The sequence below is a fragment of the Patella vulgata genome, chromosome 3, assembly GCF_932274485.2.
Source record: "Patella vulgata chromosome 3, xgPatVulg1.2, whole genome shotgun sequence".
Lineage (NCBI taxonomy): Eukaryota > Metazoa > Mollusca > Gastropoda > Patellidae > Patella > Patella vulgata.
The window spans coordinates 27,473,938-27,618,116 of NC_065881.2; the positions used below are offsets into that span (position 1 = coordinate 27,473,938).

Below are 144,179 nucleotides of genomic sequence, written 5' to 3' on the forward strand. Positions count from 1 at the left end.
TTTTTGAGAGAAACTGCAGATCCTGTAATAAACAACACATTAGACACCGTTCCAAAAGGAAGCAGGTGTGGAAGACCTGGTCATTTTGCTACTGATGTTTAGTCGTCGGTCCCTGCTGATGGCTTTAGCTCTATTTCTGAGGTGAATAAAAATCCTTTGACTAATACTTTTGCTCCCGCTGTCAATTCCCGGACTCCAGTAGGTATTTCTCAGCAAGTACCGGATCCTGAGCCAGGTCGTGCTGAGACATATCATGCTACTTCCGGACCAGTGTCCCCTGATCGGGCTAATGCTTTCGATGCACCAGCTGGATGCAGAAATAATAATCGGACTTGACATTGCGTTGAGATGAACTCTACGCGCCACAATTCTTGTAGTTGGAAGGAAAAGTCACTGAATGAAATACCAGCCTCTAACTATTCATTCATGGGTAGGATTAGGAGTCGTTCCCTTAGTGAACAGGTCTACACCTTCGGTAAAGTACACGAAGGAGTCTTTGTCCAGTTTAAATGTGACAATTTGGGTGCAACTCGTTTCCTTGCACCAGTGTCAAGTTTCATTTTAGGCCGAGTCACCACCAGCCAATGAAATTCGTGGCGTTACTGAAAGACCAGCTCACGCTCGGACTCCGTTTCCACAATTGCGGAAGGATGTAACTTGGAATAAGGATGCAATGTGTGACACTCGTATACTGCGTTATGGTACGCGGTCCACCCAACACAAGCTGCTTGAATCTCAAGGTCCTTTTTATAGATTAAGCTGTCCAATGCCGTTTCGGGGATATTAGAATTCAAGTGGGCGTAATACTTCGGATAGCAGCTGGTCTCCATCCCCCAATCTGTATGCCTATCCATCTCAGGATTCACGTAAAACGTTTGACCACCCTTTTGGCCAGTCTTTCAGGTCACAGTCCAGGTCTGGTTCCAATTCTCCTTCCCGCATTCTCCAGGTGATGCTGCTGCTCAACGGCGATTTTCATCATCTAGAAATCGTGATCACCATACATAATCACTATCAGCTTCTGGAGGTAAACCTGTCCCGATGCAACAGACGGAGACAATATCAACCTTTAAAGTTCGCGGTGTTGCTGACAGACGAGCAATGTTCGATATCCAACAGACTATGCTGCGTTATGACACGCGGTTCCTTCAACAGAATACACTTACACCTCAACATCCCTTTTCAAGATTCAGCTCTCCAGTGCTGAATCGGGGGTATCAGAATTCAGATGATCGCAATTCTTCTGATTGTAGCCCGTCTCCATCTCCTAACCCTTATATCCATCCATCACAGGATGCGCGCAACACGTTTGGCCGCTCTTGGTCACGTCCCCGCTCTCCTTCTAGTTACAGAAACAATCCTTTAAACTTCAGTCTACTGGCTGTGATGGTGTTCAACCAGTCTTAAGAACAGAAAGCCCACTTGACGATTACAGAGTTCTTCCTGTCCGAAGGGATCCGTCTGGGGTAAGGTTTCTTTGGAAGCAAATTGATACAGTGATTAATACCGCTGCTATGGTTTTCTTGGTTTCGACCTCCTTTTTGAATGGGGTGGAGGAGGTGGAACTAGGCAAAGCAGTTCGACTAAAAGGGATCGGTTCTAAGCCGATCTCTGGTTATTGGCTATCTGGTGTTGCCATATTCATTGAAGGCTCTTTCTCGGAAAAGAATATATGCATGGCGAACCCGTGGAATTACGTCCCTTCGGTCGGGGAAGCGATTCTTATTTGCATACCCTCTTCTGAAGCAAAGACTTCAAAGAAAACCTGTACTAGTGTTGTAAGCGACTTTAACTGTTTTATTTGTTTACAAGGTTCAAATCTGGCTAACTCCGAGATTATTAAACATGTGATGGCTCCCGATTTTGCTACCAAATCTGATGTCCAGATAGCTTCCATTGGAGAAAAATTTGGTGTTACAAATGTTGAGACGTCTCATGCCGATTGGAGTTCTGCACCAGTGATGGTACACAAGACGTTTGTAACGATTCGATGGTGTATCAACGTTCCCATGGTGTTGGATGAGTCGAAGATGACTGGTCTTTACATGGTCTCCTGTTATACCAGCACAGAAATAAGCATCCAACAATGTAAAAAGGCGATCTCTGCCACTTGGTTAGCTTGGGGTACCGATCCTTTGATTGCTGGTTGCAGGTCTTTGTGGCATAACATTATCAGGTTCGTACTTGGTGATGTTGGGTATGTCATTGATTCGTCCTACAAGACTGAACAGCGTATGAAGTTGCCACCTCCTTGGGAGGATCCTTATCTTGGTATCGCTGCAAACCCCACATTGTATCGGTTGGATGCCAGAAAACAATAAATAGTTACCCACCGTGATCGGATCAAGAAAGGCTTGAACGACTTTCCATTATGGTTGGAGCGACACAGACATTCATTTCCAGATCTAGAAACTGGTGTGCTTGGTGATGTTGGGTATGTCATTGATTCGTCCTACAAGACTGAACAGCGTATGAAGTTGCCATCTCCTTGGGAGGATCCTTAGCTTGGTATCGCTGCAAACCTCACATTGTATCGGTTGGATGCCAGAAAACAACAAATAGTTACCCACCGTGATCGGATCAAGAAAGGCTTGAACGACTTTCCATTATGGTTGGAGCGACACAGACATTCATTTCCAGATCAAGAAACTGGTGTTGTTTCGCCCTGCCTGGAATCTATTCACTTGGAATCAATGATGTTCTGGAAGATAACAGGCTTACCGTTGATGAATTGGTTCCAGTTGATTCATTCCCTCGGCAGGCTTTGCAGGATGTTTTTACTCTGACCTGAAGTCTTCGCCAGAAGTTTTAATGATTTTACTATGTAGATAGCGTTCCGCTTTATTGTACATACCGTACTGATTTTAACAAGATGTTTGGTCCCTGTATGAGGTTCCCTGACGTGTTGTAAGATTCCCTCCTGTACCCTTATCCGTGACCAAGTGCCAACAAAATTGGGAGGAATGTTGTAAATGAGGGGTTATGAAGGTCACGTGATTAGTGTGACGTAACTGAGGTAAACTGAGTCACTTATTATACAGCTACCAAACTATCAACACGTCACTACTACAGCTCGTCTACTAGAGTGTTTGGTGGTTCAACATAGTAAGTCACGAAATATTACAATATTTTCGAGCCGGTTGAACCCAGTAGATGAGCACCTAAAAATCTGAAACTTGGTGGAATTACAATGTCTCTAACATGTTAAACCCATCCTTGTCCCATGGCATATGAATATTTTTTCGATTTTTTTTTTAAATCTGTGTTTTGGGTCATTCCATGTCAATTATCACGTGTACGGAGGGTCTGGGACCGTGGTCAATATTTGACGTAAAGTCCATTCCCCATGCGTAACCGGGGGTTTGGTTTTTAATGTGGTTGATTATCCAGTATCTTTGGCCAAGTCAAGTAAGAGTTGCACCCCTTCCCGCAATAAATCCCATAATTCTTGCATTAATATAAACAAACATCTATAAAGAAGACGAATTAGAATTAATTTTAAAAAAAAACATAGATATGACCCATGGAGAGAGAAATTTTACAATGAAAAAAAATAAGAGTGTTGGTTATTGAACTAGCATGCAATCAAATGGATTATTTGAAATGACATTCTTAACTTAATTTCATGGGCGTTATCATCTTGTTTTAGGACGAGTTACCTCCCTTAGACGCAGTTTATGATAATGTAAAAGATCGGATAATCTAGCCAATGACCGATTATCCTTAAATGTTGACAACGCATCCAGACTAAACAAACTATACATTTTTGGAAAGCTTATAACACAAGGAATATTGGCGAACACACCCGATGCCTTCATCCTATGCAAAGAATATGCTATTGGTTAAATTTTGATTTAAAGCAAATTGCAGAAATCATACAGGACAGCGGAACATACAGAATTTCGGAAATCCATTTTTGGTAAAAAGGAGTTTATGGAAAATATCAATAATTATTGATAACAGTATTTTGTTTAAAGAATTTATTCGATAAACTGAATAGGATTTAACTACAGACTTAAGGCCTATATAAGTTTTAACTTTTTTTCAGATAGGATTTGAGGCTAAAGGTCTAACAAATATTTAACCTGAAACATAGCATCTACAGATATTTAGTTTTCTCACTAAAATAAATATGGCCAAAACTTAATAATACTGTAAAGGGAGTGACAATATTGTAATGAAGAGAAAAAAAATCAAATGGAGTTTAATGTCTTACTGTTCCGCACCAACCCGTATAATGCTATTTTGTTTAAAGAATTTATTCGATAAACTGAATAGGATTTAACTACAGACTTAAGGCCTATATAAGTTTAACTTTTTTTCAGATAGGATTTGAGGCTAAAGGTCTAACAAATATTTAACCTGAAACATAGCATCTACAGATATTTAGTTTTCTCACTAAAATAGATATGGCCAAAACTAAATAATACTGTAAAGGTAGTGATATTATTGTAATGAAGAGAAAAAAAATCAAATGGAGTTTAATGTCTTAATGTTCTCCACCAACCCGTATAATGCAGATGAGCATTGTACGTGTACAGCTAGTATGTAAATGTCATCATCAGTGTGCAAGGGAGCCGCGGTGACTCAGTAAAGGGCTGGCTCACTTATCGGGCGGCCCAGGGTTTGATCCTAATCTGGCGTGGTTTCCTCTTGTCCGTGGATTACTAATCAGGAGGTCCGGGGTTTGTTGATCCCCGTGTTGACCTAAACAGTTCCCCAAACTTTCCAACGTTGTTTCACCTTTTCTGTGGTGAGAGAAGTGGGGATGGGGGAGGGCGGTGATGGGCAGCATCTAGTTATTCGGATGGAATATAAAACTGAGGTTCCGTGCACACGTTGGCGTGTACGTAAAAGAACTTTAAATTCGAAATAAAGTGTAGACCCTAACGTTGCTGTTTGGACCAAATTCCCCCTATAGCATAATGTATGGCGGGCGTATACCTACATCTTCATTATCCTGGTTGATACTGAACAGTTAGGCATTTCACTCCATTTAATATTTTTTTCTCTTCATTACAATTGCTACTCCTATACGTATGATTTAGCCCCAAATCTTATCTGAACTAAAAGTATACAGATATATTAGTAGAAATACTGTTTTGGGAGAACTTACATGCCCCCCCCCCACCTCCCAGATTCCTTGAACCGTCCATTTTTCGGGCAATGCATTTCAGTTTTTCGGGCACAAGCATCAGATAATGGAGAATGCGGCCATATCTCATGGAAATAAACAAGCATCATAGCTTTGTGCAAAATTTATTTTATTTAATGATTGATTCATTCAGAAAATTTGGGTGACAAAGAATTTTTTTGGGCAAATGGGCTCAGCCCCCCATCCACCAACCCCCAACTCCCAACTAAGATTTGCACCCTACATCCATGTAGACCCTTATATTTTGTTCAATCCGATTCAGTTTCTTGAATCAAATACTGTTTAAACTATTGTTTTCCCTCCCATCCGAACGACTGGGCATTTTCCTTCCAGTCCACTCCCATCCCGTACCACTGACGGGGGGGGGGGGCGCAACAGGGTTGTCTTTTACATATACATATCCAATCTGTGTAAGTGAAAATGAATGTGAAATGTGAAAATGAAACAAAAAGACTGTTAAAGAAACCGAATTTGATGTTTATACATGTAGTGACAGTGATGGTGATTACGACCAACTTTGGTGACATTTAAGTGCGTAATTTTAATTTTCAATAATTGTTTTTCTACAATAAAGAATTAGTTTTCTTTTTCTTATATCTATATTTGTTGGCAAATTGGGTTATGGGTATCTGAATAATAGCGGCCACGTTAGTCGGATCAAGCTAAAATTTGAAATATCAGCTTTTTCAGCCCTAATAAGCATATAAACCAAATTTCAACAAAAGCTAAGTGGGTACGGTTTAATTCATTGGGTGATATCTGACACAGAATGACAGCATGGGACAAGAATCGCTTTAAGTTGGAGACATTAGTAACTATAATTACACCAAGTTTCAGAATTTTAGGTGCTCATCTACTGGGTTCTTTCGGTTGGAAAATAAATGGCAATTTTCGAAAATTTGTGTCTAAACCCATACTCGAGGTCAAATTTCTGGGGTTCTAGTGAAGACTGATGTGTTCTCATATGTTTTTTATGTAGTACAGGTCACAATTTTTATCCGATTTTGACAAAAACTTAAAATATAGGTATATCTCCCAAAGATATCGGTTCCTTTCGATATTGGCATGTATCAGACCATAACTTCATGAAGTTATGGTCATGTTTACGTATATTGTCGTCGCCCCTGTCCGATTTTGACAAAAACTTAAAATATAGGTATATCTCCCAAAGATATCGGTTCCTTTCGATATTGGCATGTATCAGACCATAACTTCTGGTCATGTTTACGTATATTGTCGTCGCCCTCTACAGGTCACAATTTTTATCCGATTTTGACAAAACTTAAAATATAGGTCTATCGCTCAAAGATCTCGGTTCCTTTCGATATTGGCATGTATCAGATCATAACTGCATGGATTATGGCCCCTGATTGTACGTAAAATCACGTTTTTAGATGGTGGTCCCTCTAGAGGTAACACTTATTATCCGATTTAAAAAAACGTTTTAATATATCACCGGTTGTGGACCCTCTAGAGGTCAGAATTTGATAAAACTTGAAATACATGTTTATAACATAAAGATCTTGGTTCTTTTTGATATTCGAGCATATTGGATTGTAACTTCATGGCCCTTGAATGTATGAAGAATCCTGTTTTTAGTTTTTTTGAATTGTCAGATATCCTCTCATCGTCTCATATAACAACTTTTCATCTTCAACGGAATTATCAGTGAAATGAGATTCGATCGTTTGTCTGTTACCGCTCTTTACTTCAGTCTGTTATATAGAAGGACAACTCATTTTTGACATGTATGACGTCACTTCCCGTTTCTTCACGTGCTTGTTACACAACTCCCGTAGCAATGATCTTTGTGTTATAATTATATTTGGGATGTATTTAACGAGCTCTATCACATATTTTATAATGACTGACACCAATATTGTCCTTTAATATTTGTATTCCACTGTCGAATATTTTGGACTGCCTGTGTATGCTTGCATTGTTTTTTCACATGCATCCATGTGCATGTGCATGTTGTTTTAAGAATATATCCATTATTTTCGTGGCTTTTAGAAAACTATCCATTATTTGTACTATGGTACTATGTTTAAGTTTGATAATAGCCTTGGTTCTGTGAAATATTAAGAGGGTTGAATTGCCGAATGGTTAGCACGTGCGCGCTGTATCATAAGGCCTGTCATTGGCGTGGTTTCGAATCCCCGGTTGTACGTGACAAGGAGTAGGGTCGCCTGTCCAACATCGCGGGTTTTCTCCGGGTCCTCCCACTGCTAAAGACCCCTACGCGCAAGCGAATTATTGAAAGAAAATTAAAACCATGTTAGTCCCGAAATGACCTAGTTTGTGTCGAGTGGACGTTAAACCCCATTTCTCTCTCTCTCTCTCTCTGATAATAGCCTCAGGCTGTCCATTATGTAAATACAAAGAAAAACTTCGGGGCTAACGTTTCTCAGTTGTTCTTTCTATTTACATCATGGGCAGTCTTCGTCATTTATCCACCACATACAAGTAAATTTCAAAGTGTTGTAATGAGTTTATCTTGCCGCGCTCATGAGTTTGAAAGTCAGAAAAGAAACAACGCTATAACAGCTAGCTCTGTGCCAAAATTGCAAAAATGAAAAATTAAATCAACGAGTACAATCGAAATTTTTGTTCACGTTCGCTGGAAAATAACGAAAGTCGAAGCGCGGTGTATTTTGTACCCTATATACCAATACATGTTTGTTAAAAAGCAATTTGTGACATATATTTGTTGCGATCTCTGAGTCCACGTGCGCGGGATGAACCTTTTCTCACTCCAGAAAATCTCCTCGGTGGTGCAGTCAGACAGATTAGCGTGTCAGTTTTTATCTGGCCCCCTTTAGACCGGGGTAGCGTCCTTACTGCGCTGCTGCGACCGCACGGCGACCAGAAAATGCATAACGTCGCCGGCAAACGTGAACACAACGGAAGAAAATGTCCCCAAAAATTACAAACTTGAAAAAAGTTGCATCCTCACAGCTTTCCAGGTCAGATTACAGAACCTTGGCGTTTGTTTTGAACACAGCACGGTATCTAGCGTTTCCACCACGCTTTTACCACGATTATGATGATCTTGACGCGCTCTGAGACCATTTTCTGTCGCCGTACCAGCGCAGGAAGGACGCCACCCCGGTCTGAAAGGGGTATAAGGACAAATTATTGAGCCCTGAACTACTCTATCTTAACAGATATTATTGTGTGAAGATATTCAAAAGTTTTAAACTTAATGGGTTTCTGAACTGTAACACCAAGACTGGACATGAAAATCAGAGCGACCCACTCCTCCGCGTGTTGGTCTTGGCTGATGATACACCCGATTAGATTTTATTACATACTTCGAGAAGGTATTTGTTGAGTAATAAAACCTTCTAGTAGTTTATCGAGGGCTGGCCGTCCAGACTTTCATCGCTTGATAAAGGATACCACTCCGAAATGTGCATCGCGATATAATCGAGGAACGACCCATCTATATTATATGTAAGATTCTTTTTCTCTCTTTATATTTTTATGTATTTTTATTTTTATATCTGTTAATAGTTTTAAATTGAACAATTGACATTACACAATATACTATACTGTGTAATTAATAAACCTCAAAGTTCAAACGATTTCCCTTTGTTTCATACGTGTTATATTTCTAGTTTCATTCCGTTACGTTACCAGTACATATTGTGAAATCAGTACACGCTTGAGCACGAGCTCTTCTACCAATCTACTCACATACGTCGAATATCTAACATTGTCTCTCTGCTAATTTACTTTTTGTCTCGCATTTTCCATTTCTTAGAACAAATACCACAGTAAACAAATACTGCACAACATTCTATATAGATACATTTTATTCCCCCCCCCCCCCTCTTCTCTTCAATCTCTACTGTATCTCGTCTTTACAGCTTTCTTATCTTGTCCCATTTGCACGTCCACACAAGCAGTTTTTTCCCCCAACCCCACCACTACTGGAACATGGATAGGCCCCGCACCAGACGCCCACTCCTTCCCACACCAACTTAACTACCAATGGAATGGCCACAGCTACGAAGCAGATTCCAACCACCACCAGGCTTCCACCAACCACCACCAGGCTTCCACCAACCACCACCAGGCTTCAACCGACCACCACCAGGATTCCGCTACCAGTACCAACCAAGTCGACAACCAAATCAGCACCAACCAAGTCGACAACCAAACCAACCAAGTCGACAACCAAACCAGCGCCAACCAAAACGACAACCAAACCAGCGCCAACCACCCCCAGAAAATGCAGGTGTCGTGAAAGCCTTCTTTCAGGTCCTCCAATGCCTCCACCACTTGACCATTATGGAGAGTCAGGAGAATGGAACACCAACCAGAAGTTTCACTTGGAAGATCCAAGACCTGAATAAGTTCGTGAAGCCGGCCATGAAGACGCCTACCATAGCCACTACCATTGAGACATTGAACTTGAAATGGGCCAAGGACGTCGCCTCATCCCTGTCGACACACTACCGAGCCATGCTAGCGGAGAAACTGGAGTACTTGAAGTCACGTCACTTTTCCAAAGATGCTGTACAAGAGTACTCTAGCCACGCCCTAGCATGGGCCAAGAAGGCCTACGGCAAGTGACTTCAGGATAGTGTGAAGACAGAGTTCCACCGCCTACTGTCCACGGTCTCTAAAACTGTCACGCCCCCTCCCCCATCACCCATGCACATTACGCACAACCTCCTCCGGGACACACCAAAACGATACACACCCAACAAGAGAAAATTATCCCCTGGAGAAGGCACTTGCATTAACACTCCCTCGAAGCGTGCAGCTAGATCAACCAGTTCGCCCCGGGCTGTGTCTGGCTCACCTACTTCCTCGGGATCTATATCGCCACTAAACGCGCTTGTCGACTGTCTGTCCCCTAGATCGCCCATCATTCCTAACCCTAGAATCGCCACCAGATCTTCCACCAGATGTAGGCGATCACTAAACCTATCCCTAAAGAGACCTCACAGCTACAAAGGTAAAGACGAGAAGGATTTATGGTTCCTACCACCCGTCATGGCAAAGACCCTGGTTATTGGATCCTCTAACCTGGCTAGGATTGCATCCTTCGTCGGGGACTGGGAGATCCATAGCTACTCTGGAGCCAAGATCAGCCACATCAGACAGATACTCCAGAACTACATGGGTCCTGCACCAGAGGAATTAGTGATACACGTCGGGCTCAACAACAGGGAGGAAAGTGGACCAAGGATACACGAGCAGATGCTAGATCTACTCAAGGTGACCAGAGCAGCTTTCCCAACAACCAAGCTCTTCGCCACACAGATCCCCACTTCTTCTCGACTCCGACAAGAAAATCCGATCGCCTACCAAAACATCACCAGCTACAACCAACTGATCTCCACTGCACCATCACCAAACGCCACCACATTACCAACCTTCAAGGGCAAAATAGAACTGAAAGGTAACGACGCAATCCACTGGAGCCCAGACACGGCCAGAGAGATCATCAACTGCTGGTTGAGGAATTTAAACTAGGATTAGGGAAAAGGAATGAGAAGCCGTCTTTAGGACAGACAGTTGTCAATTTGAGCGACAGACTTCTCAACCCCCTAGAAATGAACATTCTTGATAAAGGCCTTAAATTCATCCCAACCCCCACAATAACATCCATAGACCCCATCACCCAGGCAACCGATCGCTTCCAAAGAACACTTTCGTTGACTTATTTTTTTAGGAACAAACCCGGCAGAGGTAAAAAATTATTCACAGTAAAATCCACATGGAAACCACCTAAAAAGTCATTATCACCAGCCATCCTAAAAACTTTCGACGAAATGAATATAGAAATATCATCCATTCAACCACAGTCACAAAAACCAAATCTCAACCGAGCAACTTAAACGGCATTAAACACCCTTAAAAAGGACAAAAACATAATAATTAAGAAAAGCGACAAAGGCTCGTGTTGTGTCATAATGAATCGTGCAGACTATATCTCAGAGGCAGAAAAACAATTAAGTAATCATATACATTACACTAAATTAGACCAACCCATCTTTAAGGACACCGCAAATTTAATAAACAACATCTTATATGAATTGCAGGATAAGGAATACATAACAGCAAAACAATATGATTATCTATCTGCTAAATCTGACTGCCGACAAAGACATCTCTATACACTACCAAAAATACATAAAAATCCAGAAACAGAATGGTTTATACCTAATAAAATACCCAAGGGACGCCCAATAATATCAGACTGTGGCAGCGAATCATACAACGTATCACAATATATAGACCATTTCTTATTACCCCTAGCATGCCAACACCCATCCTACCTTAAAGACACTAACGATTTCATTCAGAAAATCAAACAGTTAAGAGTCCCCGAACACACCGTTTTAATATCCATCGACGTACAAAGCATGTACACGAACATTGATAATAACACAGGTATTGAAGCAGTTAGGAAAGCATTTCTTAGGAACCCGCAAGCATCCAGGCCGGACGAAGAAATCCTCAAACTACTCAACATTTGTCTGAGGAGGAATGACTTCGCTTTTAACGACCAAGTATACCTTCAGTCTTCCGGAACTGCGATGGGAAAACGATTTGCCCCGAGTTATGCAAATCTCTTCATGGCGGAGTGGGAAAGGGAAGTTCTGCCACTCTGTCCATTAAAACCAGATTTCTATGGGCGGTTTTTAGATGACGTTTTCATAGTCTGGACCTACACACTAGACGAATTTTGGACGTTTTTCAACATTCTGAACAATCATCATCCATCTGTGAAATTAACCGCAAATGTAAGCCATAACAGCATAGATTTCCTTGATACTACCGTTTTTAAAAGTAACAACACCAAAATCACAGGCCAATTGGAAACTAAAGTATTTTTCAAAGAAACCGACACACATCAATTATTGTTCAAAAGCTCCTTTCACCCAAAACATACATTCTCTGGCATCATAAAATCTCAGATTCTCCGTTTTCATAGGATATGTACTCAGAAGACCGACTTTGAGTCAGCATGTACATTGGTATTTAGCAAACTACGGGAAAGGGGATACTCCAAACGCTATCTACGACGTATAAAAAACAACACTCTAGCTGAGCTTGCCGCCAAAGAAACAAATAATATACAATCAGCACATAAAACCAAAATTTGTGGCCATCCAAGATGTCAAACATGCAAAATCTTAAACATATCCGACCATTTCCATAACAAAACATCTGGCACAAAATTCCCAATATTAGACCAACTTTCATGCAGTAGTTCAAACATAATTTATCTTATCTCATGCAGAAAATGTGACAAGCAATACGTAGGGGAGACTCAAAATGCACTTAGGGAAAGAATTAACGGTCACCGGTCTGACATAGTCACCAAAAAAGACAAACCTGTCTCAATTCATTTCAACCAACCAAATCATGACATTTCAGATCTCATTGTCACGCCAATAGAAAAGACCAAGAGCGACTTTGAAACTTCAGAAGAAATTAAAACGTTTAGGCTAACAAGAGAAAAATTCTGGATTGACAAATTGAAAACAACAGCCCCCCTAGGTTTGAATATTCATACGGCTAGCGCAATAGCTCCTTTTGTAGTTCCATTTAGCGCAACAGCAGCAAGTGCGTCCAAAATCATCAGAAAACACTATACTGATCTCCAAGAAAATCACCCGAAAATATTCACACAGAAACTTATAATTGCATATTCTAAAAATAAAAATCTGAACGACATCCTAGTGCACAGTAAATTAGATTAAATAAGACCAGTCTCCATCCTGACCCAAAACAAACCATATATCAAATCCTATGCCTAACCGTTAGTAATTAAAATCAATTAGATATAAGAATCCCTAGCCGTAACCCGGTGATGTGGAACAAACACGATTTTTTTTAGAAAATCCAATCCGTTGTAGGAAACACACTAATGTGGCTCTCTCCCGAGAGCCTCAAATTTATTTTCTTTTTTCTTCAGAAACAATAATACCAGAATACCAGAAGCACCACCCAAGGAAGACCATCAGCGCCACCAACACCAATAAACAGTGAAATCGCCTTTGTATATAAATCTAATGTATTGTATGTATTTTAATAAAACTAGGAAATATCACGAACTAATTTTTCATCATCCTAGGTCAGTGCTTATGTGGAGACTTCACCTCTCCCCCCAAATTCTTAAACCTAGCCCTTTTTAAAAGACTGAACTTGGGTCTAATTTAGTTTTTACTTCTCTTAAAAGGGTTAGGTTTAAGAATTTGGGGGAGTATTCCCCTAAATACTCATTTGTATAAAGCGGCCATTTTGGTATGAGTTCTGGCTTGTTCTGGAATTTGTTGCTTTTAGTGGTGATAATATTTGTACCGTGAAGTAAGGACGGCCAGCCCTCGATAAACTACTAGAAGGTTTTATTACTCAACAAATACCTTCTCGAAGTATGTGATAAAATCTAATCGGGTGCATGATAAATGGAATATCCATTTGGTACAAGATCAGTGATTGAAGCAGTATCTGTATTTGCCGATAACCATGTTTTCGTTATAGCAAAAATGTCCAAATTGTTGTCACAAACATATTGGTTAAATTCCTGAGATTTATTCCCAACTGACCTTGCATTAAATACACACACTCGAAATTTATTTTCAGATTTTGATGAATTATTTGTCTTCTGCCTTTTAACATAAATCAGTTTTTTTGTGTTTATAGTCCGATAACATCCATCACGGTCTTCGCTTTTTGACACTTGCGCTTTTATCCGGAATACAGAATTATTGGAATTCGAATTATTATGTTGCTTATTTTCTGGAAACCTTCTTTTTCTTCTTAGTGGTTTATGTCTTAAAATACATTTTGAAAAACTGATTTGAAAGATCGTTTATCACAAGTAGAAAACTGAGTGTAGTTCAATTGTAAAAGTTCATCTCTGCTGTATTTTACTCATCCTGGGTATCCCCAGTGTACTCATTCCGTTCTACTCCACTATACCCTGGGTTAATCCGTAGGGTTTCCACGATTTCAAATTATGTGTCATGGCCTTGATTGTAGCTGTAGTCTACTAACCAATCAAAAAACAGTTTACAAACCTGTCCTTTCGCCTTTGATTCACAAGAACTTGTCTACGATATTACGTGGACATAAAACTCCGCGAACGAACGAACGATTCTCAATAAAACTCTTAAACACACATAAACGCCGGGTCTTCATTAATATAATATTATATAATTTGTTAAGAAATACGCATTTAGAATAATTAGGACTTGTCGCATTTAGGCTAACTCCTAAAATTGTCCGATGAGAGTTACTTCCCTTTGCCAACTTCCTTTTCAATTAACGATTTATAGGATTGGTTGATAAAGATAGCATAATCATCAAGGGCGGATAACTTGAAAACGTGTCTCCCCCACAGATTAACCCAGGGGTTGGTGGAGTAGAACGGAATGAAACCACTGGGGATACCGAGGATGTATTTTACTGTAACACCTGAATTATTGTTCACACACATACTGATCACCAATTCACCCGGTTGGTTTAAAACAAGACAAAATTTAATGAAACTGCGTTTCGTGGTTCAGTAACCCTTATTAGTCACATAGTAAATATTTTCAACACCAAATAATTCCATAAATAAAATACAATTTCTTTTTTTAAAAAAAATGATTTTTGGTTGCACTCTATGTTTTTATATTGTCCTTTATCTTAAATTATGTAAATACAAAGAAAAACTTCGGGGCTAACGTTTCTCAGTTGTTCTTTCTATTTACATCATGGGCAGTCTTCGTCATTTATCCACCACATACAAGTAAATTTCAAAGTGTTGTAATGAGTTTATCTTGCCGCGCTCATGAGTTTGAAAGTCAGAAAAGAAACAACGCTATTACAGCTAGCTCTGTGCCAAAATTGCAAAAATGAAAAATTAAATCAACGAGTACAATCGAAATTTTTGTTCACGTTCGCTGGAAAATAACGAAAGTCGAAGCGCGGTGTATTTTGTACCCTATATACCAATACATGTTTGTTAAAAAGCAATTTGTGACATATATTTGTTGCGATCTCTGAGTCCACGTGCGCGGGATGAACCTTTTCTCACTCCAGAAAATCTCCTCGGTGGTGCAGTCAGACAGATTAGCGTGTCAGTTTTTATCTGGCCCCCTTTAGACCGGGGTAGCGTCCTTACTGCGCTGCTGCGACCGCACGGCGACCAGAAAATGCATAACGTCGCCGGCAAACGTGAACACAACGGAAGAAAATGTCCCCAAAAATTACAAACTTGAAAAAAGTTGCATCCTCACAGCTTTCCAGGTCAGATTACAGAACCTTGGCGTTTGTTTTGAACACAGCACGGTATCTAGCGTTTCCACCACGCTTTTACCACGATTATGATGATCTTGACGCGCTCTGAGACCATTTTCTGTCGCCGTACCAGCGCAGGAAGGACGCCACCCCGGTCTGAAAGGGGTATAAGGACAAATTATTGAGCCCTGAACTACTCTATCTTAACAGATATTATTGTGTGAAGATATTCAAAAGTTTTAAACTTAATGGGTTTCTGAACTGTAACACCAAGACTGGACATGAAAATCAGAGCGACCCACTCCTCCGCGTGTTGGTCTTGGCTGATGATACACCCGATTAGATTTTATTACATACTTCGAGAAGGTATTTGTTGAGTAATAAAACCTTCTAGTAGTTTATCGAGGGCTGGCCGTCCTTACCGCACGGTACAAATAAAACCTTCTAGTAGTTTATCGAGGTTCGGGTGTTTCCGGAGTCCAAAATGGCCGCTTTATATAAATGAGAATTTTGGGGATAACTAACCTGAACCCTAACCCTAGCCCTTTTTAAAAGACTGAACTTGGGTCTAATTTAGTTTTTACTTCTCTTAAAAGGGTTAGGTTTAAGAATTTGGGGGAGTATTCCCCTAAATACTCATTTGTATAAAGCGGCCATTTTGGTATGAGTTCTGGCTTGTTCTGGAATTTGTTGCTTTTAGTGGTGATAATATTTGTACCGTGAAGTAAGGACGACCAGCCCTCGATAAACTACTAGACTTCACCTCTCCCCCCAAATTCTTAAACCTAGCCCTTTTTAAAAGACTGAACTTGGGTCTAATTTAGTTTTTACTTCTCTTAAAAGGGTTAGGTTTAAGAATTTGGGGGAGTATTCCCCTAAATACTCATTTGTATAAAGCGGCCATTTTGGTATGAGTTCTGGCTTGTTCTGGAATTTGTTGCTTTTAGTGGTGATAATATTTGTACCGTGAAGTAAGGACGGCCAGCCCTCGATAAACTACTAGAAGGTTTTATTACTCAACAAATACCTTCTCGAAGTATGTGATAAAATCTAATCGGGTGCATGATAAATGGAATATCCATTTGGTACAAGATCAGTGATTGAAGCAGTATCTGTATTTGCCGATAACCATGTTTTCGTTATAGCAAAAATGTCCAAATTGTTGTCACAAACATATTGGTTAAATTCCTGAGATTTATTCCCAACTGACCTTGCATTAAATACACACACTCGAAATTTATTTTCAGATTTTGATGAATTATTTGTCTTCTGCCTTTTAACATAAATCAGTTTTTTTGTGTTTATAGTCCGATAACATCCATCACGGTCTTCGCTTTTTGACACTTGCGCTTTTATCCGGAATACAGAATTATTGGAATTCGAATTATTATGTTGCTTATTTTCTGGAAACCTTCTTTTTCTTCTTAGTGGTTTATGTCTTAAAATACATTTTGAAAAACTGATTTAAAAGATTGTTTATCACAAGTAGAAAACTGAGTGTAGTTCAATTGTAAAAGTTCATCTCTGCTGTATTTTACTCATCCTGGGTATCCCCAGTGTACTCATTCCGTTCTACTCCACTATACCCTGGGTTAATCCGTAGGGTTTCCACGATTTCAAATTATCTGTCATGGCCTTGATTGTAGCTGTAGTCTACCAACCAATCAAAAAACAGTTTACAAACCTGTCCTTTCGCCTTCGTTTTTATAAGGGTAGAAAATCATATTCATGTCCATTTACTGAATGATTTATGTAAATAATGTATATATTTCTAAGTCATTTATATTAAATTGTTTTATCAAAATCTGTAGTATGTTTCGCTGATTTCAAATATGTATAACATCTATATGTTTGACTTTTGTTATTATTATTACTATTCGGTCTTTGTCTGAAATGTTTCATTCTGGTTTTTGTTTTATTATTATTATTTAACTTATACTTGGCAATTTGATGCACAATACCTTGTCTACGATATCACGTGTACGTAAAACTCTGAGATCGAACGATTCTCAATAAATAATAATAATGCTTTATTTCGTACTCATAGCACACAATACAATACATAATTTACATAATTATTTACGTATATGTAATATAAGTACACCTTTCTCTATGATGTACATAAATAGTTGATAATTTCTTCAAGGTTTCTAGCATCATTATAGTTTGCATCTCTATATGTAATAAATTCTCTAATACTGTTTCCGAGTTGAACGTCTTTATCAGTAATTGGACATGAAATGTCTTTAGCGATTTTGGGTAATTTAAAAGTACACAGGTCATATTTACACAAATAAAATTGATACTATTAGAGGCTGTAGACTGGCTTCTATACAGAGCATGTTTACTACATATGCTAAAACATTTATTACTGCTATGATATGAACTAAAATAAAATTTTAAAAATCTCTTGTGTAATTGACAATCTATAGGCACATCATTACAAATAACATGTAAAAGATTACTGTGTGTACGCTGAGAAACACAAAATAATCTTCTTTTACTTTTACGCCATGCTGTATAAAATAAAAGAATACTTTTATGAGAATAATCCCAAAGGTGACACCCATATAATGACATACAATATGTTTTAAACAATTTATATTTAGTGACAAATGATACAAATTTAAAACTCTTCAGGGTTACATTTACTCTAACTAAAATGAAATGAAATGAAATGGGGTTTCACGCCCTACTGTTCTGCTCCTACTGGGATAATAAAAACGGGCATACGCCATACAGTGTGCTATGAGGGAAATTTTACCCGGACAGCGGCACTACGACCTACTCTTATATCGAATTCCAACTGCCAAGGGATCTTTTACGTGCACGCCAATGTGTACAACTGTCCTTGTCAGGCCCTCCGTACTGTATCACTGACAAGGGGGAACCACGCCGGAAAATTTGGATGACCTTTCTCGGGCAATGCAGGGATCGAACACCCGACCTCCAGCCTAGCGAGCAAGCGTCTTACCCACTTAGCCACCCTGATCCCCCACATCTTTAACAGCGTTGATACAGTTTTGATTAAAAGGGAATAGTAAAAGTTTTGTTTTATCTTGGTTGAACTTTAGATCAAAGTCTTTAGAAAATTGACTTGCTATGTTAGGGTGACCCACCATAAATAAATATCTCCATATATCTCGACAATTACGCCACAATATTTATATATATGCCAAGCCCCAAATCAGTTTCACACAATTATAGTCACTAAATAAACGATCATGTTGTACTTAATAAGCTATGACCATTAATCATGTATAAATAATAGACTGAAAACTGGTTCCAAGAGTCGTCCATAACATCCAGACACTTTTGAGTAAAAGATAGGTTACGTGCCCTTGTTTTGAAATTAGTCTCGCTTAACCAGTCTATCGATCATTCTACGTCTGATTGACAGGTCGGGATAATCAAGACTACTTTTTTACGAAACATAACAGAAAGCTAGAACAAGAAATTGAATTTAGAAATAAGCACATTAGGTAGCTCAACAATCGTTTTAAGAAGCTTGTAAAAGTAAAATGAAACTACTGCTAGTATCATGTTCCTGTCTAACCCGAGTGATTCAGAGATATTATTTGTACTAAACCAAAAGATGCCGCTCTTAACGGTACAGTTAATATAAAGCGATTTAAAAAATGAAACGAATGTAATTTCTAAATCTGCTGTAATAACCAAGAAGCTTAATTTTACTGCTATTCAAAATCGTCAACAATAAATTTTTTACGGCTGTAATAGTTGATAGATTTGTAGAGAATTGCACGTGCAAGGGCTATTTATAGTATCATACTGTCAGAAAGTTGGTCTCGGCACGGCGAATGTGCACGCTTCAGTGGTAGTCTCGAACTATCAGCGGTGGACTGTATTTCTGTGAGTACATGGGTCACCCTAGCTATGTCTAGCAGTTTGGTAAGAGCTTGTCTGGTAGGTGTGACAAAAGTAATGTCATCGGCGTATGCTAAAGCGCTTACATAAATATGACCTATATAGCAGCCGTTTCCACTGTTTTTACACCGAGACAATAACTCGTCTAGATAAATGGTAAACAATATCGTAGACAAAACACCACCCAGTTTGACACCATTACCCACATTAAATGTCCTACTAGTTGGGTTGCCCCATTTGACTCTAATTTCTGATTTAAATACATATTTTAAACAAATCTTGCAATTACAGGACAAATTCGAGACAATAATATTCTAAACAGTTTTACATAATTTACATAAATGCCCGGCTCGCATCTAGCAGTGCAACATAAACATCAGACCTGTTATTATATATATCTTATAGTTTCATTAAGTACAAATGAACAATGTGAAGTTGAGTGCTTTGCTTTAAAACCAGACTACAAGTCTAAACACTGAAATACATCTTTGTTTTGTTCAATCAATATCCAGTCAAAGAATTTACCAATGATGCTACTAAGAGCAATGCCTCTATAGTTACTAGAATCATTTAAAGACTTCTCCCGGTTCTTTGGAATGGGTATAATTGAACATAGATCAAAGTTTGGCCAAGATTGCCATCATTTTCTCCATGTTTCAAATGCTTTACGGCCTTAATAACATCGTCCGCACACAATACACGCTTACAATTACATGTATAATGTTTATTAATACTATTTCCAATTTCATGCTGAAGATTCAACATAATATCATCATTATTGAAGGACACTGAATTAAATAACTCGTCGTACTTATTACAAAATAGATTACATATATTCTCTGCGCCTATCTTAGGCGAATTAGGTAGCGAATTACATGACCCACTCATTTTCTTAATTTCATTCCAAAAATCTTTATGTCTATTGGACATTAAATTGTCAGCAAGTTTGTTTGAACAGATTATATCTTTGTTACGTTTCCTCCAACTGCTAAAGACCCCTATGCGCAAGCGAATTATTGAAATAAAATTAAACCATATGTTAGTCCCGAAATGACCTAGTTTGTGTCGGGTGGACGTTAAACCCCATTTCTCTCTCTCTCTCCCTATCTTTGTTACGCTTAACCTGTCTTCTTAATGCATATTGGTATTTAGCCCTTGTTGTTCTACGTATGGTAGCTAACGTGCCAGATTTGGGGGAATTGTTGTCCTTCCATAGCTGATGCCAAAATATAGCTCTGTCCAGAAAGTCCCTGACCTCTTCGTTCCAGCCAGGAATAGTGCCACCCCTGCGTTTATTGACCGTTTTTGAAATGCATATTTCGCCAGCTTTTAGAGTGACACAGACTAATTCATAAAAAAACTCTAATCCATTATTATGATTGGAACACAAGTGATTTTTACAGTTTAAGGCATCAATTGGGATATATAGATCATGTAAAAGCACATTCAATGTGTGTTTGTATCTTTCTATATGTTGATCTGTAGCTTCATCCCATTCTAACCTTTGGCGGTCATCTTGTCATAATAGCCAAGGGAGATATTAAGTGATAAGCTAAGAACAGAATGATCAAAACCATGCACAGATTCATGACTTACAATGACATTTAACAAATTGGGGGTGAGGAAAAAGTGATCAATGATAGATCTACTGTTTATTTTACTTTCATAAGTATAAGAAACATGACTGGAGGAGTGGCTATAAGCCCCTTCTAAGGAACAATCGAACATAAATTTAAAAAGGTTCTGTGTCTGATTAGATGTGGTTAGTGTAATGTCAGTATTGAAGTCTCCGCCAGCGAATAAATGATCACTTTGATTCTGGTCACATAGTTTTCTTATCTGGTTAAGGGTGTTCTGAAATTCATCCATGTTTACACTGTCACATGGCATATACACATTGCATAATAGAATCGATATGTCACAGCACTGAGCTAACACAGCACAAATACCTTTTAATTCGAATATAATCGAATATTATGTTGAATTCTTCTGGTAATGATCTGGGCAGGTGGTAAATATCAAGAGCATTCAGCGTTATCAAAGGAACATTATCTGATTTATCCTTTTTTTCCATGGCTGATATAATGTCAAATACCTTTTGATTCGAATGTAATCGAATATTATGTTGGGTTCTTCTGGTAATGGTCTGGGCATGCGGTAAATATCAAGAGCATTGAGCCTTATCAAAGGAACATTATCTGATTTATCCAGATTTTCCATGGCCGATATAATGTCGGTGACGTGGGCTTCCTTTTCGGACCTTACCGGGGAGTCTTTCCTTCTTGCCCTTTCACCAATCGCATTACTATCACATTTGTTCCACAATAAACATTTGCTGTTTATTATTTCTTCCAGCGTAAAATGACCAAGAACTGCTGTCTTAATATTGTCACTTGAACTCTTCTGTAATGAGTGAATAATATAGCTGAGTACATAATCAACAATAGTAACTTGATGAGTGATCAATTCAGCTGTCTCGACATTGGTTTGGATATGGTTGTGAGTAGTATTAACTGGTATAGTTGTGTTCTGATGTTATTTCACAAAAAAACACAGAGACATGATTCATGTCTGCTTTATCTATACTCTATCTAAACTCTTGAGCCATCTACAGGCTTCAGCAACGCTTTCGGGCCACCAAGACCACGGATGATCGCCCCCGAACTGGTAGACCAAGGGTTACCACAAGGCGACAAGACTGCCATGCTGTGCGACAGCACGTGCAGAATCCCTTCACAAAGGCATCTGAGACAGCACGTCAGACAGTGGGAACACACGGAAGACCCATCAGTACCGATACAGTGCGCCGACGTCTCACCAGAGAGAACATCCATAGCTGTAGACCTTACCGTGGACCGATCCTCACCCCTCGCCATCGACGTCTACAGTTTGCCCAACAACACCAGAACTGGCGGTACAGGCAATGGAGAACTGTACTGTTCACAGATGAGAGTCGGTATTGCGTATCAACTGCAGATGGCAGGACCAGAATATGGCGTCGACGTGGAGAGCATTATTCTGACCAATGTGTCACGGAACGAGACTCATTGGAAGGTCCAAGCATAATGGTTTACGATTTCACAGGTCGATTAATGACCCCAATACTCCAAACATCGAATTTGAAGAAAAAACATATGTTAAAAAAACAACCGTGGTCTCTATCGTTATCCGGCTTTAGGCGGTAACCCTGGAACTGCTTGTGCGTAGGGTATTTAGCTGTGGGGGGAAACAGGTTGACCCGGAGAGAGCCCACGAGGTTGGACAAGCTACCCTGCTCCTTGTCACATAGAAACCGCCAATTGAAACAACGCCACTCAATGACAAACCTCGTGTTCACAAGGGTTTCGTAATGGGGACCATGTGAGAGGTGGGGACTCTATGAAGCATTGGTGACGTAAAGGGATAAACCGGGTTCCCGGGTTCCTCCTCCCGCATTCTGAAAACCTTATGAACACGAATGAGGATACAGTTTAAGTCAGTTCTTTTCTTCATATATTGGTGAGAAGCATTGGGGTTAATGAGAGAACGAACACTGTCGTTTCTGCTACCTTCCGATCCAGAGACCCAATGCCCTAACATTATCCCATTACGAAAACATTGTGAACCCGATAGAAGTATGGAAGCCTATTGCGGCCATTTCAAAATCTCGCACTCTCGCCCTCGACTTCTCGCTCCCTCGTGTTCTCGCCTTTGAAAATCCCCGATTTCTCGCGTTCTCGCCTTTGAGTTAATCTCGTGTTCTCGCTCCCTCGCTTCGTCACAATCTCGATTTCTCGTCTTCTCGTCTTCTCGCCTCGGAAGTGCAGTTTATGCGCATGTCCACTGACTACCGTATCGGCATTTATATTTGGGACATGGATTCAAATAGACGGAAATGTTTGAAGTTCTAGAAAATTTAATAGTTCTAAACAATTTTAATCTCTTCTTGCACATATAGTATTGTATTCTGTAATCGATTTTAAGTCTTCAGTCGAATCTTTCTTTGCTCTCTAACTTCATCAACGTTCATCGGAGTTTTTTGATGCTTGGTCTTGTCAGTGCTGTAGGACGGGGAGTCTGACATGGGACAACGTATAGTCGTTCGAATGGGATTTTTAAAAAAAACGAGGTCCCGTGTCCGGAATCGAAATGAAGTTGGTTCTACGGTGGCTCAGTGAGTAGGACGTTTGCTCTCTAACTTCATCAGAGTTTATCGTGATTTTTCTGGCGGTGTCCACTCTTGTCAGTGGTGTAGGACGGTGAGGCTGGCAAGAGACAGCGTATAATCGTGGCTCAGTGAGTATGACGTTTGCTCTCTAACCGAGGTCCCGTGTCCGGAATCTAAATGAAGTAGGAGCTACGGTGGGTCAGTGAGTGGGACATTTGCTCTCTTACTTCAGTGGTGTAGGAGGAAAGACCTGGCAAGGGACCACGTATAGTCGTTCGGATGGCATAAAAAAAACGAGGTCCCGTGTCCGGAATCGAAATGAAGTGGGGGCTACGGTGGCTCAGTGAGTAGGACGTTTGCTCTCTAACTTCATCAAAGTGCATCGGTATTTTTCTAAAGATGTCCACCCTTGTCAGTTGTGTAGGGGGAAGGGGTGGGGTCTGTCATTGGTTCAAATGGCTCGGTTTCGAACGTGACAATAATTAGGGTCGTCTGTCCAACCGTGTGTGTATTCTCCGGGTTCTCCGGGTTTGCGTCGAGTCTATCTCTCCCTCATTTATTCGCTTTCATTAGCTCAGTTGGAGAAGAACAGTATGGGTTTTGGTAGCCGAATGGTTAACGCGTTCGCATTTGATCATAAGGACTTTCACTGAATCAACTGGCGCGTTATCGATTCCCCGCTTGTACGTGACAAGGGGTAGGTCGCCTGTCCAACCCCGTGGGTTTCCTCCGGGTTCTCCGGTTTCCTCCTACTGTTAAAGACCCTTTAGGTGTGTTTTGATTTAGCGTGGACGTATTTTTGTTTACTGAAACCACGAACTTCACCTCACTAAACTGGAGGTCACGTGTTCGATCCCTGCATTGACCGAGAAAATTCATCGGGGTTTTCCGACGTGGTTTCCCCTTGTCAGTGGTGCAGGACGGAGGGCTTGGCAAGGACAGCTGTCTAGTTGTTCGGATGAGACGAAAAACCGAGGTTATAAATTGGCGTGCACGTAAAAGATCCCTTGGCGGTTGGAATTCGATATTAGAGGAGGCCTTGGGACCGCTGCCCGGGAACAATTTCCCTCATAGCACACTTTATGGCGTATGCCCGTCTTCATTATTAGTCGGAGCAGAACAGTAGGACGTTAAATCTTATTTCATTTCATCTCATCAAAGTTCATCGGAATTTTTCTGGCGGGGTTTACCCTTTGTTAGTGGTGAAGGAAGGATGGGATAAAAAAGACCGAGGTCCTGTGTCGGAATGAAGTGGGAGATGCGGTGGCTCAGTGCGTAGTCGGGAGTTTTCTGGCGAGGTACCCCCTTGTCAGTGGTGTAGGATGGAAGGCCTATGGACAGCATGTCGTTCGGATGGCATGAAAGAGATTAAGATCACCGGAATGTAAAAAAAATGTTATAGGCCAAGTAATGTGACGGTTGGGTCATATGCACGGTATTGGGAAAAAACGAAGTCTACCGAATGTCGTTTCCCGTTCAAAAATGGCGCTTTTTTGTCACAGTTACTGTCGAAGTGGACGAAATTTGACCAAAATCTAAGGCGAAGACAGGCCGAAAAGAAGATTTATTAGACGGTGAGTACAATTTATTTATTGTTAAACCATAAGTCATTGCCAATAAGACTGCGGATGTTGATATTTTTACGTGGGCTTTTGTAGGCGCTTGACAGCCTTGTGTAACACTTCGTGTTTACTTAACAGAAGTCAGTAGCCCTAGCCGAAAACAGATAACTAGCCTAGACTAGATGATGATTAAGTATTATAGAGTATTACTAGTCTAGTAATATTTTGAAATCTATATACATGTATTATAAACCTACAAGGCAGTGGCTATTGTTACGACGTGTCGTAAAAATAATCCTCAGGCTTTTGTTCATTGTTACGACGATGTTTTCAGAGCCCCCAATCGGCAAATTAGGTTTTAACCCTAACCCTAGTCAGGCCCGTATCCAGGCTTTTCTTTCGAGGGGGGGGGCATACATTGGAGCAAAAGGTAATCATCAGAGTGCCTGTAGTGAAGTTAACATCCATTGATTCAGAGGAGTAATAGAAATCGACTATTTTTACGACTGTATAGATCTACAGTTTTTAACTTCGCCGATGGAGCGGAGGGCTCAGAAAGCATCGTCGTAACAATATCCTGAGGACTATTTTTACGACTCGTTTCACCAGTATTAAGTAGCATGTGCCAACCAAAATTAAATTTTGAGCTAGAGACGTGACATTTTGCATGCAGTTAGAAAAAATCCTGAGAATCATTAATTGTTTAAATTTTTAAAATCGGTTCAGAAAATGATCATTAGATCTTGAAAATTGGTTTTCTGATATAGAATAATAAAATAAAACTGAGAAGTATGTTTTCTTTGACCAGTTATGAATCGTAAGTTTCTGGCCCATAGTACACTACTATTTGTTATATATATTATATGGTTGCACAAGCACAGCGGGGCCGTAGGCCATGTGTTGTATATATTTCTTCTGTGATTGAAATACAGAGTTAAATTTATTCTGTTAAATTTATTGTGATAATTACAAGGTTATTTCTATTTTAAAATAACGGTGCGCGATTTGAATTTTTCTGAAAATATCGATTTTCCTATGGCCTTATCCACGCTAATGTATACTTAAATTGGTTATTTAACATTTAATTTAGAAAACAAAATCAAAGCAATTAACAACGCTAAAGCTTTTCTCCCGGCTTGTATTCAGTCGGATTATGAACAGAACCATCATTAAAATTAAGATTTCGCGAATAACTTAAGTTGGCGGCGGACGTCACCTGACAACAATCAGCCTACCGTAAATTACAACTTCGAAGAAATATAAACCTGTATTACGCGCAGATTATGTCAAGCAAAAGAAGTAAAATGTAACATTTGCATGGGATTTCGCTTCATAATTATTTGTTAATACCATGAATGGCATTTAACCATTTTTGGACTGACAACCCTATTAGAAATTCATTATATCTGTATGTTGCCATTCTTCGGAAAAAATGTTGAATTAGTAACTGGTGATCCTTAAAAATCGTTTTACACATTCCAACTATAATTTTAACACAGAGATCTTTAATATGGTTGATCGTAGCAACGATTTGAAGAATCGGTAAGTGACGCAAAACATGAGTTATCCTTACTGGACTGAAGTAGAGAGTGATTGAATACAGTCGATTTCCATCTGAAGACGAAGTATTGTTATACGAGACTGTGGGTTGATATCTGTTTGAAAAAACTATTCTTAAAAGGAATTGACTGTCATGCGATAAAAGAAAGCGATAAAAATAGAAAATGTTTTTATTAATTCTCTACTTATCGTGTTAATGTTATTGTTTCCTGGTGTAGTTTAGTTCCTGTTTAATTTATGCTTCTGTTTAATTTATGTAGCTGTTTTATATTTATGTTCCTGGTGTAAATAAATTTTATTTTTACAAAACTAATATTCTGTTATCACTAGTGTTACAGTATCTGTTATTGATATGTCAAAGTGCTCAATAACTTGTATCATATTAAGACCATAATTTATACATGTAAAATATTTATTTAGATACATCGAACTCCACATCTGCGAATCCTTTGAACCTCACGTTATTGATCTACGATATAAACTGTGCTGTCCACTACATATATATACGTACATATTTGTACGTATTTAATTACGGACTGAATAATTTCCAGATGTAGTGATAAGGCTTTTGATTAAATAGAATGTAATACGAATGTATATATAAGACCCTGAGACGAGCGGAGAAAAGCAGAGGAGAACGAAGATCGGCCGTGGCTGAAGGGCGGAATGATTGTCTTAAGGTGATTTAGTTCCTGTTTGAGTTATGTTCCTATTTGAGTTCTGTTCCTATTTTATATTCTGGTGTAAATAAATTTTATATATACAAAACTGATATTCTGTTATCACTAGTAGTGTTACATTAACACTACGCAAAGATTTCGTTCCACTTGGTCTTGGAAACTTTTATGCTTGTTAACCAATATAATATCCAGCAAGAAGGTGTTAAGTCGTACTGAAATTTTAGATACCAGCTAATATGTTCCAGTCGCATACTATCTCCAAATGCACCGTGACTTTGCATGCTCTTGGACATACGCCAAAGTCAAACACTTCCTATCGCCACTATTATGCGAACAATTAAATATAGAAGATCCGTTACTTCTGAAGGAGGTGCTATGTGAGATTCGGCTGACACTCTGATCAAATTGAAGAGACTCTTAATACTACACAATCCATGGCTGCCGTTCTTTATCAACAGAATTATCTGGCCACCTCTAAAAGTAATACACCAAGATGTTTGTTCGAGCAAAACCAGGGGGAATTAATATGTATCTTGATTTGGAGAGATATTAAAAGCGATTGAACGCCCAGAAACGCCTATTGTTTCAGAAACCACGAGGGAGCGTACACAAGGATTTTCATGTCGTCGCCCCTGTCCGTACGTCCGCCCACAATTTGTTTGTGGACCCTCTACAGGTCACAATTCTTATCCGATTTTGACAAAACTTGAAATATAGGTTTATTTCCAAAAGATCTTGGCTGCTTTCGATATTGGCATGTATCGGATCGAAACTTCATTGATTATGGCTCCTGTTTGTACGAAAAATCACGTTTTTAGCTTGTGGACCCTATAGAGGTCACAATTTTTAACCGATTTGGTTGAAACTTGAAATGTAAGTTAATAACCCAAAGATCTCGTTTCTTTCGATATTTGCGCATATCGGACCGTAGCTTCCTGAATTATGGCCCCTGATTGTACGAAAAATCGCGTTTTTAGCTTGTGGACCCTATAGAGGTCATCATTTTTATCCAATTTAAAAAACGTATTATTATATCACCGTTACAACCTAAGGATGGCTGAGTTCGAATTTCGTGAAAATCGGTCCAAAATTGACAGACAAAATGGCCGCCGTTCGTTCTCAAATAGCGTAAAAATATGGCATATATCAAGGTTGTGGACCCCATAGAGGTCACAATTTTAATCCGATTTTGTTGAAACCTAAAATGTAAGTTTATAACCCAAAGATCTCGGTTCGTTTTGATATTCGCGCATATCGGACCATAACTTCCTGAATTATGGCCCCTGATTGTACGAAAAATCGCGTTTTTAGCTTGTGGACCCTATAGAGGTAATAATTTTTATCCGATTTAAAAAAAACGTATTATTATATCACCGTTACACCCTAGGGACGGCTGAGTTTGAATTTCGTGAAAATCGGCCCAAAATTGACAGACAAAATGGCCGCCGTTCGTTCTCAAATAGCGTAAAAATATGGTATATCAAGGTTGTGGACCCTATAGAGGTCAAAAGTTTTATCCGATTTTGTTGAAACTTCAAATGTAAGTTTATAACCCAAAGATCTCGGTTCCTTTCGATATTCGCAGATATCGGACCGTAACTTCCTGAATTATGGCCCCTGATTGTACGAAAAATCGTGTTTTTAGCTTGTGGTTCTGTAGAGGTGACAAATTTTATCCAATTTTAAAAACTGTTCAAATATATCACCATTACACCCTGATATTAATTATTTTGTGAAAATCTGACTGAAATTGCCTGACAAACTGACCACTCCTCATACTCAAATACTATGAAACTTGAAAATTATTTATAACCCAAAGATCTGAGTTTCTTTCGATATTCATGCAGATGGTATGGTAACTTTTGGCCCATGATTGTATGAAAAATCACGTTTTTAGCTTGTGATCTATCTAGAGGCAAAATATTTATCTAATTAAAAAACATCTAAACATATCACCGTTCTATCATAAGGATGATTGAGTTTAAATTTCGTGAAGATCGTACCGAAACTGCCAGACAAAAAAAAACGCTACCTGTACGGAAGGTCACACTTTTTATCCGATTTGGATGAAACTTGAAATGTATGTTTATATCCAAAGCAATCTGATTAAAGCACAGATCCTATTTCTTTTCGTTTTTATAGTTCAAAATTTTGTTTACTTGTCTTTATTACACTGAAAAAGTTGTAATATAACCCACATTCTGGATGTTGTGAGGGATTAGCCAATGAAAGGTCAGTTACGGCAAGTTTTTGGCTGTGGTGCACATAGCTGTGGGTAACCAACTAGAAATATCAAACGCTGATTGGTTAATCAAATGGGGGATCACGTGGCTAAGTGGATAAGATGCTGGCTCGCTAGCCTGGAGGTCGGGTGTTCGATCCCTGCATTGGTCGAGAAAGTTCATCCAGATTTTCCGGCGTGGTTTCCCTTTGTCAGTGATGCAGGATGGAGGGTCTGACAAGGACAGCTGTCTAGTCGTTCGAATGGGACGAAAAACCGAGGTCCTGTGTACAAATTGGCGTGCACATAAAAGATCCCTTGGCAGTTGGAATTCGATATAAGAGTAGGCCGTAGTACCGCTGCCCGGGCAAAATTTCCCTCATAGCACACTGTATGGCATAGGCCCGTCTTCATTAGCCCAGTTTAGGAGCAAAACAGTAGGACGTTAAACCCCATTTCATTTCTTTTTGTTAATCAAATGTCTGACATCATAGGGTCAAAAGCCGCTTGTATCACCCCTGATGCGACCTTCCACTACAACCGGTCAGATCTTCATGTAGTGTAGAGTATTGATCTGTATTTTAATCAAATTGTATCCCAAAGATCTCATTTCCTTTCAATATTCATGCATATCAGACCATAACTAATAGATTATGGCCCCTGATCGTTTGAAAAATTGCATTTTTAGCTTGTGGACCCTTTAGAGTGACCCTTATGATAAAACTTAAAATGTATGTTTATATCCCAAAGATCTTGGTTCATTAGAATATTCTCGCAAATCGGACCAAAACGTGTGGATTATGGCGCCTGATTGTACAAATCACATTCTAGAGATCACAATTGTTATCTAATTTTGATGAAACTTAAATCGCTTTTTTGGCTTGTTCTCTGTCCACCTCTTACAAAATATTGGTGTATCTTGCATGGCATCTGCTTGTTTTCACTGTGTCTTTTAGTGTTTCCATGGGAATCTGGTGGGTTGGATGGCCAAATGGTTCGCTCATAAGGCCTGTCATGGTTTCAATTCCTCGGTTGTATGTGATGAGGAGTGGGGTCAACTGTCCAATCTCATGGGTTTTCTCCGATTTCCTCCCACTGCTAATACGCGCTATCAAACTATTGAAATAAAATGAACCATATATTAGTCCCGAAATGATCTAGTTTGTATCAAGTAGACGTTAAACCCCATTTCTCTCTCTCTCCACAGGAATCTAGTATTTTCTAGTAAGATTGGGTGTCTCTACTTTTCCATATCCAAACTATCATATTTTATTCGAAATAATCACCCTATAATTACTTTTTTCTGAATGCATCTTTAACTGAACATTTTTTTTTGTTTTAATTTCAGGTTAATCAAATCAGAATACCAGCACCTATGAATGTGGCCGAATAAGGTGTGGAGGCGATTAATAGCGACATTGAATGTGGGTTGAATATGGTGTGTTAAAGAAGCAAGAAAACGCATGAAATGTGTAAACTGTAAGGGATTATAGCCTGGCGCTATCCAAATTACAAAACTCCTGCCCTTGAGTCTATGAATATTTATTTTTTATGCACCCACATTTTCATGTCGCTGCCCCTGTCTGTCCAGGTGAAATTTGTTTGTGGACAACACTACTGGTCACAGTTATCCGATTTTAATGAAATTTAAATGTGTTTATATTCAAATCAGTTTTATACGCCAACATTTCCCGTGCCAGAATTAACCCCTCTTTGCTGAAGATTTGGCTTTCGAGTTCGGAGTTATGCCCCTTAGTCAAAAACTTTGAAATTAATAGGGGTTACAGTTTTTAACAGATACTTTTCAGATTTGGTGTGAAGCATTGGATTCATGAGATCACAAGCCTCAACGATATGCAGCGATTCGAAGATAACCTTCTTTTTCAAAAAAGCTTGTGAATGTGATGAGGCTACAGTTTTTTTAATTTGGCGTGTAGCATTGGGACCATGAGAGGACAAATCCTATAAATATCAGCGATCCACATTTAACCCACTTTTTTTGGAAACCATGTGAACATGATAAAGGCTACAATTTTTTTAACAGATTTGTTTCTAATTCTATATGAAACATTGGGACAATGATTGGATTAGCCTTATTGATATTCCCTGTTCTCTTTTGCAATATGTGGGTGTATCTTAGATGGCAACCACTTGTTAATTGTATCAATTGTGATGTAATATTTTGAAAACAGTAATAAATAATAAATATCAAAGTGTTATTTTGTTTCATGTTTGCGGCTTCTCAGCATAACTAAGATAATTCAGTGTGCTATGAGGGAAATTTAGCCCAGATGTGGCTTTTCTGAATTGTCCTCTTTTAATTACACAGGTTTTTTTTTTTACCTGGACGACAATTTCTACATGGAATTTTGGCTTTTCAGCCCCATCACTATCACAACCAAACACCGTCCTTTTTTCAGGCCCTAGATCCACTGATCAGGCGAATGGTGCAGAAAATCCTGGGAGGGTGGAGTAATTTTCATGACCGACACTGGGATCAAATACAGCCCCCACCCCCACCTGGTTTGTGAGCTAGGCCTCAACCTTACTGTGTAGAAGTGATAATAACAACCGATAAGCACTGGGTTAAAGTGAGAAAAACACCCGATAAGCACTGAGTTGAAGTGAGAAAAACACCCGATAAGCACTGGATTGAAGTGAGCAATACACCCCATAAGCACTGGGTTGAAGTGAGATAAACACTTGATAAGCGCTGTGTTGAAGTGAGCAATACACTCGATAAGCATTTGGTTGAAGTGAGAAAAACACCCGATAAGCACTGAGATGAAGTGAGAATAACACCCGATAAGCACTTGGTTGAAGTGAACACTTCGTGGAAGCCTAATTTGCATATTTGCATGGCTTCTTTCTCACTTCAACATCATTTCTGCCTTCTTTATTTCATTGAAAATTTGAAGTGTTGTTACGGAAGTGTGGTAGAAATGAACACTTCAGATATCAAATGCATTCATTTTAGCATACCAATCATTTTATTTTATTCAAAGGATTGCTCTTTGATTTTTTTCACACCGAAAACAGGTTTGTAAATTAAGCGAAGGTCTGTAAAATTAATAAAAAAAGATTACTACGTGAATTTGTTCAAACATTGTGAATTCATTTTAGCATACCAATCATTTCATCTAAGCACACTCTAAAAACTGGTTTGTTATATTATTCAAAGGATTGCACTTTGAACTTGGTTACATCGAAAACAGGTTTGTCGAGTTAAACAAAGGACTGTAAAAGTATTCAAACGATTGCTCTTTGATTTTTTACACACCGAAAACAGGTTTGTAAATTAAGCGAAGGTCTGTAAAATTAATAAAAAAGATTACTATGTGAATTTGTTCAAACATTGTGAATTCATTTTAGCATACCAATCATTTCATCTAAGCACACTCTAAAAACTGATTTGTTATATTATTCAAAGGATTACACTTTGAACTTGTTTACACCGAAAACAGGTTTGTAGAGTTAAACAAAGGTCTGTAAAATTAAAAAAAGGATTACTCTGTGAATTTATTCAAACACTGTGCATTCATTTTAGCAAACCAATCATTTTATTTTATTCAAAGGATTACCCTTTGATTTTTTACATACTGAAAACAGGTTTGTAAATTAAGCGAAGGTCTGTAAAATTAATAAAAAAGATTACTACGTAAATTTGTTCAAACATTGTGAATTCATTTTAGCATACCAATCATTTCATCTAAGCACACTCTAAAAACTGGTTTGTTATATTATTCAAAAGATTACACTTTGAACTTGTTTACACCGAAAACAGGTTTGTAGAGTTAAACAAATGTCTGTAAAATTAAAAAAAAGGATTACTTTGTGAATTTGTTCAAACACTGTGCATTCATTTTAGCATACCAATCATTTCATTTTATTCAAAGGTTTGCTCTTTGATTTTTTACACACTGAAAACAGGTTTGTAAATTAAGCGAAGGTCTGTAAAATTAATAAAAAAGATTATTCTGTGAATTTGTTCAAACATTATGAATACAATTTAGCATACCAATCATTTCATCTAAGCACACTCTAAAAACTGGTTTGTTATATTATTCAAAAGATTACACTTTGAACTTGTTTACACCGAAAACAGGTTTGTAGAGTTAAACAAAGGTCTGTAAAATTAAAAAAAGGATTAATCTGTGAATTTATTCACACACTGTGCATTCATTTTAGCATACCAACCATTTCATTTTATTCAAATAATTACTCTTTGATTTTTTACACACTGAAAACAGGTTTGTAAATTAAGCGAAGGTCTGTAAAATTAATAAAAAGATTATTCTGTGAATTTGTTCAAACATTATGAATACAATTTAGCATACCAATCATTTCATCTAAGCACACTCTAAAAACTGGTTTGTTATATTATTCAAAAGATTACACTTTGAACTTGTTTACACCGAAAACAGGTTTGTAGAGTTAAACAAATGTCTGTAAAATTAAAAAAAGGATTACTCTGTGAATTTGTTCAAACACTGTGCATTCATTTTAGCATACCAATCATTTCATTTTATTCAAAGGTTTGCTCTTTGATTTTTTACACACCGAAAACAGGTTTGTTAATTAAGCGAAGGTCTGTAAAATTAATAAAAAAGATTACTATGTGAATTTGTTCAAACATTGTGAATTCATTTTAGCATACCAATCATTTCATCTAAGCACACTCTAAAAACTGGTCTGTTATATTATTCAAAGGATTACACTTTGAACTTGTTTACACCGAAAACAGGTTTGTCGAGTTAAACAAAGGACTGTAAAATTATTCAAACGATTGCTCTTTGATTTTTTACACACCGAAAACAGGTTTGTAAATTAAGCGAAGGTCTGTAAAATTAATAAAAAGATTATTCTGTGAATTTGTTCAAACATTATGAATACAGTTTAGCATACCAATCATTTCATATAAGCACACTCTAAAAACTGGTTTGTTATATTATTCAAAGGATTACACACCGAAAACAGGTTTGTAAATTAAGCGAAGGTCTGTAAAATTAAAAAAGGATTAGTCTGTGAATTTGTTCAAACACCATGCATTCATTTTAGCATACCAATCATTTCATTCTATTCAAAGGATTGCTCTTTGATTTTTTACACACCGAAAACAGGTCTGTAAGTTTAGCAAAGGCTGTAAAATTAATTTAAAAAAAGATTACTATGTGAATTTGTTCAAACATTGTGAATTTATTTTAGCATACCAATCATTTTATCTAAGCACACTCTAAAAACTGGTTTGTTATATTATTCAAAGGATTACACACCGAAAACAGGTTTGTAAATTAAGCGAAGGTCTGTAAAATTAATAAAAGGATTACTCTGTGATTTTTTTTCAAACACTGTGCATTCATTTTAGCATACCAATCATTTCATTCTATTCAAAGGATTGCTCTTTGATTTTTTACACACTGAAAGCAGGTTTGTAAATTAAGCGAAGGTCTGTAAAATTAAAAAAAAAGATTATTCTGTAAATTTGTTCAAACATTATGAATACAGTTTAGCATACCAATCATTTCATCTAAACACACTCTAAAAAACTGGTTTGTTATATTATTCAAAGGATTACACTCCGAAAACAGGTTTGTAAATTAAGTGAAGGTCTGTAAAATTAATAAAAGGATTACTCTGTGAATTTGTTCAAACACTGTGAATTCATTTTAGCATACCAATCATTTAAGCACACTCTAAAACGGGGTTGTTATATTACTCAAAGGATTACTCTTTGAATTTGTTCAAACATGGGGGGTTGGATGGCTTAGTGGTTAGCACGTGCGCGCTGTATCATTAAGTCTGTCATTGAGTCAACTGGCGTGGTTTCGAATCCCCGGTTGTACGTGACAAGGAGTAGGGCCGCCTGTCCAACCTCGTGGGTTTTCTCCGGGTCCTCCGGTTTCCTCCCACTGCTAAAGACCCCTACGCGCAAGCGAATTATGGAAATAAAATTGAACCATATGTTAGTCCCGAAATGACCTTGTTTGTGTCGAGTGGACGTTAAACCCCATTTCTCTCTCTCTCTCTCTCTCTCTCTCTCTCTGTTCAAACATTGTCGTTATATTACTCAAAGGATTACTCTTTGAATTTGTTTACACCGAAAACAGGTTTGTAAGATTAAGCAAAGGTCAATAAAATTAAACATAGTATTACCGTTTGAATCAAAAGGATTACTCTGTGAATTTCTACACTCTAAAAACAGGTTTGTTATTTTATTCAAAGGATTAATCTGCGGTTTTATTCAGACATTTTATTCAAAGGATTAATCTGCGGTTTTATTCAGACATTTTATTCAAAGGATTAATCGGCGGTTTTTTTCTGACATTATAAATTCATTTTAGTATATTAATCATTTCATGTAAGTACACTATAAAAACAGGTTTGTATATTAACCAAAGGATAACGAATTTGTTTATAATTAGTAACTTTGCTTCACTGGACAGCATAGCTACAAAGCTGGAAACAATGACGAATAGGGGCGAGATCGAAGAAAAGTTAACAAGGGGTACAGAATTTTCTGCTTGGGAAGAAATAAAAGCGTGTTTGGAAACACTGAAATCGTTTGGTGTTGTTTATTCAATACATAGAGGTGACAAGCTCATGTTCGATAGTCCTTGTGTATACAGCCATATTGAACTTCGATGCAAATTTGGAATACGAATGCGGTCTAAGGTCTCATTTAGGTCACATAAAAGATATTATGGTGCCCTGCAGTGTAATTCTCGAATTTGCATTAGGTATAATAAACTAACATCAAAACTTAGAATTATTCATTCATCCTTTGACCACAAAGACAAGGACGACATCGCACACGTAATTAACGAGGAGACAGCTGGCCATATTCCAGAATTAAGACGACTAGATGATACTCAAAATGGTTTTATAAATTCCAAGTAAAAAAAATCGCCCATACTCTTCGTAAAAGAGCTGCGGAGAAAGGGGAACAATCTTTCGTAACATCAAAAGACGTTCGCAATTATATTTCAAAATCTAAATCAGTCAGTGGGGTTCCCGAGGCTCAAAGGGTTATAACTGTTTTAGAAAAACAAAGAAAACAAGGAGCCATTATTCATTGTGATGTTGACCAAAATTCTAATGAGCTTCAGTAAGTATTTTTTCAGTCCGCAAGTTTATTTACCAGTGTTCTGCTTTTAGATGGTACGTATCGTTTAAGCAATTCGGGGTATGTTTTGTATATTTGCCTTGGCATTGATAACACCTTGCGTGGACGAATGCTGGCATGGTCCCTCATTTCTCACGAAAATGTTAATAATGTTACACAAGCTATTCTGACTTTTTTTCAAACACAACCCCCAGTGTACTCGGGATACAAAATCAATTATTGTAGACAAATCATTTGTAGAATTATCTTCTTTTCTGACAAAATACCAAATGTTGATATATTGTTATGTGCAGTTCGTACACTTCGAAATTTTGACAAATTGGTCAACAATATGACCTGGTCAGGCGATGAAAATAAAAACTTGTTTGCACTGATCTCGTTGACGTTAGTGAAAACTTTGGTAAAGAAGATATTGTAATAGCCTTATGTGTGACACACAAAAAAACAAAAAAACAAAAAACCACCATCAGACTATTCGTCAATCAACAAGATCAATTCTCCATAGAATGTTATATACTTCAAATAAAGGGACATTTTCTGATTTGTATAGCAAATTACTTAATTGTACTTATCTTCCAGGTAAGTTCTTAGATTACTTTAGGGTTAACTGGGGGGGGGGGGCTGTAAAGAACCCTGGGCTAAATGTTTTAGAACCAACATCCATAATCTATTGATAGACGATAACAATAGACTAGAGGCATTAAATATGAGAATTAAAAAATCTGTTATGTCTTTGTATACGTCTCTTGATAATGTCGTATCAAATCATTTAACTTTTGAGGAAACTCACTATGCCATAGTTAATGAAATGAATTTTAAAAACATAATGAAACCTAGAGTTCCAAAAGCATCTGATATTCCCGATCTAGCATGTATATATTCTATATGTACTAAAGAGGCCATCATTTTTCCTTGAGAAGGAATTTCAAAATATTACATCGCTGAAACTTTCTAAACGAGACGAAAACTCCCTATTATGGGCGGTTAGTGGCGGTTCTAACGTATACACAACGGGTTTGAACAAATGTGAGTGTTCCTTTTTTCAACAATTATTTTTACCCTGTAGTCATCTAATGACAGTGCATAAGAAGGAAGGGTATCCTGTTGTGGCGCCCGAAGATATACCAAACAGATGGCTATGTAAACCTTTAATACAAATTTCTCGAAATTCAAAATACAACGATACTCTAAAATACAAACCAGATTCTGGGGATGAAGTACTGGACGATTCTAAGCATGAAGTACTGGGCGATTCTGGGCATGACATACTGGGCGATTCTTGGCATGACATACTGGGCGATTCTAGGCATGACGCACTGGGCGATTCTGGGCATGACATACTTGGCGATCTTGATTTAACTGTGGATAGCGATATTAAATTTATTGATAATTATCAAGGAATACTGAATTCAGAGGAGAACAAATATTCTCCAACAAATAATAAAAAAACGTCGGACACAAAAACAAAATTAGAAACATCAGAAAAATACAATAACACAATGGCAATCTCTAAACAAATAGCACAACATGTATCGCTTGTGTCGAATGAAGAATTCCACATAAAATTTAATGTACTGAAACACTTATACGAGTCTTGGTCCTTAGATTTAAGGGAAACGAAACGCATGTGCATGTCTTCCGAAACACATCTTCCACATAACGACATTCCAATCAATAGCATAAACAACCAAACACAATCGGAAGAAATCATAATATCAAGGAATAAAAAAGTGTTGGGTAGACCAAAATGTTCTCGAAAGAAACAAAGATCGGTTACAATAAAGGCGTCCTCAAAGAGAGCAAGAAAACCTTTAAGCCAACAAGTAAAACAAATCAATGACCTTATGATTAATGAGGTGTCTGATTCTGATCAGAAATTGTCGGAAAATACAATTGATCATTTCCAAAATATGATCCAAACTACATATCCGCAAGCGCATGGTTTGGAACCAATTAAAAAAGCTGACGATCTTGATTACCCTCGGCATAGAGGAGTTTTTACACAAATAATCCCTTTACATGACAATCTTTATGTCGTATTGTTTGGTGACAGTGAAAAATCTGAATGTCACATACACACATCATTTACCCTTAACATCCAATCAAATCCTGAAATTTAAAAGAACCCTACTACAATAGATTCACAAACTTGGTCTCTGATTATGCAAGTAACGTCTCTTATGGAAATCGAAATGACGGTAGGGAAGTCTGTGAAACTGATCATTCATGATTTCAACAATACTCATAAAAATAACTCTGGTATTATTGTAATTGCAACATGGATAGAACTATGTAGAACCGGAAGTCAGAATATGCGGACCTTTAAGAGTAGACGCCAGTCGAAAACATCTCGCGAAATGTATTTTAGAAAATGCGATAAGCCAATGTCCAAGTTCAGTAAAAATTCTTCACAATGATTACATATCAATAGATTTGCAAGTATACTGCTATTGTAGAAAACCGGAAGTAGCTCTAGATATTTCTTCGACATCTCATGAAACAATGGTAGAATGTCAAAAGTGTCTGGAATGGTTCCACCAAACTTGCATTGATCAATCTGACATAGACGATCTACCTATAAAAAATGCAACAATAGCATGTCAGATAAGGAAAGGTTTGAAATATTTATGCAGCGACACACACCAGTCCCATGCCCAATCTTGCTGTCATCAAATATTGAGCATGTAGATCCGCTAGATCTGATATCATATATGGAAGTTGACAGAAATGTCGTTCAGAAAGACAAAACGTCCCTTCCAATCTTAACAAAATCCATAAGGCACGAAGGTATAAAAGAGCCTCTGGAATTGGCTATAAAAAGGTATTCCTGTGAGAATATTAACAGGGGTACAGCCTTTTTATACGAAGGGAATACGCGTCTGGCGGCAGCTATCAATCTGGGCCTCCCTTGGGTACCATTAAAAACCCACTCAGTTTATTCCATCCAGCATAAGCCCACTTTACAAGCTGGTACCGGAAGTTCCAGAAACTATGCCAAACTACCCATCTCCATCTGACTTCGGATTTATTACTAAGGAGTCGACTGGGCATCTGCCTTCTTGGGGAGGGAGGGGGTTAAATGAATGGAACCAATTGATCCATTTGTCAAACACATGTACAATAGATAACTTTATTGCCATATTTTTGTGTAACAGGGCATGTTTTGTTAAGATTATGACTGACTTCTCATCTTTCGAACTTGAAGAGACGAACCACGCTGTAATACAGAGGTTAATTAAAAGCGTTGAGTTGCTCTCTAAAGGTTTGGATTTTGAGGGTAAGTATCATTTTTTTGGAAAACATGACTCTTAGCCAAATATCAGTTGATTTGTATGGAAGTGAATATGAAATATTTATTTCGAAGTTCACTTTCATGTTTCAACCTACAGAAATATTTTCTTGTCCAGAACCCGATTGTAATTTTGTTCAGCAATTTGTTGACGGAAAGAGTGCAGTGGCAATAAAACCATTCCCTGCCCCCAATGACTCGGCCTTTCTGAAGAGTTTAGAAACATGGCATCAGTTGGGCAGTGAAACGGATAAGCCGTGTCCGAAGTGCGTGACGAAATTAAGTATCAGGCGGATATGGAAACAGCAACCACAACCATTCCTAATTTATCAACCACATGCATGTAACATGAACAGCTTGCACTATGAAGATATTCCGATTAGCATAAACGTTCTTAAAACACCTTACATACTAATCGGAATAACGTTCCATAAAAATGCACATTTTACATGTATAATACGCATTACAAACAAATGGCTGAGGTATAACGGACTCCAAAATATTAGAATTACCCCTATGAAAGACAATGACAATTTAGGCAGCATTGGTTCTATAGTTTATTTGTGCGAGGTTTAATATAGAATCTGCACATAATGTTTTTATGCAGACGTTATTAAAACTTTGTATTGGTCTATTATTGATGGCACAGATAAGAGCTAATTAGAACAGAATGGTACAAAAGGTTACTAAATACTTTGTTATTTATTGCAGAGAAACCAAAGACATCTTTATGTGATCACCAAAGACAACAGTAACTATTTGTCATGTCAAAACTGCATTATCAACTTTTAATAGACCATTAACAAAGATTCTATCACTGACCCACATCAAATCCAAACTTCAGAAGCGCATGTAATGTTTATAGTTCTGACATTATGCCACGGTTGCTTAAATCAAATTCTATTACTAAAATTTTAATACGTACATAAAGCCATTCATAGCACGCAGACAACATTGCTCAGTAACCACAACGGCGTTATAACCAATATAGATAATAAACAGTTCGATCTAAGTGCAGCTTTCGATACTATCGATCCATCTTGAGGCTCGATTACTGACACAGTGCTTTGAATGGAGTTTCCCAAAACTCGTGAGCAAAACTTCCAAAAAATTCAAAACACCCCAGAATAATAACAAGAACACAAAAGTGCTCTCACATGACTCCCATCTCAAAATCACTACATTGGTTACCCATAGAAGCCTGGATTCTAACATTGGTTTATATGTGTCAACATGATCTTTCCCCAACTTACCTCGCGGATCTCAATCAATCATATCAACCAAATCGACAACTTCGCTCACAAAATAAGCACCCATTGGTTGTGCCGCAAGCTAAACTGAAATCCTATGGGGATAAAGCCAGTGCAGTTGTGAGTAATCGTTTCGCATTAATATTTATAATCCAACTTTCTGATTTCTAGTGTTTTACATCATACCTGTCAGGCTAATCAGTTCAAAAAAATGAGCGTCTATCATATCCCACATTTCTAAAATATGGAGTGTCGCAGGGTTTCGTTCTTGGATCTGTTTTATTCACACTCTACGCTTCACCCATCGGGTATATAATTCGAGTAAATTTTACTAATTATCTGCTGTAAGACGATGATACAAACTTTGTTTGGAATTAAACAAGTCTAATGTAAATATCGAAGGAATTGATGCGTGTGTGTAAAGAAACGACACTGGATGAAATGTATTTTTGTTTTATCAAAAATTGAATGACGACAAAACGATGCCATACACATAGGCAACATACAATTCTGGAATCTGCCACCTTCATCATATTTCTGTTGGTTATATTAAACTAAAACCGACTGAATCTGTAAAGAATTTAGGGTCATGTGTGGAAGTAACTTTCAATTCAATACTCGTATTAACTTGCTTAGTAAAAAAAAAAAAAATTCCCACTACTGCGTCCATTTATTGACATCGACATTGCTAACATGCTTGATGATGCCTTTGTTTTTATTTGTAATTACTGTAATTCTGATGTGTTCAATCTACCTTTCTTGAAAATCAACAAACTACAAAAGATTAAAAACCAAGCAGCTCGGTATCGTACCTGAAATTAAACCATGTGAAGATATATTTCATGTGTTGAAACAGCTCCCAGGTAAGGACTTGTAAAATCTTGTTGAAACGTCACAGTGAAATAAACTATAGTAATTGTTATCCACAAATAGTGTGTTATTTGCTTAAAAAGACATATTACAAGCTACATTAAACAGAAAATCGATCATTTTACGGAAATTCTGGCCGCCATTATGAATATTCACCATCTTGGATTTTTTTAAACACTCTGTGTTTTGGTAAATTTTAAGGTCAGTAATCCCTTTCAATTGGATATTACATGTAATATCAAACTGTGAAATAACTATTATCTGACAAATTGGCCATTTGAGCAACTTTTGGCCGCCATTTTGAATTTATGCCATCTTGGATTTTGGACACTCATATTAGAGATTATTTTTTTATGATCAATGTTTCTGATATCTAGTAAATCACTTTAGTTGACCAAATAGATAATTTGGCTTATATGGGTCTGAACAAGATTTTTTTTAGTAAACTTATGAACAGACATAATGAAAAAAAAACGAAAATATTGCTGTTTTCAGATTAGTCTTTTATTTTGAAACCGAAAGCATTTCTTAAACAACATGAGTCATATACCAGCAGATTTAGAATTGTATTATGAACATTTTGAGCCATTTTACATATCCATAAGTGAACCTGTTGAGTAGTTGTGGAGGTTTCCCTGACTTGCACTATTTCAAATAAAAAAATGGCGGCCATTTTTAAAGATGGCCGCCAAACTCACATTTGGCAAAGTGACCCGGATGTCCATCAACCAATTTTGGACACTTTAGACCTAAGGCTAACTGAAAATCATGGTTAAATTTATTCATCAAATTGGTAATGAAAATCTGTCTGTCACATGGATTAGTTAGAGAAAGGATAATATTTAAGATAAATAATCACGAACTGTAGTCGTCTCAAATGAAATGTGTGGTAAACTGATATTGTAACACTTTTTTAGAATTTTTGCTCTTGAGATTAATGATGGGCTTATATTATATTAATTAATATCTTTGGCAAGTTATTAGATTCACATATATGTAGTATTTGTACTTAAATCAAGTTAGCGAATGAGTGGCAGATGGTTACATAAAAAAGAGTTATAATTTGGTAAACATTAGATAATTGAAGGTCCAAAACCCAAAGCTACAAAACTATCATACTTGTGAGAAGTCGCTAGACAGCAGACAGCTTTTGGAAGGGAAAAGATGTCGCAGTTTATATCAGCAGACTCACCCAGCGAGCCTGGCTTGCTAGTGTTTGAGAATGACTTTAGTATTGTAATCTATACTATGATTGTACCATATGTAAGCAGCTATGAAATATAAAATGTAAAAACGAACAGTTGCATTGTTATAACTACTGAGAAGACAAGCGTCTTAAGAAAACAGATATTATTAATGTAATTATAATCTGCAAGTTTCATTGACATCGGTTGGTAGTTGCGGTCTGTAGCCGTGCCACATGAAATGTGGGGTAACCTGATATCTCGGAAACCGCTAGCCGGAAGTGGTCGAAATTTTGGCTACTCTGAGATATTATTAATGTAATTATAATCTGCAAGTTTCGTTGAAATCGGTTGATAATTGCGGTACGGAGACATGTGGCAAATAGTCTCCGGATTGTCTTACCACATGTGGCAAATAGCCTCAGCCTCTCCGTAGTGTAGGCCATCGAAAGTATAAAAAACGAAACGAAATATAGATCTGTATTTTGATCAGATTGAGATATTATTACTGTTATCATAACCTGTGAGTTTCATTGAAATTAGTTGATTATTGCGGACTGTAGACGTGCCACGTGATAACCCCCGCAAGGACACAGATCACCAAATATTCCTACACCGTCACCCCACGAAACAAGGGCCAAAGCTATTTTTAGTCTTCCTCTCCCTTTTCCTTTTCCCCCCTTTTGCATGGCAATTTTTGTTGACTTTTTGATGTAGAATCGAAGAAAAGGGTTTGAAAATACACTTTTTGCCAGGTTTTGGTGAATATTCATAATTTTGATGCAGAAGGACACAAGAGTTGAGAGGTTGGTTAGGTTGAAATGTAGGGCCGAATTGCATGGTTACTTGTCTCTACTTGCAGCTTGTGTATCTCAAGTTTTTCATGAAGAACCTCATACGTGCTTTTGGGCAAGAGGTTGCCACATGTTGCTCCATCTGTGGTAGAAAGCGTTCTACCCAACGAAAATTTTGGAAAAAGTTAGAGTCGGTCTAAGATACGAGAATTAACATTAAAGTCAACGGGGAAATCTTTAGTGATCGGTGGCCATATCTCGGAAACCGCGAGGCCGAAAGTTTGGCTACTCAGAGATATTATCAACATAGATATCTATCAGCCCCCCCCCCCCCCCCGAAAAAAAAAATTGCCGACCATAGCTCTAAAATACCTACTGTAGACTGTGATTCTCAATGTTATCATAACCTGTAAGTTTCATTAAAATCGGGTCACAATTGCGGTCTGCTGTAGTCGTAAGGCTATTTTGAAATTCTTGCTTACCACATGTGGGAAATACTTCAAATAGCCACTGCCTTTAATCACCGTAGAAGATATCACCCCCTCTTTTTTAATTATTGGGAGTTGGGGGGGGGGTGCAGTTTTAATTTTAACAATCAATTTTGAAATTGAGGGAAAATATATAACATAAACAAAAACGATGATAAATTATGTTTGAATTAGTGCGTATTTTATTAAAGTTACACAATTTATTCCTAAATTTTAATTAACCAATGACTGAAATATTCGACTGGAAATCCTAGTGGTAGCTAGGCCTACTTAGAGGTGCAGTTGGTGGATTTTTGCCTCGCCGTGTCATAGTGTTGAACTATAACCATCTCACATGGATTAACGAACGGATCGGGAAACAGCCCTATTTTTTTATTTTCGATATTGAATCTACACGTAAAATGCTAAGAAAATTGACAGTAATAGCTAGACAGCTAAAGGATATTAGCACATAAAACCAGGTGCTCAGATACAGCAGGTAAACATATTGGTTCTATTTCAGGACTGAGGAATGTATGACAACTCATCCCTAGACCACTGGGGCCTGTTTCACGAAATTTTAACTAATATAAAATCCAAATTTTAGTAATTTGATTGGATAATATTGGATTGATTTTAGTGCTTAGCCAATAAAAATTGAAGTATCTACTAAAATTTGGATTTTATCTTTAACTACATGTAAGTCGCTAATATTTGGGACCAAGAAATTAACAGAAATGGGTCACAACACATATAATAATGTAATATGAATGTAAATAAACTGATTTACATTCAATCATTTCCGTTTTTACTCTAATTTCTAATCAGTTATGTTCGGCGAAATACGCCAGAAGTCTCACAAGTGAAAGACAATTGTTAGCGTCTGGTTATTACAGTCTACACCGATGGTATTTATTGTGCATGCTCTCCAGAAAAGAATATTACGTAACAATTTGATCTGAATTGTGGAATATGTCTAGCCTCGTTCTTTGAGCCCCCTGTTCCAAATGGCACTGAAATGCATTATGGTAGCCTTTACGATTTGTGTAGGCCTACCAATGGTAAAATGTTTATTTTGTCTTGAATATTGGATATCAGAAGACCATCTTTTCTCTGTAAGATCCCAAAACCATCGTTGATTTGAATTGACAAATAATTCGTGTTTCCAACAATGAAGATTTTTGATGATATTGAGTTAGAGACTTAGCTACTTTAAAGTAGCTACTATCTGAACCATCGTAAATTTTAAACGGATTTCTTCGATTATGATCAAACTACTTAACTTTGGTTACGGTATTCTAAACTTACCTGGGTGTTTGAAATCAACTCCCGTTAAATAAAATCCATTGCACAATTTAATATCCCAACAAATAAAAAAGTTCTCTCTTGAAAAAAATGAATTCCCACAAACTTTCGACATGGAGAAATACCAAAATGGAAGCCGATTACGTCATTCTTCGGGAGAGATCATTTCGTATAAAGGGGTTACAAGATGTCACGGTTTGCGGTACTTTTACGACAATTCAAGTTGTTCCTTTATTTTGTTACTATCTTTTACATTCTAGTAAAATCTCTGCAAAGTTTATAGCTTTTTTTACCTTTTGAAATATTTTGTTTTAATCATATTTTGGATTAGAGTCGGGTGAAAGAATTTTCTTTTGAACACAAATACAACACAAAAACAATGACATTCGTTTTACGGGTCTTAAATTTTACCCATGAATATCTTTAATCTGATATATAACATGATAGATCTAACGTACGTGTACAGGGTATTAAAAAATTATGGGGCTAAATACATGTTCCTGAAGCAACGATTATGAGTTTTACAACATCAGATAAGATTTTTATGTAGTTAAAGCGAGATTAAGCCTTCTATTGAAGGTGGGGGCTATGGTGTGATTTAAGTATTATTTACAATAAATTAAAAAAAAAATAATTGATAAAGAATATATTTTCATGATGAACAAATATTGCACCATATCACAATACGATCAAAACTGTCTTCAGTTGATATTTTTCGTTGCCCAAACTCAAACGATCGAAATGAGGACGCTTTGTTTTGATTGCAACCATGTTGTCAAAATCGCTGTCATACCCCGCAACAGATTCAATGGTTTCGTCCAACACGGGAGGGAGGAAAGCCATGTTGTCTTGAACTCAGTCAAAAATACAAGTAAATACGTCAATTTTTTCAAGAGAGAACTTTTTTATTCGTTGGGATATTAAAGTAGCTAAGTCTCTAACTCAATATTATCCAAAATCTTCGACATTAAAAACACAAATTATTTGTCAATTTAAATCAACATTGATGGTGTGATCTTACTGGGAAAAGTACATGTAGGGCTTCTGATATCCAATATTTAAGACAAAATAAACATTTTACCACTGGTACACGAATCATGTACCATAATGCGTTTCAACGCAATTTGTAATAAGGGACTCAAAAAACGAGGCTAGGTATATTTCACCAGTCATGTCAGACGGTGACGCTTTTTAGTGTCAAAATGCCCCTCAAAATGCAATTTCCAAGCAAGTTTGGAAGTCGTAACCAAGGGACATAGCTCGTGTAATACACAAGAAACATATAGTGTACGAAACATATAGAATTTTCAAAGCTGAATAGTCTTGTCACCAACCTTTTTAACTGCTGTATTTGATTGTGCCAATATAGGACATTTTTCCTCTGCGTGGACAATTATCGCTTTATGTAACGTGGTATCCAGACCAATTAAAATTATTTATCCACCATATAATGGACCTCAGGGTTTTGCGCACAAGCATTTAAATTGCACTTTTCGGCCAACTTGTCAGGTAGAAGATGTCCTCGAACTAACTATATTGTGGTGTAGGATGAGTTGTGTACCGAATAAAAATGAATGGTATTCTGTTAACCATTTTGTAGCTGTGGCGTGTGCAGCTGCCATTACAGCCCCTTTGAAAAGGCACAACACTTTTGAACCAGAAGAATGGTTACAACCTCCTAAATGTGCGAAAACTTCATCCCCATAAAGGACGAGAACCGTCAAAAAGTTGCAGAAATATTAAGAACTAGAACTGCGACGCAGTAATGACGGGTTTCACTGGTGCCACGTTACCCTTGAACTTATGTCACTTCCGGTGCCTCGTTACCCTTGAACTTATGTCACATTCGGTACCAATGAAACCGTTAAACAGATTTTTTCAACGTTAGCATTGCACACGTGTTATGAAATGGACGCAGAATCAACCAAATCCAGCAATATCAAATCCATTTATACATTTTTTACCATGCGTTAGATATGTCAAAAATGTGATCCTGACAAAATTTATTACTAACTTACCACTAAGTTAACTGACTATCTAATGGGAACTTAAAATGTGAAAAAAAGTCTTAAAAACTGATCCTGACAAAATTGGTTATTTCTCGACAAAGAAAGATGGTAGAAGCAATTTTTGGACATCTATATGATCGTATTGATCCAATCTATATCTCCATTGGAATCAAATGTCATAATCTTAAACGAATAATAAATATAACTCACTTCAAAAAATATTTGTTTTGAAGGTTAAAAATAAAGTTTTTGCCAAAACGACATTACTTCCGGTGATAATGAAAATGTTTAATTAGTTCCATGAAATCATAAATGGCATCAGGCATCAAATGGTGAAAATTTTATGTAAATCGAATAATAATTGCCACTTTTATAGACCAAAAACCTTAAAAAGTGACTTGTAGAAAACTGTCAATTCCTCTGCAACCATACAAGTTAGGAACCATTTTGTGGTATCTGTATGATCGTATTGATTCTTTCTATTTGTTGATTGCAATCAATTATCATAAATTTAAAAACATTACAAATCAGACTCCTCTGAAAAAAATATCTGTTTTGAAGGCTATAAATACAGTTTTTGCCCATATGACGCCATTTCAGGTGACACTGAAAATGTAAAATTGCATTAGGCATCATGTGGTGAAAAAAAAAAGAAAATCAGTTATAATTAACTCTTTTACAGGCAAAATAATGTGAAAAGTGACCCATGCAAAATTGCCTATTTCTCGGCAACTGCTAATATTACAAACTAATTTTGACATAAATTGTCATCTTATGGATTAATGCTACAGGTTCGTGAAAGTTGTCAAGAAATATTGTAAAAAATGAAAAATCTGAATGCATTGTAAATAGCTCATTTTTACACCTTTTTTCAGCTTTAAATCAAAATGATGCAAATGCAAAACCGAAATAAAAAAACCAAAACAAAGCAAGACATAATATTTTGCGTCTTTAGTATGAGCATTCATCTTGATCTATTAGATTTGTAAACATTAATATTTGCTTTTTAAAAGACCTTTCGACACGTCAAAATTGAAGTTTTGGGCAAAATTACGTCACTTCTGGTGCCGTCAGAAACTTTTATATGTAGAAGTAAGTTGAGAATTTGCACCAAGTGGGCTTTTCTTTTACACAAATAAGGCAATAAATAATTAACCCAGAACCCATACACTGATATTAAAATGCGAAAAATCTTAAAAAGTGATCCTGACAAAATTGGTTATTTCTCGGCAAGGGAAGGTGTTAGAAACTATTTTGTGATATCAATATGATCGTATTGATTGATCGCTTACTTCAAACAATTACTTGTTTTAGAGGCTAAAAATACAGTTTTTGACAAACTGACGGTACTTCCGGTGATAATGAAAATAGTAAATTCCTTGTATGAAACCGTAAATGGCGTTAGGTATGACACAGTGAAATTTTTATGAAAATTGAATAATAATTGCCACTTTTATGGACCAAAAACTTTGAAAAGTGACCTGCTGAAAATCGCCTATTTCTCCACAACTGAACAATTTAGAAAACATGTTGTGATATCTATATGATCGTATGGGTTCATTCTATTAGTTGATTGGAATCAAATATCATAATTTTGAAAACATTACAAACCAGTCTTGTTTGAATAAAATATCTGTTTTGAAGGCTATAAATACATTTTTGCCCAAATGGCGCCATTTCCGGTGACATTGAAAATGTTAAATTGGTTTGAACTAGTCAAAATTGACATTACGCATCAAATGGTGTCATTTTTATGAAAATCCAATAATAATTGGCTCTTTTACAGGCAAAATAGCGTAAAAAGTGACTCATGCAAAATTGACCATTTCTCGGCAAATACTCATATTACAAACTAATTTTGACATAGATTCTCTTCGTATGGATTAATGCTACAAGTTTATGATAGTTGCGAAGAAATATTTTGAAATATGAAAAGCCTGAATGGGTTGTAAATAGCTCATTTTTACACCTTTTTTCACCTTTAAATCGAAATGGCGCAAATACAAAACCAAAATTTAAAAAAGTGAGTCCGACATTTTGTGCGCCTTTTGTAGGGGCATTTATCTTGATCTATCAGATTTGCAAAAATTAACATTTGCTAGTGAAAAGACGTTCCGACTCGACAAAATTGGAGTTTTTAGAAAAATTGCGTCACATCCGGTACCGATAGAAAACTTTACCGGTAATAAAAAAATTGAGAATTTGCACCATGGAGCATATGAACTTTGTTTTATAAAAATCGGGCAATAAATAATTAACCTAAAACCGATAAACTGAATTAGCCAATAGCGGCCAAAAAAAATTATCGAGACAAAAAATGTTCACATTTTTTATCAAATCAGGCGACGCCTTAACCCTGGGTAAAATGCCGTAAAAAATTATTCATTAATAAAAAAGTTTTTTGTCAAAATTTGGCACCTAATATTTCTGAAGATTCGTCGAAAATCAAAAATCTAAACTACCGTAGCTATGTGCCCTGTCTCAGGCTATGTCAAAATGTATCCAATGTTAAAATCCGACCATTATTGTTAATATTACTGCAATATTTCAAAAAACGACAACTTTGGCGTTTCGGACATTTCGCATAGTCGCAGAACGTTTGAAATAGCTGTAATCTCTAAGTCACACCCACTTTCCCAGTAAAACCAAAGACATCGAATTGATCCGACAAGTAGTTTCTGAGATATGCTCAAGTGGAAAAAAAAAAATAATAATAATAAGAACTAGAACTGCGATGCAGTAATGACGGGTTTCACCGGTGCCACGTTACCCTAAACATATTATGTCACTTCCGGTACCAATGAAACCATTAAACAGGTTTCCACCTCATCATTGCACACATCAAATAAAATGGACGCCGAATCAACCAAATCCAGCAATATCAATTCATTTTATATATTTGTTACATGTAAGTGTACAGTACTTCCGGTGATAATGAAAATATTCAATTAGTTTTATGAAATCAGAAATGGCATAAGGCATCACATGGTGAAAATTTTATGTAAATCGAATAATAATTGCCACTTTTATAGACCAAAAACCTTAAAAAGTGACTTGTAGAAAACTGTCAATTCCTCTGCAACCATACAAGTTAGAAACCATTTTCTGGAATCTGTATGATCGTATGGGTTTATTCTATTTGTTGATTGGAATCAAATATCATAATTTTAAAAACATAACAACTCAGACTCATTTGAATAAAATATCTGTTTTGAAAGCTAAAAATACAGTTTTTGCCAAAATGACGTTACTTCCGGTGATAATGAAAATCTTAAATTACTTGTATGAAATCGTAAATGGCATTAGGTATCACATAGTGAAAATTTCATGAAAATCGAATAATAATTGACACTTTTATGGACAAAAAACCTTGAAAAGTGACCTGTTGAAAATTACCTATTTCTCTACAACTGAACAAGTTAGAAACCATTTTGTGATACCTATATGATCGTATGGGTTCATTCTATTAGTTGATTAGAATCAAATATCAAAATATTAAACAAACAACAAATACGACTCATTTCAACAAATTATTTGTTTCTAAGGCTATAAATACAGTTTTTACCCAAATTTCGTCATTTCCGGTGACATGGAAAATGTTAAATTGAGTTGAACTAGTCACAATTGACATTATGCATCAAATGGTGTCACTTTTATGAAAATCCAATAATAATTGACTCTTTTACAGACACGATAGCGTAAAAAGTGACTCATGCAAAATTGACCATTTCTCGGCAACTGCTCATATTACAAACTAATTTTGAGATAGATTCTCTTCGTATGGATTAATGCTGCAAGTTTATGAAAGTTGCGAAGAAATATTTTAAAATATGAAAAGCCTGAATGGGTTGTAAATAGCTCCTTTTTTCACCTTTAAATCAAAATGACCCGAAAACGAAATCGAAATTAAAAAAAAATGAGCCCGATGTTTTCTGCGCCTTTACAGGGCACACACTTTCAGTCACACCAGATTTGAAAAAAATAATATTTGCTTTCAAAAAGTGGTACCGAACTGTCAAAATTGTAGTTTTTGCTAAATTTACGTCACTTCCGTTGCCGAAAGGTAACTTTACCGGTAACAAAAAAAATGACATTTTGGATTACGGAGCATATGAACTTTGTTTTATACAAATCGAGCAATAAATAATTAATCCAGGACTGAAAAACTGAATTAGCCAATGGGGGTCAAGGAAATTTACGATGACAAAAAATGGTGCCATTTTTGGTCAAATCAGATGACTCTTTAACCCTGGGTAAAATACCACATTAAAATATTCATGAATAAAAAAGTTTTTTGTAAAAATTTAAATTTTCAAAATTTGGCGCCTAATATCTCCGACGATTCGTGGAAAATCAAAAATCTAAAGAACCGTGGCTATGTGCCTTGTCTCTGGCTATGTCAAAATGTATCCAATGTTAAAATCCGACGATTATTGTTAATATTACGGCAATATTTCAAAAATCGACAAATTCGACGATTTCGGACATTTCGCATTATCGCAGAACGTTCGAAATAGCTTTAATCTCTAAGTCACACCCACTTTTCCAGTAAAACCGAAGACATCGAATCAATCCGACAAGTAGTTTCTGAGATACAATCAAATTGGAAAAAAAATAATAAGAATAATAATAAGAATAATTTTAACAAAAACAATAGTGTTTCACACAAGCTACGCAGTGTGAAACCCTAATAAATGCTTAAATAATTTGAACTAGCTCAGGGAATAGCCCAGATGGAAGAAATAAAACTTGGCATCTACAATATAAAAGCTTACAATAGATATATGAATTCAAATTAAAAGCTGTCAAATTCCATTCTTGTATAGAAAATTGGGTTTTGTCTGCAATTGCGAATGAACCATTGGGTCATAATGGCCAAAAACAACATTTGTTATATTATGTATCAAATGATATTTATTGTCCCTCGCCTTTCGGAGAAAGCAAGGGGACTATTAAAATGGGTTTATCTGTCTGTCCATCTGTCTGTCCATCACACTTTTTGGGACACAATAACTCTCCTTCTAATTGACCTACATGTAGAATGTTCAAACTTGGTGTAGGTGTTTATTAGGTCAATGCCTTAATGGAGTGTGAAGATGAGCATTTTCTGCCTAGTGCAAGTAGAGATAAGCAATATGATTGGTTGATGCTTTGGAACACGATAACTTTAGTTCCAATTAAGTGAGGGTGATGAAACTTGGTGTATCTATAGTTTCATTACATCAATACCTTGACTAAGTTCGATGATGAGAATTGTCTGCTTAGGCTAAGGAGCAATAAGCATTTTGATTGGTCAAGACTTTCGAACATAACAACTCTGCTTCTAATTGCGGTAGAATGTTTAAACTTGATGTAGATGTTCGTCTTGACTAAGTTCAATGATTAACATATCGAGCTAAAGCTAAGCAGAGATAAGCAATTTCCTTGGTCGATGCTTTGGGACAAGATAACTTTGATTCTAATAATTCTATCTGATAGAGAGTGATGAAACTTAGTGTATAGTTGATAATCAGTTTGATTGCTCGATACTTTTGAAAAAAATAGATGTGCGATTAATTATAATATGTGTCATCTATTTATTTGGGGATTTTGGCGGGGGACATCAACCTCACTGTTGGCTTGTTAATATTTATTAAATATATAGCATAGTATAAATTCCAACATTTCGTAATACCGGTAGATAATATTTACATATACATTTATTTAATACATAAATTTAGTTAGACATTCATACTTAATACACTGTATAACATACATACAGTAAACTTTGCATAAGTCGGATCTAAGTAGACTGACCAATTTTATCTGAGTTAAGCGAATTCCGAGTTAGCCAATCTTGGCTCAATTAGAAATGAATTGCAAGAGCCAGATAATAATTGATTCAAAGCCACATTTCAAGCTTTTGTTCTTATGTGTGACTAGATTACTTCCGTTTTGGTGTGAGTAGATAACTTCAGTTTTGTCGCCATCTTTGAAAAATGTCGTAGATTTTCCCGGAAAGTGTCTTCTGAGACAGCGAGTTTCGAATTTTCCCGGAAAATTCTATTATTGCGTCGCATCAAATAGGCTGAATTGAGTAAAAATGATAAGAGGAAAGTATTTTGGGGCTCTGTGCATACCTAATCGCATTTTAGACCATCGGGACAAAACTGATAGTGAAATTCTGAACATACTGCCGATCCAATTTGGCGAAGGAACAAGCCGGAATTAGATCAAATGAACCAAACATTTTGATTCGAGTTGAGCAAATATCCGACTTACGTGCAGAAATTTAATAAGAAAAACGTGCACGATCAAAGGGTCCAAACGGTTTTTATTCGAGTTGAGCAAAGATCCAACTTATACGAATCCGTCTTATGCGAGGTTTACTGTAATTTACAAAGACGTCTATTTAATATGGGGCGGGGGGAATGGTTTAACGTGTACACATGTACATCATAAGGTCTGTCACTGAGTCAAGTGAGGTGGTTTCAATTCTCCGCTTGTACGTGGCAAGGAGTAGGGTCACTTGTTCAACCTTGTGGGTTTTCTCCTTCAGTTTCCTCCCTCAGCTAGGGACCTTTACGTGCAAGCGAATTATTTAAATGAAAAGAAACCATATGTTGGACCCCAAAATGACCTTTTTGTGGTTCATTCCCATATCGCCGACTCGCCGAGTTTTAGGGGGAAAATTTTGGTCGGCGGTAAGGGGTTGAGTGCAGGGCTGCCAACAACCAGTATCGCAGCGCAATTTGCGATACATATTTTGTCCGTTGCTAATCAAAAATTAAAATCTAACTTTTTTGATTCGCAGTTACTGCGAATCATTAATATGCCTGTCATTTTGGATATTGACACAAGAATAATCCACATTTTGAAGACTAGAAGGCTTACTCAACACTTTCAACCTGTATAAAATGTTGAATAAAATTTTATAAACAAAACTGAATTCTCCGTGTGACATTTTCTTCTCGAACTTCCCAGACACAATACTATATAACACAGGGACATAACTCTATGAATAGGGACTATTAAACCGGAAATAGGGAATCAAGTAGTACCACTCACATTGCAAGACATCAAGTAATTATATCATATTCATTTTGAAAGAAATAAATCCAGTGCATCTCCCACGTATTGTAAATAGATATAAACCAGAACTGCGATGCAGTAATGGCGGGTTTCACCTGTGCCACGTTACCCTAAACATGTCACTTCCGGTACCAATGAAACCATTAAACAGGTTTCCACATAAGCATTGCACACATCAAATAAAATGGACGCCGAATCAACCAAATCCAGCAATATCAATTCATTTGTTACATGTAAGTGTACAGTAGTTCCGGTGATAATGAAAATGTTCAATTAGTTTTATGAAATCAGAAATGGCATAAGGCATCACATGGTGAAAATTTTATGTAAATCAAATAATAATTGCCACTTTTATAGACCAAGAACCTTGAAAAGTGACTTCTAGAAAACCGTCCATTTCCCTGCAACTGTACAAGTTAGAAACCGTTTTCTGGTATCTGTATGATCGTATGGCTTCAATCTATTTGTTGATTGAAATCAAATATCATAATTTTAAAAACATTACAAATCGGACTCATTTGAATAAAATATCTGTTTTGAGGGCTAAAAATACAGTTTTTGCCAAAATGACGTTACTTCCGGTGATAGAAAAGGTATTAAATTACCTGTATAAAATCATAAATGGCATTAGGTATCACACACTGGAAATTTTATGAACATCGAATAATAATTGACACTTTTATGGACCAAAAACCTTGAAAAGTTACCTGTTGAAAATCGTCTATTTCTCCGCAACTGAACAAGTTAGAAACCATTTTGTGATATCTATATGATCGTATGGGTTCATTCTATTAGTTGATTGGAATCAAATATCAAAATTTTAAACAAATAACAAATACGACTCGTTTGATTAAATTACAGATTTGAAGGCTATAAATACATTTTTTGCCCAAATTACGTCATTTCCGGTGACATTGAAAATGTTAAATTGGTTTGACCTATTTAAAATTGACATTACGCATCAAATGGTGTCACTTTTATGAAAATCGAATAATAATTGACACTTTTACAGGCAAACTAGCGTAAAAAGGGACTCATGCAAAATTGCCCATTTCTCGGCAACTGCTTATATTACAAACTAATTTTCACATACATTCTCTTCGTATGGATTATTGCTACTAGTTTATGAAAGTTACGACAAAATATATTCAAATATGAAAAGCCTGAATGGGTTGTAAATAGCTCATTTTTTCACCCTTTTTCACCTTTAAATCGAAATTACCCGAAAACGAAATCGAAATTAAAAAAAGTGAGTCCGATGTTTTCTGCGCCTTTACAGGGCACACCCTTTCAGTTATACCAGATTTGAAAAAAATAATATTTGCTTTCAAAAAGTGGTACCGAACTCTCAAAATTGTAGTTTTTGCTAAATTTATACAAATAGAACAATAAATAATTAATCCAGGACTGAAAAACTGAATTAGCCAATGGGGGCCAAGGAAAAATACGGTGGCAAAAAATGTTGCCATTTTTGGTCAAATCAGATGACTCTTTAACCCTAAGTAAAATACCACATAAAAATATTCATTAATAAAAAAGTTTTTTGTAAAAATTTAAATTTTCAAAATTTGGCGCCTAATATCTCCTAAGATTCGTCGAAAATAAAAAAAAACAAAGAACTGTAGCTTTGTGCCTTGTCTCTGGCTATGTCAAAATGTATCAAATATTACAATCCGACAATTATTGATAACATTACGGCAAAATATCGAAAAACGACAACTTCGGTGATTTCGGACAGTTTGCATTGTCGCAGAACGTTGGAAATAGCTTTTAAATTTAAGTCAAACCCACTTTTCCAGTAAAACCGAAGACATCGAATCGATCCGACAAGTAGTTTCTGAGATATGCTCAAATGGAAAAATAATAATAATAATAATCCGAACAAAAACAATAGTGTTTCACACTGGCTACGCAGTGTGAAACCCTAATAATAATCTTAACAAAAACAATAGTGTTTCACACAAGCTACGCTGTGTGAAACCCTAATAAATAAATACATGTTAAAGGAGCTAAATCGCTAATACTTGGGACCTAGAAATTGACCCAAATGGGTCGCAACGCATATAATAATGTAATCTGATTGTATATAAACTGATTTACATTCAGTTGTTTCCGTTTTGACTCTAATTTCAAATCAGTTACATGTATGTCCAGCGAAATAAGGCATGTGTCTCAAGTCTCAACCCTATAGCAATTTCTAGCGTCTGGTTATTCAAGTCAATTCAGCAGGCTCTCCATTTGAATATGTCTAGCCTCGTTCTTTCTGGTCACTTGTTGCAAATGACGCTAAAACGCACTATGCTACGTGTACCAATGGTAAAATATTTATTTTGTCTTAAATATTGGATATCAGAAGCCTGCCTTTTCCTGATAAGATCACAATAATTCGCATTTTCAACGTGTAAGACTTTGGATGATATTGAGTTAGAGACTTAGCTACTTTAACGTATTGTAAAATGATAAATCAAAGTAAAAATTCCCATAAAATATTATTGTTTATATCGTGTGTGTCTAGTTAATCGAGGTGCGCCCGATTGAACAAAAATAGTAATACACGATAAAAAGCAGACGAAATTGTTTTCTAACGAAGATTTCTAACGTAACAAAAAAATTACAATTAAAATGAGTGGGGCTTCGGAAGTCACTGTCAAGAATTGGCTTCAGGCATAAGACCTAACTAAATGTCTATATCACATTCACAAACTGTCACAAGTACTTGTGGCAGTGCTAAAAAATCTAAGAATAGTCAGAATGGAATCTAATCATATGTAGTAAAATTGCCCAGTCTCCCTTATTAATAATGGACTGGGCTAGTTTTTATAATGGACTGGGCCAATGCATGTGCTTGGAGAAGTGATAAAAGGCCAGTTTCATAGGCACATGCTCTCACTTTCTATATCCTGTTTTGATAATAATTGGAATGGTGTAACCCAGCTGTGTTGGACAAGAATTGGTGTTGTGATTATAAGACAGAAATCAGAAGTTTACTAACTTAGCTTTATCAGACTATGAGACCAGTGGTTGATAAGTACCCTTATATATATAGTTGACCAGCTCTCCTGGGCTGTACAGGGAGTCACCCCTCGACCCATCTGCCTTCCCTGGCCATCGTAGGCTGATGGTGGGTGCGCCCCAGCTATAGGTATAGCATGATTTTACAACACATATTTCAATTTGTTATGAATTAAAGTAATATCTTGTTGAAACTGAAAAACTGCTAATCAATTTTTAAATTTGCTAATCAAATTTGGCAAAATTGGACTTTTTGATTAGCAGTGCTGCTAATCAACTGTGAAAAATAGACCCAAGCTGAAGGATAAAACTAATTAAGCAGATAATTTTGGGAGCATTTATTTTTTTAAAATTTATAACAACCTTTAACACATAACATAATACATATTTTAACTTTTTGCATGCATAAAGTGTCCAACATAGTCCAAAAATTCTAACAAAATCATTCTTCCTTATTCATATCTATGTTTCGAATCTTCAATCTTCCTGTTGATATTGGAGTATTTTTTTCTTTTTATGTTGTCGCTGGTCACTAGTTGAATACTGCAATAACTGAATTTCAGTCGTCTTTTGCTCTTCTTGCAAAAATGCCATTACTTCAAAAATTTTAGGACAAGCTTTTCCAATTGAAAGTAAAATGTTGGCGATGGTGGCTATATTATCTTCTGTCCATTCAACATTCCGTTTACCGTTTATTTCTTCTTGATAAAGTTGCGTAATCGGAGTTGTCGTAGACTCGACCTTTTCCTTTAAGAACTGCATCATTTCTGTAGTCTATAAAATAAGATTTATTTTTTAATAATAACGTATAAATAGTAGAATATAAAATTAGAAGCTTACAACAAAAATTACAAGAAATTGAGAATTGAAGTGCAATTCTAAAGATGCTTTTTATAACACAGTAACTTACTTGTATCAGAATGGGCTGGTGGGTGGTTGTGTTCGACGGCTATTCTGCTAACTATATCGTTAAAGGCTCAGTACCACTCTTGTTGTAACTGAATAATATGTCCCAATCTTTATTCTGGTCAACAAATTGTACTATTTTAGAATATTTCAATTAATTGATGATACAAATTTCATCTCAACACACCTTATTTAAAAATTTTGAAAAATTCAACATAATGGTTTGAAACGTCTAACGTAAACCCTTTCAAATGAAACCTCAATTTAAAAATATTTTCAAACCCTCTGGACAAGTAAAATTGGATGTAATGGATAATTTACACAACAGGTAGGACACTTAAACATCTAGTACTTGGATAAAGATATTATTTATTTTCTGGAGCTTTCAAGCCAGCAAGAGTGTTACATGTATTGTCCCTTTAATGGTAGATGCTGTAGTCCTACATCCCTTGCATTTTTCCCAGCACTGCCATGTCACTAAGTCGTTGTTCTTTCTCTTATTTAGTCTATACTTATTTAGTCTACCTTTTGCTGTAGGAATAAACTTAGATTGTAACTGTGCATTAGTCATCGTAGAAAGAAATGAATATGAAATGTCTTGGAATGATTTATGTATTCAACTTATTATGAGAAATAATCACAATGAACAGAATTCCGATCATCTGCCAGCTTCATGTTGAACTGTAGTCTGTAAGGGTTATCGACTGAGACAGAGGGATTCAAGTTAGATGAACACCCGAGCTTGTGCAAGGTTGTACACTGAGAACGCGTCAGCTCGGGTGTTCATCTAACTTGACCCCGAGGGTCGAAGGTCGGTAACTGACTTACACACTGGATTCTTTGTGTAAGAAGTAGAATGAGTCAATGAAAATGGGCGGATATGAGAGAGACGCAAGTTTATCACAGGCCCTTTATCACACAAAATAATTTTACCGATTCGTCTATAACAGGTATCAATACATTATTTTGCACGTCATAATATATTGTTGTTAACCTGAATATGTGTATACCTGTTTATTTACGATGCATACAAATCAGATCATTCCAATGCCACTTTTTATTAAGAAGTGTGGATTGATATATGGATAAATGTATTTTAAGCCTATTTGCTGATTTCCATTTTTCGACACTTTTTTATACGCCAATATGTCGTATATTGTCGTCGCTCCCGTCAGTTATGGTCATGAGACGAAGAATTCTGTTGATTTTCAAGGATTTCCGATAATGCCTTCCAGATTCATGGCCCTTGATATTTAATGTTTTTAGTACTCAACATCAGTATAGGGCAGGATTAGAAGCCAGACAATTATGACAATTACTCAAACATACATTATGCAAGAGCTAAATCTGCCTATTTCAGGTCTTTCTTTAGGCCTGAAATGTTATCTAAATTAATTATTAGACATTAATTAACCTATCCAGGCCATAATCAACTCTAGATGGCAGCGCTAGCCTGCGATCTTTAGTGGATTGTAAGCCGATTTACTGCATAACTTTCCTTCTCGATTAAACGATTAAATGGATAATTGAGACTATGCTGTTTATCGTACTGACTTTAGTAATGATGACCGAGGCTTATGGGAATTTCAGTCGCTTAGTTCTCGGTTCATAGTGGATCAATTTGAATGAAATTTTCACCAAATTGCCTTTACATTATCTAGTTTTTAACTATTATAGTGAGAACTGCCAACTCATTACCGAATCTCCCATAATGTATCTTTAATGGGTTTGTTATTCGTAATTATATTTTAGTGTGTTGTAAATGTTTTCCTTACCGACAAGGGGGGTTCAATGGCCGAATGGTTAGCGCGTGCGCATTGTATTTTAAGGTCTGTCGTTGAGTCAACTGGCGTGGTTTCGATTCCCCGGTTGTGCGTGACAAGGTGTAGGGTAGCCTATGCAACCTCGTGGGTTTTCTCCTTGTCCTCCGGTTTCCTCCCACTGCTAAGGACCCCTACGCGCAAGCGAATTTTTGAAATAAAATTAAACCATGTGAGTCCCAAAATGACCTAGTTTGTGTCAAGTGGATGTTAAACCCCATGTCTCTCTCCTTACCGGCAAAGGAAATAAAAATGCGACACCCCTTGTTGACTACACGGACGACTTAGCTGCTGTGGGCGTATGTTTCGTTGCCTGGCAATCTATCTTTAAAATCCACAACAGGCCAATGAATAATGTAATATTAATTTGGTGTGAATGGGAATGGGATATGCTGCATTGAATGGAATACGTTTTACATTCACAAATTGTCAGCCACAGAACAAACTAACCATGTGCGATGATGTAGGAAAGTTATTTTACAAGATTACAATTATCTAAAACATGACCAAATAGAAATTTATCCCAGTTCGCTAGGTTTTGTGTATTTGTTCCTTATACTATTGGATGCGTTTTCTAGCTAATGATACTATTTCACAATCTAAATTGAAAAAATATTTATTTATTGTTTTAACTACATGTATTTATCTTTTTTAACACTGTGTTTCTTGTTATTTATAATACAGTGCACGCACAATCACCGGGTTAGTATGTTGGGGTGTTCATTTATATGAACACCTACCTTTCTCTGTGTCCTCCGGTTTCCTCCCACTGCTAAGGACCCGAAATGACCTAGTTTGTGTCTAGTGGATGTTAAACTCCATTTCTCTCTCCTTACCGGCAAAGGAAATAAAAATGTGACACCCCTTGTTGACTACACGGACGACTTAGCTGCTGTGGACGTATGTTTCGTTGCCTGGTAATCTATCTTTAAAACCACAACAGGCCAATGAATAATGTATTATCACTGCTAGAGACCCCTACGCGCAAGCGAATTATTGAAATAAAATTAAAAACCATATGTTAGTCCCGAAATGACCTAGTTTGTGTCGAGTGGACGTTAAACCTCATTTCTATCTCTCTCTCTCGTTATTTCTAATACAGTGCACGCACGAAAATGCATGGTCTGTTTTCACAATCACCGGGTTAGTATGTTGGGGTGTTCATTTATATGAACACCTACCTTCAAATGATCACTTGTGCACGTGCTAAAACAACACATTACAGGTTGATCAGTAACTTGAACAACCGAGTCGGAACAAAGGGTCCAGTGTGTAAATTATTTTATTAATTAATGAGTTCAATTCTGACAAAATTCAAGTTCATGTAATTTAAGTGAACTATATTCATTTTATTAATTAGTGAGTGAGTTGAATTCTGATAAAAATCAATTTAAGTGAACTATATTAATAATGACTGGTCCCTGCCTCATTAATGCTTTTAATCTGTTTTTAACCCATCAAAGAGTGCCGCGGTCGACTTTCCAAATTCTGTTGAGTCGACAATATGGGAATACCCCCTTTGTGTCGAGTGGACATTAATGTTCAGCTCACATGTTACTTAATCAGATTAGAGGGATGTGAAGTACTTAATTAGGGATTATCCAAACGGTGGATTAATTAGTATTCCCCTCTTTCTGAATTGACTTGGATGTTTATATTCAATTCTTTCATTCACAAATTTTTCTAGACTTATGGTCTGTATACATTATGCACCTTTATTACATTTATTACTAGTTGGAATAGAAGTGGTCATATCTTGTTGATACAGAAATTATCAAATTATGTGTGAATTGTTATTGTTAATTGTAGAATGATTAATATACTAAGTCAGTTGTTATTTTTATCAAAGGTAAATAATGTTTGGTAAAATATATGCTGCCTTCTCAATCTCTAGTTTTGCTTGCTTTCTCACATCTTTTAATTCTAACTGCTTTTGTTTGTCCTTAAAACATCTATAACACATTGGGTGAAATCCAAAACCACTGTCAACTGTATCTAAATAAAGTCTTTACTTAGAGTCTTATTGATTTATTGATCATCTTAAAGGATGGAATACTTTTCCATAATGACAACATTACAAAATACGTTCAATTACATAAATCACACAAATTCAAAGTTATTCAAGAATCAGTCAATGTATCAAATTACAAGAATTCTCTCCTCCCCCCAAGCTTTAAGGTTTGTGAGTCCTGTTGTAAAATAATTTAACTAAATTTAAATGTGGAAAATGGAAAAGGATGTCCACAAAGATCTGAAAGTAGACATGACATAAATAGTACATAGTTACATGTATCTCCCTTACTAAGGGCAAGTTTTTGAGGTTACGTGAAAAACTGATTACTAAAAATTATTTCCAATTACAAGAAATAACACAATGTCACTAAAATGTCTTCCAAATAGTTCTGATTAGAACAAGTGTTAGTCTCTAAATGTTTCTTTGACACAAGCTTGAAATAGTCAGTACATCATATCAGTATACAGTGGACTCTGTCACATCCGACATCGTGCGGGATCGTTCGGAATACCGAGTTTTCTCCAAAACCGGAAGTATTTTTATACTGTAGCTTCGAATCACCAGAATGCTATTCCCTTTATAAATGATAAACTTTTCTGTACTTTCAAAATTTTATTATATTAAATAATTAACAATAACAATGCATGCGTACAATATATTAATAAATCATTTACATGTAATATCAATGCATGCGTACAATATATTTTTAAATATCAATGCATGTAATCGTTTAAAGTAGTTTGCTTAGTTAAGATTACCGGAAGCATATCGTAAGGCGGAGTCCTGGGCAACATCTTCTAACAAATGAATTGTTGCGATCATCTTTTCGTCCTTAATCTGTGCGAAGTGTTTAATGTCGTCGAGCATGCGTAGGAATTTTGAATAGGTCAAGTCTGTCGTTAATGTATATACTTCATCGTCCTCGTCTTCAGTCAATTGTCATTTATAATCTGTTGTTCTATGTCCAGTTTTTCAAGCCAATCAAAGTAAACGGCACCTGTCATCCAAGCTTTGCGATTGGCCGACCAATTGACTGGCAGGTAGATCTTGTCCACTCCCTTAAAACAACTCGGGCTCACTGCTTTACCGATCAAAGTAATCAACACAGTTTTAATCTCACCGATAATTGATTGGTGATTACTTGTTAATCTTTTCTGGCTTCACACCCATTGGGTTTTAATCTCACCGATAATTGGATGCTTCACACCTACCGTTTGCAGTATGGATTATACGGTGTCGATTCAATGGAAATTATGTGACGGGACGGCTGATTGATTTCGGAATCCGGAACATACAGAATTCGGATTTACCAGCGATTTTTTGACTGAAGTAATAAGGAAATAATTCGGGACATGAAAATCATACCGGATGTCACAGCAATCCGAAGTGATCAGAGATCGGATGTGACAGAGTCCACTGTATTAATAATCAACGCAGCGATTTTAACCATCGGTAAAATTAGACTTGCGACCAGGACGCCTAGGTGGTAACAGTTCTTTTTCTCCTGCGGTGTTGTGGGGTTGTATCGGTCTCAACTGCTGGATCCAGGGTTTGTTGTGGTGGAGGCAAATCAGGTTCCATTGTTGCATCAGGGATGGTAAACTCCATAGGATTAGGTGCTGGTAACAACTTTGGATGTTGTATATGTTCATGGGTTAGAGATGTTGATTTGGGACACTTTAACTCAACTGCTTTCACGGGAAGATCAGGTGGCTTACTGAGAAATAGAGTGAACTTTCTCAAGTACTGTCTGTTACGTAGGGTAACCCTACCCGTTCCATCAACTCTCACCACATATTGGTGAAATTGCAGCACCTCAATCACAACACCTGTGCGCTCCCATCGCCTGGGCTGGTTTCCAACAAGATTTTGAATAAATACGTGGTCTCCAATCTGCAGTGGGGGTAATTTACGAGTCTCATGTGGTTGATAACGGACCATCAATATCGGAATTGGATCACGAATAGGTCGGCCAAACAGGATCAGCGCTGGTGAAGCCTTCGTTTCTGGATCAATAGAATTTCTGTAGACAAGTAATGCTCGCTGAAATTTGTCACTGTCTAAAAAGCCTGTCAGCAATGTGTTATCTACGAGCATATGTTAACAGTTTTCACAGCGAGTTCAGCCATAGAGTTGGCATGTGGGTTCGCGACTGAGCAAAGCCTGTGTCTGGCGCCCCAGTTCCGTAGAAACTCTTGTGTCTTACCAGCCGTGAACTGTGGACCACCATCTGTCGTCAACTCCTCAGGAATGCTGAAGGTAACAAATTTCTCTCGAAGATATTTAACTAGTCCCGCTGCACCAGACTCAGATTTGTAAACCATCGGCCAGTTAGAGTATCTGTCCACGATCACAACATAGTCTGTGTTGTTGTAAGTGAAATAGTCAGCACAGATTTGTTGAAACGGGAACTGTTCCTGGCGGAAATAATCGATAATTGCCGATAATCATCGGTAAGTGTTTTGAAAATCGATTATCGATACAGTTTTAAAATATCGATTATCGCGCAATTAGGTACTTCACTTGCAAGAAGAAGTCCATAAAAATAATCCTTATCACTGTATTCTTTGCAACGCGTGCTTGGGCCTAGAACTGTAATTAAACAGAATAGTCATAATAAAACACACACGTTTGTTGGGGGTTTTTTCACGCGAGACGCAACCGGTGAGAAATGTTGGACGCTTATGTCATGATGAGAGCCAATGGTTTCACGTAACATCCAGTTGTGTCCCTTATTTTAACTCTTCAGTTCTTTCGTCTTCTCTGTTTCTAAGTCAAACACATACTTTCCCTTTATAAATTTTTTAAATTTATTAAGAAATTTGCGAAGAAATGTCTGAAGAGGAGATTTGTAATTTCCCCAGTGCGAAGAAATCACTGCAAGAAATAAACTGTTACGGCGAACTGAAGAATTCGTTTGATGTGATCAAAGGGAAATAACTACATTTTACTCAGTATTATTCAGGTCATAAGCGACAAAGATATGGCGAGCAGTGGCGAATTCTACCTTCCAAACGAAGTTGATCGAGTTTCTTTCTACACTTTGGTTTTGCTATGGAATGCTAATATTTTATTGTCAAATGTCAAATTAACGGAAAAAAAAATTCTACATGTATACAGAATGATATCACAGCATAAACTCGCATATAATTCGTGTACAAATTATGATTGTTTTCAAACCAATTCAACAATTGTTAGTCAAAATAATTTGCCGATATTATCGATTATCGATCGGCAGATGGTCCGCGATAATCGATACTTGAAACAGGATCGATTGCCAGCCCTAACGGGAACTCAGGTGGCTCAATGTCCGATGGGGGCTGCATGGGGTTTGATTTGGCTATTTTGTGGCAGTGTAAACATTGATCTCTTACTCTGGCAATGTCAACAGTGATATCTGGCCAATATACCGAGTCCACAGCCCTTGCCTGCATTGCACTGACACTTTGGTGTGCAGCATGAAGTGTGTTAAGTACAGATTCCCGAAGTACAGCAGGAATTACGACACGATGACCCACAAGTACCACATCATCCACTACACACATACTGGGCGATAAACGATGGTAAGCTCTCAATTCAGGCGGCAAATCTCTGATATCCTCTGGAAATCTGTGTTCTATGAAATGAACAAGGTTACGAAGAGTCAGGTCAGACACTGTAGCTTCACGAACCATGTCCCATGTAACCACTGCACATACAGACTGTAGATTACTAGATGCTGCTGCCAATATGGATCCATCGCCAGCATCATCATTATCATCCATCTGCTGATACAACCTAGTGAGCACATCATGGAGAGAAATGGGCTCATCAGCAAGGGAGTGAAGTTCTGCTGGGTCTCCTGGGAGTTTGAGACGTTCTGGGTTACCTGCTGGATAGTGCAATGCAGCATCAGGACCAAGGTTTTTCTTGCCTGGCACATGGACAATAGTGAATCGATATCCAAGCGTCTTCTCCTTGAGGTTAAGTAAACGTCTATTAGCCTATTAGCAATCTCAGTGAGTGAGCGATCATTTAGGATCTGCAGGAGTGGCTTATGATCTGTGGCAATGATGAGGTCTTTGCATCCCAGTACATAGTAACGTGTTTGATGTAGAGCATACACGACAGCCAAAGCCTCGCCTTCAATGGCAGCATACCTACTCTCAGCAGGATGAGTAAATCTGCTCCCAACAAGACAAAGTTTCCAACCATCAGGAAAACATGCAGGGATTCTGGAAGCACATGTACAGTATTTCTGCATCATGAAGAATCCAATTCCATCAACTGACCAATCCATGGAGAGGCATGTCAATCGAGCAGGATCAAACAAGCGGACACCATCCCTCATTTCTTGTATAATAGCCGCTTTAGACTGATGGAATGCACTGGTGAGATCATCTGTCCACTCAAATTTCATAGAGGGTTTTAGCAAGGTGCAGAATGGTTTCATTTGTTTTGTTCTGGCCGAAGCATAGGCACCCTGGTTGATGAGTCCAAACCATGCCCTTGCCCCGGTGATATCCGTAGGGATCAGAAAATTACGAACAGCATCAATAAACTTGGCACTCGGTCGGATATTGGTGGGTGTAATTGTCAAGCCTGCAAAATCCACGTTGTCTTGTGCAAATTGAAACTTGCCAGGATTAAGTGTGATTCCATTTCTTGCATACATGTCAAGCCACTCACATGTCTGGAAAAAAGCAGCCTTAACAGAGTCTGCCCACATACAGGTATCATCAACACATTTAACCTTGTTGTCGAAATTGGAGATGATACCATCGAATCGCTGAGTATAGGCATCACCACTGGCTAGAAATCCCTGAGGAGCGACTTTGTAGCGATATCGACCCCTTGGCGTGATGAAGGTGGTGAAGTGCCGATCCTCCTCATGTATAGGCACAGAATGGTATCCGTTCCATGCATCTGTCACCGTTTTCTTTGTATTTTGTGGAACTTTATCAGCAAGATGAAATGGGCTGGGCACATGGTGTGTTTGACAGACAGAACAACAGTTGAGAGGTTGAAAGTCAACAGTTCTTCTGGGGGTGCCGTCAGCTTTACTCGTGACCACCATCCTTGAGCACCAAGTTGTAGGTGTGGTGGGACTCACTCGCTCGAGCACACCAATGTGGACGTCTCTCTCAAGGTCAGCGTGCACCTTTTCTTGCCAGTGGATAGGTACTAACGCTGGTTTATGAACTGCAATCGGTTTAGAATCAGGGTCAATGTGAAGTTGAAGTGGGTCACAAGACGTAAGCGGCAATGGTTGATGCTCACAAACATTGAATACAGTTGATCCATAGTACTCAAGCAACCACTTCTTCAGGTTGTCAACATTCTCGTCTGTGGCCTCTAGCCCAGGTGGAAGCTCTGTTGGCCGCAGTGGGGGCTCATTTTGCCGTCTTGGACAGGAGCATGGTACATCAACAGGAATATGGCGGGAGGTAGCAATCTCAGAAGAATTTACGTTGCATATAGGAAATTCTGGGTGGATCATTCCCAGTGAGGCAAGAGCTTCTCTGCAGAGAAAAGCCTTATTCATTGTTTCTGAGACATAGCATAGTAGCGGAGTGGATTTGGGAGGTAACGCATTGGTGGTTCTAACATCAATAGCAATAGCTCCAATCACACCTAGATCTTCTTTGATGGCTCCGCGCATGGTAAGTTTTACTGGAAGAAGGTCTTGCTTTGTGATTCCAAGGTTATTGACATACTGTAAAGGTATTATCGAACTTTGACACCCTGTATCAGCTACCATAGCCATGTTCACAGATTTCAGTTTTGAAGTGTCATTCATAGGGTACCCAAACGATGTGTGGTCCTGAGGAACTGGTGTGACTGTCACCATAATCATTGGATGTGGCTGTGAAGGGCGTTCAATCCATTGGCCCTCAAACACATGGTGTTGGAGACGATGTAATGTTTGTATATTATCTGATTGGCTATCTTCAGACACAGTACATAACTGATCATACACATAACCGACGACATTGACATTCTTGTCTTTGTGCGAACCTGAATTGTCACATGGTCTGTTGTTTTGATGCTTATTGTTCTTATTGTGTGGACAGTTCCTGGATGATGAATCACGGTGACCCCATGCACTACAATTGACACATTTGCTGCAACATGACGTTAAGTGGCCTCTACCAGCACATTTTACATATGTGAATGTCCACGCCTCACAATGTTTAGCTCTTGTTTTACGGTCATTTCTCAAACCGTGTAATGGGCCACCACATGCCCAACATTTCTTAGCAGGTTGTTTGTTTGACTGTAACCACTGTAACCCAGGTATCATTTAATCTTGTGTATCTAGCACTAATTTCTTTCACATTCGTTTAATATCAAATCTTTGTTTAAAAATTCGTAGAAATTGTTTAAAATCACCAAAAATCATCTAATTTGTACACATGTCCAGTTTAAAGCTGACCGATTAATTTTGATAATGAGTGTCCAATTTACAAGTATTTAATTTCCTGATCACTGTTCAAAAATTAATCTTTATACATCATTAATCAATTGGGTTGTTTATTTTTTAACAATGATTGAGAAATTAAACACTTGTAAATTGGACACTCATTATCAAAATTGAATGGTCATCTTTAAACTGAACAGAAGTACAAATTAAACGATTTATGGTGATTTTAAACAGTTTTTACAACTTTTTAAACAAAGATTTGATATTAAACGATGCCCCTTATCAAATTGTCTTTTATAATCTCCTCACTGTAGTCGAAAACATGCGCACACCCTGGCTCTTTGCACATGGCTTTGTATTGGCATAAGGCCGTCTGACCCCGTAATGAAGCGAGATATGTTCGTATTCCAGTTGCAGGGGACTGTACCATACGATTTATCTTTAGTCTATGTACAAGCGTGCTCTCTTCTTTAACAGCTAGTCTCTTTATAGCATTGAAAGTTCGCTCTCTGACATTTTTGAAACATCACCCTGAATATCTCTCATTATGTCTGTTCTTAGGTCACTATCACAACAATAGAACAAGGCGGTCGGTATCATTGTCGTTGAAAAGCAGACCACTGATCTGGTTCGCATCCTGTACCAATTTACAGCGACTCTAACTTGAGCTTCGTGGGTGGTACTGTAGTTAGAGTTGGGTGGGCATTCTTCTCGTGGATCTGAAGGGCGGCAGTTAAAGCGCTGGCAAATGCTGCCCCCAGGTCCTGGGATTCCCATTCACAACCGGCAACTGGACAAGTCAGTTTTGTCATTTTCAGAGATATAGGATGATAACTGTTCTAAAATGGTTCTCTTTTGTGGACATAAAGTCTTTACTTTCCTCTTATTGATTTATTGATCATCTTAAAGGATGTCCACAAAGATCTGAAAGTAGACATGACATATACTATTCAAAAAAAGTAGGGGATATTTGATTTTTAAGTGTTATTAAAGTCACCTAATGAAACTGACGAAGAAACAAATGACAAAATGAAATGAAGTTCACATTCATCGATTTATTCCAAATGATCGTTAGACTAAGTAAGGCACAGACTGACCATTATAAGGGTAAAATGATACCCGGGGTCAAACAGCAAAGTTACCACAGCATCACAACCAAGTCAGTAACGGGTAAATCCTCCTCTGTTTGCCAAACAAGCATTGATCCGACGTGGCATACTCCTAATGAGACGTCTAAGGTCATTTTGGTCCAGATTGTCCCATTCCTGTTGCAACGCAGCAGCAAGTTCTTGGACATTGGCAGGACGTTGTTGACGTTGACGTAACCTCTGTCCAAGCATGTCCCAGACATGCTCGATGGGGGAGAGGTCGGGACTCAGTGCTGGCCAAGGTAATGTGGTGATGTTCTGTTGTTGGAGGTAACCTGTAACGATCCTGGCCCTGTGACATCTTGCGTTGTCATCCTGGAAGATGAAACGGCGGCCATGACGTCGTGCGAACGGCACAACATGGACTGCCAAGATGTTGTCCCGGTAGTACTGGCCTGTAACACGCCCTGCAACAACATGTAAAGCCGTTCTTCCAGCAACAGTGATGCCTCCCCACACCATAACAGAACCACCCCCAAATCGATCATGTCTGATGACGTTAACGTCTTGGAAGCGCTCGTTTCGACGACGCCACACCCTCCTACGTCTGTCCAAAAATCAACAGTGAACCTTGACTCATCTGAAAACATCACATTGCTCCAGCGTCGATTATCCCAGTGTTGACGATCCCTACACCAACGACGTCTTGCCTGAATGTGATGATCTCTCAAACAAGGGATCACGCGAGGACGTCGGGCGCGAAGGTGACCCCTATGCAGTCGATTCCGAATCGTCTGGCCACTCACTCTCACACCAGTGTCTGTTTGAAGACGAGCGCTGATCTGATTTGCTGTGATGACACGATTTCTCAAGGCCAAGGTACGGATAAATCGATCCTGGGCTTGAGTTGTCGCCCTTGGTCGACCTGAGCGTGGTCTGTCCTGTACAGATTGTGTATCACGGTATCTGGACCATAGCCTGCTTATGACAGACTGAGAAACATTCATCGTCCGCGCCACAACCGCCTGTGTTGTGCCGATCTGTAGCATGCCAAGGGCACGTAACCTTTCATTTTGGGTAAGCCGACGCATATCAAAATTGGTTTTCTGGTCACTAAAACAATTAAACTGATGTTTCCACCCTGGAATTCAATGCCACAATGACTGTAACATTCAAAGTCAGAGTCGTGCAAATCTTGGGTTGGACCCCCATGATGATCCCAAGCATCACCTGCATTCCATGCGGTAGCTATTGATGCGTTTGGGCGTCACATGTAACTGGAAATGTTTCGTCTGTTACATGTAGGTTCTATAGTGACTTTTTTCGTAGTCATTTGCATATTTTAGTATTATGCCCCCAAAATCAAATATCCCCTACTTTTTTTGAATAGTATATATAGTACTTAGTTAATATCTCAATATAATATCATTCGTAATCAACCCATTTACATGTAACCTACCTCACCACATTTCTCCCACCTTGTCTTTGTAATGGATTCTGCACTTTCCTCTTAACACTGACTTAAGTGAACAATACAAGTTAATTGGGTCAAGTTAAGTGTCGCTATTTTGTATAGATTCTATAACTGCAATGTGTTCCTCGTAAAGCACGCCATTTTGTGTTGACAAACAACACACATGAATGTAGACAATAACGTAATTGGTCGATTGTGAAAAAAATGATCATGTGACGCGCCGAACGACTTTGAATTCTGCCCAGTGACTTTGCGCACTATGAATTTACTTTCAATAAATAATTCAGATTTCAAAGAAGAATATCATTGAAGATCTTTTAATTGTTTTGTAGAAAATCGCAGCAAATGATTATCTCTATATTAACTTAACACTGATAAAATATCTTCTAGACCGGATTTGTAGGAATGAAAATGTTTTTACATCGAGAATTTGTGCACATGGAATGTGGCCTAATTAGTGTGTTTGCTACTAAGAATTGGATTTTCTAAAAAAAAAAATGGTTGTTCCATTATCACCGGGTTACGGCTAGGGATTCTTACATCTAGTTGATTTTATTTACTAAGGGTTTAGGCTAGGGTTTGATATATTGTTTGTTTTAGGTCAAGGTGATTACTGGTCTTATTTAATCAAATTTACTGTGCATTAAGATGTCTTTCAGATTTTGATTTTTATACGCCCACATTGAAATATGGTTGTATATTGTCGTCGCCCCTGTCCGTCCATCAGTTTGACGGTCCGGCGTCCACATTTGATTGTCCAATTTACAAGTGATTAATTTCTCAATCACTGTTAAAAAATAAATTACCCAATTGATTAATGATGTATAATTAATTTTTTAACAGTGGTCAGGAAATTAAATGCTTGTAAATTGGACACTCATTATCAAAATTAATCAGTCAGCTTCAAACTGGACACGATTATAAATTAGATGATTTTTGGTGATTTTAAACGATTTTTATATGCCTAAATTGACATGTGGTCGTATATTGTCGTCGCTAGTGCTCCTACGGTTAGGACTTTTTGTTATTCGAATAGCCGTAGCTATTAACCGGTTAGTAACCATTAACCGTATGGTATCAATTTTAAACATAAAACAGACCTTGTCAGGAGGTGCGAGTCATTACTCGTGCCCACGCTATACTCGCCTAAAAGGCATTACACGCGCAAAAATTTCAGGAATTTTTTCAGACATATACAATTCTTTATTGAAAATTTAAACTATCATAGGGCCGTAGTTATTTATTTACCTGGTTAACTTGGTTCATTTGAAACATTTTTTAATTCAATATAACGATAATATACATGTACAAAACAATGCTCTGTTTCCCTTCGTACGTGACAGATGGCGGTAATAGTACGATTACACAATGTTACTAAGAATAGAATAAAGTAAATTGGAAGGCGTCTATTGATTGGACAATAAAGAAATAATTCCTCGCTTCCATGTAGAATTTTTATGATTGGTTAATTTAACTAAAAACCAAAGTAGAATTCTTGCGAGAAATTACAAGATATGAAACGTGTTGAATGTCGAAACGAATCTAGTATAATGTCATTTTCTAGCCTTTATGATTATATTTTGAATGGTGGTTACGTTTTGAAGTAAATAATAAACAAGGTAGAATATAGTTAGAAATGTCGAGAAGTATTTAGATTGGATTAACAATAGCTAAAGTCAGAACAAGGTCCGTTGACTTTGCCGTATGACTACGACGAGTGCTATTAATAGTATTATTTTTTAGCAGTCGACATCGTAGGACGACTGTTACATTCTAAGATTTTCAAACATCAAATACAAGGTTTGTTATAAAGAGGAATATAATCAGACACAACTCTGTGTAATGGGGGATATCTCCGAATAACCGTACCGTTGAATTCGAACCGTTTAACCGTCCAGTTCTAACGGTTTACGGATATCCGACTAGTTGTAGGAGCACTAGTCGTCGCCCCGTCTGTCCACCGGTCCAGAGTCCACTATTGCTTGTGGACCCTCTAGAGGCTAAAGTTAATATCCGATTGACTTTAAATTTATACAGTGTTTAAGGTCATGAAACAAAGAAGCCTATTGATTTTCAGCGATTTCCGATAATTACTGCCAAAAGTTATAGCCCTTGATCACCTCAAAAAATCTTGTGAACGCTCTAGAGGTCAAAGTTAATATCAGATTGACTTTTAATTTATACACAGTGATTAAGGTCATGAGACAAAGAAGCGTATTGATTTTCAGCGATTTCCGATAATTACTGACAGAGTTATGGCCCTTGATCACTTGAAAAAATCTTGTGGACGCTCTAGAGGTCATAGTTAATATCCGATTGAGTTTAAATTTATACACAGTGCTTAAGGTCATGAGACGAAGAAGCCTATTGATTTTCAGCAATTTCCGTTAATTACTGCCAGAGTTATGGCCCTTGATCACTTTGAAAAATCTTGTAGGTTAAAGTTAATATCTGATTGACTTTAAATTTATACACAGTGTTTAAGGTCATGAAACGAAGAAGTCTAGTCATTTTCAGCGATTTTCGATAATTACTGCCAGAGTTATGGCCCTTGATCACTTCAATAAATCTTGTGGACGCTCTAGAGGCCAAAGTTTATATCCGATTGACTTTAAATTTATACACAGTGTTTACGGTCATAAGACGAAGAAGCCTATTGATTTTCAGCAATTTCCGATACTTACTGCCAGAGTTATGGCCCTTGATCACTTCAAAAAATCTTGTGGATGCTCTAGAGGCTAAAGTTAATATCCGATTGACTTTAAATTTATACACAGTGTTTGAGGTCATGAGACAAAGAATCCTATTCATTTTCAGTGATTTTCGATAATTACTGATCACTTTGAAAAATCTTGTGACGCTCTAGAGGCTAAAGTTATCATCCGATTGACTTCAGATTGATAATGACTTCATGAGTTGTTACTCTTAACCAGATTTTAGTGTAATATAAATGTTTCATTACCCAAAAAAGTAAAAATATGCGACAACACTTGTTGACTGCCCTGAAAATTTAGCTGCTGTGGGGGCGTATGTTTCGTTGGCTGGCAACCTATCTTTACAAATTTTTAAACAAAGATTTGATATTAAACGAATGTGAAAGAAATTAGTGCTACATACACAAGATTAAATACCTGGGTTACGATGTCTAGAGGCTAAAGTTAATATTCAATTGACTTTAAATTTATACACAGTGTTTGAGGCCATGAGACGAAGAATCCTTTTGATTTTCAGCGATTTCTGATAATTACTGCCAGAGGTATGACCCTTGATCACTTTAAAAAATCTTGTCCCGCTCTAGAGGCTAAAGTTAATAACCGATTGGCTTTAAATTGCTACACAGTGTTTAAGGTCATGAGACGAAGAATCCTATTGATTTTCAGCGATTTCCGATAATTTTTATACGCCCACATTTTCATGTGGACTTATATTGTCATCGCCCCTGTCCCTCCACAATTTGTTTGTGGACACTCTACAGGTCACAATTCTTATCCGATTTTGACAAAACTTGAAATATAGGTTTATTTCCCAAAGATCTCGGTTGCTTTCGATATTGGCATGTATCGGATTGAAACTCCATGGATTATGGCCCCTGTTTGTACGAAAAATGTGGTCGTATATTGTCGTCGGCCCCGTCCTTCCGTCCGGCGTCCACAATTGCTTGTGGACGCTCTAGAGGCTAATGTTAATATCCGATTGACTTTAAATTTATACACAGTGTTTAAGGTCATGAGACGAAGAAGTCTATTCATTTTCAGTGATTTTCGATAATTACTCCCAGAGTTATGGCCCTTGATCACTTCAAAAAATCTTGTGGATGCTCTAGAGGCCAAAGTTAATATCCGATTGACTTTAAATTTATACACAGTGCTTAAGGTCATGAGACGAAGATGCCTATTGATTTTCAGCGATTTCCGATAATTACTGCCAGAGTTATGGCCCTTGATCACTTAAAAAAATCTTGTAGATGCTCTAGAGGTCATAGTTAATATCCGATTGACTTTAAATTTATACACAGTGTTACGATAATTACTGCCAGAGTTATGGCCCTTGATCACTTTGGAAAATCTTGTGGACGCTCTAGAGGCTAAAGTCAATAACCGATTGACTTTAAATTTATACAGTGTTTAAGGTCATGAGACAAAGAAGTCTATTCATTTTCAGTGATTTTCCATAATTACTGTCACAGTTATGGCCCTTGATCACTTTGAAAAAATCTTGTTACGCTCTAGAGGCTAAAGTTATCATCCGATTGACTTCAGATTGATACACTGGGTTTAAGAACTTGAGACGAACAAGTATATTGATTTTCAATGAATTTTTATGACTTGAACAGCTAAATCCATGATATTAAAAGTTTTGTATACTAAACGTTAGCATGGGGCAGAACTTTATATAAACCAAACAAATGCTAATGGTTTTCTGATAATTACTTCATGAGTTGTTACTCTTAATCAGATTTTAGTGTATTATAAATGTTTCATTACCGAAAGAAGTAAAAATATGTGACAACTCTTGTTGACTGCCCGGACGATATTACTGCTGTGGGCGTATGTTTCGTTGCCTGGCAACTTATCTTTTTATTTAGATGTTCTGTTCTGCATTGGTTGCTTTCGTTCAATAAAATTATTTTTAGATCAGATATGTACGAATGTCCCTTTAAGGTCACACACAATAAGAAAAAAAGAAAATAAATAAGGGGGGGGGGGAATGCTATCAAAATCACACCGACAAACGTTTTTTTTTTTATTATTATTTTTATTTGTTTGACGTCTTCATCATATTAAGTTTAATTGAACTGAACCGCATATACTTAAATCGTTAGTAGGCTTATGTCAGTCGAGGAAAAAAAGTAACCTTTCAGTAATTATGACATTTTAAACTTCATTTAATATGGTATAAATAGAGAATCTCCTACCAGTCTTTTTTGATATCTAAAAATATCAACACAAGTTGATAAAGTAACAAAAAACGAGGCTCCGCCGAGTTTTTTTTACTTTATCAACGAGTGTTGATATTTTTTGATATCAAAAAAGACTGGTAGGAGATTTTATTTATCACCCAATCCCTTCTTACATGCACAAATAGATAAATATAGTTCTTTGCTGTAGATTTCACTTTTACTGAACATTAAGGCGTAGTGATACATCATTTTTTGACAGCAATTCAACCATTGCAAAGTCCTTTATATTGACCCAGTGTTTCCATCAAGGTCAACTGAATAACAATAGTTCATTTTTAATAAAAAAAAAGGTACTTTTTATAATAAATGAACTGTTCTTTGAAAATAAAAAAAAGTAGTTCCGTTTCAACTAACCAATCAAATTCATGTAAAGCGATATCTCCTAAGGAGTAGATTATGAAATATATCACACAAGCGATATCTACTGTAGAATGTATTATTGGGTGATAATATGGTATATCAATGTTGTGGACCCTCTTGAGGTCACAACTTTCTTTTGATTTTGATAAAACTTGAAATATAAGTTTATAACCCAAAGATCTTGGTTCCTTTCGATATTCGCGCATATCAGATAGTAACTTCCAGAATTATGGCCCCTGATTGTACAAAAAATCACGTTTTTAGCTTGAGGTGCCTCTAGAGGTCACAATTTTAATCTGATTTAAAAAAAATACCCGAACTTAACTTCCTGGATTATGCCCCCTGATTGTTCGAAAAATGGCATTTTTATACGCCCACAAAGAAATGTGGTCGTATATCGCCGTCGCACCGGTCCGTCCGTCCGTCCACAATGTCTTGTGAACACTCTACAGATTACATTTATCATCTGATTGTTTTGAAATTGATATATGTTGTTTGCATTAGTGAGATGAAGAAGCCTATTTAATTTCACGAACTTCCGTTAATTTCTTCTGGAGTTATGGCCCTTGTTTCACTTTTTTGCACCTTGACAAAAGTTATCAACCGATCTATATGAAATTTATATGCATCATTTAAATTAGTAAAACAAAGAAGCCTATTGAATATCTGCAATTTTCGTTAATTACATCTAGAGTTATGGCCCTTGTTTCACTTTGTTGAATCTTGTGAACGCTCTAATGAGAAAGTTATCATCCGATCTGTTTGAAATTGATATGCATCATTTAAATTAGTGAAATGAAGAATCCTATTGAATTTCAGCAATTTCCATTAATTACACTGTGAGTTATGTCCCTGGTTTCACTTTGTTGTACTTTGTGAATGCTCTAACGACAAAAGTTATTATCCAATCTGTATGAAATTTATATGTATCATTTAAATTAGTAAAACGAACAAGCCTATTGAGTTTCAGCAAATTTCTGTTAATTACATCTGGAGTTATGGCTCTTGTTTCACTTTGTTGAATCTTGTGAACGCTTGAACGACAAAAGTTATCACCTAATCTGTATGAAATTCATATGCATCATTTAAATTAGTGAAATAAAGAAGCCTATTGAATGTCAGCAATATCCATCAATTACTTCTAGACTTATGGCCCTTGTTTTACTTTGTTGAACCTTGTGAACATTCGAGCGACAAAAGTTATCATCCGATCTGTATGAAATTTATATGCATTATTTGAATTAGTAAAATGAAAAAGCCTGTCGAATTTCAACAATTTCTGTAGATTACTTCCAGAGTTACGGCACTTGTTTTAGTTTTTAGAACCTTGTGAACCCTCAAACGACGAAAATTATAATGTCATCTGTATGAAATTGTCTATTAAATTCCCCTAATTACCCACAAAAGAATAAATATGTGACAACCCTTGTCGACAGCTCGGACGATTTAGCTGCTGTGGGCGTATGTTTTGTTGCCTGGCAACCTATCTTTAGCTTACCGATTCTCTAGAGGTCACAAATTTTTTGGGTGATTTTAAAAACCGTTTAAATATTTCACCATTCCACCATAATAAAGGTTGAATTCGAATTTCGGGAAAATCGAAATGAAACTGCCCAACAAAATGGACGCTATTTGTACGCAAATTGTGTAAAACTATGCAATACGAAGGTTGTCGACCTGATGAAACTTAAAACATATCTTTATATCCCAAAGATCTCAGTCCCTTTTGATATTTGCACATTTCAGACCATAACTTTCTGGATTATTGCCCCTGATTGTACAAAAAATCCCGTTTGTTATTAGCTTGTTCTCTAACCATCTCTTGCAAAATGTGGGTGTATTAGTCTGGAGGCTCAGCACGGGGGGGTGTCCATCAAATGGGCACAAAACCAGACCCAACTTTTCTAGAGTAAAAGTTTGTGTAGAATACGATGCAGAGTGTTAATCAGTTCGCCGTTGGGGCGTTTTCGAGATATTCGGGGTCAAAGGTCAAATGGGTTCATTTGCACTGAAAGTGAATGCGCGGTCATTCTTGTATCATGAAAATAAGCTGAAAATGATCGAAAGTAATCACACTTTCAATAAAAATGTAAACTTGCTAAATTCACCTTTGTTCTTTGTGACCCCAGAGGTCAAAAGGTCACATTTTCCGTTTCAACACTAGGAAGATTTAAAGTAATAAATGTCGGGGTAAAATATAAAAACTAAAGCGAAATCTGTTCTAATTAATAATAGGAACATTTAAAATTTATCTTTAGGTGGTCTTAGCACCAAACTTTTACTTTGGAACGACGTAAATAATCTTGCATAACAGAACCAAAACGCTTCGAGCCTGTTTCAAAAATACGTAAAAACTGTTAAATCAAAATCTCTCCGAATTAGTTTTACAACGAATGATATACATAATGATACTAGTTGTCTGAAAAAAACAATTAAATAGTTCCATGGCTTGACTCCAGCCTGCAGGCCGCGTCACAAAGCCTGTCAAAATTTTCCCCTCTAACATTTACCAATACGACATATATACAATACACAATGCATTCGTCGGTTTTATCTGCGTCCATGTTCCGGCGAAATTCATAAAAACTCATAAAAAGTTTTCAAACTTTTAATCTTGTCGCCAGATGCGTGTTTTCCCGTCACAGATTAAGGTCGGTTTTCCTAGACTGGGATTCTCGGAAATCCATGCGACCTGCACGCTGCAGTCCAACACTGAAACTATTCAATTGTTTTTCAGATAACTAGTATCATTATGTATAACAATCGTTGTAAAAATAAATCGGAGAGATTTCGATTTGACAGTTTTTACGTATTTTTGAAACAGGTTTCAAAGTGTGTTGGTTCTGTTATGCAAGATCATTTTCGACGTTCCAAAGTAAAAGTTCGGTGCTAAGACCACCTAAAGATAAATTTGAAATGTTCCCATTATTAATTAGAACAGGTTTCGCTTTAATTTTTTTATTTTACGTTGACATTTTTTAGCTTTAAATCTTCCTAGTGCAAAAACGGTAAATTTCACCTTTTGACCTCCAGGGTCACTAATAATAAAGGTGAATTTAGCAAGTTTACATTTTCATTGAAAGTGTGATTACTTTCGATCATTTTCAGCTTCCTTTTATAATACAAGAATGACTGCGCATTCACTTTCAGTGCAAATGAACTCATTTGACCTTTGACCCCGAATATCTCGAAAACGCCCCAACGGCGGACTGATTACCTCTCGGCATCGTATTCTACGCAAAATTTGGGTCTGGTTTTGTGCCCATTTGATGGACCCCACCCCCTGCACTGAGCCTCAAGTCTATATCCTGCCTGGCAGCCGCTGGTTGGATCATTGTTTGCGAGGATAATTATTTGTTTCGGCGCCGCCATGATTTGCAATGCAAAGTGGAGTAAGCTATTTTGATGTGCTCGTTTGTTTTCAGTTCTGGGATATTCTCGAGACTTTCAATACTAATCTTGATATATTTTTTGATCCAATCAAGATTAGTATTGAAGTGTTGAGAATATCTTGGCCTACATGCTTTCAGTGGTAATGACTATCTGTTTTTCTTTTTCAAGATAATTCCAACATTCTAAGTGCGATGATGAGAATAGATTCATTACCTTGACTAAATTCGATGATGAGTATTTTCTGCTTAGGCTAATGAGCGATAAGCAATTTGATTGGTCAAGACTTTAGAACATAACAACTCTGCTTTAATTGAGGTAGAATGTTTAAACTTGATGTAGATGTTCATTAGGTGAATGTCTTGACTGAGTTCAATGATTAATATTTTAAACTTAAGCTAAGCAGAGCTAAGCAATTTCATTGGACGTTGCTTTGGGACAAGATAAATTTGATTCTATCTGATAGAGAGTGATGAAACTTAGTGAATAGTTGATAATCAGTTTGATTGCTTGATGTTTTTGAAAAAAATAAATGTGCGATTAATATATGTTTCATATATTTATTTGGAGATTTCAGCCTCACTGTTGGCTTGTTTTTTATACATCGGAGATTGCGTTTGGAGTATCCCCTTTATCTTAGTTTGCTAAATACCAGTGTACATGCTGACTGAAAGTCGACTTTCTGAGTACATATCCTATGGAAACGGAGAATCTGAAATTTTATGATGCCAGAGAATATATGTTTTGGGTGAAAGGAGCTTTTGAACAGTAATTGATGTCAAGAAAATCTGTGCTGTTATGACTTACATTTGCGTTAATTTGACAGATGGATGATGATTGTTAAAAAACATCCAAAATTCGTTTAGTGTGTACGTCCAGACTATGAAAACGTCATCTATAAAACGTCCATAGAAATCTAGTTTTAATAAGCAGTATCAAAACTTCCCTTTCCCACGTGCATGTCCATATATAGTGAATATTTGCTCTGAGCACGAGCTCCCAGTGTGCCAGAGCCTGTTTCGTCGTCAATGAGAAATTCGTCTTTGGACATTCAACACCTCAAGGTATGACCAAATTTCTTAGAGGTTAAATTTGGCTGTGTGGGACACCCTACTATATGTAGGGGCACCCTACTATAATATGTAGGGGCACCCTACTATATGTAGACAAATGTTTGTATGTAAAAATGTCACTTACTTTAAAATCCCCGTACGCAAATAGTGTAAACATCTGGTATATCAAGGTTGTGGGCCCTCTAGAGGTCACAATTTTGATCCAATTTTGATGAAACTTGAAATGCATGTTTATAACCCAAAGATGTTGGCTGCTTTCAATATTTGCGCATATCAGATCGTAACATCCTGAATTACAATGTATGTCCCCTGATCTAATTGTACGAGAAATCCCTCAAGAGGTCACAATTATTATCTGATTTAAAAAACTATTCGAATATATCACCGTTACACTGTAATGTTGGTTGAGTTCGAATTTTGTGAAAATCAGACGAAAAATGGCCGCCCCTCTACTCAAATAGTGTAAACATCTGGACCTGAGTTCACAAAGCATTCTTTGTGAATTATGTCCCTTGATGTTACAAAAAATCGCTTTTTGTTTAACTTGTTCTCTATCCATCTCTTGCAAAATGTGGGCGTATCCTGTCTGGCAGCCGCTTAGAGATGTAGCAGTCCTTAGATGTAGTCGCAGAGAGTTCCATGTATGTGCTGCCAAAAAAATTCAGCCAACATGTGCTATGTACATGTACTTGTATAAGAAACTTGCAGTCTAGGATTAATACTGTATTTAGAATTGTTTGTCTTTTCAGACTAAAATGGTATATGTATTTCAACGCAACTTGCTTGAATGAATTCAGCTATAGGACGGTTTGTGCAGATATGGATCAAAGTGGTGTATACAGTCCTGTCCCTAAATATTCTGATGATCCACGTGAGATGAAATATAATCCAAATCGAGTCAATGTGGATTGCACCCATATTTCTTCAAGATCAGAATCAAATCCAAGCACAGAAGAATTTATGACCCCGAGTTCGATTACAGATCATCGTATGAATTTAGAGACAGTTGTTTCCCATTCTGTAACAAATTGTAGTTTGGTTTGTCAGAAATGCTGTTCTGTCCACATTGAGAATAGTAATGTTACAAATCCAAGGTGTTATTCTTCACCAGTGTATAAGGAAGTTGAGCAAGTCCCTCCCAGACTTGCTCCTGTCAGTGGTGTACTGGGTCAGGTTGGTATGATTAAAGGGGTTTATAATACAGATGTGACGTTGTCCTTTGATGTTGACATGATATTATTTTAAATACTGTATGGGCAACATACCAATCGTACATTATTTTATACTAGATGAAATATTGGCATAGCGTGACATTTTCATTCAAATAGTGTCAAAGTTTTAAGTTATTTAAATGGAGCAAGACATTGTGTAATATACAAAAACAAAACTAGAAATAAGTTTTTCGACCATTATCAGTTGTAGGTCTTTCTTTAGGCCTGAAATGTTATCTAAATTATTAATTAGACAATAATTAAATTACCAAAACCATAATCAACTCTCGATGCCATCTGATGCCTCCGATATTTAGTGGATTCAAGTACGTTTTGTACTGGATGCGGTTATTTAAAAATGGACAATCAAGACATTGTTTATTTTATGGTGACAACAGTAGTAATGATAATTGAGGCTAACCTCTAATTATATAGCTGATTCCTTGGATCATAGTGAAGTAATTTAACTGAAGTTTTCCAAATATTCTCTTTTCATTATCTATTTTTTATACGCCCACATTTTCATATGGACCTATTATGCCATCAGCCCTGTCATGGATTATGGATCCTGATTGTACGAAAAATCACATTTTTAGTTTATGGACAATCTGGAGGTCACAATGTTCATCTGATTTTGATGAAACTTGAAATGCATGTTTATAACCAAAAGATTTTTCATATGGACCTATTATGCCGTCAGCCCTGTCATGGATTATGGACCCTGATTGTACGAAAATCACATTTTTAGCTTATGGACAATCTAGAGGTCACAATGTTCATCTGATTTTGATGAAACTTGAAATGCATGTTTATAACCAAAAGATTTTTCATATGGACCTATTATGCCGTCGGCCCTGTCATGGATTATGGACCCTGATTGTACGAAAAATCACATTTTTAGCTTATTTTTTATACGCCCACATTTTCATATGGACCTATTATGCCGTCAGCCCTGTCATGGATTATGGACCCTGATTGTACGAAAATCACATTTTTAGCTTATGGACAATCTAGAGGTCACAATGTTCATCTGATTTTGATGAAACTTGAAATGCATGTTTATAACCAAAAGATTTTTCATATGGACCTATTATGCCGTCGGCCCTGTCATGGATTATGGACCCTGATTGTACGAAAAATCACATTTTTAGCTTATGGACAATCTGGAGGTCACAATGTTCTTCTGATTTTGATGAAACTTGAAATGCATGTTTATAACCAAAAGATCTTGGTTTCTTTCGATATTCGCGCATATCGGATCATAACTTCCGGAATTATGCCTCCTGATTACATGAAAAATCGCTTTTTTTAGCCTGTCGTACACAAGCAAATTTTCTTTGAAAAATGGAGATTTGTCAAAGAAATTTGCTCGTATACAAGAGGAAATTTGCCACCTATTCCACAACCCATGGCCGCTATTCTACGCGTCAAAGGCATCATATTCGTAATCACGCTGGGAAATCACTATTCTGAATTTTTTGTACACAAGTTGGCTTTCTTTTTGTTCTATGAATGCGGTTCCCTCACAGTTCCGGTCTTCTTATACTATATTTCTTCACGCGGTCCTGTAAAACTTCATTTGGGTATAATATGTCAGGAAAGCACACAAATTTATCTTTATATCTGGCTTTTAATGACTTATTAACCCGTTTCCTTTGAAAAATCTCCTCTTGTCAAAATTTCACCAATTCTTTAAATATTATTGTCACTTTTGAACAAATTCTAATTATTCTATGGTATATATCGACAGGTGACGGTGTCGCGGATATTTCATTACCACCTAAATAAATATACATAGTCTCCAGTTTCCTCCCACAGCTAAAGACCTCTATACGTGCAAGCGAATTTTTGAAATGTAGACCCGAAATGACCTAGTTTGTGTCGAGTGGACGTTAAACCCCACCTCTCTCTCTCTCTCGTTATCGAAATGACAATCTCTCTCTCCCACGTCAAGGATTAAGTTATTGCAATTTACTTAATGGACAATGTTTTATTTTAACAAAATTGCACAATGCAAATGTGTAATACTCTACTTGTATATACTTAACAATTAATCCACAGGGTTAAGATTGTTGATTGAGTAATCTAGGCCGTGGTGTCAACTTTCTAGCTAGTCTGCTTCTGTTTTTCCGTGCCAGCAAGTTTCGAGTGAAAAAAAAAGTACATCATTTAATTCTTCTAGTATTACTTTGTATTGCCAAACAATGTTTCTGTTATCCATTCTTTGACGTTTGGCAGAAAACTTAAAATAAATACAGGCTTACTTATCAATGTGCGATGGTATTTGAATTTCGCGGTGATTTGGTTTTAACAGATCACATGACAAGGCTCGCCAATCAGACACACACGAAGAAAGGTTCATGAGGTCGTGTGGTGAAAGGTCACCTGCACTTTGTTTATGTTTTGGTACGGTGGCGGAAGGATGGCTAAAACTGCATACTTCGTGTACATTTTGTTAAACACACTGAGCTAAAACCATTCACTGTGACAAGCTGGGAAAAATTTAAGTTATGTGCTAACCAGTGGATTAAATTAGATGGAAATGGCAGACTTGCACGGAGACAAATGCTGATTTGTTGGACAAAGAACTCCAGGAATGTGCAGACAAAACTCTCACTGAGGTATAGGCTACTAATACTAATAGTAAATACAGACTTCTCACATTCCACGTTACCAACGTAAACAAAACTGTGTATGAAACATTATCACGATTCCAAAATTGTTGAAGAAAGTGATGTGTAGAAACAAGCAGCAAAAAGAAAAAGAACTAGATCTGCATAGCAGATATCAAAGCTTTCATATAAACTGCAAAAGGGGTTATTAGAATCTATGAATCAACAACCACTTTGACGGAAGATATTCTCTCGGCTAAAAAATCTTTTTTCTCTCAGCTACGAGAGATACGTAGAATTAAACCGGCCCAGAGCCGATCGTGTTGATAAGAAGCTGCTTATTTGACATTGACACATAACCGAAGGTGAATAGGCCTACCCGTCCAGTTAATACAATGGGCAATCTCACATCGGCCCACTAAAGAGAGGCACATACTAGTCGCCTCCTACTTCCCCAAGACATTATAGTCCAAACCTTGACTCTCATACATGTAAACCATTTGGTACTACATGTACATGTATTTCGTACTTATATCATATTAAACCCCTCGGCCGCCATGTTGAATCACACAGTATTTAACGTTCTATATCCTAACATCTTTATGAAATCAACGACAAATCTAAACTTGGGCACTCCAACCATTTTTATTTTTATATCATTCTGGTTTTTTTAAATAAGTAATTTTATCACAAATTATAGTGAAGACTGGACCGGATAATGTGCATAGTACTAATAGCAATCACATACGGAAGAGGCGATAAGATCCCTTTGCATTTGGAATTTCAAAATTAATTAAAAGCAAATTTAAAATTCCGAAAATGGGTTGTTGTTTTTTTTTGCTGAAACTCCTTTTTTTTAATCTGATCAAAATGGGAAGTCACAGAGTCCGGGTGGTAATAGGCGTATTGTGTCCAAATTTCATGGATTTCGGACAATCGGTGTCGTGGCGAAATTCCACTTTTTTCGCTTTTACAGAAGCTGTAAATGGCGGAAAAAACGAACGGCAGGAACCGTGTCAAGAACAAATGACCTGAACGAATGCAGGTATCGCCTTGAAGTTTTCAGTGCACCTGGGTACCAACTTGAAAAGTTCCTCGCCGGAATTTGGTAGTCATCGTACCTTTGGTTCCAGCGTGGCGCATGCACAAAGTCAAAAGAAATTACGGTCGATTTTGGGATTTTGGGTATATTTCGGAGTGGTTTGGTATGTGACGGTGGATCGGGGACCCAGATTGATCTATTATAATAAGCGTTGAAGAATGAACAAATTTTGGCGACTGGGGTTGATTTGCTCTGCCCAGGCAACGTTCGGGTGGTCCGATTGCCTTTAAATTTGCACAGACTGTACCTTGGGATTCTAGCTATCACATATTAAAAATAGAAGAGTGTGGGATTCCGAGAACGTTCAAAATTCGAAACCCACCCCCACCCATCAAAGTTTTTTTTTGCTTAAAAAATTGCCGTATTTTATCGAATTTTTATTGTTCTTGATATCTGAGCATTTTCTCCTATTAATATGTGATAAATATCATTGCGGCGCAGCCAACCGCTAGAAATTCCAGAGATTTGGACCACCGGAAAGATGCCTCAGCAGTCAAAAAAGGTCAAAATAGGCGATTTCGGTTTCTAGTGTCGATACATCATTACGGTCATTTTAAAAAATTGTCTTTTAAGGATAATGTGTATAGTACCAATACCTATCACATATGGAAGAGGCGATAAAATCTCTTTGCATTTGCAATTTCAAAATGAATTAAAACCAATATTAAATTCCGAAAATCTTTTTTTTGCTAAAACTCTCTCTTTTTTTAATCGGATCAAAATGGGAGTAAGGCACAGAGTCCGGGGTGGTAATGGGCGTATTGTGTCCAAATTTCATGGTTTTCGGACAATCGGCGCCGGTGTCGTGGCGAAATTCCTCTTTTTTCCCCCTATAGAAGCCGTAAATTGACTTAGAAAAAAAAAAAAAACGGCAGTTGACCTGGAACTGTGCCAAGAACAAACGACTTGAACGAATGCAGGTATCACCTTGAAATTTTCAGGGTACCTAGGTACCAACGTGAAAAGTTCCTCGCCGGAATTTGGTATTCATGGTACCTTTGGTTCGAGCGTAGCGCATCCGCGAAATCAAAATAAGCTAAACTCGAAAACAACCTTGTCGGCACGGAAAACATCAAAGGTGAAATTCAAATTTTTAAAATATTCAAATACCAAACATTCGACCATAATCAAGGCTATCTTGAAATTTGGTACTTATGGTACCTTTGGTTCCAGCGTAGCACATGCGTAAAGTCAAAACCAGCTAAACTCGAAAACATCAAAGGCGAAATTCGAATTTTTGAAATATTCAAATACCAAACATTCGACCATGATCCAGGCTATCCTGAAATATATAAATTTCGGTAATAGGGGACAGATTCTTTAAGCCACAACCAATTGTGTATGTTTTCAAGCCCATTAATGTGGATTTTTCACTGTTTTTCATTTTCAATTCAAAATGGCGTCCATCAGTTGACCTAAATCAAAATTCTGCGTGGAACATTGTTTAGACATTCCTTCAAGGATTCGGAAAATATAATTGCCTTGTCTGTAAGTAAAATATCAAAAAAGCCTTAGGGATTTTTCACATTTCAAGATGGTGACACTTCCGGTTTGGGCTACAAACTCAATTTTTTGTGTTCGAATCAGTAGTGTCGTAGCTAGCAAAGAAAAACAATTTCAAGGCAATCAGACTTATATTTCGTCGATTTTTTTGAAAACTTTGATCCTTAATTTCATCAAGGGGAGATAATACAGAAAATTTCTAATGACATTTTTCAAGTTGTATCGGTAAGATCTACTTACATACTTAATTTCATGAAAATCGTGCAACTATTAAGTTGTCAAGTTGATTTTAACTTCCGGTTCGAAATCACAGTGACGAATTTTCGAAAATCCGAAATTGCAGATTTGAAGTAAATGATTCAAGGTACTCAAAGAATTTTTTTTTTAGTAAAATAGGTCAAATAGTCACAAATTTACAGCAAAGTAAGTCAAATGGATTTGTTCGTAAAATTCGGTGATTTCGGATGTGTAAAACGTTTTGAAAATATACCTATTCCAAAGCCACCACCCATTCTTGGGGGGGTAGGTAAAAGTTTCAGAAAGATCCCACGGTTAGATTCTGAGATATAAGATTTGCAGGAACCCCCCCCCCCCCCAAAAAAAAAAAAAAATAATAATAATAATCTTAACAGAAACAATAAGCTTTCATATGTAATACATATGAAAGCTTAATAATACGTCTGGTTAATTTGTTAAGGGGATCATATCTTCACATTTTCCCATTTTCTTGCAAATGCAAGCTGATGAAGATATTCTCCTAAATGCATGACAACTAGACCAAGGACTACTCGGCCAAAGACCACTCAGACCAAGAAGCCCACTCAGTCCAAGACAGAAGACCACTCAATCTAAGACAGAAGACCACTATGGTAAAGACTGTGTCACCATTGAAGTGAAATACAATGTGCAGTACTCATACCCAAGTTGTTATGGAGAAAAATAGAACCAAAATAGATGAGTTGGTACAAGTGCACTTACTTTTTTGAAAAAACTATGTATAAATTATTTCTGCACCAGACTGAGTTTGCATGAGTCTTCTGGCTGAAAATGTCGCTGTGGCTTGCATCACCAGTCAAAAAGGGGGAATGTTCTGGCGCATTCCTCCCTGGTTGCCTTACTGTAGCTGTGGAAATTTAAGCCCCTCTTGTTAAACTCTATTGAACAAATGACAGCGTTAGGGTGACTAGAGATAAAGCACCAAACAAAATTTTCAATGTGAATGTACATAAGCTGCATTACAGATAGATGTACTTGTTACAAGTGAAAACTTTCTTGTATGGATTTGTGTATATTGTTCGAATATAAAAGTGACAGACAAACATATGCTGACAGTGACATTGATTTTAATAGTGATGATGATATTGATGAAATTATGTGATTTTTTATGAGTAGGCCTACACCTGTATACATGTATTTTTGTAAGCGGTTTTAAATATTACATATTTTAAACATGTTTTACTTAAATGTACTGTACATGTCAATAAATTTTCATATTACATTTTGTCACTTTATTATGCTTACTATGTTTTTATTTTACTTTTTTATTCTTATTCATTTCCGACGGTTTTCCCTTGTCAGTGGTGCCGGCTGAGGGGCTGACAAGGTACAAAGACAGCAGTCTAGTCGAAGACCTGTGTATACATTGGTGTGCACGTAAAAAGATCCCTTGGCAGTTGGAATTCGATATAAGCGTAGGCCATAGTGCTGTGCCCGGGCAAAATTTCCCTCATAGCACACTGTATGGCATACGCCCATCTTCATTAGCCCAGTACATGTAGAGGAGCAGAACAGTAGGACATTAAACCCCATTTCATTTCTAATTCATTTTACTAGAACCATTTTACTTAGGTAACTGTTTGTTTTTCTCTTATATGTACTTTTATTTACTGGTTGGTATATATCTTTGAATTTTGTACAGTGTATATAGGCACAAGACCTGATCTGTGTGTAAATACATGTATTCTGTGAATATAAGAACCTGAACAGTGCATTAGAAACCGTTCTCCAGTATTAATACACCTGTATGGTATTGTTGTGTACGAGGAAATTTATATAATTGCATTTGTTTATTATTTTTTTTTATTTCTTTCTTTAAATAAATGTACATATCTTATACTCTCTTATAGGGGGGTTGAAAGCATGTGCACCCTGTATCGTAAGGTCTGTCATTGAGTCCACTGGCGTGGTTTAGATTCCACGGTTGTACATGACAAGGAGAAGGGTCACCTGTCCAACCTCATGGGTTTTCTCCGGGTCCTCCGGTTTCCACCCAATGCTAAAGACCACTACGCGCAAGCGAATTATTGGAATAATTGAACCATGTGTTAGTCCCGAAATTACCTAGTTTGTGTCGAGTGGAAGTTAAACCCCATTTCTCTCTCTATACTCTTATAATAAGTTTATTGTTTTCTGTTTTAAAAAAAATAGTATAATTGATGAAGGTGAATTATTATTAATTGTATTGTTCAGATCACATGGTATTATTATTTTTGTTTTTTTTTAACATTATATATAATTATAATACCAAACCAGTATTTCAATCATGCCAAAATCGTTTTCATCTGTATTAAGTATATATTTATCTTGGATATTGTTTCACTGAAATAGTTTTGAAAAAATACATGTTTCCTGAAAATAACAGATTCATTCAATCATTGGTGCTATTTCCCTATTATTGGCCATATTTATGCCACAGATCATGGATTAGTCATCTTCGATGTGTCAATGCAACATTTAACAGGTGGTATTATCCAGTAATCCCGGCATATTTGCAGAGAAATTCTCTCACAAATGTAAACAAGCCCACGTGTTCCGTCTCGTAAAAGGTATTCCCTGGTCTATTTATGGCTATTGACCCGTGACCCAATGACGATCTTTGCTTTTACGGTTTCTGACTGGCTTAGAATTTGATTTTTTCACCCGATTATGGCTACACTTGACAAATATAGTTCGAGGCGTAATTCGAGTGCAGGACGTATTGTGCAATGCATAGGAAAAGAAATGTATGCGACAAAGACGGCCTACTGGTTTACTTATGTAACAAAGCGTCAGATTTTCACCCGGAATTTGCTGGGACGAGATGAAACGATTTTCGGGGCTAAATCACAGCCTAATCAAGTTCTGGTTTATTTATCTTATCAAAGAAACCGACAGAGCTGTAAAAGGGCCGCAAATGATAGTTTTGATGAAAGAAACATGTGCAATTTCGTTAATTTAAAATAAAATATTGTGCAGTAAGTAAATATGAAATAACTTAATAGTTGACATGAAAAATTGAATATAAACATTATGCAATTGTTTTGTTAAAGCGTTAATATTAAAATAAATACAAACTAGGTAATTTCGGGACTAACATATAGTTCGATATTATTTCATTTACTCGCTTGCACGAAGGGGTGTTTACCAGTGAGATGAAACCCACCAGACCAGAGAAAACCCACCTTGTTTGACAGACAACCCCACGCCTTGTCACTATCAAGTGGTAAGAGAGAGGTGGGTCATTTTGGGAATAAAATGTGGTACATGTATATAGTTACTTGTTTTTCTTATTTTAAGTTTGTCGTCTTGGAAACCAACTGCAAATCCAAAGAAGATGATTTATCTGAGTAGCAATCTAAAATCTATTTATCGGTTCTAAAGGGAGATAACTGGGTAAACGTCAATTTCCTGCAAAATATTGAATATATTTATGTTGCAGTAATTATACTAATGTGCTGAAATATTAGGTTTTTATTTGATCATATTGGGTATTATTGGGTTATTATTGGCTTGTTTTGGGTGGTATAGGGAGACAAATGGAACAGCCAGACATCAGTATCACATTTTAAGTACATTTCCCGTGTTATAGCTCTTTATTTTGCACCATTATGTTGTAGTATTTGGTAGTATGTGGTGATATTGAGGTGGTATTGGGTAGTATTGGGTAAATCGTCCCACCCCAATTCACAGAACAAATCCTACATAATAGGACTTGTTCTAAACCTAAGGATTTATCCGTAGGTCAGAAAATCTGTAACCTATAGGACAAATTTTCCTGTTCACATGAAAGGATTTAGCTTATGGATATAAAACCTCAGGATAAATCCATTAGTGTGAGTCAGCCTTAAGATCTTGGTTCCTTTCGATATTGGCATGTATCAGACCATAACTTCATGAATTATGGCCCTTGATTGTAAGGGCCATAAGCGTTTTTAGCTTGTGGACTCTATAGAGGTCACAATTTTTATACGCCCACATTTTCATGTGGACGTATACTTTTGTCGCCCCTGTCCGTACGGACGTCCGTCCACAGTTTGTTTGTGGACACTCTACAGTTCACAATTTTTGTCCAATTTCAACAAAACTTGAAAAATAGGTTTATCTCACTAAGATCTCAGTTCCTTTAGATATTGGCATGTATCGGACCGTAAATTCATGGATTATGACCCTTGATTGTACGAAAAATCACGTTTTTAGCTTATGAGTTATGGACCCTATAGAGCTCACAATTTTTATACGCCCACCACGGTTCAATTTAAACGGTATCGCATCGCAAAAGGTGATTCAAATCGTGGTAAAAGCAATAGAATTATTTTATTTATTAGCAAAAAATTGCTTTCAAACTTGTGAAGTGCGATTCATTATATTTTGGATGAAAATACTTCATTTGGATAAAAGTAGCACGACTAATTTCATTAATAAATCGGTAAATTGGAGAAAACAATACCGTGGACTGGATAACCTGCTCTAAATTACGTCAGACTGGTTCCTACGTCACTGCGCTTTCTGATTTCAATACAGGTAGCGGGCAGCCATCTTGCCAGGAGGAATTCCTCCCGGCAGTGCACATCTCTTTCTGCGCACATTCCCAATGTTAACAAAAACATGATCGGACGCTGAAGTATGCAATAAATGCAGCGGTAGTGTATGTTTAGCTTGTGGATTAGAGCCGAAACTATGCAATATTTTCTCAATAATGGAATTTAACGGTATAATAATTCATATTTTGGAATTTGAGAAATACAGCAATAAATCAAAGTAAAGATGACCGATTTACATAGCCGGTAGGCCTAAGATTGTATTTGATAATAATAAGAGCTGATTATAAGCTATCACTTTGTTTGGGTTTAAGATAACAATAAGAGGTCGCGCGATCAACGTTTAATTTGGCTAGAGCAATCTTAGACAATAAAGAAAAGTTTAACAAATCTCATAGCTTACTGATTTTAACGCTGAACGCCATCATTAGGGATGCATGTCTATTTTTAGTAACACTACGTCTGCCCACTACCTGTCTCTATATGCAAGTCAAAAAAGAGAGAAGTAGTGCCCAGGTCCAGGAAATATATTTGGCGCAAATTGGCCAGAATAATGTGCCGACATGGAAATGCCATAAAACAACATTTATTAAAGTAATATAAAATAAACTAAGACATGTTATTTAATTGTTAATGTTAATTGTTTATTTGTTAAGTGTTACATGTAAATGAATAATAAAACAAGACTAAAGATTATAGTATTGTTTGGTTATCAGAATTGCAAATTTTTGTGATGTACGGTTTATTGCTCCTCAAATCTGAGCAAATGATATTCAAATTATGAATTGATTAGCCAAAATGTGAATCTGTCAAAAAAATTTGCTACGCATTTGTTTTAGACTATATTGAACCCTGAAACTTGAAATGTAAGTTTATAACCCAAAGATCTCGGTTCCTTTCGATATTCGAGCATATCGGACCGTTACTTCCTGAATTATGGCCCCTGATTGTACGAAAAATTGCGTTTTTAGCTTGTGGACCCTATAGAGGTCATAATTTTTATCCGATTTAAAAAAACGTATAATTATATCACCGTTACACCATAAGGACGACTGACTTCGAATTTCGTGAAAATCGGCCCAAAATTGACAGACAAAATGGCTGCCCTTCGTTCTCAAATAACGTAAAAATTGGGTATTTCAAGGTTGTGGACCCTATATAGGTCACAATTTTTATCCGATTTTGTTAAAACTTGAAAATGTAAGTTTATAACCCAAAGATCTCGGTTCCTTTCGATATTCATGCATATCAGACCGTAACTTCCTGAATTATGGCCCCTGATTGTACGAAAAATCGCGTTTTTAGCTTGTGGACCCTATAGAGGTCATAATTTTTATCCGATTTAAAAAAACGTATTATTATATCACCGTTACACCCTAAGGACGGCTAAGTTTGAATTTCGTGAAAATCGGCCCAAAACTGACAGACAAAATGGCCGCCCCTTGTTCTCAAATAGCTTAAAAATATGGTATATCAAGGTTGTGGACCCTATAGAGGTCACAATCTTTATCCGATTTTGTTGAAACTTGAAATGTAAGTTTATAACCCAAACATTTTGGTTCCTTTCGATATTTGCGCATATCGAATTGTAATTTCCTGAATTATGGCCCTTGATTGTAGGAAAAATCACTTTCTTAGCTTTATGTAAGTTTATAACACAAAGATCTCAGTTCCTTTTGATATTCGCGCATATTGAATTGTAATTTCCTGAATTATGGCCCTTGATAGTAGGAAAAATCACTTTCTTGTTAGCTTGTTCTCTATCCATCTCTTGAAAATGTGGGCGTATCCTGCCTGGCAGCCGCTGGTTTGACCTTGAGAATGCTCTAACCCCAAAAGTTATCATCCTATCTTTCTGAAATTTTTATGCATTATTTGAATTAGTGCAACAAAGAAGCCTATTGAATTTCTGTGTATTATGTTTAGAGTTATGGCCCTTGTTTCACTTTATTTAACCTTGTGAACGCTCTAACACCAAAAGTTATCATTCTATCTTTCTGAAATTTATATGCATTATTGTCCCCCGCCTTTCGAAGAAAGCAGGGGACTATTAAAATGGGTTCGTCCGTCTGTCTGTCCGTCCGTCTGTCTGTCCGTCTGTCCGTCCGTCCGTCTGTCTGTCCGTCTGTCTGTCCGTCACACTTTTTGGGACACAAGAACTCTCTTCCTAATTGAGCTAGAATGTTCAAACTTGGTGTGTGTGTTTATTAGGTCAATGCCTTGATGGAGTTCGAAGATGAGCATTTTCCGCTTAGGGTAAGCAGAGATAAGCAATTTGATTGGTTGATGCTTTGGGACACGATAACTCTCTTCCTAATTGGGCTAGAATGTTCAAACTTGGTGTATGTGTTGATTAGGTCAATGCCTTGATGGAGTTCGAAGATGAGCATTTTCCGCTTAGGGTAAGCAGAGATAAGCAATTTGATTGGTTGATGCTTTGGGACACGATAACTTTTAATTGAGCTAGAATGTTCAAACTTGGTGTATGTGTTTATTAGGTCAATGCCTTGATGGAGTTCGAAGATGAGCATTTTCCGCTTAGGGTAAGCAGAGATAAGCAATTTGATTGGTTGATACTTTGGGGCACGATAACTCTCTTCCTAATTGAGCTAGAATGTTCAAACTTGGTGTATGTGTTGATTAGGTCAATGCCTTGATGGAGTTCGAAGATGAGCATTTTCCGCTTAGGGTAAGCAGAGATAAGCAATTTGATTGGTTGATGCTTTGGGACACGATAACTTTAGTTCTAATTAAGTGAGATTGATGAAACTTGGTGTATAGTTTCATTACAGTAATACCTTGACTAAGTTTGATAATGATCATTTTCTGCTCAGGGTAAGCAGAGCGATACGCAATTTGATTGGTCGAGACTTTGGAAAACAATAACTCTCCTACTTTGATTGTCCCCCGCCTTTCGAAGAAAGCAGGGAACTATTAAAATGGGTTCGTCCGTCTGTCTGTTTGTCTGTCTGTCCGTTCCGCTTATTTGTGATAAATTTATATGTGTCCTCTAATTATTTTCCTATTTCGGCGGGGGACATCAGCCTCACTGTTGGCTTGTTTGAATTAGTGAAACGAAGAAGCCTATTGAATTTCAGCAATTTCTGTGTATTACGTCTAGAGTTATGGCCCTTGTTTCACTTTATTGAACCTTGCGAACGCTCTAACGCCAAAAGTTATCATCCGATCTTTCTGAAATTTACACACATTATTTAAAGTAGTGAAACGAAGAAGCTTATTGAATTTCAGCAATTTCTGTTTATTACATTTAGAGTTATGGTCCTTGTTTCACTTTATTTAACCATGTGAACGCTCTAACGCCAAAAGTTATCCTTTCTTTCTGAAATTTATATGCATTATTTGAATTAGTGAAACAAAGAAGCCTATTGAATTTCAGCAATTTCTGTGTATTAAGTCTAGAGTTATGGCCCTTGTTTCACTTTATTGAACCTTGTGAACGCTCTAACACCAAAAGTTATCATCCGATCTTTCTGAAATTTATATGCATTATTTAAAGTAGTGAAATGAAGAAGCTTATTGAATTTCAGCAATTTCTGTTTATTACGTCTAGAGTTATGGCCCTTGTTTCACTTTATTGAACTTTGTGAATACTCTAACATCAAAAGTTATCTGCCGATCTGTATGAAATTTACATGCGTCATTTAAATAAGTAAAGAGAAGAATCCTATTGAATTTCAGCAATTTCTGTGTATTACTTCTAGAGTTATTGCCCTTGTTTCACTTTGTTCAACCTTGTTAATGCTCGATTGATGAAAGTTATCATCCGATATGTATGAAATTTATATGCATCATTTAAATTTGTGAAACGAAAAAGACTGTCAAATTTTAACAATTTCTGTAGATTACTTCCAAAGTTGAGACCCTTGTTTCAATATGTAGAAAAGTTATCAGCGACAAAAGTTATCATTCGATCTGTATGAAATTTATATGCATTATTTGAATTAGTAAAACGAAAGAGCCTGTCGAATTTCAACAATTTCTGTAGATTACTTCCAGAGTTATGGCCCTTGTTTTAGTTTTTAGAACCTTGTGAACCCTCAAACGACGAAAATTATGTCATCTGTATGGAACTGTCTTGTAAACCCCTAATTACCTACAAAGGATTAAATATGTGACAACTCCTTGTCGACCGCTCGGACGATTTAGCCGCTGTGGGCGTATGTTTTGTTGCCTGGCAACCTATCTTTGACAAAGGTTTGAGAAAAGATTTTATTTTGATGGCATATTCTCAGGTTGATAATATTTTGAAGGTGGGAAAAAGAGAGGTTTTTAAATAAAGAAATAAACAAGCAAAGAAATGTCTACAAATATTTCAATTGGAATGGTGTAACTTAAAGTACATGTAGTTTTCTTTTAGACGATAGTGCATCCGGCATCGTGGAGAGACGATAACTGAAATTTTTTGGGGGGAGATGTCAATTTTTTTTTTACCTTCATCCGTACATAAGTCGAAGCGGAGTATAAGACTTATACTCCACCAATCCTCAGACATTCAGTAATTCGTTGTGGCATGCTCCTAATCAACTGTCCAATCACGATTTGGGGCAATCTGACCCACTCTTCTTGAGGTCACAATTTTCATCCGATTTAGATGAATGCATGTTTATATCCCAAAGATCTTGGTTCCTTTCAATATTTGCCCATGTCGGATCGTATCGTCCTGAATTATGGCCCCTGATTGTACGAAAAATCACACTTGTAGCTTGTGGTCCCTCTAGAGGTCCCAATTTATATCCGATTTAAAAAACATTTTGATGACACTTGAAATGCATGTTTATAACCCAAAGATTTTGGTTCCCTTCGATATTCGCACATATTGAATCGTAACTTCCTGAATTATGGCCCTTGATTGTACGAAAAATCGCATTTTGAGCTTGTGGTCCCCATACAGGTCACAATTTTTATCCGATTTAAGAAAATGTTTTAGTATATCACCGTTACACCCTAATGATGGTTGAGTTTGAATTTCGTGAAAATTAAACCAAAACTGTTGGACAAAATGCCGCCCATTGTACGCAAATAATGTAAACATCTCGTATATCAAGGTTGTGGACCCTCTGGAGGTCACAATTTTGATCAGATTTTGATGACACTTGAAATGCATGTTTATAACCCAAAGATCTTGGTTCCTTTAGATATTCACACATATCGAATCATAACTTCCTGAATTATGGCCCTTGATTGTACGAAAAATAGCATTTTGAGCTTGTGGTCCCCATAGAGGTCACAATTTTTATCCGCGAAAATCAAACTAAAACTGACGGACATAATGTCCCCGCATATTGTACACAAATAGTGTAAAAATATGATATATCAAGGTTGTGGACCCTCTAGAGGACACAGTTTTTATCCGATTTGGATGAAACTTTAAATTATATGTTATTATTATAAAGATCTTGGTTCCTTTTGATAATCACACATATCCCAACGTAACTTCCTGGATTATGGCCCTTGATTGGTCGAAAAATCGCATTTTTAGCTTGTGGGTTCTCTTGATGTCACAATTTTTTTTCCGATTTTGAAAACTTAGATATATCACCATTCCACCATAATGAAGATTGAATTCAATTTTTAGGAAAATCGAAATGAAACTCCCCAACAAAGTCGCTGCTCTTTGTAAGCAAATTGTGTATAAGTATGTAATACAATTGAAGGTTATGGACCCACTAGAGGTCACAAGTTTTATTTGATTTTGATGAAACTTTAAACATATCTTTATATTCCAGAAATCTCAGTCCCTTTTTATATTTGCGCATTTCAAACCATAACTTTCTGGATTATGGCCCCTGCTTGTACAAAAAAATTATTTTTCTTTTTAGCTTGTTCTCTATCCATCTCTTGCAAATGTGGGTGTACCTGCCTGGCAGCCGCTGGTTCATTTTTTGCATCACTTCCTGTTTCTTAAAGTCCTCATTATGCATCTACCGTAGCTATGATCTGTGTGTTAAAATTATATTTGGAATGTGTTGGCAAAGTGATCCTTATCAAATTTGGTTAACATTCAAGTTTTCCTTTCTATGGGTTTTCTCCGGGCCCTCCGGTTTCCTCCCACTGCTAAAGACCCCTACGCGCAAGCGAATTATTGAAATAAAATTAAAAACCATATGTTAGTCCCGAAATGACCTAGTCTGTGTCGAGTGGACGTTAAACCCTATTTCTCTCTTTCCTTTCTATGAGTTCCTTTTTTCAAGACATACCTGCTGTGTGGACGTATTTCCACGCTTTGCGTGGCTATGTCCTGTTGTCTTGTAACCATTGTATTTTTTTTTTTGGTTTTTCAGAATATTTGTCAGGATGTTTTAAGACCCATTGCCTTTAAGCCAATAAATGATAACCAGACATTTACCCAGAAAAAAATTACACAAGAACACTTAAATTACCCATTTCCAAAGAAAGATGAACTTTGCATAAGAAATGTCAGGCTACAGAACAAGCTGTATAAAGGGAAAACTCAAGAAAGAAATATATCAACTGGCTTTTCTGGCGATTTATTAAACATAACTGTTGCACCTGAACATAACGCAAGTAGTTTATTGCGCAGTGATAATCTTGTTGATAATCAATCCCCATCTGATAGTAATTTTGGGGGACTTGAAGTTGTGCTACGACAAAAGGTAGGTGAACTAAACATGTTACGTGATGTTATGGACAAAAATGAAAGAGCTATATTTCAAGTCTATGAAGAGAAAAAGGATGAGTGGCGCAGAGGAAATAGAGAAATTAAAGAGGCCTTTGACAGGCAACTTAAAACACAACAACGTAAGTCCTATAAAACTGAACAAGTTCTGTTATTGCAAATTCATAAACTGCAGCAAGAAAAACAGGAAATTTTAGCAAGTTGTAACAGCCTGTCACGTGAGAATGAAATACTGCATCGGCAGTATGCAGCAAAAGAACAAGAATTGAAAAATTTACAAGTGGAACTTACAGCTATGGCGGCTTGTTCAGGTAACACTATTGATGTCCTATATCCATTACAGTTACCTCACATGGTTGACAAGGTGACGGAGGACAAATTTCAATCATCAAAATTCTTGTCTGAATGTGAAACTCATCAAGAAACTTCAAAGCAAACTTTTGAAGCTTTCTGCAATACTGATGATGAAAACATTTATCTGGGACATTATTTGTTTGAGAAATCTGAATACCGTGAAAACTCTATGAAATCTGTGGAAATGGATGAAGTTTCTCGCATTGATTTACTAAAACCTTCATGTTTTTCTGCAAATGATGAGCTTGAATGTTGTTTGCAAAATGACCGGTTAAAAGTGAAAGAAAAGTTAGATATTACACAAAATACATTTGATAGAGAACGGGAACAGTGGTTAATTGAAAAGAACAAAGTAATTCGATACCAGAAACAATTACAGCTGAATTATGTTCAAATGTATCGTAAAAACAGAATGTTAGAAGCAGAAGTAGAGCAATTGACTTTAGAACTTGAAAATCGGGATATGAAATTAATGGCACTGAATGGAGAAGAATCTGTGTGTTAATGTTTTAAAAATTTGTGGTAATAGATATAAACTTGATTTGAACCAATTTCTCCTCTAGGCCTACATGTAGGTAACGATAGTGATTTTTACTATCGATAATTGGTATTGAAATATCGATCTATAATCGATAGTATCGAAAATAAGCTTAGTTTTATCATGGACCTTATGTATTTTATCAATTGTCATAAATACTCAACAGTGAAAGTTCAAAACCATACGGAAGTTGCGAAAGATCATTTTTTACTCATGTCCAACGTAAAATTGGAATACAATATAAAGCTTGTTACATGTATACATTATGTACAAGTATATGTAGGTAAATTGTTGTTCATTATGAAATGTAGCATTGTTTCACATGACGTAATGGCGTAAATAATTATGTGAAAGGACTAAAATGAACATGTTCCAATTTCATTACAGCATGCGATAATATCAATATGGCAGACAATTTAATATCAATTTGTGTGCCAATAGGGAAACTTGTACAAAAAAATAAAAGTAATAAAACAACACAACTACCTGTTAGACTGAAAAATATATATCGCTTAATTAAGAGTCTGTATGCGAGAGGGGATCACGTGGGTAAGACGCTAGCTCGCTAGCCTGGAAGTCGGGTGTTCGATCCCTGCATTGGCTGAGAAAGTTCATCCAGATTTTCCGGCGTGGTTCTCCCTTGTCAGTGATGCAGGACGGAGGGGCAGACAAGGAAAGCTATCTAGTCGTACACATTGGCGTGCACGTAAAAGATCCCTTGGCAGTTGGAATTCGATATAAGAGTAGGCCATAGTGCCGCTGTCCGGGCAAAATTTCCCTCATAGCACACTGTATGGCGTATGCCCGTCTTAATTAGCCCAGGTTAGGAGCAGAACAGTAGGACGTTAAACTCCATTTCATTTCTGTCCGCGAGAGCTCCATGCAGAGGGGGATAACCCTTGGGTCGGGGATTTGGACCAATTTTTGTCTGTGAGATTGGTTTGTACCCAGATACATCCCTACAAAGTATTAGGTTGACCGTTGAATCAACTGATACCAAACTGGCAAATCGGAGAAATATTTTTTAAATTGAAAAATACTCAGAAAATGGGCTATTTTGGCACTAAATTTGGATAATCTGTTATTCGGACAATAATTGATTTAGACAGATGTAATTTTGGGTATTAGTAGGACCACCCAGACTCCTCCTATACACAGAGTTTTGAGTTTCTACTGCCAAGTCGGGGGGGGGGGGGGGGATGGCCGAATGGTTAGCACGTATCATAAAGCCTGTCATTGAGTCAACTGGCGTGGTTTCGAATTCCCGGTTTTACGTGACAAGGAGTAGGGTCGCCTGTCCAACCTTGTGGGTTTTCACTGGGTCCTCCGGTTTCCTCCCACTGCTAAAAGACCCCTACGCGCAAGCGAATTATTGAAATAAAATTAAACCATATGTTAGTCCCGAAATGACCTAGTTTGTGTCGAGTGGACGTTAAATCCCATTTCTCTCTCTCTCTCTGGAGGCTCAGTGCGGAGGGGTGTCCATCAAATGGGCACAAAACGAGACCCAACTTTTCTAGAGTAAAATTTTGCGTAGAATATGATGCCGAGTGGTAATCAGTTCACCGTTGGGGTGTTTTTGAGATATTCGTGGTCAAAGGTCAAATGAGGTCATTTGCACTGAAAGTGAATGCGCAGCTGTAACGAAGTTAATAAACAGTCCTTGCAGTTGAAGTTATTGTATCTCTTATTCATAATATTAAACGTCTGAGAGTTCGCTAGGCCTATGGTTTGTTTACATTCTCTGCTGACGAGCTGCCAACATGGCGGCCAGAAGCAATAGTAGATCAGAATAGCGCTCGAGATTGAATTCACCCTACCTTTATTTCAATGTTCATTTATATTTTACTTGATGGTAGCAATTATCTTCGGCAGGATGGCCACTAGAAGATAGTGCCCATTGCCACCAAGCTGTGGCTTTCGCGGGCCTTGGGAAGGAAGTTACATTATCGTGACGTCACAAGCTAAGGCTATTCAGGACAGAGCGCTCTTGGAAGTGCGCTTTTTATGCCATTAATATTTTAAGAAGGACTCCGCTCCAAGTAGAATTAAAGAAATATAGAAAAACTTATGGTAAGAGTCAAGTAGAGAACTTTTAATTCACTTTATATATTATTCTTATGAGATAATGAGTCCCAGATTGAAGACAGTAGATCAATTCAACATAATGTTCCAAACCAGTGGCAGGACCAACCAGCACCAGCAGTAGGCTAACCCCAACCCACAGCCCCAGTAGGAAGCACCGGACCAGTACAACTCCAGGCCCCAACACTGGCAATAACCCAACCCCGGTCACATCACTGATGAAATTTCTGTGCGCCTCATTCGGGGGGGTGGAGATCAACAAATTAATGTAGTTAATATTAATATAAATAAGGCCCGACCTGCTTTAACTTTCGCATATTTTGTACTGCCTCAAATATATCTAGCCTATATATCATAATACGTTTAATTAATAACTAAACACAGACAAGTGCTCTGAACACTTGTAAGGGAGATAACTTTTATTCACTTTCTCAATTTTTGAATTATTATAGCATTTAAGATGTTTATCAATAAACTGTTGACTATTTGTACAACCTAGAATGTCTTTCTCATTTCATTGATTAGGTCCTTGTGCTAGGCTGGGAGCAAACTCACAATACTCGTATTGCGGGGTCACCTGGAAGTCTGTGGGGAAGACTACGTGTGTAACAATTGTTGTCAGAAGTGGGATTACTTATTTTATTTAAATTACTACCAGTGTCTAGTTGACCTAGAATAAAGTAGAGAAAAGACATTGCTAGGATTGAGTGGCCTACAATAAATAAATATAAGCTAGGGTTATGAATTAACGATAAGTTTAAAATAGGTTCACACACATTATACAAACACATACAAATAACAAAAATTACACATTAAAATTAAGCTAGTTGATCAGAGACCTAATCAGTAGAAGAGATCTACAATAAATTAATCCCTAGAGGACTCAGAAGTACCGGTAATTTTGAATCTAGAAAACGCAGGCAGTCAACATGGAGAGAATGAGAATGCAGATTCCCCGGTGATTTCACCCTCGCCCATACCCTCGGCGAGTTATCAAAATTCTACCATGAACAGTGATAGTCATGCTCGCTAGACAAAATTGGGGAGATATTTGAAATATTCAGACAAGATATGCGGTGCGAAAATGAATGTAATATGGATCAGGTGACTTCAACTCTCATGGAATATATGTAGATCACAGGGGCGGATCCAGGGGGGGGGGGGGGGTTGGGGGGTCGACCACCCCTGCTCAGCCACATACACAAAATTTTAAATCAACACTTTTTATGAGAAAGGTTTCTCGGCCGTGTCCTTGATCCTTTATCGTAAGATGGGCACTCAGTTAAGCACGAGATAATGATATAGACATTATGTGATATCACAATTAATGCTTTGCATCCATGAAATTGAATCACAATGTCATTGTATTAATTCATAATAAAAATTGACGTCAAACGAGGTGTTGAATTTCTCTGTTTAAAAAGCTCAATGTGTATGTATATACGCCAAAATGACGATAGAGACCATGCGGGAGGGGGGGGGGGAAGAGATACATTGTCTTAGGAACATTTGCGTCGAGTTACCCAATAACTCCAAAATAACAACCAATAACTTCAAAAATATTGACTGTGGAAACACAAAATAACAATTTAGTATGAGTTTAAGAAGCCTCGCTGGTTTTTGTTCAAATCGGAGGTTCACGGGAGATATCTCGTGTATGTGACAAACTTATGTATACTTTCGTTGCAATTCGTTGTAATGTATTGTAATTAGAGATTGATTAATAGTTTATTAAAACAGTAATTATATGCATGAAACATCAGCATTTCAGTCCTAATTTTAACTTACAATATTATTTGACCAAATCCATACACCGGAATTCACTTTGGAGATATCAGAATTCGCCCGTACAATCTTCCTATTTACTTATATTTTCCATTAATATTAATATTGAATTACTTTAAAACACATAAAATCACCGGAATTCACATTGAAAACACATAAACACCGGAATTCACATTGAAAACATATAAACACCGGAATTCACTTTCAACATATCTGAATTCGCACTGAAGACCTTCGTATTTACTAATATTTTACATTAATAATAAATTACTTTAAATCACCGGGATTCACTTTGAAAACATATAAACATCGGAATTTACTTTCAACATATCGGAAATCGCACTTAAGACCTTCGTATTTACTAATATTTTACATTAATAATAAATTACTTTTAAACACCGAAAATCACCGGAATTCACATTGAAAACATATAAACATCGGAATTCACTTTCAAATATCGGAATTCGCACTTTAGACCTTCGTATTTACTTATATTTTACATTAATAAAAAATTACTTTAAAACACCGGAATTCACTTTGAGAAAATCGGAATCCGCCCCAAGACAATTGTATTTACTTATATTTTGCATTAATATTAATACTAGAATGTATCTGCTGTAAAACGATATTTCCAGATGGTCAACTCGGGGAAACACAATAAAAACACAGCAGTAATCCATGTAAAATGTCAAACCGAACATTTCTCGAATGTAGATGAGCTAAGTTTATTCTAAAATTAACTTAGTAATAATCTGCCAATCAAATAATTATAACGCCTCATCAATAATGGTTTGGATGATTTCATAGATAATCCGTTGTAGCATATGAAGCAGTCCAGATTAAATGAAGTGTAATTTTAATAATATGCCAATAGTAGGCATATAGAATGTTCACCAGTTAATTGTCATTGTAAAAGGTGACAAATCACATGCAATCACACCTCCAAAAAACATACACTATGATAACATGAGAAGGAGAATTTATTTATTTCTAAACAAGTTACGATGTCGATGACCGAAAGTGACAATCGGCGCGATTATAAATAAATAAATATAGCTATAATATTAAATTGTTTATTTTAATAAACTATTATCAATCTTTTATTACAATACATTGCAACGAAAGTATACATTAGTTTCTTGTCAACAAAAATCACATACACGAGTTATCTCCCGTGAACCTCCGATTTGGGCACAAATCAGCGAGGCTTCTTAAATTCAACTAAATTGTTATATTGTGTTTCCACAGTCAACATTTTTGGGGTTATTGGCTGTTATTTTGGAGTTATTAGGTAATTCGCGCAAATTGTTATTATGTGTTATTTTGGAGTTCGGCCTATTGGGTAATACGACGCGCCCTAAGTTATCATAATCATGATGCATATATTTGAAATGAATTCCGGTAGTCTTTAAAATAAATTCACCTACAGCGCCTTTATCTGGCCTGTGGAGAGATCAAAATGTATTATACATTTAAAATAAGTGAGTTTTGTGGGAGGAATCGGGGATTTTAGAAGTGAATTCCGGTGATTGTAAATGAATTCCGGTGAATTCCGGTGATTAGTCTACCCGCTACATTCATCCATCATGCCACCATCTTGAAATGTGAAATATCGCTAAGGCTTTTTTGATATTTTACTTACAGACAAGGGGATTATATTTGAAGGAAAGCCCATAAAATGTAGGCAGTAGAATTTTGATTTAGGTCAACTGATGGACGCCATTTTGAATTGAAAATGAAAAATAGTGAAAAATCCACATTAATGGGCTTGAAAACATACACAATTGGTCGTGACTTAGAGAATGTGTCTCCTATTACCGAAATTATTACATTTCAGGATAGCCTGGATCATGGTCGAATGTTTGGTATTTGAATATTTCAAAAATTCGAATTTCTCCTTTGATGTTTTCCGTGCCGACATGGTTGTTTTCGAGTTTAGCTGGTTTTGATTTCGCGCATGCGCTACACAGGAACCAACGGTACCATGATTACTAAATTCCGGCGAGCAACTTTTCACGTTGGTACCTAGGTACCCTGAAAATTTCAAGGTGATACCTGCATTCGTTCAAGTCGTTTGTTCTTGTCACCTGCCTTTCGTCGTTTTTTTTCCAAGTCAATTTACGGCTTCCATGAGGGGAAAAAAGTGGAATTTCGCCGTGACACCGGCACCGATTGTCCGAAAACCATGAAATTTGGACACAATATGCCCATTACCATCCCGGACTCTGTGCTTTACCCCCATTTTGATCCCATTAAAAAAAAAAAAGTTTTAGCAAAAAAACGATTTTCGGAATTTAATATTGGTTTTAACCCTGTAATACCCAGACATGACATACATATTATTATAATCCCTATGAAATATTTTAATATTTACTGCTATAATATGAATTATCACTTATTCCCCGTTAAATAAATATCGGTCACCGGGTGCAGCTGTACAACTTCAAGGACCCTGGCCTCAAGTCAATTTACGGCTTCCATGAGGGGAAAAAAGTGGAATTTCGCCGTGACACCGGCACCGATTGTCCGAAAACCATGAAATTTGGACACAATACGCCCATTACCACCCCGGACTCTGTGCTTTACCCCCATTTTGATCACATTAAAAAAAAAGAGTTTTAGCTAAAAAACGATTTTCGGAATTTAATATTGGTTTTAATTAATTTTGAAATTGCAAATGCAAAGAGATGTTATCGCCTCTTCCGTATGTGATAGGTATTAGTACTATACACATTATCCTTAAAAGACAATTTTTTAAAATGACCGCAACGATGTTTCGACACTAGAAACCGAAATCGCCTATTTTGACCTATTTTGACTGCTGGGGCATCTTTCCGTACGTGACAAGGAGTAGGTCGCCCGTCCAACCTGTGTGTTTTTTCAGGATCACCCGGTTTCCTCCCACCGCTAGACCCCTATGCGCAGGCGAATTATTGAAATAAAATTGAACCATACGTTAGTCCCGAAATGACCTAGTTTGTGTCGAGTGGTCGATCAACCCCATTTCGCTCTCTCAATTTTAGCACTCCTAACTCTAAAACTAAATGCAAGGAACGGGCCTATTTACAGAGGTCACAATTTTAACCCTGTAATACCCAGCATATCAGATATGCACACCTACATGATATACATATTATTATAATCCCTATGGGATATTTTAATTATTTACTGTTATAATAAGAATTATCACTTATTCCACGTTAAATAAATATCGGTCACCGGGTACAACTTCAAGGACCCTGGCCTCAAGAGCATGGGACCAACTCTACATTTTCTAAAATGTCAATAAAAGCCCTGGAATGATTTCATTTTAAAAAAATAATCAGAAAGTAAATCTATTTTTATTTATATGCTATTTGTTGCCAGAAAATATATTTTGTTACTAGTCTAATTCAAATTTAAAAATAAACAATATTTTTTCTGAAAATCAATGTCGAAATTTAGTGTACCATATATGATACAATGGGTCTGAGGCATATTTTATTGATATATAGAAATTAATGCAGTGTTCTCATTATCTGTTAAAAGAGTGCCAGAAATGTCTTGAAATTCAGCCATTTGTGTATTTAGTATATCAAGTATATGCGTGTATTACAAAGCTCTGATTTGTGTACACCCCGCCCCCCCCCCCCTCCTCCTCGTGTCACTATCATGTACATATCAATTCTGCTGTCAACCCACCCACGCGAACATGACTAAATTATGAAACATTGTCTAGTCGTTTGTATGTTACGACAAAACGAGGCCAGCGTGGCTCATTTGTGCAGTGGCGAAGTATGGAAGGCCTAGCAAGGATCTGTGTCTAGTCGTTTCGATGGGACGAAAAACGCCAGTCCCCTCGTCCATGGTACAAGGATCGGTAACTAATTTAGTGGTCCAGTCTTCACTATAATTTGTGATAGAATTACTTATTTAAAAAAAACTGAATGATGTAAAAATAAAAATGGTTGGAGTGCCCAAGTTTAGATTTGTCGTTGATTTCATAAACATGTTAGGATATAGAACGTTAAATACTGTGTGATTCAACATGGCGGCCGAGGGGTTTAATATGATATAATTACGAAATACATGTACATGTAGTACCAAATGGTTTATATCTATGAGAGTCAAGGTTTGGACTAAATGTCTTAGGGTAGTAGGAGGCGACTAGTATGTGCCTCTCTTTAGTGGACCGATGTGAGATTGCCCATTGTATTAACTGGACGGGTAGGCCTATTCACCTTCGGTTATGTGTCAATGTCAAATAAGCGGCTTCTTAACAACACGATCGCCTCTGGGCCGGTTTAATTCTACGTATCTCTCGTAGCTGAGAGAAGAAAGATTTTTTAGCCGAGATAATATCTTCCGTCAAAGTGATTGTTGATTCATAGATTCTAATAACCCCTTTTGCAGTTTATATGAAAGCTTTGATATCTGCTATGCAGATCTAGTTATTATTAAGCTTTCATATGTATTACATATGAAAGCTTATTGTTTCTGTTAAGTTTATTATTATTATTATTAAGCTTTCATATGTATTACATATGAAAGCTTATTGTTTCTGTTAAGATTATTATTATTAAGCTTTCATATGTTAAGATTATTATTATTAAGCTTTCATATGTAGTACATATGAAAGCTTATTGTTTCTGTTAAGATTATTATTAAGCTTTCATATGTATTACATATGAAAGCTTATTGTTTCTGTTAAGATTATTATTAAGCTTTCATATGTATTACATATGAAAGCTTATTGTTTCTGTTAAGATTATTATTATTAAGCTTTCATATGTATAACATATGAAAGCTTATTGTTTCTGTTAAGATTATTATTAAGCTTTCATATGTATAACATATGAAAGCTTATTGTTTCTGTTAAGATTATTATTATTATTCCTATTATTATTATTTTTTTTTTTTTTTGTCATTTCTACAAATTTGATTTCTCAGAATCTAACCATAGGATCAATCTGAAACTTTGACCTACCCCCCCCCCCCAAAAAAAAATGGGGTGCGAATGTTGATTAAATATATTTTCAAATCGTTTTTCGAATCCGAAATCACCGAATTTTACGAACAAATTCATTTGACCTACATTACTTTAAATTTGTAACTATTTGACCTCTTTTACTAATTCTTTTTTTGAGGGGTGCCTTGAAACATTTACTTAAAATCTGCAATTTCGAATTTTCGAAAATTCGTCGCTGTGATTTTGAACCGGAAGTTGAGATCAATTTGACAACTTCTTTAATAGTTGCACGATTTTCATGAAATTTAGAATAAAAGTAGATCTTATCAATGCGACTTCAAAAATATCATTAGAAACTTTCTAAATTATCTCCCCTTGATGAAATTAAGGATCAAAGTTTTCAAAAAAATCGACGAAATATAGGTCAGATTGCCTTGATTTTTTTTTCTTTACTAGCTACGACACTACTGAATCGTACACAAAAAATTGAGTTTGTAGCTCAAACCGGAAATGCCACCATCTTGAAATGTGAAAATTACATAAGGCTTTTTTGATATTTTACTTACAGACAAGGCAATTATATTTTCCGAATCCTTGAAGGAAAGCCGAAAAACGGTAGAGAACACAATTTTGATTTCCGGCAAATGATGGACGCCATTTTGAATTGAAAATGACAATTAGTGAAAAATCCACATTTATGGGCTTGAAAACATATACAATTGGTCGTGACCTAGAGAATATGTCTCCTATTACCGAAATTAATACATTTCAGGATAGCCTGGATCATGGTCGAACGTTTGGTATTTGAATATTTCAAAAATTCGAATTTCTCCTTTGATGTTTTCCGTGCCGACAAGGTTGTTTTCGAGTTTAGCTGGTTTTGACTTCGCGCATGCGCTACGGTGGAACCAAAGGTACCATGAGTACTAAATTCCGGCGAGCAACTTTTCACGTTGGTACCTAGGTACCCTGAAAATTTCAAGGTGATACCTGCATTCGTTCAAGTCGTTTGTTCTTGTCACCTGCCTTTCGTCGGGTTTTTTCTAAGTCAATTTACGGCTTCCATGAGGGGAAAAAAGTGGAATTTCGCCGTGATACCGGCACCGATTGTCCGAAAACCATGAAATTTGGACACAATACGCCCATTACTATCCCGGACTCTGTGCCTTACCCCCATTTTGATCCCATTAAAAAAAAAAGAGTTTTAGCAAAAAAACGATTTTCGGAATTTAATATTGGTTTTAACCCTGAACCCAGACAAGATATACATATTATTATAATCCCTATGAAATATTTTAATTATTTACTGCTATAATATGAATTATCACTTATTCCCCGTTAAATAAATATCGGTCACCGGGTGCAGCTGTACAACTTCAAGGACCCTGGCTTCAAGTCCGAAAACCATGAAATTTGGACACAATACGCCCATTACCACCCCGGACTCTGTGCCTTACTCCCATTTTGATCCGATTAAAAAAAAAAGAGTTTTAGCAAAAAAACGATTTTCGGAATTTAATATTGGTTTTAATTAATTTTGAAATTGCAAATGCAAAGAGATTTTATCGCCTCTTCCTTATGTGATAGGTATTGGTACTATACACATTATCCTTAAAAGACAATTTTTTAAAATGACCGTAACGATGTATCGACACTAGAACCCGAAATTGCCTATTTTGACCTTTTTTGACTGCTGAGGCATCCTTCCAGTGGTCCAAATCTCTGGAATTTCTAGCGGTTGGCTGCGCCGCGATGATATTTATCACATATTAAATTGAGAAAATCCTCATTTATCAAGAACAATAAAAATTCGATAAAATACGGCAATTTTTTAAGCAAAAAACCTTTGATTGTTGGGGGTGGGTTTTGAATTTATTTTGAACGTTCTCGGAATCCAACACTCTTCTATTTTTAATATGTGATAGCTAGAATCCCAAGGTACATTCTGTGCAAATTTGAAGGCAATCGGAGCACAGGAACGTTGCCTGGGTAGAGCAAATCAACCCGGTCGTGAAAATTTACTAATACTTCAAAGTGATTATCATGTTGTGTTATGATCGCCATGTTAGATCAATCTGAGTCCCTGATCCACCGTCATCTACCAAACCACTCCGAAATATACCCAAAATCCCCAAATCGACCGTAATTTCTTTTTACTTCGCGCATGCGCCACGCTGGAACCAATTGTACGTTGACTACCAAATTCCGGCGAGGAACTTTTCACGTTGGTACCTAGGTGCACTGAAAACTTCAAGGCGATACCTGCATTCGTTCAGGTCGTTTGTTCTTGACACGGTTCCTGCCGTTCGTTTTTTTCCACCATTTACGGCTTCTATAAGGGTGAAAAAAGTGGAATTTCGCCACGACACCGGCACCGATTGTCCCAAAACCATGAAATTTGGACACAATACGCCCATTACCACTCTGTGACTTACTCCCATTTTGATCAGATTAAAAAAAGGAGTTTCAGCAAAAAATAAACAACCGATTTTCGGAATTTAAATTTGGTTTTAATTAATTTTGAAATTCCAAATGCAAAGGGAACTTATCGCCTCTTCCGTATGTGATTGCTATTAGTACTACACACATTATCCGTAAAAGACATTTTTTTAAAATGAGCGCAACACCAAAAACCGAAATCGACTATTTTGACTTTATCATACATTAAATATTATATGCCATCGGTTAATTTTTATACGCCCACATTGAAATGTGGTCGTATATTGTCGTCGTCGCCGTCCGGACGGCTCAAGTTAATATCCGATGACTTTAAATTTATACACAGTGTTTAAGGTCATGAGACGAAGAAGCCTATTGATTTTAAGCGATTTCCGATAATTACTATCAGAATTATGGTCCTTGACCACTTCAAAAAATCTTGTGCACGCTCTAGAGGCTAAATTCAATATCCGATTGACTTTAAATTTATACACAGTGTTTAAGGTCATGAGATGAAGAAGCCAATTGATTTTCAGCGATTTCCGATAATTACTGTCAGAGTTATGGCCCTTCATCACTTAAAAAAAATCTTGTGGGTGCTCTAGAGGCCAAAGTTAATGTCCGATTGACTTTAAATTTATACACAGTGGTTAAGGTCATGAGACGAAGTAGGCGATTGATTTTCAGCGATATCTGATATTTACTGCCAGAAATGTGGCCCCTGATCACTTCAAAATATCTTGTGGACGCTCTAGAGGCCAAAGTTAATATCCGATTGACTTTCAATTTATGCGCAGTGTTTAAGGTCATGGCACGAAGATGCCTACAGTATTGATTTTCAGCGATATCAGATATTTACAGCCATTTCCGACAATTACCGTCAGAGTTATCGCCCTTGATCACTTTAAAAAATCTTGTGGACGCTCTACAGGCTAAATTCAATATCCGATTGACTTTAAATTTATGCAGTGTTTAAGTTAAGAAGCCAATTGATTTTCAGCGATTTCCGATTAAATCCTTTGAAAATCACACCTAACTCTAAAGCTAAAGGCAAGAAACGGGCCGGTTTACATTGAAGCACAACTAATTCCTGTCCTGCGTACTCTGTATATAATATACGGTTTTCTAAATATGCCTTGGATGGTAGCCACAAGTCGACAATTTTTGTTTTGTATTTTTCCCATTTTGTTCATAAGGTAAATGTAATTTCTCAGATACCTGATGACATTTATACTTATTGTTTCAATAGATTCTAATAACCCCTTTGCAGTTAATATGAAAGCTTTCATATCTGCTATGCAGATCCAGTTATTAGGCTTTCATTGAGATTACTAAAATTATTATTATTATTAGGGTTTCACACTGCGTAGCTTGTGTGAAACACTATTGTTTTTGTTAAAATTATTAGGGTTTCACAATGCATAGCTTGTGTGAAACACTATTGTTTTTGTTAAAATTATTCTTCTTCTTATTATTAGGGTTTCACACTGCGTAGCTTGTGTGAAACACTATTGTTTTTGTTAAAATTATTATTAGGGTTTCACACTGCGTAGCTTGTGTGAAACACTATTGTTTTTGTTAAAATTATTAGGGTTTCACACTGCGTAGCTTGTGTGAAACACTATTGTTTTTGTTAAAATTATTATTAGGGTTTCACACTGCGTAGCTTGTGTGAAACACTATTGTTTTTGTTAAAATTATTAGGGTTTCACACTGCGAAGCTTGTGTGAAACACTATTGTTTTTGTTAAAATTATTATTAGGGTTTCACACTGCGTAGCTTGTGTGAAACACTATTGTTTTTGTTAAAATTATTATTCTTATTATTATTATTCTTCTTTTGTTTTGAGTAGATCTCAGCAACTGATTGTCGGATCGTTACGATTTCTTCGGTTTTATCGGAAAAGTGGGTGTGACTTAGAGGATAAAGCTATTTTGAACGTTCTGCGACAATGCGAAATGTCCGAAATCACCAAAGCTATCGTTTTTAGAAATATTGCAGTAATTTTAACAATAATCATTGAATTTTAACTTTCGATGCATTATGGCATAGCCGGAGACGGGGCACATAGCTACGCTACTTTTGATTTTTGATTTTCGGCAAATCTTCGCAGATATTAGGCGCTAAATTTAGAAAATTTAAATTTTTACAAAAAACTTTTTTATTTATGAATATTTTTTAATCGTGTTTTACACAAATATAACGAGTCCTCTGACTTGGGCAAAAATGTGAAAATTTTTTGTCTCGGTAATTTTCCTTGGCCCCCATTGGCTAATTCAGTTTTTCAGTCCTAGATTAATTATTTATTGTTCGATTTGTATAAAACAAAGTTCATATGCCCCGTTGTCTCAATTGTCATTTTTTTTGTTACCAATAGTGTTATCTGTCGGCACCGGAAGTGGCGTAAATTGACAAAAAACTACAATTTTGACAGTTAGGTACCATTTTTCGAAAGCAAATATTATTTTGTTCAAATCTGGTATAACTGAAATTGTGCGCCCTTTAAAGGCGCACAAAATGTTGGGACCAGTTTTTTTAATTTCGATTCCGTTTTCGGGCTATTTCGATTAAAAGGTGAAAAAAGGTGTAAAATTAAGCTATTTATAACCCATTCAGCGTTTTCATATTTTAAAATATTACTTCGTAACTTTCATAAACTCGTAGCAATAATCTATACGGAGAGAATGTATGTGAAAATTAATTTGTAATATGCGCAGTTGCCGAGAAATGGGCAATTTTGCATGAGTCACTTTTTACGCTAGTTTGCCTGTAAAAGAGTCAATTATTATTCGATTTTCATAAAAGTGACACCATTTGATGTGTAATGTCAATTTTAACTAGGTCAAACCAATTTAACATTTTCAATATCACCGGAAATGACGTAATTTGGGCAAAAATTGTATTTATAGCCTTCGAAACCAGTAATTTATTCAAATGAGTCATATTTGTTATTTGTTTAAAATTTTGATATTTGATTCAAATCAACTAATACAATGAACCCTTACGATCATATAGATATCACAAAATGGTTTCTAACTTGTTCAGTTGCGGAGAAATAGGCAATTTTCAACAGGTCACTTTTTAAGGTTTTTTTGTCAAAAAAAGTGTCAATTATTATTCGATTTTCATGAAATTTTCACTGTGTGATACATAATGCCATTTACGATATCATACAAGTAATTTAAGATTTTCATTATCACCGGAAGTAACGTCATTTTGGCAAAAACTGTATTTTTAGCCTTCAAAACAGATATTTTATTCAAATGAATCAGATTTGTAATGTTTTTAAAATTATGATATTTGATTCCAATCAACAAATAGAATGAACTCATTCGATCATACAGATACCTCAAAATGGTTTCTAACTTGTACGGTTGCAGAGAAATAGGCGATTTTCTACAAGTCATTTTTCAAGGTTTTTGGTCTATAAAGGTGGCAATTATTATAGGATTTACATAAAATTTTCAACATGTGATGATGCTATTTCTGATTTCATAAACCAATTTAACATTTTCATTATCACCGGAAGTAATGTAATTTTGACAGGATCACTGACATGTAGCAAATGAATTGATTGCTGGATTTGGTTGTTTCTGCGTCCATTTTATTTCATGTGTGCAATGCTTATGTGGAAACCTGTTTAACGGTTTCATTGGTACCGGAAGTGACATAAGTTCAAGGGTAACGTGGCACCGGTGAAACCCGTCATTACTGCTTCGCAGTTCTAGTTCTTATTATTATTATTATTCTTCTTTTGTTTTGAGTAGATCTCAGCAACTACTTGTCGCATCGTTACGATTTCTTCGGTTTTACTGGGAAAGTGGGTGTGACTTAGAGGATAAAGCTATTTTGAACGTTCTGCGACAATGCGAAATGTCCGAAATCACCGAAGTTATCGTTTTTACAAATATTGCGGTAATTTTAACAATAATCATGGGATTTTAACTTTCGATACATTTTGGCATAGCTGGAGACAGGGCACATAGCTGCGCTACTTTTGATTTTTGATTTTCGGCAAATCTTCGCAGATATTAGGCGCTAAATTTAGAAAATTTAAATTTTAACAAAAAACTTTTTTATTTATGAATATTTTTTAGTCGTGTTTTACACAAATATAACGAGCCCTCTGACTTGGGCAAAAATGTGAAAATTTTTTGTCTCGGTAATTTTCCTTGGCCCCCATTGGCTAATTCAGTTTTTCAGTCCTAGATTAATTATTTATTGTTCGATTTGTATAAAACAAAGTTCATATGCTCCGTTGTCTCAATTGTCATTTTTTTTGTTACCAATAGTGTTATCTGTCGGCACCGGAAGTGGCGTAAATTGACAAAAAACTACAATTTTGACAGTTAGGTACCATTTTTCGAAAGCAAATATTATTGTTTTCAAATCTGGTATAAATGAAATTGTGCGCCCTTTAAAGGCGCACAAAATGTTGGGACCAGTTTTTTTAATTTCGATTCCGTTTTCGGGCTATTTCGATTAAAAGGTGAAAAAAGGTGTAAAATTAAGCTATTTACAACCCATCCAGCGTTTTCATATTTTAAAATATTACTTCGTAACTTTCATAAACTCGTAGCAATAATCTATACGGAGAGAATGTATGTGAAAATTAATTTGTAATATGCGCAGTTGCCGAGAAATGGGCAATTTTGCATGAGTCACTTTTTACGCTAGTTTGCCTGTAAAAGAGTCAATTATTATTCGATTTTCATAAAAGTGACACCATTTGATGTGTAATGTCAATTTTAACTAGGTCAAACCAAATTAACCCTTTCAATATCACCGGAAATGACGTAATTTGGGCAAAAATTGTATTTATAGCCTTCGAAACCAGTAATTTATTCAAATGAGTCATATTTGTTATTTGTTTAAAATTTTGATATTTGATTCAAATCAACTAATACAATGACCCCTTACGATCATATAGATATCACAAAATGGTTTCTAACTTGTTCAGTTGCGGAGAAATAAGCAATTTTCAACAGGTCACTTTTTAAGGTTTTTTGTCAATAAAAGTCTCAATTATTATTCGATTTTCATGAAATTTTCACTGTGTGATACATAATGCCATTTACGATTTCATACAAGTAATTTCAGATTTTCATTATCACCGGAAGTAACGTCATTTTGGCAAAAACTGTATTTTTAGCCTTCAAAACAGATATTTTATTCAAATGAATCAGATTTGTAATGTTTTTAAAATTATGATATTTGATTCCAATCAACAAATAGAATGAACTCCTTCGATCATACAGATACCTCAAAATGGTTTCTAACTTGTACGGTTGCAGAGAAATAGGCGATTTTCTACAAGTCATTTTTCAAGGTTTTTGGTCTATAAAGGTGGCAATTATTATAGGATTTACATAAAATTTTCACCATGTGATCATGCTATTTCTGATTTCATAAACCAATTTAACATTTTCATTATCACCGGAAGTAATGTAATTTTGACAGGATCACTGACATGTAGCAAATGAATTGATTGCTGGATTTGGTTGTTTCTGCGTCCATTTTATTTCATGTGTGCAATGCTTATGTGGAAACCTGTTTAACGGTTTCATTGGTACCGGAAGTGACATAAGTTCAAGGGTAACGTGGCACCGGTGAAACCCGTCATTACTGCTTCGCAGTTCTAGTTATTCTTATTATTATTATTCTTCTTTTGTTTTGAGTAGATCTCAGCAACTGATTGTCGGATCGTTACGATTTCTTCGGTTTTATCGGAAAAGTGGGTGTGACTTAGAGGATAAAGCTATTTTGAACGTTCTGCGACAATGCGAAATGTCCGAAATCACCGAAGCTATCGTTTTTAGAAATATTGCAGTAATTTTAACAATAATCATTGGATTTTAACTTTCGATGCATTTTGGCATAGCCGGAGACGGGGCACATAGCTACGCTACTTTTAATTTTTGATTTTCGGCAAATCTTCGCAGATATTAGGCGCTAAATTTAGAAAATTTAAATTTTTACAAAAAACTTTTTTATTTATGAATATTTTTTAATCGTGTTTTACACAAATATAACGAGTCCTCTGACTTGGGCAAAAATGTGAAAATTTTTTGTCTCGGTAATTTTCCTTGGCCCCCATTGGCTAATTCAGTTTTTCAGTCCTAGATTAATTATTTATTGTTCGATTTGTATAAAACAAAGTTCATATGCCCCGTTGTCTCAATTGTCATTTTTTTTGTTACCAATAGTGTTATCTGTCGGCACCGGAAGTGGCGTAAATTGACAAAAAACTACAATTTTGACAGTTAGGTACCATTTTTCGAAAGCAAATATTATTTTTTTCAAATCTGGTATAACTGAAATTGTGCGCCCTTTAAAGGCGCACAAAATGTTGGGACCATTTTTTTTAATTTCGATTCCGTTTTCGGGCTATTTCGATTAAAAGGTGAAAAAAGGTGTAAAATTAAGCTATTTACAACCCATCCAGCGTTTTCATATTTTAAAATATTACTTCGTAACTTTCATAAACTCGTAGCAATAATCTATACGGAGAGAATGTATGTGAAAATTAATTTGTAATATGCGCAGTTGCCGAGAAATGGGCAATTTTGCATGAGTCACTTTTTACGCTAGTTTGCCTGTAAAAGAGTCAATTATTATTCGATTTTCATAAAAGTGACACCATTTGATGTGTAATGTCAATTTTAACTAGGTCAAACCAATTTAACATTTTCAATATCACCGGAAATGACGTAATTTGGGCAAAAATTGTATTTATAGCCTTCGAAACCAGTAATTTATTCAAATGAGTCATATTTGTTATTTGTTTAAAATTTTGATATTTGATTCAAATCAACTAATACAATGAACCCTTACGATCATATAGATATCACAAAATGGTTTCTAACTTGTTCAGTTGCGGAGAAATAGGCAATTTTCAACAGGTCACTTTTTAAGGTTTTTTTGTCAATAAAAGTGTCAATTATTATTCGATTTTCATGAAATTTTCACTGTGTGATACATAATGCCATTTACGATATCATACAAGTAATTTAAGATTTTCATTATCACCGGAAGTAACGTCATTTTGGCAAAAACTGTATTTTTAGCCTTCAAAACAGATATTTTATTCAAATGAATCAGATTTGTAATGTTTTTAAAATTATGATATTTGATTCCAATCAACAAATAGAATGAACTCATTCGATCATACAGATACCTCAAAATGGTTTCTAACTTGTACGGTTGCAGAGAAATAGGCGATTTTCTACAAGTCATTTTTCAAGGTTTTTGGTCTATAAAGGTGGCAATTATTATAGGATTTACATAAAATTTTCACCATGTGATGATGCTATTTCTGATTTCATAAACCAATTTAACATTTTCATTATCACCGGAAGTAATGTAATTTTGACAGGATCACTGACATGTAGCAAATGAATTGATTGCTGGATTTGGTTGTTTCTGCGTCCATTTTATTTCATGTGTGCAATGCTTATGTGGAAACCTGTTTAACGGTTTCATTGGTACCGGAAGTGACATAAGTTCAAGGGTAACGTGGCACCGGTGAAACCCGTCATTACTGCTTCGCAGTTCTAGTTAAGCTTTCATATTACATATGAAAGCTTATTGTTTCTGTTAAGATTATTATTGTTATTTTTTTTTTGTGTTTTGTCCACAAATCGGATTTCTCAGAATCTAACCATAGGATCGTTCTGCAACTTTTACCTATCCCCCCAAAAATTGGTGGTGGCTGTTGATTAAATATATTTTCAAAACGTTTTACGAATCCGAAATCACCGAATTTTACGAAGGAATGCATTTGACCTACAATGCTGTAACTCTGTGACTATTTGACCTATTTTACTAATTCTTTTTTCTTTGAGTATCTTGAAACATTTACTTCAAATCTGCAATTTCGGATTTTTTCATTTCGAAAATTCGTCGCTGTCATTTCGAACCGGAAGTTATTACCAATTTGACAACTTCTTTAATAGTTGTGCGATTTTCGTGAAATTTAGAATGTTAGTAGATCTTGCCAATGCGACTTCAATGATGTCCTTGGAAATTTTCTAAATTATCTCCCCTTGGTGAAATTAAGGATCAAAGTTTTCAAAAAAATCGTCGAAATATAGGTCAGAATGACCTAAAAAAAAAATTCGATACTAGACAAGTAATTACTGATTCGTACACAAAATATGGAGTTTGTCGATTGAACCGGAAGTGCCACCATCTTTAAACGTGAAAAATCAAAAAGGCTTTTTTGCTATTTTACTTACAGACTCGGGCGTCATATTTTCGGAATCCTGGAAGGAATACCTAAAAATCTATCGGATCAGAATTTTGATTTCGGTCACGTGGTGGTCACCATTTTGAATTGAAAATGAAAAATAGAAGCAATTTGAAGGGCCGGGACTTTGGAACACAAGAACTCTCCTTCTAATTAAGCTAGAATGTTCAAACTTGGTGTAGGCGTTCACTAGGTCAATGTCATGATTGAGTTCAAAGATGAGCATTTTTTGCCTAGGGTAAGCAGAGATAAGCAAGCGGATTTGTTGATTCTTTAGGGCACGATGACATTGGTTATAATGAATGGAGGGCGATGAAACTCTTGTCAATCGAGAGGCTAATAGCTGGCCTGTTGTGTGAAATCATTGTATCATTTTTTATTCGAATTTCTCCTTTGATGTTTTCCGTGCCGACAAGGTTGTTTTCGAGTTTAGCTGGATTTGACTTCGCGCATGCGCTACTCTGGAACCAAAGGTACCATGAGTACTAAATTCCGGCGAGTAACTTTTCACGTTGGTACCTAGGTACCCTGAAAATTTCAAGGTGATACCTGCATTCGTTCAAGTCGTTTGTTCTTGTCACCTGCCTTTCGTCGTTTTTTTTCTAAGTCAATTTACGGCTTCCATGAGGGGAAAAAAGTGGAATTTCGCCGTGACACCGGCACCGATTGTCCGAAAACCATGAAATTTGGACACAATACGCCCATTACCACCCCGGACTCTGTGCCTTACTCCCATTTTGATCCGATTAAAAAAAAAAAGTTTTAGCAAAAAAACGATTTTCGGAATTTAATATTGGTTTTAATTAATTTTAAAATTGCAAATGCAAAGAGATTTTATCGCCTCTTCCGTATGTGATAGGTACTGGTACTATACACATTATCCTTAAAAGACAATTTTTTAAAATGACCGTAACGATGTATCGACACTAGAAACCGAAATCGCCTATTTTGACCTTTTTTGACTGCTGAGGCATCATTCCGGTGGTCCAAATCTCTGGAATTTCTAGCGGTTGGCTGCGCCGCGTTGATATTTATCACATACTAATTGAGAAAAATCCTCAGGTATCAAGAACAATAAAAATTCGATAAAATACGGCAATTTTTTAAGCAAAAAACCTTTGATTGTTTGGGGCGGGTTTTGAATTTATTTTGAACGTTCTCGGAATCCAACACTCTTCTATTTTTAATATGTGATAGCTAGAATCCCAAGGTACATTCTGTGCATATTTGAAGGCAATCGGAGCACAGGAACGTTGCCTGGGCAGAGCAAATCAAAGGCTTCTTCGTCTTATGACCTTAAACACCTTATAAATTTAAAGTCAATCGGATATTAACAGCAAAAGGGGGGCGACGACAATATACGACCACATTTCAATGTGGGCCTATAAAAAGTAAATCATTGCCAATAGAAAAGACCCACCTTTCCCCCAACAACAACCATGTAATGCACTAGCTATAATGGGGATTTTTCTGGAACACAGCGAAATGGGTCTTTTAAAATGTTCACAAGTGTATCACAAGGAGGGTTTGCTTCTTCTCTATGGGACACCCGATACCACTTCTCAACGAGGAATTCAGTCACACAGCCAACACCATTTTGTATGTTTGTGTAATCTTTATTCAGTATAAATCAAGTAATACAAATAAAAAAATACTTGGATTGATGAAAACATAATTTTTGAGAGTTATTCATACATGTAGCATAATTGTTCTTATTTAAAAAATGTACATGATTACATGTTTGTCATAAACAACATTAAATAAACAATCATGTTTCTTCACGATAACAGTAACAGTATAACAATTGTATGAAATATATTTTCCTTTATTTTTTTTTATTTTTAGAAAGGCCACTTCCTTGGTTTAAAATATATCATAAATTGTAGTTATCTAACATATACTTCCATGTATGTTTATCTAACAGATTACCACGTCGCCTTATCTAACAGAGAGTAAATGGTATACAATATCAAATTATAATCTACCAGCATTACTTGTTTCAGTAATTTAATCGTGTGTTATTCTTGTATTTAAGTGAGAAGAGTGAATAAACTATCATGGGTTGAAACAAATATATTGGAGTAGAAATAAACATTGTATATTGGTTTGCAAATAAATAATTGGTACAGATAATGCAATGTCATACAACATACTTTTTGGATTCGGTACAAATACAACCTTTTTATCATCAATGAAAATAATGTGATTTCAAAGTAACGATGAATAAAAAAACATTGCTTATATAAAGTACATGTAATTGGGTTCATTTAATTCACTTTGTATCTATAATATACATGTAGTATTAAACAATAAATATATTGATTAATGCCAATTCTATACAAATCTCATAGTTGTATTCATGTTTTCTTTACCATAACAAGAAACAGTACAACAGATTTAGTAACAATATATTCCTTTCTACATCCGTCAGAGTGGTTGATGATTCATAGATTCTAATAACCCCTTTTGAAGTTTATATGAAAGCTTTGATATCTGCTATGCAGATCTAGTTCTTATTATTATTATTATTCTTCTTTTGTTTTGAGTAGATCTCAGCAACTGATTGTCGGATCGTTACGATTTCTTCAGTTTTACTGAAAAAGTGGGTGTGACTTAGAGGATAAAGCTATTTTGAACGTTCTGCGACAATGCGAAATGTCCGAAATCACCGAAGCTATCGTTTTTAGAAATATTGCAGTAATTTTAACAATAATCATTGGATTTTAACTTTCGATGCATTTTAGCATAGCCGGAGACGGGGCACATAGCTACGCTACTTTTGATTTTTGATTTTCGGCAAATCTTCGCAGATATTAGGCGCTAAATTTAGAAAATTTAAATTTTTACAAAAAACTTTTTTATTTATGAATATTTTTTAGTCGTGTTTTACACAAATATAACGAGTCCTCTGACTTGGGCAAAAATGTGAAAAATTTTTGTCTCGGTAATTTTCCTTGGCCCCAATTGGCTAATTCAGTTTTTCAGTCCTAGATTAATTATTTATTGTTCGATTTGTATAAAACAAAGTTCATATGCTCCGTTGTCTCAATTGTCATTTTTTTTGTTACCAATAGTGTTATCTGTCGGCACCGGAAGTGGCGTAAATTGACAAAAAACTACAATTTTGACAGTTAGGTACCATTTTTCGAAAGCAAATATTATTTTTTTCAAATCTGGTATAACTGAAATTGTGCGCCCTTTAAAGGCGCACAAAATGTTGGGACCATTTTTTTTAATTTCGATTCCGTTTTCGGGCTATTTCGATTAAAAGGTGAAAAAAGGTGTGAAATTAAGCTATTTACAACCCATCCAGCGTTTTCATATTTTAAAATATTACTTCGTAACTTTCATAAACTCGTAGCAATAATCTATACGGAGAGAATGTATGTGAAAATTAATTTGTAATATGCGCAGTTGCCGAGAAATGGGCAATTTTGCATGAGTCACTTTTTACGCTAGTTTGCCTGTAAAAGAGTCAATTATTATTCGATTTTCATAAAAGTGACACCATTTGATGTGTAATGTCAATTTTAACTAGGTCAAACCAATTTAACATTTTCAATATCACCGGAAATGACGTAATTTGGGCAAAAATTGTATTTATAGCCTTCGAAACCAGTAATTTATTCAAATGAGTCATATTTGTTATTTGTTTAAAATTTTGATATTTGATTCAAATGAACTAATACAATGAACCCTTACGATCATATAGATATCACAAAATGGTTTCTAACTTGTTCAGTTGCGGAGAAATAGGCAATTTTCAACAGGTCACTTTTTAAGGTTTTTTGTCAATAAAAGTGTCAATTATTATTCGATTTTCATGAAATTTTCATTGTGTGATACCTAATGCAATTTACGATTTCATACAAGTAATTTAAGATTTTCATTATCACCGGAAGTAACGTCATTTTGGCAAAAACTGTATTTTTAGCCTTCAAAACAGATATTTTATTCAAATGAATCAGATTTGTAATGTTTTTAAAATTATGATATTTGATTCCAATCAACAAATAGAATGAACTCATTCGATCATACAGATACCTCAAAATGGTTTCTAACTTGTACGGTTGCAGAGAAATAGGCGATTTTCTACAAGTCATTTTTCAAGGTTTTTGGTCTATAAAGGTGGCAACTATTATAGGATTTACATAAAATTTTCACCATGTGATGATGCTATTTCTGATTTCATAAACCAATTTAACATTTTCATTATCACCGGAAGTAATGTAATTTTGGTACCGGAAGTGACATGAGTTCAAGGGTAACGTGGCACCGGTGAAACCCGTCATTACTGCTTCGCAGTTCTAGTTATTAGGGTTTCACACTGCGTAGCTTGTGTGAAACACTATTGTTTTTGTTAAAATTATTATTAGGGTTTCACACTGCGTAGCTTGTGTGAAACACTATTGTTTTTGTTAAAATTATTATTAGGGTTTCACACTGCGAAGCTTGTGTGAAACACTATTGTTTTTGTTAAAATTATTATTAGGGTTTCACACTGCGAAGCTTGTGTGAAACACTATTGTTTTTGTTAAAATTATTAGGGTTTCACACTGCGTAGCTTGTGTGAAACACTATTGTTTTTGTTAAAATTATTATTAGGGTTTCACACTGCGTAGCTTGTGTGAAACACTATTGTTTTTGTTAAAATTATTATTCTTATTATTATTATTCTTCTTTTGTTTTGAGTAGATCTCAGCAACTGATTGTCGGATCGTTACGATTTCTTCGGTTTTATCGGAAAAGTGGGTGTGACTTAGAGGATAAAGCTATTTTGAACGTTCTGCGACAATGCGAAATGTCCGAAATCACCGAAGCTATCGTTTTTAGAAATATTGCAGTAATTTTAACAATAATCATTGGATTTTAACTTTCGATGCATTTTGGCATAGCCGGAGACGGGGCACATAGCTACGCTACTTTTGATTTTTGATTTTCGGCAAATCTTCGCAGATATTAGGCGCTAAATTTAGAAAATTTAAATTTTTACAAAAAACTTTTTTATTTATGAATATTTTTTAATCGTGTTTTACACAAATATAACGAGTCCTCTGACTTGGGCAAAAATGTGAAAATTTTTTGTCTCGGTAATTTTCCTTGGCCCCCATTGGCTAATTCAGTTTTTCAGTCCTAGATTAATTATTTATTGTTCGATTTGTATAAAACAAAGTTCATATGCCCCGTTGTCTCAATTGTCATTTTTTTTGTTACCAATAGTGTTATCTGTCGGCACCGGAAGTGGCGTAAATTGACAAAAAACTACAATTTTGACAGTTAGGTACCATTTTTCGAAAGCAAATATTATTTTTTTCAAATCTGGTATAACTGAAATTGTGCGCCTTTTAAAGGCGCACAAAATGTTGGGACCATGTTTTTTAATTTCGATTCCGTTTTCGGGCTATTTCGATTAAAAGGTGAAAAAAGGTGTAAAATTAAGCTATTTACAACCCATCCAGCGTTTTCATATTTTAAAATATTACTTCGTAACTTTCATAAACTCGTAGCAATAATCTATACGGAGAGAATGTATGTGAAAATTAATTTGTAATATGCGCAGTTGCCGAGAAATGGGCAATTTTGCATGAGTCACTTTTTACGCTAGTTTGCCTGGAAAAGAGTCAATTATTATTCGATTTTCATAAAAGTGACACCATTTGATGTGTAATGTCAATTTTAACTAGGTCAAACCAATTTAACATTTTCAATATCACCGGAAATGACGTAATTTGGGCAAAAATTGTATTTATAGCCTTCGAAACCAGTAATTTATTCAAATGAGTCATATTTGTTATTTGTTTAAAATTTTGATATTTGATTCAAATCAACTAATATAATGAACCCTTACGATCATATAGATATCACAAAATGGTTTCTAACTTGTTCAGTTGCGGAGAAATAGGCAATTTTCAACAGGTCACTTTTTAAGGTTTTTTTGTCAATAAAAGTGTCAATTATTATTCGATTTTCATGAAATTTTCACTGTGTGATACATAATGCCATTTACGATTTCATACAAGTAATTTAAGATTTTCATTATCACCGGAAGTAACGTCATTTTGGCAAAAACTGTATTTTTAGCCTTCAAAACAGATATTTTATTCAAATGAATCAGATTTGTAATGTTTTTAAAATTATGATATTTGATTCCAATCAACAAATAGAATGAACTCATTCGATCATACAGATACCTCAAAATGGTTTCTAACTTGTACGGTTGCAGAGAAATAGGCGATTTTCTACAAGTCATTTTTCAAGGTTTTTGGTCTATAAAGGTGGCAATTATTATAGGATTTACATAAAATTTTCAACATGTGATGATGCTATTTCTGATTTCATAAACCAATTTAACATTTTCATTATCACCGGAAGTAATGTAATTTTGACAGGATCACTGACATGTAGCAAATGAATTGGTTGCTGGATTTGGTTGTTTCTGTGTCCATTTTATTTCATGTGTGCAATGCTTATGTGGAAACCTGTTTAACGGTTTCATTGGTACCGGAAGTGACATAAGTTCAAGGGTAACGTGGCACCGGTGAAACCCGTCATTACTGCTTCGCAGTTCTAGTTCTTATTATTATTATTCTTCTTTTGTTTTGAGTAGATCTCAGCAGCTGATTGTCGGATCGTTACGATTTCTTCGGTTTTATCGGAAAAGTGGGTGTGACTTAGAGGATAAAGCTATTTTGAACGTTCTGCGACAATGCGAAATGTCCGAAATCACCGAAGCTATCGTTTTTAGAAATATTGCAGTAATTTTAACAATAATCATTGGATTTTAACTTTCGATGCATTTTGGCATAGCCGGAGACGGGGCACATAGCTACGCTACTTTTGATTTTTGATTTTCGGCAAATCTTCGCAGATATTAGGCGCTAAATTTAGAAAATTTAAATTTTTACAAAAAACTTTTTTATTTATGAATATTTTTTAGTCGTGTTTTACACAAATATAACGAGCCCTCTGACTTGGGCAAAAATGTGAAAATTTTTTGTCTCGGTAATTTTCCTTGGCCCCCATTGGCTAATTCAGTTTTTCAGTCCTAGATTAATTATTTATTGTTCGATTTGTATAAAACAAAGTTCATATGCTCCGTTGTCTCAATTGTCATTTTTTTTTGTTACCAATAGTGTTATCTGTCGGCACCGGAAGTGGCGTAAATTGACAAAAAACTACAATTTTGACAGTTAGGTACCATTTTTCGAAAGCAAATATTATTGTTTTCAAATCTGGTATAACTGAAATTGTGCGCCCTTTAAAGGCGCACAAAATGTTGGGACCAGTTTTTTTAATTTCGATTCCGTTTTCGGGCTATTTCGATTAAAAGGTGAAAAAAGGTGTAAAATTAAGCTATTTACAACCCATCCAGCGTTTTCATAATTTAAAATATTACTTCGTAACTTTCATAAACTCGTAGCAATAATCTATACGGAGAGAATGTATGTGAAAATTAATTTGTAATATGCGCAGTTGCCGAGAAATGGGCAATTTTGCATGAGTCACTTTTTACGCTAGTTTGCCTGTAAAAGAGTCAATTATTATTCGATTTTCATAAAAGTGACACCATTTGATGTGTAATGTCAATTTTAACTAGGTCAAACCAAATTAACCCTTTCAATATCAGCGGAAATGACGTAATTTGGGCAAAAATTGTATTTATAGCCTTCGAAACCAGTAATTTATTCAAATGAGTCATATTTGTTATTTGTTTAAAATTTTGACACCATTTGATGTGTAATGTCAATTTTAACTAGGTCAAACCAATTTAACATTTTCAATATCACCGGAAATGACGTAATTTGGGCAAAAATTGTATTTATAGCCTTCGAAACCAGTAATTTATTCAAATGAGTCATATTTGTTATTTGTTTAAAATTTTGATATTTGATTCAAATCAACTAATACAATGACCCCTTACGATCATATAGATATCACAAAATGGTTTCTAACTTGTTCAGTTGCGGAGAAATAAGCAATTTTCAACAGGTCACTTTTTAAGGTTTTTTGTCAATAAAAGTCTCAATTATTATTCGATTTTCATGAAATTTTCACTGTGTGATACATAATGCCATTTACGATTTCATACAAGTAATTTCAGATTTTCATTATCACCGGAAGTAACGTCATTTTGGCAAAAACTGTATTTTTAGCCTTCAAAACAGATATTTTATTCAAATGAATCAGATTTGTAATGTTTTTAAAATTATGATATTTGATTCCAATCAACAAATAGAATGAACTCCTTCGATCATACAGATACCTCAAAATGGTTTCTAACTTGTACGGTTGCAGAGAAATAGGCGATTTTCTACAAGTCATTTTTCAAGGTTTTTGGTCTATAAAGGTGGCAATTATTATAGGATTTACATAAAATTTTCACCATGTGATCATGCTATTTCTGATTTCATAAACCAATTTAACATTTTCATTATCACCGGAAGTAATTAGGCGCCAAATTTCGGAAATTTAAAATTTTACAAAAAACTTTTTTATTGATGAATATTTTTTACTCGTGTTGTGCACAGAATTAAAGAGTCATCTGACTTGCGCAAAAATGTTAAAATTTTTTGTCTCAGTAATTTTCCTTGGCCTCCATTGGCTAATTCAGTTTTTCAGTCCTAGCTTAATTTTTTATTGTTCGATTTGTATAAAACAAAGTTCATATGCTTCGTTGTCTCAATTGTCATTTTTTTTATTACCAAAAGTGTTATCTGTCGGCACCGGAAGTGGCATAATTTTACCAAAAACTACAATTTTGACAGTTAGGTACCATTTTTTGAAAACAAATATTATTTTTTTGAAAAATTATATGACTCAAAGAGTGTGTCCTTTAAAGGCGCAAAAAATGTCGGAAGCAGTTTTTTTAATTTCTTTTTCATTTTCTAGCAAATTGGATTAAGAGGTGAAAAAAGGCGTAAAATTGACCTATTTACAACTCATTCAGGCTTTTCAGATTTTAAAATATTTTTACGTAACTTTTATAAACTTGTAGCTATAATCAATACGAAGAGAATGTATGTGAAAATTAGTTTGTAATATAAGCAGTTGCCGAGAAATAGGCAATTTTGCATGAGTCACTTTTCACGTAATTTTGGCTGTAAAAGAATCAATTATTATTCGATTTTCAATTTTCTTTCGCCATTGGATGCCTAATGCCATAGTGGACTATGTCAAACCATTTTACCCCTTGCGCTGCCACCGGAAATGACGTCATTTGCTCAAAACTTAAATTTTAGCCTTCAAAAAACAATATTTTATTCAAATGATTCGTATTTGTTATTTTTTTCAAATTATGATATTTGATTCTATTGATCAAATAGATTGAACCCATACGATCATACAGATACCACAAAATGGTTTCTAACTTGTACGGTTGCAGAGAAATGGGCGATTTTCCTTAAGTCACTTTTCAAGGTTTTTGGTCTATAAAAGTGTCAGTTATTATTCGATTTTCATAAAATTTTCACCATATGATATCTTGTGTCATTTATGATTTCATAGAACTAATTTAACATTTTCATTATCACCGGAAGTAACGTCATTTTGGCAAAAACTGTATTTTTAGCCTTCAAAACAGATATTTTTTTCAAATGAGTCTTATTTGTATTGTTTTTAAAATTATGATATTTGATTCCAATCAGCAAATAGATTGAACCCATACGATCATACAGATACCAGAAAATGGTTTCTAACTTGTACGGTTGCAGAGAAATAGGCGATTTTCTACAAGTCACTTTTCAAGGTTTTTGGTCTATAAAAGTGGCAATTGTTATTCGATTTACATACAATTTTCACCATGTGATGCCCTATGTCATTTCTGATTTCATAAAAGTAATTGAACATTTTCATTATCACCGGAAGTACAGTACACTTACATGTAACAAATGTATAAAATGAATTGATATTGCTGGATTTTGTTGATTCGGCGTCCATTTTATTTGATGTGTGCAATGCTTATGTGGAAACCTGTTTAATGGTTTCATTGGTACGGGAAGTAACATGTTTAGGGTAAAGTGGCACCGGTGAAACCCGTCATTACTGCATCGCAGTTCTAGTTATTCTTATTATTATTAGGGTTTCACACTGCGTAGCTTGTGTGAAACACTATTGTTTTTGTTAAAATTATTATTAGGGTTTCACACTGCGTAGCTTGTGTGAAACACTATTGTTTTTGTTAAAATTATTATTCTTATTATTATTATTCTTCTTTTGTTTTGAGTAGATCTCAGCAACTGATTGTCGGATCGTTACGATTTCTTCGGTTTTATCGGAAAAGTGGGTGTGACTTAGAGGATAAAGCTATTTTGAACGTTCTGCGACAATGCGAAATGTCCGAAATCACCGAAGCTATCGTTTTTAGAAATATTGCAGTAATTTTAACAATAATCATTGGATTTTAACTTTCGATGCATTTTGGCATAGCCGGAGACGGGGCACATAGCTACGCTACTTTTGATTTTTGATTTTCGGCAAATCTTCGCAGATATTAGGCGCTAAATTTAGAAAATTTAAATTTTTACAAAAAACTTTTTTATTTATGAATATTTTTTAATCGTGTTTTACACAAATATAACGAGTCCTCTGACTTGGGCAAAAATGTGAAAATTTTTTGTCTCGGTAATTTTCCTTGGCCCCCATTGGCTAATTCAGTTTTTCAGTCCTAGATTAATTATTTATTGTTCGATTTGTATAAAACAAAGTTCATATGCCCCGTTGTCTCAATTGTCATTTTTTTTGTTACCAATAGTGTTATCTGTCGGCACCGGAAGTGGCGTAAATTGACAAAAAACTACAATTTTGACAGTTAGGTACCATTTTTCGAAAGCAAATATTATTTTTTTCAAATCTGGTATAACTGAAATTGTGCGCCCTTTAAAGGCGCACAAAATGTTGGGACCATTTTTTTTAATTTCGATTCCGTTTTCGGGCTATTTCGATTAAAAGGTGAAAAAAGGTGTAAAATTAAGCTATTTACAACCCATCCAGCGTTTTCATATTTTAAAATATTACTTCGTAACTTTCATAAACTCGTAGCAATAATCTATACGGAGAGAATGTATGTGAAAATTAATTTGTAATATGCGCAGTTGCCGAGAAATGGGCAATTTTGCATGAGTCACTTTTTACGCTAGTTTGCCTGTAAAAGAGTCAATTATTATTCGATTTTCATAAAAGTGACACCATTTGATGTGTAATGTCAATTTTAACTAGGTCAAACCAATTTAACATTTTCAATATCACCGGAAATGACGTAATTTGGGCAAAAATTGTATTTATAGCCTTCGAAACCAGTAATTTATTCAAATGAGTCATATTTGTTATTTGTTTAAAATTTTGATATTTGATTCAAATCAACTAATACAATGAACCCTTACGATCATATAGATATCACAAAATGGTTTCTAACTTGTTCAGTTGCGGAGAAATAGGCAATTTTCAACAGGTCACTTTTTAAGGTTTTTTTGTCAATAAAAGTGTCAATTATTATTCGATTTTCATGAAATTTTCACTGTGTGATACATAATGCCATTTACGATTTCATACAAGTAATTTAAGATTTTCATTATCACCGGAAGTAACGTCATTTTGGCAAAAACTGTATTTTTAGCCTTCAAAACAGATATTTTATTCAAATGAATCAGATTTGTAATGTTTTTAAAATTATGATATTTGATTCCAATCAACTAATACAATGAACCCTTACGATCATATAGATATCACAAAATGGTTTCTAACTTGTTCAGTTGCGGAGAAATAGGCAATTTTCAACAGGTCACTTTTTAAGGTTTTTTTGTCAATAAAAGTGTCAATTATTATTCGATTTTCATGAAATTTTCACTGTGTGATACATAATGCCATTTACGATTTCATACAAGTAATTTAAGATTTTCATTATCACCGGAAGTAACGTCATTTTGGCAAAAACTGTATTTTTAGCCTTCAAAACAGATATTTTATTCAAATGAATCAGATTTGTAATGTTTTTAAAATTATGATATTTGATTCCAATCAACAAATAGAATGAACTCATTCGATCATACAGATACCTCAAAATGGTTTCTAACTTGTACGGTTGCAGAGAAATAGGCGATTTTCTACAAGTCATTTTTCAAGGTTTTTGGTCTATAAAGGTGGCAATTATTATAGGATTTACATAAAATTTTCACCATGTGATGATGCTATTTCTGATTTCATAAACCAATTTAACATTTTCATTATCACCGGAAGTAATGTAATTTTGACAGGATCACTGACATGTAGCAAATGAATTGGTTGCTGGATTTGGTTGTTTCTGTGTCCATTTTATTTCATGTGTGCAATGCTTATGTGGAAACCTGTTTAACGGTTTCATTGGTACCGGAAGTGACATAAGTTCAAGGGTAACGTGGCACCGGTGAAACCCGTCATTACTGCTTCGCAGTTCTAGTTCTTATTATTATTATTATTCTTCTTTTGTTTTGAGTAGATCTCAGCAACTGATTGTCGGATCGTTACGATTTCTTCGGTTTTATCGGAAAAGTGGGTGTGACTTAGAGGATAAAGCTATTTTGAACGTTCTGCGACAATGCGAAATGTCCGAAATCACCGAAGCTATCGTTTTTAGAAATATTGCAGTAATTTTAACAATAATCATTGGATTTTAACTTTCGATGCATTTTGGCATAGCCGGAGACGGGGCACATAGCTACGCTACTTTTGATTTTTGATTTTCGGCAAATCTTCGCAGATATTAGGCGCTAAATTTAGAAAATTTAAATTTTTACAAAAAACTTTTTTATTTATGAATATTTTTTAATCGTGTTTTACACAAATATAACGAGTCCTCTGACTTGGGCAAAAATGTGAAAATTTTTTGTCTCGGTAATTTTCCTTGGCCCCCATTGGCTAATTCAGTTTTTCAGTCCTAGATTAATTATTTATTGTTCGATTTGTATAAAACAAAGTTCATATGCCCCGTTGTCTCAATTGTCATTTTTTTTGTTACCAATAGTGTTATCTGTCGGCACCGGAAGTGGCGTAAATTGACAAAAAACTACAATTTTGACAGTTAGGTACCATTTTTCGAAAGCAAATATTATTTTTTTCAAATCTGGTATAACTGAAATTGTGCGCCTTTTAAAGGCGCACAAAATGTTGGGACCATGTTTTTTAATTTCGATTCCGTTTTCGGGCTATTTCGATTAAAAGGTGAAAAAAGGTGTAAAATTAAGCTATTTACAACCCATCCAGCGTTTTCATATTTTAAAATATTACTTCGTAACTTTCATAAACTCGTAGCAATAATCTATACGGAGAGAATGTATGTGAAAATTAATTTGTAATATGCGCAGTTGCCGAGAAATGGGCAATTTTGCATGAGTCACTTTTTACGCTAGTTTGCCTGTAAAAGAGTCAATTATTATTCGATTTTCATAAAAGTGACACCATTTGATGTGTAATGTCAATTTTAACTAGGTCAAACCAATTTAACATTTTCAATATCACCGGAAATGACGTAATTTGGGCAAAAATTGTATTTATAGCCTTCGAAACCAGTAATTTATTCAAATGAGTCATATTTGTTATTTGTTTAAAATTTTGATATTTGATTCAAATCAACTAATACAATGAACCCTTACGATCATATAGATATCACAAAATGGTTTCTAACTTGTTCAGTTGCGGAGAAATAGGCAATTTTCAACAGGTCACTTTTTAAGGTTTTTTTGTCAATAAAAGTGTCAATTATTATTCGATTTTCATGAAATTTTCACTGTGTGATACATAATGCCATTTACAATTTCATACAAGTCATTTAAGACTTTCATTATCACCGGAAGTAACGTCATTTTGGCAAAAACTGTATTTTTAGCCTTCAAAACAGATATTTTATTCAAATGAATCAGATTTGTAATGTTTTTAAAATTATGATATTTGATTCCAATCAACAAATAGAATGAACTCATTCGATCATACAGATACCTCAAAATGGTTTCTAACTTGTACGGTTGCAGAGAAATAGGCGATTTTCTACAAGTCATTTTTCAAGGTTTTTGGTCTATAAAGGTGGCAATTATTATAGGATTTACATAAAATTTTCAACATGTGATGATGCTATTTCTGATTTCATAAACCAATTTAACATTTTCATTATCACCGGAAGTAATGTAATTTTGACAGGATCACTGACATGTAGCAAATGAATTGGTTGCTGGATTTGGTTGTTTCTGTGTCCATTTTATTTCATGTGTGCAATGCTTATGTGGAAACCTGTTTAACGGTTTCATTGGTACCGGAAGTGACATAAGTTCAAGGGTAACGTGGCACCGGTGAAACCCGTCATTACTGCTTCGCAGTTCTAGTTCTTATTATTATTATTATTCTTCTTTTGTTTTGAGTAGATCTCAGCAACTGATTGTCGGATCGTTACGATTTCTTCAGTTTTACTGAAAAAGTGGGTGTGACTTAGAGGATAAAGCTATTTTGAACGTTCTGCGACAATGCGAAATGTCCGAAATCACCGAAGCTATCGTTTTTAGAAATATTGCAGTAATTTTAACAATAATCATTGGATTTTAACTTTCGATGCATTTTGGCATAGCCGGAGACGGGGCACATAGCTACGCTACTTTTGATTTTTGATTTTCGGCAAATCTTCGCAGATATTAGGCGCTAAATTTAGAAAATTTAAATTTTTACAAAAAACTTTTTTATTTATGAATATTTTTTAGTCGTGTTTTACACAAATATAACGAGTCCTCTGACTTGGGCAAAAATGTGAAAAATTTTTGTCTCGGTAATTTTCCTTGGCCCCAATTGGCTAATTCAGTTTTTCAGTCCTAGATTAATTATTTATTGTTCGATTTGTATAAAACAAAGTTCATATGCTCCGTTGTCTCAATTGTCATTTTTTTTGTTACCAATAGTGTTATCTGTCGGCACCGGAAGTGGCGTAAATTGACAAAAAACTACAATTTTGACAGTTAGGTACCATTTTTCGAAAGCAAATATTATTTTTTTCAAATCTGGTATAACTGAAATTGTGCGCCCTTTAAAGGCGCACAAAATGTTGGAACCAGTTTTTTTAATTTCGATTCCGTTTTCGGGCTATTTCGATTAAAAGGTGAAAAAAGGTGTAAAATTAAGCTATTTACAACCCATCCAGCGTTTTCATATTTTAAAATATTACTTCGTAACTTTCATAAACTCGTAGCAATAATCTATACGGAGAGAATGTATGTGAAAATTAATTTGTAATATGCGCAGTTGCCGAGAAATGGGCAATTTTGCATGAGTCACTTTTTACGCTAGTTTGCCTGTAAAAGAGTCAATTATTATTCGATTTTCATAAAAGTGACACCATTTGATGTGTAATGTCAATTTTAACTAGGTCAAACCAATTTAACATTTTCAATATCACCGGAAATGACGTAATTTGGGCAAAAATTGTATTTATAGCCTTCGAAACCAGTAATTTATTCAAATGAGTCATATTTGTTATTTGTTTAAAATTTTGATATTTGATTCAAATGAACTAATACAATGAACCCTTACGATCATATAGATATCACAAAATGGTTTCTAACTTGTTCAGTTGCGGAGAAATAGGCAATTTTCAACAGGTCACTTTTTAAGGTTTTTTGTCAATAAAAGTGTCAATTATTATTCGATTTTCATGAAATTTTCATTGTGTGATACCTAATGCCATTTACGATTTCATACAAGTAATTTAAGATTTTCATTATCACCGGAAGTAACGTCATTTTGGCAAAAACTGTATTTTTAGCCTTCAAAACAGATATTTTATTCAAATGAATCAGATTTGTAATGTTTTTAAAATTATGATATTTGATTCCAATCAACAAATAGAATGAACTCATTCGATCATACAGATACCTCAAAATGGTTTCTAACTTGTACGGTTGCAGAGAAATAGGCGATTTTCTACAAGTCATTTTTCAAGGTTTTTGGTCTATAAAGGTGGCAATTATTATAGGATTTACATAAAATTTTCAACATGTGATGATGCTATTTCTGATTTCATAAACCAATTTAACATTTTCATTATCACCGGAAGTAATGTAATTTTGACAGGATCACTGACATGTAGCAAATGAATTGATTGCTGGATTTGGTTGTTTCTGCGTCCATTTTATTTCATGTGTGCAATGCTTATGTGGAAACCTGTTTAACGGTTTCATTGGTACCGGAAGTGACATAAGTTCAAGGGTAACGTGGCACCGGTGAAACCCGTCATTACTGCTTCGCAGTTCTAGTTATTATTCTTCTTTTGTTTTGAGTAGATCTCAGCAACTACTTGTCGCATCGTTACGATTTCTTCGGTTTTACTGGGAAAGTGGGTGTGACTTAGAGGATAAAGCTATTTTGAACGTTCTGCGACAATGCGAAATGTCCGAAATCACCGAAGTTATCGTTTTTACAAATATTGCGGTAATTTTAACAATAATCATGGGATTTTAACTTTCGATACATTTTGGCATAGCTGGAGACAGGGCACATAGCTGCGCTACTTTCGATTTTTGATTTTCAGCAAAAATTCGAAGATATTAGGCGCCAAATTTCGGAAATTTAAAATTTTACAAAAAACTTTTTTATTGATGAATATTTTTTACTCGTGTTGTGCACAGAATTAAAGAGTCATCTGACTTGCGCAAAAATGTTAAAATTTTTTGTCTCAGTAATTTTCCTTGGCCTCCATTGGCTAATTCAGTTTTTCAGTCCTAGCTTAATTTTTTATTGTTCGATTTGTATAAAACAAAGTTCATATGCTTCGTTGTCTCAATTGTCATTTTTTTTATTACCAAAAGTGTTATCTGTCGGCACCGGAAGTGGCATAATTTTACCAAAAACTACAATTTTGACAGTTAGGTACCATTTTTTGAAAACAAATATTATTTTTTTGAAAAATTATATGACTCAAAGAGTGTGTCCTTTAAAGGCGCAAAAAATGTCGGAAGCAGTTTTTTTAATTTCTTTTTCATTTTCTAGCAAATTGGATTAAGAGGTGAAAAAAGGCGTAAAATTGACCTATTTACAACTCATTCAGGCTTTTCAGATTTTAAAATATTTTTACGTAACTTTTATAAACTTGTAGCTATAATCCATACGAAGAGAATGTATGTGAAAATTAGTTTGTAATATAAGCAGTTGCCGAGAAATAGGCAATTTTGCATGAGTCACTTTTCACGTAATTTTGGCTGTAAAAGAATCAATTATTATTCGATTTTCAATTTTCTTTCGCCATTGGATGCCTAATGCCATAGTGGACTATGTCAAACCATTTTACCCCTTGCGCTGCCACCGGAAATGACGTCATTTGCTCAAAACTTAAATTTTAGCCTTCAAAAAACAATATTTTATTCAAATGATTCGTATTTGTTATTTTTTTCAAATTATGATATTTGATTCTATTGATCAAATAGATTGAACCCATACGATCATACAGATACCACAAAATGGTTTCTAACTTGTACGGTTGCAGAGAAATGGGCGATTTTCCTTAAGTCACTTTTCAAGGTTTTTGGTCTATAAAAGTGTCAGTTATTATTCGATTTTCATAAAATTTTCACCATATGATATCTTGTGTCATTTATGATTTCATAGAACTAATTTAACATTTTCATTATCACCGGAAGTAACGTCATTTTGGCAAAAACTGTATTTTTAGCCTTCAAAACAGATATTTTTTTCAAATGAGTCTTATTTGTATTGTTTTTAAAATTATGATATTTGATTCCAATCAGCAAATAGATTGAACCCATACGATCATACAGATACCAGAAAATGGTTTCTAACTTGTACGGTTGCAGAGAAATAGGCGATTTTCTACAAGTCACTTTTCAAGGTTTTTGGTCTATAAAAGTGGCAATTGTTATTCGATTTACATACAATTTTCACCATGTGATGCCCTATGTCATTTCTGATTTCATAAAAGTAATTGAACATTTTCATTATCACCGGAAGTACAGTACACTTACATGTAACAAATGTATAAAATGAATTGATATTGCTGGATTTTGTTGATTCGGCGTCCATTTTATTTGATGTGTGCAATGCTTATGTGGAAACCTGTTTAATGGTTTCATTGGTACGGGAAGTAACATGTTTAGGGTAAAGTGGCACCGGTGAAACCCGTCATTACTGCATCGCAGTTCTAGTTCTTATTATTATTATTATTCTTCTTTTGTTTTGAGTAGATCTCAGCAACTACTTGTCGCATCGTTACGATTTCTTCGGTTTTACTGGGAAAGTGGGTGTGACTTAGAGGATAAAGCTATTTTGAACGTTCTGCGACAATGCGAAATGTCCGAAATCACCGAAGTTATCGTTTTTACAAATATTGCGGTAATTTTAACAATAATCATGGGATTTTAACTTTCGATACATTTTGGCATAGCTGGAGACAGGGCACATAGCTGCGCTACTTTCGATTTTTGATTTTCAGCAAAAATTCGAAGATATTAGGCGCCAAATTTCGGAAATTTAAAATTTTACAAAAAACTTTTTTATTGATGAATATTTTTTACTCGTGTTGTGCACAGAATTAAAGAGTCATCTGACTTGCGCAAAAATGTTAAAAATTTTTGTCTCAGTAATTTTCCTTGGCCTCCATTGGCTAATTCAGTTTTTCAGTCCTAGCTTAATTTTTTATTGTTCGATTTGTATAAAACAAAGTTCATATGCTTCGTTGTCTCAATTGTCATTTTTTTTATTACCAAAAGTGTTATCTGTCGGCACCGGAAGTGGCATAATTTTACCAAAAACTACAATTTTGACAGTTAGGTACCATTTTTTGAAAACAAATATTATTTTTTTGAAAAATTATATGACTCAAAGAGTGTGTCCTTTAAAGGCGCAAAAAATGTCGGAAGCAGTTTTTTTAATTTCTTTTTCATTTTCTAGCAAATTGGATTAAGAGGTGAAAAAAGGCGTAAAATTGACCTATTTACAACTCATTCAGGCTTTTCAGATTTTAAAATATTTTTACGTAACTTTTATAAACTTGTAGCTATAATCCATACGAAGAGAATGTATGTGAAAATTAGTTTGTAATATAAGCAGTTGCCGAGAAATAGGCAATTTTGCATGAGTCACTTTTCACGTAATTTTGGCTGTAAAAGAATCAATTATTATTCGATTTTCAATTTTCTTTCGCCATTGGATGCCTAATGCCATAGTGGACTATGTCAAACCATTTTACCCCTTGCGCTGCCACCGGAAATGACGTCATTTGCTCAAAACTTAAATTTTAGCCTTCAAAAAACAATATTTTATTCAAATGATTCGTATTTGTTATTTTTTTCAAATTATGATATTTGATTCTATTGATCAAATAGATTGAACCCATACGATCATACAGATACCACAAAATGGTTTCTAACTTGTACGGTTGCAGAGAAATGGGCGATTTTCCTTAAGTCACTTTTCAAGGTTTTTGGTCTATAAAAGTGTCAGTTATTATTCGATTTTCATAAAATTTTCACCATATGATATCTTGTGTCATTTATGATTTCATAGAACTAATTTAACATTTTCATTATCACCGGAAGTAACGTCATTTTGGCAAAAACTGTATTTTTAGCCTTCAAAACAGATATTTTTTTCAAATGAGTCTTATTTGTATTGTTTTTAAAATTATGATATTTGATTCCAATCAGCAAATAGATTGAACCCATACGATCATACAGATACCAGAAAATGGTTTCTAACTTGTACGGTTGCAGAGAAATAGGCGATTTTCTACAAGTCACTTTTCAAGGTTTTTGGTCTATAAAAGTGGCAATTGTTATTCGATTTACATACAATTTTCACCATGTGATGCCCTATGTCATTTCTGATTTCATAAAAGTAATTGAACATTTTCATTATCACCGGAAGTACAGTACACTTACATGTAACAAATGTATAAAATGAATTGATATTGCTGGATTTTGTTGATTCGGCGTCCATTTTATTTGATGTGTGCAATGCTTATGTGGAAACCTGTTTAATGGTTTCATTGGTACGGGAAGTAACATGTTTAGGGTAAAGTGGCTCCGGTGAAACCCGTCATTACTGCATCGCAGTTCTAGTTCTTATTATTATTATTATTCTTCTTTTGTTTTGAGTAGATCTCAGCAACTACTTGTCGCATCGTTACGATTTCTTCGGTTTTACTGGGAAAGTGGGTGTGACTTAGAGGATAAAGCTATTTTGAACGTTCTGCGACAATGCGAAATGTCCGAAATCACCGAAGTTATCGTTTTTACAAATATTGCGGTAATTTTAACAATAATCATGGGATTTTAACTTTCGATACATTTTGGCATAGCTGGAGACAGGGCACATAGCTGCGCTACTTTCGATTTTTGATTTTCAGCAAAAATTCGAAGATATTAGGCGCCAAATTTCGGAAATTTAAAATTTTACAAAAAACTTTTTTATTGATGAATATTTTTTACTCGTGTTGTGCACAGAATTAAAGAGTCATCTGACTTGCGCAAAAATGTTAAAATTTTTTGTCTCAGTAATTTTCCTTGGCCTCCATTGGCTAATTCAGTTTTTCAGTCCTAGCTTAATTTTTTATTGTTCGATTTGTATAAAACAAAGTTCATATGCTTCGTTGTCTCAATTGTCATTTTTTTTATTACCAAAAGTGTTATCTGTCGGCACCGGAAGTGGCATAATTTTACCAAAAACTACAATTTTGACAGTTAGGTACCATTTTTTGAAAACAAATATTATTTTTTTGAAAAATTATATGACTCAAAGAGTGTGTCCTTTAAAGGCGCAAAAAATGTCGGAAGCAGTTTTTTTAATTTCTTTTTCATTTTCTAGCAAATTGGATTAAGAGGTGAAAAAAGGCGTAAAATTGACCTATTTACAACTCATTCAGGCTTTTCAGATTTTAAAATATTTTTACGTAACTTTTATAAACTTGTAGCTATAATCCATACGAAGAGAATGTATGTGAAAATTAGTTTGTAATATAAGCAGTTGCCGAGAAATAGGCAATTTTGCATGAGTCACTTTTCACGTAATTTTGGCTGTAAAAGAATCAATTATTATTCGATTTTCAATTTTCTTTCGCCATTGGATGCCTAATGCCATAGTGGACTATGTCAAACCATTTTACCCCTTGCGCTGCCACCGGAAATGACGTCATTTGCTCAAAACTTAAATTTTAGCCTTCAAAAAACAATATTTTATTCAAATGATTCGTATTTGTTATTTTTTTCAAATTATGATATTTGATTCTATTGATCAAATAGATTGAACCCATACGATCATACAGATACCACAAAATGGTTTCTAACTTGTACGGTTGCAGAGAAATGGGCGATTTTCCTTAAGTCACTTTTCAAGGTTTTTGGTCTATAAAAGTGTCAGTTATTATTCGATTTTCATAAAATTTTCACCATATGATATCTTGTGTCATTTATGATTTCATAGAACTAATTTAACATTTTCATTATCACCGGAAGTAACGTCATTTTGGCAAAAACTGTATTTTTAGCCTTCAAAACAGATATTTTTTTCAAATGAGTCTTATTTGTATTGTTTTTAAAATTATGATATTTGATTCCAATCAGCAAATAGATTGAACCCATACGATCATACAGATACCAGAAAATGGTTTCTAACTTGTACGGTTGCAGAGAAATAGGCGATTTTCTACAAGTCACTTTTCAAGGTTTTTGGTCTATAAAAGTGGCAATTGTTATTCGATTTACATACAATTTTCACCATGTGATGCCCTATGTCATTTCTGATTTCATAAAAGTAATTGAACATTTTCATTATCACCGGAAGTACAGTACACTTACATGTAACAAATGTATAAAATGAATTGATATTGCTGGATTTTGTTGATTCGGCGTCCATTTTATTTGATGTGTGCAATGCTTATGTGGAAACCTGTTTAATGGTTTCATTGGTACGGGAAGTAACATGTTTAGGGTAAAGTGGCACCGGTGAAACCCGTCATTACTGCATCGCAGTTCTAGTTCTTATTATTATTATTCTTCTTTTGTTTTGAGTAGATCTCAGCAACTGATTGTCGGATCGTTACGATTTCTTCGGTTTTATCGGAAAAGTGGGTGTGACTTAGAGGATAAAGCTATTTTGAACGTTCTGCGACAATGCGAAATGTCCGAAATCACCGAAGCTATCGTTTTTAGAAATATTGCAGTAATTTTAACAATAATCATTGGATTTTAACTTTCGATGCATTTTGGCATAGCCGGAGACGGGGCACATAGCTACGCTACTTTTGATTTTTGATTTTCGGCAAATCTTCGCAGATATTAGGCGCTAAATTTAGAAAATTTAAATTTTTACAAAAAACTTTTTTATTTATGAATATTTTTTAATCGTGTTTTACACAAATATAACGAGTCCTCTGACTTGGGCAAAAATGTGAAAATTTTTTGTCTCGGTAATTTTCCTTGGCCCCCATTGGCTAATTCAGTTTTTCAGTCCTAGATTAATTATTTATTGTTCGATTTGTATAAAACAAAGTTCATATGCCCCGTTGTCTCAATTGTCATTTTTTTTGTTACCAATAGTGTTATCTGTCGGCACCGGAAGTGGCGTAAATTGACAAAAAACTACAATTTTGACAGTTAGGTACCATTTTTCGAAAGCAAATATTATTTTTTTCAAATCTGGTATAACTGAAATTGTGCGCCTTTTAAAGGCGCACAAAATGTTGGGACCATTTTTTTTAATTTCGATTCCGTTTTCGGGCTATTTCGATTAAAAGGTGAAAAAAGGTGTAAAATTAAGCTATTTACAACCCATCCAGCGTTTTCATATTTTAAAATATTACTTCGTAACTTTCATAAACTCGTAGCAATAATCTATACGGAGAGAATGTATGTGAAAATTAATTTGTAATATGCGCAGTTGCCGAGAAATGGGCAATTTTGCATGAGTCACTTTTTACGCTAGTTTGCCTGTAAAAGAGTCAATTATTATTCGATTTTCATAAAAGTGACACCATTTGATGTGTAATGTCAATTTTAACTAGGTCAAACCAATTTAACATTTTCAATATCACCGGAAATGACGTAATTTGGGCAAAAATTGTATTTATAGCCTTCGAAACCAGTAATTTATTCAAATGAGTCATATTTGTTATTTGTTTAAAATTTTGATATTTGATTCAAATCAACTAATACAATGAACCCTTACGATTATATAGATATCACAAAATGGTTTCTAACTTGTTCAGTTGCGGAGAAATAGGCAATTTTCAACAGGTCACTTTTTAAGGTTTTTTTGTCAATAAAAGTGTCAATTATTATTCGATTTTCATGAAATTTTCACTGTGTGATACATAATGCCATTTACGATATCATACAAGTAATTTAAGATTTTCATTATCACCGGAAGTAACGTCATTTTGGCAAAAACTGTATTTTTAGCCTTCAAAACAGATTTTTTATTCAAATGAATCAGATTTGTAATGTTTTTAAAATTATGATATTTGATTCCAATCAACAAATAGAATGAACTCATTCGATCATACAGATACCTCAAAATGGTTTCTAACTTGTACGGTTGCAGAGAAATAGGCGATTTTCTACAAGTCATTTTTCAAGGTTTTTGGTCTATAAAGGTGGCAATTATTATAGGATTTACATAAAATTTTCAACATGTGATGATGCTATTTCTGATTTCATAAACCAATTTAACATTTTCATTATCACCGGAAGTAATGTAATTTTGACAGGATCACTGACATGTAGCAAATGAATTGATTGCTGGATTTGGTTGTTTCTGCGTCCATTTTATTTCATGTGTGCAATGCTTATGTGGAAACCTGTTTAACGGTTTCATTGGTACCGGAAGTGACATAAGTTCAAGGGTAACGTGGCACCGGTGAAACCCGTCATTACTGCTTCGCAGTTCTAGTTATTAGGGTTTCACACTGCGTAGCTTGTGTGAAACACTATTGTTTTTGTTAAAATTATTATTAGGGTTTCACACTGCGAAGCTTGTGTGAAACACTATTGTTTTTGTTAAAATTATTATTAGGGTTTCACACTGCGTAGCTTGTGTGAAACACTATTGTTTTTGTTAAAATTATTATTCTTATTATTATTATTCTTCTTTTGTTTTGAGTAGATCTCAGCAACTGATTGTCGGATCGTTACGATTTCTTCGGTTTTATCGGAAAAGTGGGTGTGACTTAGAGGATAAAGCTATTTTGAACGTTCTGCGACAATGCGAAATGTCCGAAATCACCGAAGCTATCGTTTTTAGAAATATTGCAGTAATTTTAACAATAATCATTGGATTTTAACTTTCGATGCATTTTGGCATAGCCGGAGACGGGGCACATAGCTACGCTACTTTTGATTTTTGATTTTCGGCAAATCTTCGCAGATATAAGGCGCTAAATTTAGAAAATTTAAATTTTTACAAAAAACTTTTTTATTTATGAATATTTTTTAGTCGTGTTTTACACAAATATAACGAGTCCTCTGACTTGGGCAAAAATGTGAAAATTTTTTGTCTCGGTAATTTTCCTTGGCCCCCATTGGCTAATTCAGTTTTTCAGTCCTAGATTAATTATTTATTGTTC

The 144,179-nt window shown here is 35.8% G+C and overlaps 1 protein-coding gene across 1 annotated transcript; it reads left to right on the forward strand.

Annotated features, from left to right (window-relative positions):
• The first annotated feature begins 44,709 nt into the window (after positions 1–44,709).
• LOC126816900 (leucine zipper putative tumor suppressor 2 homolog) lies at positions 44,710–103,315 on the forward strand. Its single transcript, XM_050543709.2, has 3 exons — positions 44,710–44,940; positions 82,076–82,499; positions 98,853–103,315. Exons 2-3 carry the CDS (start codon positions 82,089–82,091, stop codon positions 100,065–100,067), a joined length of 1,626 nt encoding a protein of 541 aa, XP_050399666.1. The 5' UTR covers positions 44,710–44,940; positions 82,076–82,088; the 3' UTR covers positions 100,068–103,315.
• The last annotated feature ends 40,864 nt before the right edge of the window (positions 103,316–144,179 follow it).

Excerpts from the sequence above, each read along its gene's own strand:
- LOC126816900 (XM_050543709.2), top strand. The coding sequence starts at position 82,089 with ATGTATTTCAACGCAACTTGCTTGAATGAATTCAGCTATAGGACGGTT. Across the intron at positions 82,500-98,852 it reads TCAGTGGTGTACTGGGTCAG|AATATTTGTCAGGATGTTTT; the intron begins GTTGGTATGATT and ends TTGGTTTTTCAG.